General features: G+C 44.2%; 5 protein-coding genes across 6 annotated transcripts in view; all 5 read left to right on the top strand.

Moving 5' to 3' along the window:
- Positions 1-16,060: 16,060 nt before the first annotated feature.
- Positions 16,061-58,521, top strand: lig1 (ligase I, DNA, ATP-dependent). Of its 2 annotated transcripts, XM_079221302.1 has the most exons (27): positions 16,061-16,169; positions 17,307-17,375; positions 18,871-19,072; positions 23,265-23,460; positions 28,355-28,477; positions 29,141-29,521; positions 29,651-29,756; positions 31,609-31,695; positions 32,534-32,590; positions 33,230-33,288; positions 34,976-35,089; positions 35,225-35,391; positions 35,805-35,881; positions 36,016-36,107; positions 37,334-37,433; positions 37,610-37,695; positions 38,526-38,641; positions 40,218-40,313; positions 42,006-42,116; positions 43,982-44,053; positions 45,012-45,156; positions 45,725-45,807; positions 45,962-46,114; positions 50,842-50,895; positions 54,085-54,231; positions 55,114-55,206; positions 58,330-58,521. In XM_079221302.1, the coding sequence occupies exons 1-27, from the start codon at positions 16,153-16,155 to the stop codon at positions 58,402-58,404; spliced, it is 3,078 nt and encodes a 1,025-aa protein (XP_079077428.1). In that variant the 5' UTR covers positions 16,061-16,152; the 3' UTR covers positions 58,405-58,521. The 2 variants fall into 2 exon arrangements, with proteins under 2 accessions (XP_079077428.1, XP_079077427.1); XM_079221301.1 differs by lacking the exons at positions 16,061-16,169; positions 17,307-17,375; positions 18,871-19,072 and having other exon boundaries at positions 23,356-23,460; positions 45,012-45,180.
- A 3,297-nt stretch (positions 58,522-61,818) lies between these two features.
- Positions 61,819-76,787, top strand: mpz (myelin protein zero; the record flags this gene model as incomplete). The annotated part of the gene is given in 9 exon segments (XM_079237894.1): positions 61,819-61,918; positions 66,196-66,252; positions 66,255-66,312; positions 66,314-66,495; positions 67,914-68,080; positions 70,244-70,457; positions 71,710-71,839; positions 72,350-72,392; positions 76,633-76,787. Coding segments are annotated over 9 exon segments (1,038 nt in total). The 3' UTR covers positions 76,720-76,787.
- Positions 76,788-86,383: 9,596 nt separating this feature from the next.
- atp1a2a (ATPase Na+/K+ transporting subunit alpha 2a) lies at positions 86,384-118,368 on the top strand. Its single transcript, XM_079227816.1, has 21 exons — positions 86,384-86,680; positions 90,091-90,204; positions 90,613-90,747; positions 91,869-91,986; positions 93,463-93,731; positions 95,634-95,832; positions 96,826-96,935; positions 99,290-99,424; positions 101,557-101,636; positions 103,140-103,249; positions 104,302-104,477; positions 107,479-107,615; positions 108,506-108,656; positions 109,435-109,603; positions 110,909-111,063; positions 113,482-113,605; positions 115,453-115,598; positions 115,682-115,812; positions 115,977-116,078; positions 116,280-116,371; positions 118,054-118,368. The coding sequence occupies exons 1-21, from the start codon at positions 86,417-86,419 to the stop codon at positions 118,080-118,082; spliced, it is 2,946 nt and encodes a 981-aa protein (XP_079083942.1). The 5' UTR covers positions 86,384-86,416; the 3' UTR covers positions 118,083-118,368.
- Positions 118,369-121,482: 3,114 nt separating this feature from the next.
- sdhc (succinate dehydrogenase complex, subunit C, integral membrane protein) lies at positions 121,483-125,103 on the top strand. The gene is made up of 6 exons (XM_079227533.1): positions 121,483-121,506; positions 122,434-122,493; positions 122,685-122,786; positions 123,585-123,646; positions 124,607-124,770; positions 124,863-125,103. The coding sequence occupies exons 1-6, from the start codon at positions 121,490-121,492 to the stop codon at positions 124,968-124,970; spliced, it is 513 nt and encodes a 170-aa protein (XP_079083659.1). The 5' UTR covers positions 121,483-121,489; the 3' UTR covers positions 124,971-125,103.
- Positions 125,104-128,928: 3,825 nt separating this feature from the next.
- Positions 128,929-137,576, top strand: part of cadm3 (cell adhesion molecule 3) — a gene marked incomplete at its 3' end in the record, with an annotated part of 83,121 nt that continues 74,473 nt past the window's right edge. The window contains exons 1-2 of the mRNA XM_079223473.1: positions 128,929-129,194; positions 130,917-131,074. Of these exons, the coding sequence (XP_079079599.1) occupies positions 130,984-131,074 (91 nt within the window). The 5' untranslated portion in view covers positions 128,929-129,194; positions 130,917-130,983. The remainder of the gene's footprint in view (positions 129,195-130,916; positions 131,075-137,576) is intronic.

The following is a 137,576-nucleotide window of genomic DNA, read 5'->3' as shown; positions in this document are numbered from 1 at the left end:
ACTGAAACTCCTTTGAAAACCAAAATGCTGTGTTCTACTATGATTGTTGTTGCTGATTACGATTTTTTAGGTCCTACTCTTTCCAAAAAGGTGTCTTATTAGTATGTGGGCTGTTGTTAGGGCACCTTAATACAGTTTGGAAAACTCGGTGACCGCTGGATGTTCATAGTTATGATCAAAATATCTTTTAAAAGGGATTTTTTTTGCAGATATATTTTTTTCCCCCAAGACTTTGCTGAACAAATACATACAATAAACACAAGTATTGGAATTTATTTGGGGTTCCTATGACGACTCAAACCCGGGGAAAAATAAAAAAAGGTCTAGAGACAAAATTGGTTCCATGGTGTTTAAAGGGCTGTTGAGAGTTGTGAAGTTTCCCAGTGAACAGCTCAGGATCCAATGGAAAGGTAACCCTGTGATCTTTGTTCAGGCATCACTAAAGTCATACCAAAAGGACCTCACCTTAGTGCAAAGCTATGTAGGAAGGAACCAACTTCTACACCACGTCTGAAACACACTTCTGGCCATTCAGGTTTGGATTCATGTATCTTCTGGTAGATATAGGTTTTAATCCAATCGTAATCCCGCTCGCTCCACGTTTGTGTCTCCAGAGTAGTTTTGATAATTAGGTTTGTTACTGAAACCTGTGATTAAAGCTGCCATCCACTCTTAATTGGAATAATTCATAGTGATTAAAACGAGTGAAATCAAACCATTTTTCTTTTTGCTGATTCTAAAGGACACCCGTTTTAGAACCACTCATTTAGAGCATTGTGCTTTTAAAAAGAAAAAGAAGCCCAATGATCCTCAATAAAAAAAAGAAGAGAAAAGCTTCTTTTTTCCACAAAATGTTGAAAAGAAGCTGGTCTTTTTCCCCCCTGTCGGCCTCTTGAGTTTCATGCGGATATATTTTTTGCCTGGACACAAAGAGATGGAGGGATTAAGGACATGGAGAAACCTTTCAGGAACCACAGCTCCCCAGAGAGCAGCGCGAACAGAGAGGCTGAGAGACCAGAGAGTGGAGGGAAATAAAAAAATAAAAGGCCCGAGGAGGCGAGGAAGACAATTGATCCCATAACCTTCTGCTTTCAAGTGAGAGTGCATTGGTTTGCTTCTCACTCTGTGACACACACACACACGGACACACTGCTACTCAAAGGGCCTCGGGTCCATTTTATTGTCTTTTTATTGACCATAACCACTAATCCTATTTATTGTTTGAGTTGTGTTTAGACGTTGCACATGGAGATTATATATCATTGTAGTCCTGATTTTTGTTTGTTTAATTTGATACCTAACATGTTTTATTTTTTATTTACACCATGTTTTTTTTCCTGATTTGTACCATGTGACCTGATATAAAAAGGTCCCCATTTTTTGGGGAAGGAGGAAGGAGATCTCGTCCGACGTAAATCTTATTCGTGCCTTTTCCATCGTGACAGTCACTACCCGGCAATATAACATTTTAATGCTTTTTTTTGCACATCGGTTCACAGCTGAGGGATCGTTTGCTCATTACTATTTGGCTATTATTAGAGAATAATGCTGTTTTCATGAGAATAATTCTTCCACCAGCAGGACTCAAGCCTTTGGAAATGCAGCAGTACAACAAATGCTGTGTTGTAATGGTAATGGCTTTTGCATCATCCTCATTTGACAATTTTTTTTTTATTTGGATGATTTATGTGTTCCTGATGCAAATATTCAGAGAGAATTTGGTTTACAAAATACACTGCAGAATATGTGAGAAGATATGAGGTTGAATTATGCCTTTGAAAAGTGTTATATTCAACAAAACTATAGACAACTCATACCAAAACAATATATATATATATATATATATATATATATATATATATATATATATATATATAGCACTACACTACACGTAAGAAGAAAGATATGTATTTTTTGGGGGGTGAACTGTCCCTTTAAATACAATTTTGTATTACTTGTCCTTTACTTTTCTTTATTTTATGCAACTATGTGCTACTATTTAAAAGTATTGTAATTTTTATGCCACTATATTTAATTGACAGCTATAGTTACATTGCATATTCAAATTAATAGAACATATAACTAATTATTATATATAAAGTACAGAAAGTAGTGAGAATCAGCCCCAACTTCACCAGCAGTAAAATTCAATAATCTATATTATTCTGCACTATTGAAGTATATTCATATTCTAATACTATGTGTTTTTAGTAAGTACATAAATACGATTTAGAATGCAGGACTTCTACTTGTAACAGAGTATTTATACACAGAGGTATTAATACTTTTCCATCAGTAAAACATCCGAGTTCTTCTTCCACCAGCTCAAAGGGTTTTTTCCTGATACAATTAATTATTTTCTCCCCTCGGTTTTATTAACGGAGCTCAATCAAATCAAAGCTCTTTTAAGTTATTCCACTGACACACACACACACACACACACTCTCACACACTGAATCTCTCTCACACACACACACACACTGAATCTCTCACACACACACACAGAGCTGCTCTTGCACAGAGTCAGTAAATATTGCAGCAGTAATAAATGAATAAAAAAAGGCAGCGACTTGCTAAAGCCTGATCCCTCTTCTTACTTCTAACAGGATTTGACCCTTAAGTCCCGGAGCATGACCCTCATCTGCTGCAACACTATCATCCTGTTTAACATACACTCTCACTATTGTCCTCCTGACACACACACACACACACACACACAGATTTAGAGGCCCTAAAACACACACATGGACACAGTTCAAGGCCCGAAACCATCGCTGCGCTCCTTCCCGTCCTCCCACACGTACACACTCACACACCCACACATACACACTCTCACACACACACACACACACACGTACACACTCACACACCCACTGTACTGTGTGATGTAACACCGCTTAATTTGACGCATAACGCGCAACCTGATGGATCCAGTGAAAAACCTTCTTCTGGTGCCACAAAGAAAGAAGGACAGAAATAAGGAGTTGACAAAGGATGGAGGGAGGAGAGGAGGAGGGAGGAGGATGATGGGGATGGGGGGGTAACTCGCTGCAAGAGGATGATACGATTGAGTGAGTGAGAAAGAGAGAGAGAGAGATGAAGGGAAGAGAGAGAGAGAGAGAGGCATGGAGGATGAGGATGGAGAAGAAGGAGGGGAGAGATTGAGCAGGCAGCTAAACACCAGATTAAACTCTGGGGTCGTCAGCTGTAAAACAAACAGTCCTTTTAGCCGGGGATCAAATCCAGACTGAACCCTCCTCATCCTCATCCTCATCCTCTATCCACACACACACACACAGTTCGTCACAGAGGAGATAATACCGAGAGGAGAGAGAAAAAAGAAAGAAAAGAGGATGACAATCTCGGTGGAAAGCAAATTCCTGTCAACCTAAATTGCCCCTCTGGGAACGTGAAGTTTGATTATGCTTCAGCAGATTCATTATATTAGTTTTCTCTCTCCCTCCGTCTGTTGGTGATAGACCAGCTAATATCTGCACAGAAACGCTACGGAGTTCTTCTTCTTCTTCTTCTTCTTCTTCTTCTTCTTCTTCTTCTTCTTCTTCTTCTTCTTCTTCTTCTTCTTCTTCTTCTTCTTCTTCTTCTTCTTCTTCTTCTTCTTCTTCTTCTTCTTCTTCTTCTTCTTCTTCTTCTTCTTCTTCTTCTTCTTCTTCTTCTTCTTCTTCTTCTTCTTCTTCTTCTTCTTCTTCTTCTTCTTCTTCTTCTTCTTCTTTCTCCCCCCTCTTACATCTCTGTGTTTGTATTACATCTTTACAGTAATATTCCCACGACAATATTCAGCCCGTTTGTTTAAATCCCTTTCTGTCTTCTGTCTGTGGAGGCTGAGGGCTTTTATACTAACTGAGAGTGAGGATATAACTGTGTGTGTGTGTGTGTGTGTGTGTGTGTGTGTGTGTGAATCAGCTATATTCCATGTGTGTGTTCCTCCTCTGGTTCTTCTATCTCTGTGAGCACCGATTGGAGTTTCAGTGGAAGAGATTGGGAACATATTTTGGAGAGTGAGGATATTTCGGCAATCGGGAAGCAAGTGGAAAAAACGAACATGTCGATCTAGAAAACACGACGTCCCCTCTGGAGCTTTCAGCAGCGTCACACGGTCTTCATCAGCAAGCTGTGGAAAAAAAAAACCTTGTTGTCCAATCGAGCATCTGCTGATGAAGAAGTGGCTTTTCGGGGCTCTTCAGGCTTGTTTCTTTGGGCGTACGTCAGAGTAACGGTGACGGTTGTCAACTCTGGATGATTGAAGCTGTGGTTTCTAAATCATTCCTGTATATTTTCTACATTTTCAGCCTCGTAAAAATATTGATTTGAGTAATCCATCACGGTGAAGCTCCGCCACACATCTGGAGTTTTTTTTATATTCTTCTTCTCCAAAAATCCCCGGCTGCATCGTTCCCCGGTAACGCGGCTGAAGTGCGGATATCTCACACCAGCAGCGTCACTGTGATGGATTACAGGAATCACAAGTCTGATAATTGATCTTCACGCGATACGGAAGTTAATGTGAACGAAGAGGCCGCAGAACGAAAACATGGCTTCCAAAATCACCTTCAGTGATGTGTGTGTGTGTGTGTGTGTTTGTGTGTGCGTGTGTGTCTGTGTGTGTGTCTGTGTGTGTGTGTATGTTTGTGTGTGTGTGTGTGTGTGTGTGTGTGTCTGTGTGCGTCTGTGTGTATGTCTGTGTGTCTGTTTGTGTGTGCGTGTGTATGTCTGTGTGTGTGTGTCTGTGTGTATGTCTGTGTGTGTGTCTGTTTGTGTGTGCGTGTGTGTCTGTGTGTATGTCTGTGTGTGTGTCTGTTTGTGTGTGTATGTGTGTATGTCTGTGTGTGTGTCTGTGTGTGTGTGCGTGTGTGTGTCTGTGTGTCTGTCTGTGTGTGTGTCTGGGTGTATGTGTGTGTGTCTGGGTATGTCTGTCTGAGTGTGTATGTGTGTGTCTGTGGGTGTGTGTGTGTATGTGTGTGTGTGTGTGTATCTGTGTCTGTGTGTTTGTGGGTGTGTTTCTGTGTGTGTCTGTGGGTGTGTGTGCGTGTGTGTGTATGTGTGTGTGTATCTGTGTCTGTGTGTGTGTTTCTGTGTGTGTCTGTGTGTATATGTGCGTGTGTTTCTGTGTATGTGTGTCTGGGTGTGTGTGTGTCTCTGTGTTTCTGTCTGTTTGTGTGTCTGTCTGGGTGTGTGTTTTTCTGTGTGTGTATGTGTGTCTGTTTGTGTGTGCGTGCGTGTGTGTGTGTCTGTTTGTGTGTGTGTCTGTGTGTATGTGTGTGTGTATGTGTGTGTGTCTGGGTATGTATGTGTGTGTGTGTGTGTCTGTGTGTGTGTGTGTGTGTGTCTGTGTGTATATGTGTGTGTGTGTGTGTGTGTGTGTGTGGTTTCTTCTTGCATGTGGGTCCCCAGGCTGCTAAAAGCCCAACATTCAACTCAATTAGCCGCATACATAATTGATAGCTGTCTGGGATAGTATTTGTATTTACACTGGAATTAAAAGCCTCCGGTGTCAGCTATCGCATCTGAGGGGCGATGAATGTGTGTGTATGTGTGAGTGTGTGAGTGTGTGTGTGTGTGTGTGTGTGTTCTACGAGGTGAATGCATAGGGATGCATGTTATATCTTGAGCCTAAATGGTTTGCTGCTGGCAGCTCCCATGTCTGTCTCCTCCTCAGCTGCAGGGAGAAAGAAACAAATCACAGATAATCCACACAAAAAACCTGCTTCTCACCGAAATCACGTTGCAGAACACATTCTCTCAGATTCAGTTCACCTGTTGTCTGAGGCCGATACCGAGCCGGTGCGGATCGATGGAGCGGATCTATTCAACTCAATTATATCTTCAAATACGACACGTGAATTGGAATTACTTATTCATTATCCTAATAATGAATAACATTTAATTTGGTGTTTACAAAGTGAGGACTTCATTGTTTCAGTCAAGATGGATGTTGCTTAACACGGTGAATCATACAGTTTGTTATGGGTCGGCACCCAAAGTATCGCTAAGTTATCGGGACTGAAACATTCAGAACAAAACTTTACTACTACACATATTAGGTTAAAATAACCTTTTGTTTAATGAAAGAAGCAGACAGAAGGGGTCAAATATTAAACCATCATAGGATCCAAGAGACATAATCCAGCACAAAACCTCCCGCAAATGAACAACTTGTCATTTTTTCATTTTTAATTTGTGTACATATTTCACAAATGAGATATAAAGTGTTATGTGTGTCCATCTTTTCATCGAACTCTCTGCAAGACAATACATATGTATTCATTTTCCATTAAAAGTTGTCTAAACACAAGCAGCCATGGCGACATTTTGATTTAGATTAGACACTATCTCTTAAAAAAATAAGATTATGAATCTGTCCACTTGAGGCATCATTTTTGGTCGATAAAAAAAAAAAAAAAAGTATTGCAAGCTCAATACCCAGACGTTTCTTTTCTTCTTCTCCTAATCACGAGGAGCATTATTATGAAAAAGTAGTATTTAAAAAAAAGATTGAAATTGAATTGCTCATTGCTCATGTTTGCGTTCTCCCCCAGTGGAGTGAGACTGAGGCTCAAGGACGCTGTCTCTGACGGGAGCAGATCAAACCTCCTCCTCAGCATCTGAACCGTGTAAAGTGGGTCCCGACCCCTCGCAGCCTCCCGAGCCCATGAGCGTTTAACGGCCCGTTGACCTTGGCCAAGGTCGCGTCCCGAGTAAAGAGCAGCTGTAGTGGAGTCCCGTTTGATTCAGCGAGGAGGAAACCTGCAGTCACCTCCAGTCCAGTCCGTCAGATCTCAGCTCACTTAAAAAAAAGACCTCTGAATATTCAGTTCATGACATAAAACAAGACAATTTGCCTAATTAATGACCGAAACAATAAATCGATTAATGGATTGATCAGTTATTTCACTGTAGATACAAAGTGATTAGCGTTGATTTTGATACATGATAGTAAACTGGGTTTTGGATTATCTTTTAGGAGATTAAAACAGCCCTCGATATATGTCTATAATCAAAACGTTTCGTTGATACATTTTCTGTTGCTCAACTAATTGATTCACCAACATGATTATTTCATCCCAATTTCCAAGAAAACTATTTGTTCTTGATTTTTGTATTATTTATTTTAGAGTTGTGGTCACTTTCATGCAGTGATTTTCTCAAAAGGCATCAACAATACTAAGACGCTTTAGTTTTGACCCACAGTCCTCCTCTTTCTGGGACGGGGGAGAGAGGGAGGGATGTGTGTGTGTGTGTGTGTGTGTGTGTGTGTGTGTGTGTGTGTGTGTGTGTGTGTGTGTGTGTGTGTGTGTGTGTGGTTAGGGGTGAGATGAGACAGAGGGTTTAAGATTCGGTCCATCCATCGTTCAGGCCGGCAGACAGCCTGGTCGTTGTTATTCATCCAGCGACGCCGCTTCCTCTCCTGCTCCAATCAAGGTAACCAATTGAATAATTATCGCACTCACACAGTAGTCTTTAATTATCTGTAAACGCGATGATTGCAAGGGAGAACTCTTGTGAGTGATTTGTTGAATTAGTCGTGTACTCAAAAAAAATAAATATATATAACAACCTCTGGCGACCTTCTGTGGTTGACTGGCGTGATGATTCTTAGTTGTCGTTTTTTTAATTGTGGCGTTCAGAGTAATTCAGGTTATCATTAGATTGATGGTTTAGATCTGCGTGTAGAGGCACTTAGCTGATGCTCAACAAGTTCCAATTTGTAGTGAACCAACAAAACAGCCAATAATAAGGGATCAACTTTTGCATAAAAACACATAATTTTACTCATTTGTTTGCAATCCTGTTCCCGCATGACTGCATTTGTATTCATTGTACCGTGTTTTTAATTGGTTTTCTTGTTGAGGCCGTTTAAAAGCAGAACCCATCTTGTTTTATTATTTATTATTTTGGTCTAAATGGCGTCCCTAAAAGCAGAAATGTCTTCTTCTCTCAGCCCCTCTCCGAATGTCCCGATAACGTCCCGGTGACCCCGCAGTGATCGTGTGTGAGTGCAAAGGGAATAAAATAAGAGCTGAGGGAGAGACATCAGGTTTTTTGTTGCTCCGAGATAAGAGGATATTACAGCTCGTGGAGGACGGCTTATGGGAGAGGAGACATCATTCAGTGGGGCGAAAGGCTTCGGCGAAGTACTTCTTGAAGAGATTAGTTTTCAGCCTTCCAGGGAAGCTGGTGGGGGCCTCCGCTGTGCCGAATCGCCTGGGAAGGTCATTGTGTGGGCGGACGGTGTATGTGTGTGTGTGTGTGTGTGTGGGTTGAAATCGTAGAAAAGAAAATATATAAAACAATATCTGCGGCGAAAGAGATGCTTCTTATGCACATTTACGTTGCTGCCAAAGAGCCTGATTAGCGTTAATCACAAATCAGCTGTTAAATTAAACGTAATTTCAGGCGCATTATGAACTGACAGCGATCTATAAGCCCCCATATTCATCATTAATAATGTTGATATTGACGCGATACGGAGTCTGGAGAGACGGAGACTTTGTTCTCGGCTTATTTGTCATTAAATGATTCTGCGTGAAGATGATTTACTTTTCTAAGTGATATTAAGTGCAGAGGTTGCTGTAATCAGTTACATCTCTGCTTTGTTGTGATGGTAAATTTAACACAAGTCATATTTCTTTTCAGCTTTTTTTTCTTTCTCTCTATTTTGTGTTTTTTAAAGATGCAGTGCAGCTGCAGCTCTTCAGCAGGACACCTTTCATCGCCTCACTGGAGTAGAAGTAAGTGTCTCACTTATTTACACGTGTGGGTTTGTCATTTGTCCGCTGGGAAATTTTTCATATTTATGTAAGAGTCATTATGTATTCACTCTTTGCGGCGCGCGTCAGCCTGCAGCCCAGTGCCGTGATTTGAATGGATGACATTCCTTTGGCTAACTTTTCTTTATTTCCACGTGGTTTCCGCTACGGAGGCCCAGAGTTACACAACAGCCGTGTTAATGTTGGGTTGTACCCTGTTGGGTAGTTTAATGAAAAGCAACGCATCATATTCTACAAGATCATCATGTATTTGTAGCTATCCGCCATTGTCTTTTATGAACATTGTTGTCAGTACTGCATTGCATTGTGGTGTTTGCAGGCTGTAATATTCCACCAGAAATACATGCACTCTGCATCCTCAAAAACAACTTCACGTACAGTTTTAACGTACTATATAGCATGTTATGTATGTGAATGACAACAGCTGACAGGAAGTAAACATGCGCCAAACATTCAACATACACAAACACAACAAACACATTGACAATATATGTTTTTCACTGGACAGGAAGGGGATGAAAAACTGTAACATGAAAAGTAAAACACATATAATATTTATCTCTGAGATGTAATGGCGTGAATGCATAAAGTTACATACTCAAATTAAGTGTTAAATAGCTCGCAATACTTGAGTAAATGCACTTAGTTACCTCAGTTGCCTCACTAAGCGCAGAGCTAACCAACGTTGTTGTTAAGCATCAAGTCTGGACATTTCCAAAAGTGACTCATCACAAAGATATGAAGTTTGTTTAACGAGCTAAGCTGAAGAAGTGGGACACTGAATAAGCTTAAAAAAAAAGAAAGTCATATGTAAATGAAGAATTTACAGATATCTGTAAAAAACGAAACCTTTGAAACAAATCTGATCGTGTTGTGAACATAACGAGCTTGTAATTGTCTCCATGGAATGAAGTCGCAAGTTGTTTGCGCGGACAGAAATAACTGCACACACTCTGCTTGCCTTCAGATGAAGTTTTGCATAACTTGAGTGGTGAAATCTTTCATTTTCTTATGTTTTGCCAACATAATAGTAATTTGTGACACATTGTTGTGCAAACTAATTAACAAATGAATAAATAAGCAGACAAACTATCAAAGTTGAACGTGCATGCAGGAATATCATCTAATCTGGGATGACGACATCTGGAGCGCACAGTTATACGAGGAGCTTTTTAATTAGGTGCAGCAACTATTGTCATTCTGAAGACAGCGTAACGCCGGGATGCCCTGGTGTCTGGGGCTCGTTTCCCAAGTTCCCGGTTTGAGTCTGACCTTTGTCACGCGCACGACACCCACCGTGCTCTCAAGGAGTAGATCGGTATGATGGGAAATATGTAAATATATGCTGCTTTGTTCTCTTTTCTAAAGTTGCAGTCGGCAAGAAGACGCCTCTCATGTATTTATTTCATTTATCAGAGTTAAAACATCTTTTGTTTTACATTAAAGCATGAAAACATGTAGAAACCCCAAAAGTATGAACCTGAGAATGAGCTAAATATGCCTCCTATTAGAAGCACATCTCTAAAAAAACGGCTCTCAGCTAACAGTGCTAACACTGTTAGCACTGTTAGAATTGTTAACATTGTTCCAAGGTTGTTTACAATGTCTTCATTTTCTTTGTGTTAACGGTGGGAACAATGCTAACAGTGACACTGTTAGCATTGTTCACACCGTTAGCACTGTTAGCTGCTAGCCAATTACAATAACAATTAACAGCTGTAACCGGCGACCTCACAGGGACCCACCTGGAGGCCGGGCCGGCTACGTAAACAAAGCACAGAGAAGCTCGGGTTACAACACACAAAGGGGGGCGATCAGGGCCATCACTCCACCTTATCTTTACATTGCAAATAGTTGTTTGCCGCTATATTAATAATGCACTGAAAATCAAATGTAGCACCTTTAATGTGCCAGATTTAGTTTGCTCAGTACAGACATGAGAGTGGCATCAACCTTCTCATGTGATGAACAAGTGTATTCCCCAAAATGTTGACAAACAATTCCATGAACTACATGTTCTGGCCGGGCCTCATCACACTGCACCTGTTCCTGTCTCTCCAGCAGTGCTCTTCCCGGACTGGGCCTACAGGCCGGCCTGGTCGCCCGGCTCCCGACAGGTCCAGCTGTGGCACTTCCTGCTGGAGCTGCTGGGGCGGGGCGAGGGCGGGGCCATCGGCTGGGGGGGCGAGTGGGGCGAGTTTGTGATCCGGGACCCCGAGAGGCTGGCCCGGCTGTGGGGGGAGAGGAAGGGCAAACCACACATGAACTACGACAAGCTGAGCCGCGCACTGAGGTGACACACACACACACACACACACACACACACACACGCACACACGCGCACACACGCACACACACATGCACAGAGTTCCTTAACTGTGTGTAGTCCTCTCTGTGCAGCTTCTCCCTCAGGCTGCATGCTGGAAATAAAACGCTCTCCTCGCCAACATATGTTGTCAAATTAAAAAATGTAAAATTCTAAATGCACACAGATGTTACAGACGCCATTTGGGAAGCACTTTTATCCAAAGTGCCTTGCAGGAACACGAGGCCAGACCATATGCAGACACTGACAGCCGTGTAGTCTGACACAGGACACATTTGACTTCCAGATACTACTACAACAAACGGATCCTGCACAAGACCAAAGGGAAGAGATTCACCTACAAGTTCAACTTCAGCAAAGTGATCCTGGTCGACTATGCAGGATACCCACCTCCTCCTCCTCTTCCTCCTCTTCCTCCACCTCCTCCTCCACCCAGCCATCAGGTCATCACCACATCTCTACATCTCACACAACTTAAAGGACTCCACTGTTTGGAAAACTGGCTTATAATGTTTTACATACAATTATTATTAAAGAAACTCTTTTGTCGCTGGGTGATACACATATATATTTTTTTATTTGTCATCACATAAAACCACAATTTGATCAGTTTGGACCTTTAAGAATAGTTTTATTCCAAAAACACTTACCGTAGAAGTCGGGTTACAAGCCACTACTACGTTCGGTGGGTGTCCCCGCTAGTTCCCCGCTAACTTCCGCTAGCTCTCCCGCTAGCTCTCCCGCTAGCTCTCCCGCTAGCTCTCGCTAGTTCTCCGACAACCACTGAAGGTAGCGGGACCAGCCCCGACTCGACGCCTGACTCGGGCAGAGGGGGCGCGGGCAGTAGCAGCAGCAGCAGCGGGGAGCTAGCAGCAGCGCTAGCTTGCTACAGCAGGGAGCTAGCAGCAGCAGTGGGGCGCTAGCAGCAGCGCTAGCTTGCTATAGCGAGGACAACCACCGAAGGTAGCAGCGGCTTGTAACCCGGCTTTTACGGTTTAAATAATAATGACCTAACCGTATTATTCAATTAAAATGGGACGACTTTGATAGAAACAATTACTGCGACTTTATTATGTAATATAAAACTGGCGGACTTCAAGAGCAATCATTTCTGAAACTTTATCATTTAATTTGAATCTGTGGAGGGGAGTCGTTGTGTTAAAGTCATGTCATGTTCACAGGCAGGTTACCTTCCTTTTAGAAAGCACCGTCATATAATAATTAAAGTACAGAAGTGCTGTACAACTGCAGTCTATTTAAAGATAAACCATTAGGCTTTGTAAATTGAAATCCCAGTTATGAATAAAACTCTTAATGTCATGCATTGTAATCAACTTTTTTTATTATTATTTAGTTTTAAATGAGGCCACCAGTGTGCAGAACATCAGTAACGCCTTCCTGCTATTAAGTTTATTAATGTTTTAATCATCTGGAGTGCTCGTTTAACGCGTCTACCTGCGCTCCACTACCTCAGCTTTGATCTACGGTGTGTTTAATAAGTCAGTAATGGATCCCCGGTGTTCCTAATGTTTTGCACACACGGTATCTGACATATATTGCATTGAAAAGCTCCGCGTTCCCATTTCAACCGCCCTTGCATCTCATCTTCCATCCGTCCGTCTCCCAGCTGCTGCAGAGCGGCCCGCTTCCCTTCCCTCTGTGCGGAGGAGCCGGCTCGGTGATCGACAGAGGTAAGACCCCCTCCCCCCACCCCCCCGTGTTTTTATTCTGTCTGCAGTCTGAGAACGAAGGCAAACGCCAGAGGGACAGTTTCTGAATTTGAATCATGAAGATGCAGAAACCAACACTGTGTCTGTCCGGTGTGTGGCTCTCGAGTCCGACGAAGACATACACCTTTTAAAATCCAATCCAGGCTGAGTGATTGTTATTTAAAACTGTGTAGATCATAGCTTGTTTTATGAAAAAAAGCCCCAAAACTCCTGTATTTGAACACCATAAGTTTGGTACATGAAAAAATTCAAATGTGCACAGATGTGCCCCAATGCAAATTTTGGAGACCTCGCCCGAATTTTCTTTGTACTAAACCCTCTCTAACTTTGTTTTGCTTCACTTTATCAAAGTCAACCTTTGCAGAGAGAATGTTCACATATTGTGCTATGATTTGGGTTAGAGTTGGACCTTACAGCTGCATCATTTCAAAGAAATAATCATCCTGAAAGTGCTTTTTTTCTAGGCGGACCAGAAGCCTTTTCATTTTTTCTGTGGGTGTTTTTTTTTTAGGTTTTTAAAAAAGGGTCAAAAGGTTCAACTTTATCGTCATTGTATGATCCAGGATTGTAGACACAGAAAATGTACTCACAAATATACTAATTAAGATTATATTGAAACGATTAAAAAAGATTGTAAATATGGAGTTTCATTTAATGCTACTATCAGAATAATTTATTGGCCAAGTACGTTGCACATACAAGGATATTATTATATTATTCTTGATGATATATGATATAATATATGATGTGTAATAATGATAAAATAGTGTACTTATTTGTGTATCATTTAAACCAGTGATTGCACAATGCTTTCCAGAGAAAAATGGAAAAAACAAACACAAAGTGAAACAATCTGAGGAAACAATGTGATCTATTCATAAATACCAGCCAGGCACTGACGTTTATTTTTTAGCAAACGTTACTCAAACGGGACTAAATGCGTTTGCCAGGGACTACTTTCAGCCGTGGACTGATACGCATGCGGAGCGGTAGTGAGTGTTTACAGCAGCAGGGTCAATGATGTGTTTTTCCTATTGTTCGGACAACAATGGAGCTCCCAGAGGAAGAAGACACACAGATCTGTTTGGATCTGCGTGTCTGGTGTTTAGAAGCGGCAGTATTATCTGGATATCAGAAATCTTTTCATCCACATTTCCTTTTAAAACATATCACTTGTTCCTCCTCCTCCTCACACCCAGCTTGACATCACATGAGTCACTCTTTAATGCTCGTATGCTGCCGATTTGCTGCAGAAATCCTGAAGTTTCTTTTAGTTCAAGTCACAAGGAAAATTGCTTTTCTGCTGTGGCTCACTGTGTGTGTGTTTCTCCCTATTTCAAGGTGAAACGAGGTGCGGTGGGGGAAAAAATAAAAATGCAAGGATGCCGAAGTTTGTCTTGACCTTGAAGACAAATATTGGGTTTTTCAAAATGAATAAAGCATCTGTGGTGTAACTGTTTTATGTTTTCAATTAACATACTTCAAAAGTGTGGCTTTAAATGAAATAAAAGCCACACAATTTTAATATAAAAACATAAAATTTGACTCAAGGTCCCCTTACTTGTGCTTTCAGCCGTATTTCACGGTCTTCCTCTGCAGAGTTTAGTTGTTTTTTTCTTCAGAAATAACCAAGGTCAAGAATGAACTTTTCACACTTTATTTTTTCTTTTCTTTTTCTTTCCTAACTTTTTCCATAAAAAGTGTCAAACGTGTGTGAGTTATATTACGCGGCATCGGCTAACAAGGTGAAAAAGACCCTTTTAATTTCACCGTGGACGACATTAACCTGATTTAAGGCCCGCTTAATGCTTCAAGTTCATTCTGGAAAATAGATTTGTTAAATGAATGTCTGACCGTTGATGAATAAAAACTCTCTCTGTGTCCTCCCAGCGCTTCACCCCTACCTGCTGCCCTGCTGCCTCCCGAAGCCCATCCCGCCGCCCCGGGCCCTCCACGGCCACTTCCCCTTCATCTCCGGCCCTGCGCCACACAAGGGCCCCGCGCCGTGGGATCTGAACCACATCAGTCGAAACCTGTTTGGTGGAGTGAAACAGACTGAAATTCAAGAAGAGGAGAGGAGGATGGGGGATTGTGCACAGACAAGGGAAAGAGAATAAACAGACTTTGCCCCCTCAAATCTCTCAAATACGCACCTCTTTTGTGTGTGTGTGTGTGTGTGTGTGTGTGTGTGTGTTTTTTAGCTCATCGTACATTAGTTTGTTATTCATTTTATTTATTAAGTTGGACCATGATGTGTGTGTTTTAGTCTTTTATAGAAAACCCAGAGGAAGCTACTTTTCTTCTGTCAGCACATGTAAGTAATTAACAGCATGGTACTTTGCGTTTGAGTAAATAAAGCAGTGCACTTAACTTAAATTATCCAGCAGTCTGTCTTGCATTCTTCCTCTGACTCCATGGAAGTAACGAGAGCGCATAAATGATGCATTCAAACAGACAACGTGACATTTTCATGAAAGGAGCTTCCACGTCTTCTCTGCAGCATCTGGACCAGCCGCCTGTGGCTGCGGGTGCCACTCCGACACAGCAGGGGGCAGTAGCATCGTTGGTGTCTCACAACACTGCTATTTCCCGGGAGAGAGTCAGAGCAGAGATGTGTCTCAGAGAGTAAGATGTATCACTCTGTAGATAATTTCCGGAAACAGTAAATCCAAATCAGAATGCTGATGGGTTTCACTTTTACACAACAAACATTGTTTGTTTTTCTTCTTCAAAAATACATATCTTATTACATTAGTCGATGTTTTTATACTTTAAGCGAACCCTGTTTATTTTATTATTTCTTTTAGTTTGGTTTAGGTTGTTATTTTGCATGTAAAAAGACAACAATGTTAACCTATAGTTTTTTTGTACACTGCATTCATAATACGAGTATATTGTCTTTTAATATTGCAAACAGTATCAAATAAAAACGAATATATGGAATGTCCCAACTGTATTAGTGAATTATAATGTTGTATGGTATTTAACACTGTTTTTAAAGGGTACAGTATCTTACATTGTTCCTGTTTTCACAGTAAATTCAGCATAATAGACCAACAGAGAAGCGCGTGCATTTCTATTTTGCAGACCGGAAAACAGACCAGATATTATCAAACGAGTGACCGCTCCTCTCTTCTTCACGATCTTTGGTTAAAATGACGTTTTGGCGCCGAATAATCTAAGTTTTTCTTCTCTCGTGTCATTCCGCAGCGCGGGAGTTTATGCGTTGTGTTGCACCCTGTGCTGTATTTTAACTATCAACGTGAGTTGTAATCTCCTATCTGTCGGAAGGAAGAAGCTTAACGACAACATGCAGCGTAGCATCGCGTAAGTGCAAAGTGTGTAGCTGGTCGTGGTTAATATGCAGCTTTCTAGCGTTAAATAACCGACTAACGACTGTTGGTTACGTGTATTAGGAGTTGTGTTTCGGGTCAACGTGCCCACAGGAGTTAAACGTCAGCTGGATGTCGGTGTTAGCCGCCCTCCCTGTGAGTTGGCATCATCTTAAACTAGTTAGTCTTCAACGACTGTTTTGGGTAAAATTGCGTCACGTTTTGCTCCAACGGCTGAGACCGACCGTTTAAGATCTTGTGTCACGAACTGTTAACTGTCCCTCGTGAGCTCCCGTTAAACCGTAACTGTCAGTGATGTCAGCCGTTGCCGCTCAACGCTGATAGGCTTCCAAGACGCCGCCTCACGCCACGTTTGCGTCGCGCCATTCACAAACTCTTGTCGCTTCGCATCCTTGGATTTACTTTGTGTTTAATCCACTGGCGCGAATTGTTCGCTTCGCGTTTGGTTTGAACTCAGCATAACCGACGTGACACCAACTGTCATCTGCAAATAAATATGTAGTTATAACTGTTGTTTTGATTTTGATTGACACTGATGATAATCCTGTTAATGTCCATAAACTGTTCTCTTCCTCATCCTCATCCTCACCCCTCATCCTCTTCCCTCATCCTTGTTCCTTATCCCTCATGCTCGTCCTCTTCCCTCATCTTCTTCCTTATCCTCATCCTCTTTCCTCTTCCTCATCCTCATCCTCTTTCCTCTTCCTTATCCTTATCCCTCTTCCTCTTCCCTCACCCTCTTCCCTGATCCTCCATCCTCTTCCCTCATCCTCTTCCCTGATCCTCCATCCTCTTCCCTCATCCTCTATCCTCTTCCCTCATCCTCTTCCTTATCCTCTTCCCTCATCCTCTTCCTTATCCACTTCCCTTGTCCTCTTCCTCTATCCTCTTCCCTCATCCTCTTCCTTATCCACTTCCCTCGTCCTCTTCCTCTATCCACTTCCCTCTTCCCTGATCCTCCATCCTCTTCCCTCATCCTCTTCCCTCATCCTCTTCCTTATCCTCTTCCCTCGTCCTCTTCCTCTATCCACTTCCCTCGTCCTCTTCCTCTATCCACTTCCTTTTCCCTCATCTTCTTTCCTCTTCCCTCATCCTCTTCCTCTCCCACCAGATCCTTCTTTCAGCCCAAGTGTAAGGACAAGGATGTTCAGAAGAAAGCGGCAGATGAACCTGTGAAGAAGTAAGAATTGGATGTTATTTCCTGCACTATCTGATGGGGAAATATATAGTTTTAATGACTGATTAAACCAATCGATTTGAATTGACACTGATAATAATCCTGCTAAGTCCCATAAACTGTTCATCCTCTTCCCTCATCCTCTCCCATCAGATTCAAGAGTAAGGACAAGGACGTTCAGAAGAAAGCGACAGTGGAACCTGTGAAGAAGTAAGAATTGGAGGTTATTTCCTGCAGCTATCTGATGGAGAGATGTGCAGAATCCCGCCTTTATTGATGTATTTCTATTTAATGCAACTGTATACCTCCATGCCACGTCTCCAAGACACATGTTGTACTTTTTACTGCACGACATTCAAGCATTTATAGCTTTAGTTACTTTTTAGATTACAATTTAACAACCCAGTGGAATCAAAAAAGAGTTAAAATCAGCACGGCCTTTTAATTTCAGCGGTAAAATGTCACATACACATTAATGCACATATAATATTCGGGCCAGATCTGACTTTTTAAAATATTTGTAATGCGTGCGTTGGGTAGGCTTTTGTTTTAAAATTTTGGTATTTAGGTGTTTCGCTAGTTTTTTCAAACTCATCGGTGTAACAATCCCGCATTAAAACACACAAACTTGATACAGTTAAGTATATTTTGCAATATTTGAATACTTTTACTTGAAGCTACTACAAGGAACTTTTAACTCTGTGTTGATTCTGGCGAACCGGCGTGATTTAATCTGATTTCGTGCAGATTCCGCCTGAGTGAAACTGTTGACGAGCATTAACAATAACTACATATAGAGTACAGAGGCATTACTATTAAATTAAGACCGTTTCATAACCAGCTTTAAAGTTCCTCACAGTCACGTTGAGTTTGATTTTTGAACGCAGGATTTTTGCTTGCGTAAAGATCTGAATTCTTCTCCTCTCCCAAAGTGGAGTGTTTGCAGCATGGAGTCTCCCTCCTTGCCTGAACCACTGCTTTGTTGACGCTCGTCAGTATGGAGATGTACCTGCGTGTGATTAGGCGAAGAATCTCCTCTCGGTAAACCGTATCTGAGCGTCGGCTAATTTTTTTTCCCACGTTTTGTCGTGTTGAAACTCCCCCGACAGCTTGAATATGGGCAATTATCTTTGAATCGCTCCGAATTATGCATCTCTGCTGCTCGGTTAAAAACTTTTTGTAATCAAAAGAGATGATGAATTCAGTTTCTCATTTCTGAGCTGCTTTGATGATAGCGTTCATTATCTCCGCGCTATCATCTTAAGAGTGTGTCTTAAAAGCCTCTTTAGCGCTCTTGTCTACATGTAACGCTCTTTTCATCATCGCTGTGACCTCTCTTCAAAAGCTTTGGCCTTGATTTTATACATTCTGGGTTAGCATTATCCCGTCTAGAATACTTAATTCATCCCCCTGTGGCTGTGCTTCTGAGCGCTACCACACAGATGAGGCCTCTGGCTTTTTTTTATTTACTCCAACTGCACTGTCTGCTCGTCTCCAGACCGGCCAAAAGCCCTCTCAAAGTGCAGAACGGCGTCCAGGAAGTGGATTCGCCCATCAAGAAGTTTACCAAACGCAGCCGCCAGATCCTGGACAGCGACGACGACGATGATGAGGAGGAGGAGGAAGAGGAGGAGGTCGTTAAAGAGCAAGTCGCCGCCAAGGGACAGGGAGACAAAGGAGCTCTTGATAAAAAACAAAAGGTAGGAACAAAAACCACTTCAATTCAGTTCATTAGAATCAGAAGATTCAACACGCCGACGGGAAATGATTGAGACGTTTGTGCAAAAGCAAATCTACAGCGTAGACGTCAATGAAGCCGCGTGTGACCATCAAGTGTTCTGCATCCACATTGTCGCCACACAATCTGACTGTGCTGCTGCACAAAGGCGGTAATTGCGCGTCGAATGCGTTTCGTCAATAGGCCTCATCATGAAAAGACCCGATTATCGGTTCTGGCTGTCGCTCAACCACCCGTTGCTCGATGAACGCTTTCCCCCCGAACTGCCCCGTTCATTCTGCTCCTAATGTGTCGGCAATTATTCATAATTTGTGTGGCGCTTCGTCTGTGACGAGGTACAGCTAATACATGTATTGTTGGCCAGAAACTAATGGTTATTTTGTCTCTGTGATTAATCTTTTGTTTCTTTGATGGTCTACGAAATGTAAAACAAAAGGTTCTGACAGAATCTTCCAGGTCTGGGAATAGCGGGGACTCGAAAGACCTGACCACAAGCTTTCAGATCCAGATCCGACATATTTAACGGATGAAGTCCCGGACATTAGGGGCCACTTTGCTCGTTATCAAGGTTTATGGAGAAAGTTAAAATAAAGTGTCTGAGGAGGTCACAACTCCGGTACAACCTCATTCTCTACTTTTAACTCTTATTTCAACTTCTTTGCTTCCTCTCCAACTGTTTCTTTCCTCAATCACAGCATGTGGCGTTCAGGCGTTCCAGCCTTTTCAGGTTGGTGGGAGAAGTATCCGATCATAGTTGATTGGTTAGTCTGTGAAAATAAATACATTCAAGAGCAGCAGCACTGTAACCAGATTAAACGCAAACCCGTGGATTTTTTTTTTTTTTACTAATTTAATTTATTCAAGTAACGTTTTTTAAATCTTTAATGTATCTCCTGGAATCTGCAGAAGTACTCCCTGATGTATAAGCACCCCTGGTTGGTAATCACCATAAAGAACAACTTTTAATGTTCGACCTAGAAACACGTTTCTGCTTGTGACCTTCATCAAGGTCATCCTCGTCAGGGATGCTGGAATTAAGCACACGCTACATGTACATTACCCTTCCTCTGCTGCAGTGCTGGGGGGGTTACTGCGTAGTTATTGATGGTTTATAAGGGATTGTACAGACTTTAGTTCATGCAAGAACAACCACACAACGATGATTAATTGGGACTTTGGAGACATTTCATGTGCAGGCCTCAACGCTGACTTTTAGCAGGGTTTAGCAGTGCCCTGCCTCTGATTTTTCTTTTTCTTCGAGCAGCCCTCTCGGCGGCGCGTTCTATTGAACAACAAACCTGTGTGTGTGTGTGTGTGTGGCTCAGGGTTTGCAGTATTGTTTTCTAACACTCACTGAAACGGTTTCTGCTGCTCCATGTTGACAGGCCATTGTTTGACTTTTTTAAAGTCTATAATCAAATGATTTCTTTTTCTTTTTACCCGTTTTACAACCAATTTACAAAAGGGAGTACTTGTTTTGTCAGTTCTTAGGATTTCAATGCCGTAGATGCACATAATCAAGATATTACCAACTACCATCAGCATCCTCCCAGCTATCTCTAAAATAGCTGAAAAATCTCTTGCAGAGCAACTAATTGAACACCTTAACAACTCACCTCACCAGCTACATCCCATGCAGTTTGGTTTCCGAGCCAAAGCACTCCACTCACACAGCTAACTGCTTTCTCCTTGAGAATATAAAGCTTAAATTGGATAAAGGGGGAGTAGTAGGAGCGGTATTTCTTGGCCTCGGGAAGGCTTTCGACACTGTTAACCACAATATATTGATTAAGAAAATGTCACATTTCAAGTTCTCAGCTGAATCGCTAGCACTGATGAAGTCCTACCTTGAGGGAAGAACCCAGTGTGTTAGAGTGGGTGAGGCTGTATCGCCTACGCTAGGATACGAATTGGGTGTCCCTCAGGGGTCGATTTTGGTACCATTATTATTCAGCTTGTATATAAATGACCTCCCGAGTGTTTGTAAGGGATGTGATATTCAAATGTACACTGATGACAGTGATTTATGTCCATGCAAAAAGCAAAGAATAGGCTTTACCTGTTTCTTTTAAGAAGCAGGTAAAAAACGTGGCAAAAGTTGTCAGATTTCATTTGTTTAATTTCAAGTACATAAGAAACAATCTAACCATAGACACTGCAAAGCTGTACTTTAATGCAATGACCATCCCATATCTGACTTACTGCCTAACCAGCTGGGCTCAAGCCACCAGCATAACTCTAAAACCAATTCAGATCCTTCATAAGCAGGCTCTTAAAATACTTGATAAAAAGCCCAGGAGTTATCACCACTGTGCAATTCTAAGTAAACACAGTCTCCTGAGCTGGGATAACATCACTAAATTCTCCTATATGTGTCTTGTTTTTAAAATTCTTCATGATATGGCTCCTCCCCCACTTGGTGAATTTATCAAACGAAACATGCAGAGTGGTAGACAAACTAGATCTGTGGAGAGAGGTGACTGTATCATCCCCTTTAGGAACAGTTCCTTTAGCCCAGGGGTCTCAAACTCAATTTGGCTTGGGGCCAACGCTGGTATTGTGATCTCATCGGAGGGCCACACAGAAAGCGTTTTTTTTTTTTTTTACATTCATAACATATTTTCGTCATAAAAAAGGCAACCAGCAGTTTCTATACATTTTTATAATAAAATTTAACAGTGCAAATATATTTTATTTTTTTAAATAACTTATTGAAACTGCACCGAACCAACAAATGCAAAACTTGAATACATTTGTACTTTATTCTATTTCTTGCCAGACACCTGGCAGCGCTTCTGCTCACACAGCTGAGCCACATTGACCCTGATCCAGGTCACAGTAGAAACCCTAATCCAGGTCACAGTAGAAACCCTAATCCAGGTCACAGTGAAACCCTGATCCAGGTCACAGTGAAACCCTGATCCAGGTCACAGTGGAAACCCTGATCCAGGTCACAGTAGAAACCCTGATCCAGGTCACAGTGAAACCCTGATCCAGGTCACAGTGAAAAAACCCTGATCCAGGTCATAGTATGGAAACCCTGATCCAGGTCACAGTGGAAACCCTGATCCAGGTCACAGTAGAAACCCTAGAGTTCAGCTTCACGATAGGCATCACTAAGCCTGGACCTGTACTAAGGTACATTACCCGACTGATCACTTTTGTCTGCTCAGGGAAGGATGGAGGCATTTCTCTCTTCCTCAGGTGGTAGTGTGTTGTCTGTCTGAATAAAAACCAGTGTATCTTTGCAGCGCATGTGGGTGGGTGGGTCCTCAGGGATTTCCTGAGTGTTCATTGGGTAGTTTCACACAAAATGTCAACTGACACCTGACTCAACAAATCAGGTGAAAGGTGGAGCTGGACACAGACGCCTCAGGCCGTGTGCTATGAGAGGCACGTATGATCACACACAGAAGTGGGGCGGAAGCTCCAGACTTTGGCGCATCTAGCAGCATCTGAATCTTTTTTCTACTCCGTTTTTTCACGGAGCTATTAATAGAAACGTCCAGTAAACGTTATCTTACGGGGTGCGCCACACTAACACTAAACTTTGATGTCAAATAGGGGGCCACAAAATATCGTCTCGCGGGCCGCGAGTTTGAGACCCCAGCTTTAGCCAGTCTGCATTATAAGTAAAAGCAGGACACCTCTGGAATGCCCTGCCTCTGCATATCCGCACTAGCAGAACATGTCCCTCTTTTAAACACGGCCTGAAGAACTGGCTTATTAGCAATCAGGTGTGTGAGCATGAATCGTGACTCCCTCCTCAATGATTGTGTGTACAAAATGTGTGTATGTTTATTGATCTTTATGATGATTTTATGATGAGGCCTATTTATATATTTGTAACCTGTATGTTTATTGCTTTTTATGATGTTTTTGTTATAACCATTTCTTTCCTTTAGTGATGGCTTGTTATATCTGGCCACAGGGACTACGGTTGAAATTTAGCCTTAGCTAAGACTGACACATTTACCCCTGGGTTGATTGATGTGTACGGTCCCTGTTCAAATAAATAAATGAAATGAAAGACGTTGATATGCCGAAAGAAATCACCTCGAATCCAAACCAACGACCTGCAATAATTCTGTCCGTTCCTGCCTTTGTTCCCACTGCCTCTCGTCCCGAAGTTTCAGTTTGCTCGTCTCTTTCAGAAGGATGATGTCGTCTTCAAGGCAGTTGCCGCCCCTTCGTCTCCTCCACCGGCCCCGGTGGCCCCCGTGACCCCGGCGGCCCCCGTGACCCCGGCGGCCCCCGTGACCCCGGCCACCCCGGCCTCTTCTGCTTCACCCGGAACCCCCGACACCCCAAACTCCATCTCCCCCTCTGGGATCGTTAGACGCAAGACCGGTCAGTATCTGATCGGAATTCTTTGTTTCTGTATTTATTCCTTTTTTTTTTTTTTTTTCGCGCTCGTCAAACTCCAAATCTATTGTTCTCAACTTTTTCTCCCCCCAAAAAAATGCAGCATTTTCTTTAACTTTGACACCAGCTCATGATTGGTAGTTTTTCAGCCTCAGGCTATTTTACTTGATTATACTTATTAGCGGGAGCCTAATGTCTCCAAATACTCATTATTTCACAATGAGGAAAAAAAACATCAACATTCATTACACAAATTGAATGCATGAGAGGTTTGTTCACAAGAAAACTCTAAATATTCTATTTCGTCATCTGTCTCTCTGGAAGGGTCTCAACCTTTCACCTTTAAGACCGACTCTTAATGCGGGGCATCATTTGTCATTGATCTCGTCTGCTGAACAAGCCTGTATCATCAGAATCAGAAAACGTTTATTTGCCAGGAATGTTTACACAAACGAGGAGTTTTTCTAGGCGGAAGGTGCATACATTAGACATGAGACGTTAGACGAGACAGACAACAACAGTGCAGGGATATTTAAATCAAGTATAAGATAAAGATAAAGTGCTCAGACAAACGGATATCATTAATGTAAGTGTATGTTAAAGTTAAAGTGACATGTGTGTTAAAGTTAAAGTGTATGTTAAGTGGCATGAGTGTTTAGATATGAAGTGTGCAGGGGAGTGACCGGTGAGAAGAAAGAAAAGAAAGAAAAAATAGTCCTGGGGGTGACAGAATCAGTCAGTGGGGGACCTGGGCTCTGTTGATGAGCCCGACTGCCGACGGGGGAAAAAAAAACGGTTGGCGTGAGGTCTTCAGACCTCAACCTCCTGCCAGAGGGAAGGGACTCAAACAGTTTATGACCAGGGTGAAAGGGGTCAGCGACAATCTTTCTAGCTCGCTTCAGAGTCCTGGAAGCGAACAAGTCCTGGAGGGACGGCAAATTGCAGCCAGTGTGTGTGTGTGTGTGTGTGTGTGTGTGTGTGTGTGTGTGTGTGTGTGTGTGTGTGTGTGTGTGTGTGTGTGTGTGTGTGTGTGTGTGTGTGTGTGTGTGTGTGTGTGTGTGTGTGTGTGTGTGTGTGTGTGTGTGTGTGTGTGTAATTATGATCACGATACTCGACACTTTCGATGCGATACCAGGATACGATCCAATACTGGTATATTTATCTATAATAGTAATAAATAAAACATTGTATGGTTCCTTTTTTACCAGCTTGTTCCTGCCCAGCTTTTTTAACTCTTAACAAATGGCATTAATATTAGCCTACAACAAGATATTAATGAAAGCTACATGGCCGCCCAGCGTTTCTGAGATTAGAGTGAGACACGGAAAAAAACTGAGGTCGTGATCATCTTAGCAATAGAAGATCTTTGACGTGTCGAGTCTTGGCCAATCAGCGTTAAGATGTCTGCAGCGGCTTCATTTCCCTCCCAACAGTTTTTTAATGGCAAGCTAGTCACCTTGCTAACACGTTAGCTAACGTTGTTGGAGAGACAGCGAGTGAGATTACTGGCAGCGGAGAGTCCGTGGCAGCGTGTGACGTCAGCCAGGAGAGCGGCGAGTCAGCGGCTCTGCAGTTCTACCTACCGACACCTCACTACATATAAGGAGAAGACCAGTGGAGATTTTATCCAACTTTTATTTTAATAAAAAAAACGAAATGAGTTTCCTCCGTAGGGTGGCCGGGATCCTGTTTATACTTAAGGGTTTAAGATCTACATGTAGAAAAAAGTGTATCCTCCAGCTAATTATAATCTATATAGTTATGCGGTTATAATCACTGTCACACAGAGAGAGGTGTGCATGTTCAGGTTTACTGGTGGAAACATTAGTCAGTGTTCTAGACTAACAGTGACGTCTTTTCAAAGTAAAGTGGTATAACAGTATGACATAATATGGTCAAATAAAATAAAAAGGCTAGTACATTATACACATTATTTCATATAAGTGTAATATTATGACGTGAAATGTAGTAGTAGCAAAACAATATTCAGTATAGTACAGCAGTATTGCATATTGTAAGTATTAACTGCTGCCACCGCAACCCGACCCCGTATAAGCGGCTGATAATGGATGGAGATATATACACTCACCTAAAGGATTATTAGGAACACCATGCTAATACTGTGTTTGACCCCCTTTCGCCTTCAGAACTGCCTTAATTCTGCGTGGCATTGATTCAACAAGGTGCTGAAAGCATTCTTTAGAAATGTTGGCCCATATTGATAGGATAGCATCTTGCAGTTGATGGAGATTTGTGGGATGCACATCCAGGGCACGAAGCTCCCGTTCCGCCTTATCCCAAAGATGCTCTATTGGGTTGAGATCTGGTGACTGTGGGGGCCATTTTAGTACAGTGAACTCATTGTCATGTTCAAGAAACCAATTAGAAATTATTGGAGCTTTGTGACATGGTGCATTATCCTGCTGGAAGTAGCCATCAGAGGATGGGTACATGGTGGCCATAAAGGGATGGACATGGTCAGAAACAATGCTCAGGTAGGCCGTGGCATTTAAACCATGCCCAATTGGCACTAAGGGGCCTAAAGTGTGCCAAGAAAACATCCCCCACACCATTACACCACCACCACCAGCCTGCACAGTGGTAACAAGGCATGATGGATCCATGTTCTCATTCTGTTTACGCCAAATTCTGACTACCATCTGAATGTCTCAACAGAAATCGAGACTCATCAGACCAGGCAACATTTTTCCAGTCTTCAAGTGTCCAATTTTGGTGAGCTCTTGCAAATTGTAGCCTCTTGTTCCGATTTGTAGTGGAGATGAGTGGTACCCGGTGGCGTCTTCTGCTGTTGTAGCCCATCCGCCTCAAGGTTGTGCGTGTTGTGGCTTCACAAATGCTTTGCTGCATACCTCGGAAATAACCACTCGTTACAAACGAGTGGTTATTTCAGTCAAAGTTGCTCTTCTATCAGCTCGAATCAGTCGGCCCATTCTCCTCTGACCTCTAGCATCAACAAGGCATTTTCGCCCACAGGACTGCCGCATACTGGATGTTTTTCCCTTTTCACAACATTCTTTGCAAACCCTAGAAATGGTTGTGCGTGAAAATCCCAGTAACTGAGCAGATTGTGAAATACTCAGACCGGCCCGTCTGGCACCAACAACCATGCCACGCTCAAAATTGCTTAAATCACCTTTCTTTCCCATTCTGACATTCAGTTTGGAGTTCAGGAGATTGTCTTGACCAGGACCACACCCCTAAATGCATTGAAGCAACTGCCATGTGATTGGTTGATTAGATAATTGCATTAATGAGAAATTGAACAGGTGTTCCTAATAATCCTTTAGGTGAGTGTATGTATCGCATATTTGGGTGTAAGGTTTTTTTCATTTGGAAACGCCTTATTTATGTGTATGTATGTATGTATGTATGTATGTATGTGTGTGTGTGTGTGTGTATGTATGTACACTTGGGTATTGTCAAAAGAAGAAATACCCCCCCCTCCTGTCACCTTTTTCACCCCTCATGAGTTTGCAGGTCTGATATATGCTGGTCATCAAACTAGGCTGAGGTTACTCTGTTAGGCTGTATATGGTGAGCTTGGGGGTTTTCATGTTTGTAATCACATTACCTGTCGTTCGTTGAACTCTTTGAAAAGTGCGGGGTGTCTGCCTGAAAGGTGCTTTGCCATGTTCCATGCGTTACTCCCTTTGTCTGTGTGGCTTTAAAACACGTTTTGCAGACGGGTCTCTGTGTTAGACGGTTGGCAAAAAGCTCCTGAACTCGACATGTATCCCCGATCTCTCTGTGAGCTCTGCTGCTGCTGCTGTGTGTGAGCGAGCAGCCCCGCCTCCTTGAGCCCCGCCTCCTTGAGCCCCGCCTCCTTGAGCTCCGTCTCCATGCGCTCAATGCATGCAGAGAGCATGAGAGAGACGAGTGGAGCAGTTTTAAGGAAGCTATTTTGAGGAAGTATTGATACTTAAAATATGCAAAATCGTATCGTTTTTAGCGTACGGGTACCTTTGTAGTTTTGTGTGTGTGTGTGTGTGTGTTGATATGATCCGACTCAGCGGGCTTTAATGAAACCAGCAGAGCAAGTCGTGTTGTTTGTAGCTGATCGTTGATCGCCATTTGGTCCCGTTCTGGTCTGCAGATAGAGTGCAGAGGGACTTTAAGAGGTGTTTTGTACTCTCTGTACGCTTCATGTCCCACCAGACGTTCACTATTATAAATACAGGAGTTTAAGTTACTTAGAGCGACACAGCTTTTGAGTATCGCAGCTTTGTCTTTCCTTTTAGCACCTCCTTTTTTTCCCCCTCACTTTGCTTCCGTCATCCTGCTTTTGCAGCAAGAGAGCGGCTCATCATCTCGTTGTGTTTGTGGGCCGCAGTGTTTCTTTCCGCAGTGGTGCGTTGCCCAAAAACACGTTGCGTTAATGTATCTCTAATTTGACCAGAAATCGCATCGTTAATGTCCTGGGTTAATGTTTTCATTATAATAACTCCCAAGAAAAACCATCAGCAGTGCTACCTGCGCTGGAACCCTATCGAGGACCCAAAACAGAGGCGGATGTGGAACCGAAAGTAAATTTACCCTCGAGCACCACTGCTGCATAAAATTACAGAGGAAATTACACTGAAACCCGACGCTGCTGTGCTGCATAATATCTTTCAGGATGGAATTAGTGTTTTCATTAGCAAAGTACGTTTCTGTGATTATTTTTTTTCTTTCTTCTTTTTTCCCCGTTGCCCTACATTTGCAGTTAGAACGCAGACTCGCCCTCGTTTTCATCTCCACACCCTCGTTCTGTTTGATCATGGCGTGATTTCAGTTGGGATGCTTCTCACTCATTACATTGCTTTCTCCCTGCTTTTTTTTTTTTTTTTTGAACACTCAATTCCCCTCCTGACGTGTGCAGCGAGGAAGATGTTCCCCAAGAGGAAGCTTGACGAGAGCCGGAGCGGCAGCGAGAGCCAGAAAGACGAGGCCGCGGAAGAGCAGGGTCAGCAAAACAAACGACCCCGCGTGGAGAGCAGCGCAGGTACGTCGTCACCTCAGATACCGGTCTGATGAAGGAGCGCCGCTCCAAAGGTCTGGGTGAGAATAAGGGCGGGGGGAAATAGCAGAGGAGACTTTCTGGGATTATCAGAGTTTGGAAGTTGCACGAATGAGAGAGAGCTGTACATTTAAATAAAAACAATAGGAGTGACAAAATCCATGAAAATGATTTTGTAATTATTAGTTCAAAGCAACAGAATAAGCGTTAACATCAAGCCACTTTGCCGGATTTGTTAGTCTACGTTTTGTGAAAAATCAGCAGCATCTGTACCTACAGCTTTTTTTAAATTTTTTCTACATTGGCTGGTTAAGAACCAAAAGCATTCAGCCGTCCCTTTAACCCGCTGAAGAGGAAATTAAAGTTTCATGTCTGTCTCCTCGCTCAGCCGGGATCATGACCCCGACTCTGTCTGCTGAGACTTGGTGCTACAGGTTTGTCAATAGTAATTCTCTCTTACCTGACTCTTGGGTAAAAATGGACACTTACAAAATATAACCTGTGGCATTTATTGAAGAAGGCTGTTATGGTGAAAGCCATCTTCAAACATGGTCTCCTGAAGAAGAAAAAAGAAGCTGGGCCCTCAGTAAACCTGCTGGCATTTATCTCTTCAATGACTGCACTCCCTTTCTGTCTCACCCTATGCAGGGAGCGCCGATGAACCCATGGAGGAAGGAGCAAAGGAAGAAAGTGTTGAAAAGGCAGTGACCGAGGCTAACGGCCCCGATGAAGCGGGGAAGCAGAAGAAGAAAGGAGGAGGAGGGCAGGAGGAGGAGCGGCTGAAGAGAAAGAGCTCTGATGAGAAAGTAAAGAAAGCTGAGGGGGCGGAAAAGAAAAATGAAGCAAAGGAGAAGAAGGATGATGAGAAAAGGCCCATCGTTGCCAAGAAGGTGGTGGAGGAGGAGGTTGAAAAGGACACGCAAGAGCAAGAAGAGAGTCCAAAAAGTCAAATGGCGAGAAAGCAGAAAGAACCGAAAGAGCAGAAAGATAAGGAGCCACTCAAGAAAGCTCCCATCAGCAGTTTCTTTGGTGAGGAGGAATTTGCATAGCTCTGTGTCCGTAAATGTGCTCTGCCTTTATCCGTTACGAAAGACGGCTAAATATTGCTTTGCGTCACCCTCACCTTTCACTTTTTTTTTTTTTTTTTTTGTTCAATAGCTCCAAGAAAAGCTGCAGTGAAGACAGAGAAACCGGAGAAGGATGAAGGGGAGAAGACGAGCGGCGAGAGGAAGAGTTCAGCGGAGGAGACCAAAGACGCGAAAGGGTAACGGCCACGTACAACAGGAAGTTAAAGCTGACTTCCTGTAGGCAGGAAAATGTAATGTCACGACTAGCCCGGCCAGAATAATTGATCTCAACCCGATTATTATCAGAATATCATTTTTTTTTTTTTACTCACTTTTTATTGAGTGATTCAAGCAAGATGGCCGCCGGCACAAACGTGTTGCAGAGAGAAAGGCAGCAAGCTATCGAGCGAGGATATTGAGTTGAGACTTTTTACATTTTAGTTTAGCTTTAGATGGCAGCACGTTTGTTTTAGTTTTTCAGAAAGCTTTATTTTGTATATGTTGAGTATAGAAATAAACTTGAAGCTGAGATTCAGGTTGCTCAGCGATACGTTCGCTCCCGACTCAAAACAGCAGCTGTTACGAGGCTATCGACTCCGAATGAATCGCATTACATTTACTTTATGGAGCGGGCTACTCCTCATTTTTACTCTTATTTGAAGCCAATAAAACACATCTGTTTTTGAGATATTCTTTAGTACCTTACAGTACTTCCTGTTTTGAGTATCCCGTTTACTTTTGTAGCACCAAATTTTGCCCGAAATAACATGATTTAAAAACTGTAGGTCATATCGCCCTCCTCTAACTGAAACAAATGTACGTACATTTTTACTTGTATTTGTTTCAATTGAGTTTTTCTTGGAGGATTTGCTTTTAATTTACTTTCTAGTTTACTTTCCCCCACAGCTTATTTGAGTAGTTTACTGTAATCACCCTGCGATGGAGCTGTCAGACGGCGGAGTGCGAACAGCGTCGTCTGTCTGTTTTCTTTTTTTTTTTTTTGCAGCAACGTTCATTTATATTTATACCGCAGCGCAAGTCTCAGTCGAGGCTGAAATTATACCCGAATATTAACAAGCTCGCTACAGTTCGCGGCTCCAGTCGTGACAGACGGCGTGTGAGAAATCGCATCGCGTTCGACAGTCACGCGGTCAATTAACCGAACGCTACACGACAGCCCATCCGGCAGGAAGTTCGGTCCCGATTCCTAAAATAGGTGGACCACTTCACCAATTCAGGGCTTACTTTCTGAGCCTGACAGTTTCTGTCAATATTTACTGTCTGGGCACGTCGGCATCGGATCAATAGATTTCTGTTTAAAGGTCTTCTGGGATCAGAAGGTTTATGTCATAATCTTTTTCATAACTTCTGCTCTTACTTGAATGAAAAAGCAAAGTAAAATACTTGTCTATCACTGTGTGTAGGAAGATTTTTGTTGCCTTATTTTTATCTATAAATTATCGCAGTCTTTCTTACATAAATGACGTGTAAATAATAAACCAGCAGAGAAAGCGCTGTTGCTTTGTCACTTTTGGGTCACGTTAACTCTTCCAGCCACGGACTACTTTTAGCTCTGAAAGAGAGGAAAATGCATTTTTCATCCGCCTATTTATTTTTTTATCGCCGCCTCATGTGCGACGGGGACCGGAGTGACAAAAGGAGGCTCACAGCTGTAGCACCTCTTCGTGGAATGAATTCAGGCAGTGATCTTTTGTTCCACCGTGTGTGTGAGGAAAGGAAACTCTTGCATGTGAACATTTTTACTATGCCAAAAAAGTTTTGCAAGAATAATTATATAACATTGCTGACGTTGGAAACGCTTTCCATTAAATACTTTTTCTTAATAAGTACAGTTTTCTTTAGAAGTGAGCTTAATTGTAGTTCAACTTCTTCCACAGGGAAATAACCAGTGATGCTTTTCTTCCCAAGACACTCATTACGTCTCAGTGTTACGATGAGAGCCGTGCATGACTCTGCGGCTACAAAGAGATCCAACAGCTGTCGCAGTCATTCAGTCAGACTCGTCACTTTTGTGTGTTCTTCCTCCAGAGAGTCGACCTCGGGACAAATGGACTACAATCCGACCAGAGCCGGCTACCACCCCGTGGACCACGCCTGCTGGAAGCGGGGACAAAAGTAAGCCCAGCCCACTTGCTCCGCCCACTCGCCTCAACGGCCGCGTGCAGAGATGGGATCCCAGAGTCTTGAATGTAGTTCGCCAACTCGCGGTTCCCAAAATTCGTGGGTTTTGGTAGATTTTGAGGGACGAAGAGATGCATTTCTTGCGTTGACCACTGGGGGGCGAACTGCATTTACTGCACAGAATTACAGACCAAAAAAAACTAACTTGCGAGGGAAGGAGGCTAGAAGAAACCAGCCTGCTTTCCTCTAGCCTCCTTCCTGAGTCGAACATGAAAGAACTCTGAAGAAATGTAATTTTCACACCGGGGAACGAGTTGGTGATGCAAAGTCGTGGCTTTTTACATCAAGGCCGTAGTGCGAGTCAAGCTGCTTAGAGTCCGGTCAGCTCATGTGTATAGTGATGCCTTTTGTGTTTCTCCTTTTTGAAGCTACATGACTTTAAAAAAAAATGCTTTTTAAAACATTGCGTCTCTCAGATTGAAAGGAAACCCCCGTCCACTTCACGATGCGTCACGGCTCGTCTCAGCAAAGATCTACAGAAAATGTCTCTTTTGGAGACTCATCCTCTTTATGGAGCGTAATTAATTTTTTCTCTCCCCTGCATATAAAACGCCGCTGTAAGGACACGGTTTTCCCACCGCGGCAGCTCTGACCCCTTGTTCTCCCACGCCGTCGCTTTAATGGCCTTTTGATAACCCTCAATCAAAGCCCGCTCTGCTCTCGCACTAATTGTGAGCCAGCTCCGAACAGCTGAGTCGGTTAAATGATGTGAATTTAGAAATCAGTCTGTGTGAATGCTTCGCCTGCTAACTATCTGCTCATCACTCTCCAGAGTGCCGTACTTGGCGGTGGCTCGCACCTTTGAGAAGATTGAAGAGGACTCTGGCAGGTAATGGCTCCATATGGAGGAAAAGATGTTCCCACATCCCCTCTGAACCGGGAAAACACCATTTGGGAGAAAGTGATCGCTGTTCAAAGGATATCGAATATACCAAAGCATTTTTTGCAAAATTACCATTTAGGCTTCCTGCTGGGAATTTCTGGAAAATAATTAGTGTGTTCCAGCCAGAGAAAGTGGGGAAATTGAATTAATTTGAGGGCAAGGAACATGAAATTATATTTTACAGTTAGCTAATTTTCTAGGGATGCTAAATTGGAAATATTTGCAAAGAGAGGCATGTCATTCTCAGTTTTAGGAATCCATATCATACATTTTAAAGGATGATTCGTAACATAAGTCTCCAGCCAGCAAATTGAAAACACCTTTAGAGACTTCCTTCCTTTTTTTTTTTTTTTGGATATTGAATGACGAATGCTCCAGTGATGACTTGTATTTTCCCCTCCCACTCCAACGGGTGTATAGAGTTTCATAAATGAACTGTTCATCTGCCTCCCCAGCTTCCATTTCCGATTAGAAAAAAACCTCCAGACAAATCTCATTTCCCGCCTCCCAGTATTTACAGGATGGCTTTAAAATCCGTTTAACTCGTCTTCCTTGTCTCAAAGCAATCCTGTTGTCGTTTCCCAGGCTGAGAAACATCGAGACGCTGTCGAACCTGCTGCGCTCTGTGCTGCTGCTCTCTCCAGGTAAATGGTGTTTTATCTCTCCCATAATGCACCCTGATGTAGCTACCCGGGCAGCTGGCTGCCTGCCACTCTATCAAAGAGATGATGATGATGATGATGATGAAGCCAGGTTGCACATAAAAGTGGGAGGATGAGTCAGTTCGTTGATGTGTGATTGTGTGTAGGAGCATGTAATTGTGGGATTCTGATATTGTGTGTGTGTGTGTGTACTTGTGGGATTCTGATTTTGTTGCTTTGTGTGTCTTTGCGTCTGTTTTTGTGTGTGTATTTGTGGGATTCCGATAGTGTGTGTGTGGCCGTGTTTCTTTCTGTGTGTGTGTGTTTTGGTTCTGTCTGTGTCCATATGTCCATGGTTTTGTGTGTCTGTGTGTGTTTGGAGCTGTCACAAAGTGACTGTTTTTTTTGGCCGTGCTTTTCATGTTGTTATGTTTTCATACCAGCACACTAGACGCTTTTGGGCAAAATTTCACCGTTTCAAATTCAAAATATGGTGATTTGAAGAGTTTATTTTTTTTGTGAGGGAGGCCATCTTTTATTTTCCTAGCTAACGTGCAATGTCACTCTCTCGTTGTGTTTGGAGGCTAAAGTATTGCACTCTGATTTTGCTCCGGCGTAAGTGAATTACGTGAGAACGATCGCCTGTGACATGCCAGAGTTTGGCGTGGAGTCGATTTTGATGACTTGCAGCCTGAGAGATGAATGAAGCAGCCACTGCCTTCAGGACGACTCCACTGCTTGAAGCCGGATTCACAACGTTAGCTACGAGCTAGTGTTAGCATCACTTCATGCGCTTTCCCAACTCTGGGACAATACGTGGAAAATCACGCGGTATACCAGTCCGTACGGTATGAATTTTTCATATACCGTCATACGGGTCGCCGCTCTTCGGCAGACAACAACACTTAATGTTCACAGCTTGAAGCTGAAGGAGCAGCGGACGGAGCTACTTGTGTCTCACGTTGACTCACTTGACTCATGGTTTGAAAGAAATTACATCGCCAAAATGCATGCTGGGTAAAGCCCGCCCACACAGGAAGAAGTCTCTGCGTATTCGACTAAACCCAAAGATAGTTTGTTACACAGAATGTAGCCAGTGAATGGGTCAACCTGACCCGAATGACTCGAGGTCAGTGCCGAACCTCAACCAACTGCTCTTCTGCAGAAGTGGGAGTCATAATTTACATAATTTCATAATTTTTTATTTTAATGATAACTTTATTTATATAACACCTTTTCTCAAAACAGAGTTTACAGAGAAACAAAGCATAGAAATACCGGTAAACAAAAAGGACAATACCACAAAACAAATGAATACAGCAAAACCAAACAAATAAACAAAAAAAGCAAATGGAATAGAAAACAAACAAATAAATAAAATAATCAAACAAAAACAAGGGAACAAAAGAACTGCATAAAAGGACGACATCACTAAAAAGCAATTCTATAAAAATGAGTTTTAAGAAGTGATTTAAAAGAAGTTACGGATTCTGTCCCGTTCTTTGCTCTTCTTTACAACCACCATTACCGCCTGTGAAGCGCTAGCCTTTTCTTTTTTTGGAAGCCGCTTATTATTACTTGGAGCCCGACGAGATGGATCCTCCTGTGATCTGGCGAGCATCCAGCTGCCGAGGAGAGATAAAATGCTTCAGTGTTCTGATACCTGTGTCTGTGTGTGTTCCTCTTCCAGACGACTTGTTGTGCTGCGTGTACCTGTGTTTGAACCAGCTGGGTCCCGCCTACCTGGGGATGGAGCTCGGCGTCGGCGAGACGGTGCTGATGAAAGCTGTTGCTCAAGCCACCGGTAATAGAGACGCACGCGCTCCGGCACAACCATCCTATTTGCGCCTAAATGCTCGAGCGTCGTCAGCCTAGCCGCTAACGAAGCCCTCCTCTTGCTCATCAGCCGCCACTTACCGTCTCTCGCTCTTTTTTCCAGGGCGACAATTGGACAAAATCAAGGCGGAGGCGCAGGAGAAAGGAGACTTGGGCCTCGTGGCCGAGAGTTCCCGTAGCAACCAGCGCACGATGTTCCAGCCGGCCAGTCTGACAGTGGGGGGCGTGTTCAGGAAATTGAAAGAAATCGCCAGCATGAGCGGGAACTCGGTGAGCCGGGGAATAACATTTTCATCAGGGGGGAAAGCAGTCCCGGGCAAATATTGTTTTCAATCTATTTGGCTCTCGGCGTCGGGTCAGGGAGGGAAAGCGAGAGGAAACGGTAATGCGATTGTGTATCGAACGAGGGGTTATTTGTTTATGCGTCTGCTGCAGAGGGAACAGAGCAATCTTTCAGCCTTTTGAATAAGTCGTCACCTGGCTGGAATCTCACAAGCAATTAGTTCCCTTTTCATCCCCCGTTGCTGCCGGGTCTCTTTTCTTCTTCTTTTTTTTTTAACCCTCTGGATTAAACATGGAGTTTGTACTCGCTTGTGACCCCTCCAGTCTTTTTCTTTTTTTTTTGCATTCTGTCTCTCCTCGCTCTTCCTCTGTGAATCTCAATTTCCTCCCGTCTGCCTCAGGCCATGAATAAGAAAATCGACATCATCAAAGGCCTCTTTGTGGCATGCCGCTTTTCCGAGGCCCGCTACATAGTCAGGTAAAATAACACACACACACACACACAGATACTACATTTCCTTCTTGGCTCTTTGTGTATATGTTCAGGTATGTAAGCATTCGTCAAGGTGCAGACGGGCGTCGGCACTGACGGCTGCTGATTTTGATTGACAGGTCGCTGGCTGGGAAGTTGAGGATCGGCCTCGCTGAGCAGAGTGTCCTCTCGGCTCTCAGCCAGGCTGTGTGCCTGACCCCACCTGGACAAGGTAAGCTTCCTTTTTAAAGGACCGTTTCACAAGTTCTTTCAAGTCAGTCTTAAAAACAAAAGTCAGGTGCACATTTAACAGTTTTTTGCTTCCGTTCATTCTGGTCTGAAACAAGTGATGGGGCACAAACTCTATATTGCTTGTTCTGAAGGTGACATTAGTTTTCAAGAAGAGTGAGAACTTTGCTAAATGATGTCTGTAAAAACACAAAGAAAATACCCACTCACGTTGGGCGATATGTTGAAAATATCAGTCTGAAGAAGAGCATTAGCTCAAAGTGTGTGTGTGTGTGTATATATATATATATATATATATATATATATATATATATATATATATATATATATATATATATGAGAGCAAGAAATCACAACTTTTCTATATAGAGCTTCCTGTTAACACTGTGTTAAAAATCTTCTGAACAATTGTTCAAATGAATATTCATTCCTTAAATGTTTGAAATGGGTAGCGTGCCAGCCCAAACCAGTATCGAACCAAAGGTTGAATGAAAACCAGTTGGAGTGGTGTCTTCATACCAATCTGCTGATTCCATCTCTTTCTGGAGGACGTTCTCACCGCCTGCTTTCAGTTCTCATCCGACCCGCCAAAGGAAATACATTCATCCCTGACTTATTAGCATTCATGGCTGACTCGTGACTGCAGGTATGCTTTAATAAGAGTCAATTAGTCCAGAGGCTCGGCGGGGAAATTTGCATTGATCCGTGGTCTAGTCTGGAAATGTCTTTTTCTTGACACTTTTATTTATTTATTTCACTATTATTTAATCACGCAGGTCAACTCGGAGCAGATTCTTCGTCGGGCTGAAGTGGTTCCTAACATGAATAATTAATGTTGACGAATTAGTATTCAATCTCATTTTAAATACATTGTAATTATTCACGTCCAGTTGGGAAACGGAATGATTAATTCGGCCTTTCCCGCTTCAATAATGACTCAACCGTATTTTCTTTTTAGCCACGGTGAGACTGAAATCCCGTCTTTTTTAGGTTGAGCTTGTCAGCGAGAAACGCAGGCGGGCAGCTGCACACGAGTAATTGCACGCCTGTGAGTCTCGTATGCTTCCTGGCCCTTTTTTTTTTTTTTTTTAAGTGCGTCTGAACTTTCATCCAGCAAATGTTCGGTCAAACAAATGTTCAAACGCTTACGCTGATCTGTTTGAAATGCATCCCCCATCTCTCTTCCTCTCCCCTTCTCCTTCCTTATAGGTTTCCCCCCCGCAGTGCTCGACGCCGGGAAGGGTATGAGCGCCGAGAGCAAGCGGGCCTGGATCGAAGAGAAGAGTCTCATTCTCAAACAGACTTACTGGTAACTGAAGCCCTCGCTACAATAATGCCTCGTCCCCTTTAAGCCCCGTCCCTCATTCTCCCTCACTCATTCTGCTCACTTTCTCTTTGGATCATATTGATTTTTTTCAATTATGTTTGTTTTTCTTCCCAAACACTCTCCTCTTCATCTCTCTCTTTTCTCTCTCTATCGTCCAGCGAGATGCCCAATTACGACGTCATCCTCCCCGTCCTGCTAAAAGAAGGCATAGACAAGCTGCCCAATCACTGCAAGCTCACTCCAGGTAGGCGACCAATCGGGAGGCAGAACGGCCATAAGATCCACAAACGGTGTGTTTTTATTGATCCGTTCAGTGGAGGTGAGTCAGTTATTTTAGTTGAGCCATTTATCACAGGAAGTAAACTGAGGATTAGCTCCCAATTACGCTGTTGGTGATAAGGAGCCGTGGCAACGAGATTTACTAAATTGGCCGTTGGTCAGTGAGAGAACTCTAGCAGCTGTTCTGTCAGGTAAACAATTGTAATTCCAAAGGCAGCTCTCATGAAATTCAAGGTAGTTAAAGGAGCCGGAGAGTTATTTATTTTAGAAGCCAGCCAGTTTGGACAAAACTTTACCGTCCCGTCATATCTGGCTCTGTGAGCTCCAATTAAAGGAATTTGTTTGGTCGTATTTTATTACATCGCTCCTCGGCTGCCTTTTCGAAGCTTAACTTGGCAGCGCAGCCCAGGGGGATGTGAGTCAGAACCTTCATATTGGAGCCAAATGAAAACGCAAACAAACTCATTTCAACTCTGGTTTTGTCACACAAACAGTTGTGGGTGTGAAGCTGATGCTCCGTGTGCCAATGAAGTCAATTTCACAGCTTTTTTCTTCTTCAAAATGGATTGGAGATCTGCTTCGCTCTTATAACCTGGAGGTCTGTTAGCGAGGGCCCTCCTCCTCCTCCTCCTCCTCCTCCTCCTCCTCCTCCTCCACTCAAATAACGAAAAGTTCTCCTGTGCAATTAGTTCCTCAACTTTGTAGAATTCATGAAAAGGGCATGACCACATATTTATTGTGTGATAGCGTCCCGCTGTTCTTCCCTCTTGCTCACGCCACCTCCTCTTCTCCCAGGTGTGCCGCTGAGGCCCATGTTGGCCCACCCCACCAAAGGCGTCGGCGAGGTGATGAAGCGCTTCGACGAGGCGGCGTTCACCTGCGAGTACAAATACGACGGAGAGCGAGCGCAGGTGCGTTTGTTCGTGTCGAAGGGACAGAGTGCAACCGTTTTGTTTTTCTGCCGTTTTGGCACTGAGCGTCTGCCTGCTGAATTTAGTATGCGTTATACCTTTCGGCGGTGTTCTTTTGAGTCCTAGGTATCGCTGTTCTGCGACTCCTGCTGTGTGTTCACTTGACTGTGTGCGTGCATGCATGGTGTTTCCATACTTTGTGTGTGTGTGTGTTAGTGTGTGTTTATTCTTTTTAAATAAACAGTAGTGCTTATTTTGCCCTGGGCCTTCAGGCAGAGAAAGCTACTTCTGCCATTATGTGACCAAGGAGAAGGAGGGGGGTGTTAGGTGAGGAAAGAGGCTGGAGACAGTGAAGGGGTGACTCATAAGAGGGAGAGGGAACCCGATGACTGACAGACAGGCAGACGTTAGTGGGGCTGAGTAAACGTCGACGTAGAGAGAGACCCAGCGAGAGACTGTAATGTAAACCCCGCTAGCTGCATTGTTAATTTTGGACAGTCATGCCAATAAAGTGCCTTTGAACTGAATTGAGAAGAAGAGAGAGATTAGCAGAGAGAAAGAAACACACACGCAGAGAGAGAGAGAGAGAGAGGGTGGAGACAGAGAGAGCGAGCCCCATGACGTCTCCTCTTCACCCTCTCAGTCTCCGGTCTCACTGCAGTGGACTTTACCTCAAACAGCCAGCAGAGGGACTCTTGATACACCACTCAGTTAAATGCCCACCACCCCTTGTGTGTGTGCTCGTGCGCGCGTTCAGATTCAGTGACGAGCCACAATGAAGTGTGTGTGTGTGTATATCTGCGTGTGTGGCATTTGATGAATCAAAAATAACTGCGTATGCATTCATGGCTGTGTGTCCCGTCTAATTAGGGTGTGTGTTTATTTATCAGAGACGATGCTCATTGATCAACAGGGGGAAAAAGTTGTTTGTTTATAACAATGCAACATATCTTGTGACGTGAATGCAGTTAAAAGAACGTGACAACGAGACGACTGTAAATCACACGGTGGTTGGCGACGATCCACAATAAGAAAGCACAACGGATTAAAGAGAAGAAAAAACATAGTGAAAGCTGCTTACAGTGATCACGGTTACAGTGGCCAATCGCTGCTGTGGATCAATGAGCATGGGACGTTCTTTAAACGGCAGCAGTGACAAAGCCGACCAAAAAAACACGCAAAGCTGGCCCTCGATGAGGAGACTTGGCAGCGAGCCAGTAAATAGCCGAGCTGTCAGTTTTTATTACTTCATATTCATGTAATAAATATACTAATGTCAATTAGCGAGGCATTAAAAATACAGAAAAGCAACTAAACTTTGCTCTAATAATCATCTGCCGGACAAGATGGCGACTGCTAGCGCCACATGGTTCACATTATTAGTGAGGTTGATGCCAAACTTTGTCACCTTGTGAGTTGCATGGTTTTGACATTTTATTGAATCAACCAGTCGATTTAATTTGGTTAACCGATAGTTAGTATGCTGATCACTCACCCTCCTTCCACCTGTTTTTTGTGTCTATTTGATTTATCGTGCGTGTGTTTGTTTTTATTTATTTTGCATTTCCCTCCACAGATTCACATTCTGGAGAGTGGCGAGGTTCGAGTGTTCAGCCGCAACCAGGAAGACAACACCAGCAAATACCCCGATATCATCTCTCGCATCCCGAAGGTAAAACACAGACAGACTTTTGATTGTCAAATGAGGGCTTTTACAGCGGTGCGGATAACAACTGCACACATTTATCTCGCTCGCTCTTGTCTTTTCATTTTGCCTGTTCCTCTCAACTTGTCTCTCATCTGTCGGGTCTCCGTGAGCCCGCTCCTCCTCTCTGACTCAGCCTCCATTTAATACTCCTCAAAAGTGTATTTGTTCCTGTGCTGGGCTTTACCCTTCCCTGCCCTCCCTTCAGTCATCAGGAGCTTCCACTGCTTTTTTAAAATTTTTTCATCTAGAGAGGCGTCTACCGAGGATGGTCATTTGAAACCAGCTTGTGAGACTTAATCTCGCTAATTGATGCTGGAAACACTGGTTGTTTAATTGCAGCTGTGGGTAGGGATGCCAAATTGCTTGCACCTGAAGCTTTGGTTGTTGGCCTCGGGGTTATCTGAGTGCGCTCACTGCGAGTGTGTGTGTGTGTGTGTGTGTGTGTGTTCCCCTCCCCTTTTTAAACACCTCACAATTCTCCTCATTCTCTCTTCTATCCTTAACCTGTATATTCCTGTCATTTGTTTTTCCCGTCTCACCTTTTGCTTGGTGAGAGAAATTGTGAGTTTTGGGGTGAAAAAAAAGAAAAAAGGAAGTTGAACAGAGTGAAAAGTTCAGCTGTTTTCACTTAACTTAACTCTCCCAAGATAGACGGCAGCATTTTTAAGTGTTGGCATTGTTTTATTTAATTTGAGCTTGCGACGATTTCCCTGTGTGTATTTAATGTGTGACCTCTTAATTTATGACGTTTAATTCACCACAACTGCGCTGTAAAAATAGCCCGCGTCTGTGGTTTTAAATTAAGCTTTCATCAAGGAAATCAATTGCTGATCATAATAAACACGACAGACAATTACTTTAAAAGTGTGTGTGTGCGTGTGTGTGTGTGTGTGTGTGTGTGTGTGTGTGTCGCAGCGTCCTCACAAACACGAGGAAAAAAGTCAGAATGGAACTTCACACAAACACGCGCTTCCTGCATCGAGGAGATGGTCTGATTAGATTTTACAGCACCTTACTGCATTACTTTGCATAATAATGAGGGGAAACAAATTTTTCCCGAATCTTCCGTGGTGCCTTCCTGCTTCTAATTATGAATTGATATTAATATATTAACGCATGAATATCAATCCAAATGCATTAATGCATTACTTAGCCTAATGACCTCATGAGTACGACGGGAGTCTGTTTGATATATTTGGCTGTTTCCAAACAACCTGTTATCTCTAATGCGTCTCTCGCTCTTGATTGACTCTTCACGGCTCTCACTCTGGTTCAATTTGTACGTTTTTTTAAAACCGACGAGAATGCGAGGGATTCGCTTCCCTCAGCTAGTCTGATCCTGATCAATGACACATAGCCAAAATCTGATCAGTGGCACGGGGAAATATTCATCAGCTGTACCACTGTCTGCTTAATTAATGCAGGAATACACTGAAAATGGAACATTTGGCTTTTGGCACAATGTGGGCATCCGACCAAAAAGAGGGGGGGTTTAACACCCTGGTTGAGTAGAAGTTGTACGAAACATCATCTGGCTTTTCTTTTTTTATCTTGAAAAAGCCCTCGTCAACGCTCTGCTGAATATAATCTCTCTATTCATCTATAATTCCCTTTTTTTGCGGTATCTGTGTGATTTATTTATCTTCCCTTCAAAAGGTGATGAAGGACTCTGTGGTTTCCTGCGTCCTGGACTCGGAGGCGGTGGCCTGGGATCGCGAGAAGAAACAGATCCAGCCCTTCCAGGTCCTCACCACCCGTAAGAGAAAGGTAATGTACGCGTGGAGGGATGAATGAAACGCTCCGGGTGAAATAAAAAGGGTCGAAGAGCAGGAGATGATGAGGAGGGAGGAAAAGGAAAGTGAAAAGGTTGAAGGGAGAAAACAAGACAGAGATAAAGACCAGAAGGAGGAGGAGAGGTAGATAATGGAGTGAAATGATCCGACAGACGGAGAGAGCCGACAGAAAGAAGATCGCAAATGTCAGCAAGGTGGGTTTTTTTTCCAGCTCTGATCAGAATCAATCACATTAGAGGGAAACGTGTCTCCTTCTGTGTGCATGATGGCATCCTTGAAAATTAAGAAAAAGGAGAAACGACGGGGCCCAATATGGGGGAGCGCGATAATGAAAATTATTATCCCGATGATTTCTTCCTGCTCGATACAGTTACCGCCACTTTCCAAATCATGATTATTCCTAACGACGCTTTGATGCACAAACTGATTGCGCCGCCCTTCGGCCATTTCGCAACAACGTCTCCTCTGTTTTATTACCGAGAGCGCTCTCTCCGAAATGAAATCTTTCAGATGAGATGAAACCCGATATGAACTAATTAAACATCATTTATTGGCATAGGAGAATGTAATGAGGGAGTGAGAACGAGGCGAGGGAGAGGAATCTCTTCGGTTTGAAGACGGCAGAGGTGTTTTTTTTATTGTAGACACTGGCATTTCATTTTGTGTTCCTGATCCCTTCCCTTTACACGTTTGGAATATCAAGTTCTAAAAGTTGTCCTAAAGTGGTACATGAAGAGAGCAGAGATAACTTAATTGTAACATAAGTGTGGACTTTAAGGGCGGGGCTTAACATAACGTCGGGCTTTGCTGTCAGCTTCATGTCTCGATTTTAATTTTTAAAAGATGGCGAGCGAGCCGAGTGGAAGGCTTTGTTGTTTTCTAATTTGTTTCAAAAGCATTACGTTTTGAGCACAAATTAATAACCAAACACTCGACAGATGCTCTCGCTTTCATCTCCCCTGTCTGCGCTTCATTCGTCAACGCCTCCGTCCATCAGTAGAATACCACGCAGCACTAAATGTGGCTTTAGCTCCAAAGGATTCCGGTCGATAAAACGCTTGCTTTTGGTCCGAAAGCTTCACCAGTGTTTCCTAGCAACTGATTTACACTTAACTTGAGTTTTCACTTGTGAAGATGTTTCTTTTCTTGTCAACAGAGTTCCTGTTTACATGCAGTGTTCCTCACCAAAGTCCACTGTGTGTACTATTGAGGTCGAAGAAACATGTTGAGTGCATTTCTTTTCTCATAAAACACGAGTTTTTATTGGGTTATTTTGGAACCTGCATTGTTTTCATCCATATCGTCATGCTTTTAATTCCCTTCTCTGGTGTTTAATGGTACAACCTGACATAGTAAACCACTCGTTTGAAACTCTATTAGTGGGGAAGGAAGGACTTAACGCACCTACATGGAAATGGATTTACTGATTTTAGCTCAGAATTCAATTTTCAAGTCATGGGATTTCCCGTCGGGGCCACAGGCGGGGAAAAGATGCAATAAGGCCGAGTGGAGAGACTGACGGGAGAGTAAACAGAATGAGGTGCAGGAGAGGTGAAGGCAGGAGATGGAGGAGCACAAGAGGGGAGCGAAGGGAGTCGAGGAGCGAGAAGTAATAACGCTGCAAGAGGAGGAGGAACACTGCGAGGAGGTGCGATGCTGTTGAAAGGTCCAAGGGAGGCGGTTAACTTTTAAGATGAGCAGTAGAGAAATCAAAGAGCTCTTTGTAGCAAGTCCCAAGGTCGGTTGTAGCGATTTGTGAATAAGATGCGTCTATTTGCATATTTTTGACAAGGGGAAAATATAATGTGTGCGTTTTTGTTTGTTTGTTCCTCCCTCCAGGATGTGGATGCCTCGGAGATCAAAGTCCAAGTGTGTGTGTACGCCTTTGACCTCCTCTACCTCAACGGAGAGGTAAGACCTGCTGCTGCCGAGGGAAATATTACCCAGAGATCCCTCTCAAACACTGCTTTTGCTTTTGTCATTTGAACCCTGTGTGTGTGTGTGTGTCGCTGTGTGTGCGCTTGGTTATTGTTTGTGACCCGCTGAGATGCCAACAACGTCCCTGAATTGTAATGCTAATTGTAAACCCAGCAGTGTGTGTTCTGTGTGTGTGTGTGTGTGTGTGTTGCAGGATTTAGAGTGTGTCTGATTCCCACCAAATAGTACACACTTTTATTTCGGGCTAATTTCCTAAAAGTCAGCCCGAAAGAAAATGCTAATCGGCCGATGTTTCCATCAGCCGATGCGCTGCGAGTATTCCCATGTGGATGGAAACAAAATTACAGAATTAAAAGAGCACCAGCGACTCTGAAGTTGTGCAGTTTCCCACCTAATGTGGCATTTATGTAAATGTTATGAATTTATTTCTCTCTAGATGCACTTTCATTTTTCTTTTTTAGACTGATGCCCTTTTTTATACATTTATTTCTGATTGGTTGTGTCTCTTTTCTGAACCTTTTGGCTGTACATCCCTCTCCCTCTCTGGTTTAAAGACCAGAAGAGGAATTAACATTCTACAATAAACACATGTTGTTTTTTCAGACCAAGTGCTTCCATTTGAGTACTTGCAGATACTGCGTACCGATGAGAGTATTTAATACAACCATTACCAAATGCTGAATTATCCGTGACTCACAAATGTGATACAATCTGAACCGTGAGTTGTGTGATCCGTTGCACCCCGCCCCAAAACCGTGTGTGTGTGTGTGTGTGTGTATATAGCCAGTTGGGATGGTATTTCATCCTTGTCATTGCAATGCTCCAAGCTATGAAGAGGAAATGGTTGTAATGATGCACAGTTTTGCCATTTGTAATGATCTGTGTGTGTGTGTGTGTGTGTGTGTGTGTGTGTGTGTGTGTGTGTGTGTAGTCCCTGGTGCGACAGCCGCTGTGTCGGCGTCGGGCTCTGATGAAAGAAAGTTTCTCAGAAGTGGAAGGAGAGTTCGTGTTCGCCCGATCCATTGACTCCGACAACACAGACACCATCGCAGAGTTCCTGGAGCTGTCTGTCCGAGGTGTGTGTGTGCGCAGGCGGGTGTGTGTATTCATTATTGTGTGTTAGACAGACACAGCTTCTTATTTGCTTTCCTTCCTGCTGTCCCCTGTGTCTCTTGAACCTTTTTGTTTGTGGGTGTGTTGCATGCAAGTTTCATTTCGCCTGTGCACCAGCCTGCTGCCTTCATGTGTAAATTGTGTGTGTGTTGTAGTATTTTTTTCTTTTCTTTTTGCTGCTTCTTTGTTTGACCTGTATGTTGGTTGTATAGTTGTGTGTTTGCCGCAGTGTGTGTGTTTGTGAGATACTTTCTTGTGTTGTGTCCCCAGACTTTGTCTACTGTCTCTCTTTGTGTGTGTGTGTGTGTGTGTGTGTGTGTGTGTGTGTGTGTGTGTGTGTGTGTGTGTGTGTGTGTGTGTGTGTGTGTGTGTGTGTGTGTGTCAGATGGAGACAAAGAGCTTCCATGTATCTGAAAGATAATCTGTTCATTTCCTTTCTGCACGACTAGAATCGTGTTTTGGTGTATTAATGCGTGTTTGTGTATATATATGTGTGTGTGTGTGTGTGTGTCTGTCTGTGTGTGTGCGTAGACTCCTGCGAGGGTCTAATGGTGAAGACTCTGGAGAAGGATGCCACCTATGAAATTGCCAAGCGCTCTCACAACTGGCTCAAGGTGTGTGTGACACAGCGTTAACTCAAATACAGCAATTAAAAAGCATTTGTCCTTTTATGACATAAATACATACACGTGTACACACATTTGGGCTCACGTTGTTGATAAATGGCATTTTATTGAATGCAAAATGTTACATGGTGCTCTCCCGCAGCTGAAGAAGGACTACCTGGACGGCGTGGGGGACACGGTGGACCTGTGTGTGATCGGCGCCTACATGGGAAAAGGCAAGAGGACGGGCACCTACGGGGGCTTCCTGCTGGCCTGCTACGACGAGGAGAACGAGGAGTTCCAGTCCATCTGCAAGGTGAGTGTGCGGAAAGATGCGTTCGATCCGGTTTGTTCCGATATAGGAACAAGGTTTTCAAGTTGAATAATCTTAATAGTTTATCATTTTGATTGCAATTTGCATGAAACTGTTTCTTAAGTAACAAATGATGCGTCTCCATCGAGTGCCGGGCCGTGCAAACCTCCCCTCAGGTTGCCCGCCTCAGCTTTATCCCCCTGGGTCCTAAATCCCTCCATGTACGGCTTCTTATTGGCATCAATCAAGCATACTATGAACATCTATGTATCGGCATACGTTTACAACAAATGCCACACAGGAATGATTCCTAAAACCCGGATATGAGTTTCTGCACTTCCTGTTCCCTCGTGTCAATGTTTTTTATTTTTTTTTAGTTATTATTTAGATGCCTGAAATAAGGTCTGTGCGTAACACAAGCTTTGTTCTACAAAATAGAATATGTCAGTAAAGCCACTGAGTTTATTTTCTGCAATAATCCAGATATAATTGGCTTTTCTTTTTTTGTTGAGGGAGTCAGTGGGACGCTAACTTTTTTGGGTTGGCCTACAAAGATCTGTCATCCCTGCAGCACTCTAGTCGCGTTCTTCTGTACTCTCACTCGCTGTTTTGAGTGCGGAAGCGCATTCACACACACACACGTGTGTGTGACACGCGCACACAACGCGGGACACTTCTCGCATTCAGTGGCCGCCATCCATTGATTTTTATTCCAAATGCAATTGACAAGCGGGCGGATATCTTATTGGGCAACAATCGTGTTTAAATGTCGCCGCAGATGCTTTGTGGACAACATGGAGGTGTACTAACAGACGTATCTGGATTGATTGATTGATTGATTGATTGAGAGACTTTTTAATCAGAATGACGAGCTGACGATATCCTTCATTTCTTTATTGTTTGTCAAAACACAGCAACTTCAACAGACCAACACACATCATGGCAGAGGTCCTGTTTATACTACAAGCGTTCTTCTCTTTTTTAGGCGCTTTGAAACGTTCTCTGGAAACCACAAAGCCGCTCAGACCGACTTCTGTCGCTCTGAAGAAACGATAAAGTCAGCGTGTGTTTCGTTGGATGGGTGTGACTGAGCTTTTTGGGCAAAGTTGTGTGCTTCACTGTGGCTGCATTGCTGTCAAAAAAAAATATGATCAATATTCACTGTTTTATGACGGGGGAATAGCACATACAAGTGTGTTGAACGTTCAGCATTCAACAAACTAAAAAACATCTCCAAGGAAACTGTTCTCATATTTCTGGCCTGGACATGGACGTCAATATTTTCAGGCAGCAGTCGAATCCCGAAGTTCAAAATGTTAATATTTGTAATTTTGGTTTTGCCCTCTGGCAAGTTATGTATTTAAACATGTAACCTTTTGTGAGGCAAGACCAGTCTTCAGCTCCCAGGCGGCTTGTTTTTAACATATTTAAAGTATCGCTGCTCCTCTGGCGTTTTGTTACTCGCTGGCTCTCTTTGGTTTAATAAGCTTCTCAGATCTCTGTATTAAGGAGGTGTATAGTGTTGTTTTTCTGTTTATGTCTGTTTTTATAAAGTGTGTGTGTGTGTGTGTGTGTGTGTGTGTGTGTGTGTGTGTGTGTGCGCTGCGGGGTGTTTTTATGTTTGTGTGTGTGAGAGAGAGCGCTTTTGAACTGTCACTTTTCCCCTCAAATCTGAGTCGGAGGAAAATCTTTATATGTCTACAAGTGGTGTGGAGGCGTGACTGGGTGCATCTTAGGATAGGTGGTAAGCGTGTATTGGAGCATGCGTGACCACGTGTGTGTGAGAGAGATAATAAGAGCGTGAACAAGCTTGAGTATGACTTCATCACGGAGCATACATTCTGTCTCTTCTTTGTCCTGCAAAAACCTTCCATCTCTGCGTTCATGTAACTTTTATGTCTCCATCATGGACAAGGGATTTAGCGAGCAGTGCAAACACATTATTTTATTTTTTTACTTCCCCGCTTCACTTTCTTGTACTTACACGCGTTCACACCTGGGAGCCCGCCGGGTATCAAACCACAGCTGTTCTGCTGCCAGAGGAGCCGATTGGAAGTTAAAGCGTCCGTCGGATTACCTGCAGAACCCCCCCCCCCCCCCCCCCCCTCCTGTTTACGGGAGTCGGAGGATGGATGCTGTGCTTAAAGTCCACAACAGAAGACAGTGCTTGAGATGAAGAGCTGTCTTTTTGTCTGTTATTGATTTTCCTCCTCCCGCTTGTTTCCGTGTTTGAGAAACCTTCACTCTTTGGATATTCTTCAAACTAATAGGTTTGGTTTTTTTCTTCTTTCTTACAGTTGCAACAAATGCTGATTGAGCAGCACAATGGAAGCACTCAGGTGTGACCCGCTGGCTCTTGGCCACAATAAGAGGGAGGCATTCTCGTCTAATCTCCTGTTATGTTTGGAGATCTTGGCAGTTACACTTTGTGCTTTCTTAAAGTTATGTCGGTGCATCACCTCCCCCGTACACGGCAACTTTAGTCATATTTAAAAAGTACTTGGAAGCCCGCAGACTTATAAAACAAGAGCCAAAATCTGTTTAATTTCATAATAAAGCGACAGACATGTCGCACAAAGTATTTTTTCAATGTCAGCCATGAAGCAAAGGCAGAAAAAAGAAGAAATAAAACCCACAATCTTGTTGCCCTTGACACGGTAGACTTGGTCAACGCTCAGTTTGAGAGGCTCCACTGTAGCGGAGAGCAGAATTTTAACCCACATTGCCTTTTTCCCCCCAAAAGCAATCTCAGCGGCACGTCCTGCTGAAGTGTCCTTGAGCGAGACGCCGCACGTCCTTCAGCAGATCCTCGAGCGCCAACCGCCGCTGTGAAGTTCGCTCCCAGTTCACGGCGAATAAGAGGAATGCTAATAAAAAGGAAAAAGACAATTAGGTTACTGCCCGAGCCACGGCGGAGTTATTTGGACTCTCACCATTTTATTTATTATTGTATTCAGTTTGCTCAGGAGTCATAAACGTCACATGGACTCGTGTGTGGTTGTTTTTGGTTGCTGGCAAAGTGTTGTATTAAAGCATACCTGCAAACTTTCACCTTTCGGCGAAATTCGCCATTTTGAAATGAAAATAGGTCATCGACGCGAAGCGTGTAGATCCGAAGAGTTTTTGTTTTTGGGAGGGGGGGCCCAGCTCAACTGGCCGCCCAGCGTTTCTGAGATTGGAGTGGGACACGGAAAAAAAGCTGATGTTGTGATCATCTTAGCAATAGAAGATCTTTGATTCGAGTCTTGGCCAATCGGCGTTAAGATGTCTACAGCGGCTTCATTTCCCTCCCACCACTTTTTTAATGGAAGCTAGTCAGCTAGCTAACACGTTAGCTAACGTTGTTGGAGAGACAGCGAGTGAGATTACTGGCAGCGGAGAGTCCGCGGCAGTGTATCCTCCAGTTAATTATAATCTATATAGTTATGCATATATATATATATATATATATATATATATATATATATATATATATATATATTAATTAGTATAGTTATAATCACTGTCACACAGAGAGAGGTGTTCAGGTTTACTGGTGGAAACATTATTCAGTGTTCTAGACTAACAGTGACGTCTCCTCAAAGTAAAGTGGTATAACAGTATGACATAATATGGTAAAATAACAAGGCTGGTACATTATACATATTATGGCATATAAGTGTATTATTATGAAGTGAAATGTAGTAGTAGCAAAACAATATTCAGTATAGTACAGCAGTATTGCATATTGTAAGTATTAAGTCTACAATATATATATATATATATATACACACACGCACTACCGTTCAAAAGTTTGGGGTCACTTAGAAATGTCCTCATTTTTCAAAGAAAAGCCCTGTTTTTTTCCAATGAAGATGACATTAAATGAATCAGAAATACACTATACATTGTTAATATGGTAAATGACTATTCTAGGTGGAAACGTCTGGTTTTTAATGAAATATCTACATAGGTGTATAGAGGCCCATTTCCAGCAACTATCACTCAGTGTTCTAATGGTACATTGTGTTGCTCATCGCATAGATGACTAAAGGATGATTAGAAAACCCTTGTGCACTTATGTTATGCTGGTGAGAAGCTATAAAACTGGCCTTCCTTTGGCATTAGCGTCTCCACGCATCTCGTTGAAAGCAGAATTGAGTCGCAGCAACAGGCTTGTGTGAGTTTTTCTTTCAAAGAGGAGCAAAGAGCTGTGGCTTAGAGCTTAGAAGACGTACATTTAACGGATAATGTTTCTCAAAAGAGCTTTCTGTCACACGGCGCCACGGTTGGTGACGGCAGAGCGACGGCAGACTTGACCCGGTGGATCAAACTGAGCGCTTCAAGGGGCCACAGTTTTTTAAAACCTCCTTGTGTTGACGCCAGCCTTCGGAGAACAAAGCTCCTCCGGTGGACACCTGCAGAATAAACCTTTCAGTTTCCATCTGTGTGCTTGAGAACTGCTATATTTACATGATAAGCCCGCCTTTTTGTCTTCCCCTCTCCCTCTCTCTCTGTGCACGTCAGCCCGTTGGGTGATTCTCGTGTCTCGGCGGGTTCGGGCCTTTTGAGAGGTGACATGACGCTTCAGGCAAAGCACGGAGACGTGATGCGAGAGGGGAGAGGGGAGGGGGGAGATTCTCTTGCTGTTCTGCTGCTCGCTGCCAAATGTCTGCTGTCTCACCGCAAGGGAGTGTGTGCATATCTGAGTGTGTGTGTGTGTGTCTCATATCTCCTTTCGTCTCTTCCAGATCGGGACAGGCTTCAAGGATGAAGATCTGGAGCAGCATTACAAGTTCTTAAAGGTAATGCTCGGTAGAAAAATCACAACTCAACACTTGTTTCGGCGCCTTTTCGTGTTTTATATCCGTTTTTTAACAGATTCAGAGTAAATTTTGAGGTGAAAAGAGACGGAGCGAGCTTGGCTTGAGATCTCCTTTTCATCCGGCAAATAATCATTCCCTCATTAAATTCTTCATTCAATCCCAACTTTCCAGATCTAAATGGAGACTTTCATGCCAAAATGAGATTGACAGTGTGCAAAAGTACTTCTAAAATACAACTCAAATACTGCAGTCATTTATTAAGTGCCGCCTCCAGGTACCTTTTTAAGTTGCCAGGATGAGAGAAGTGGTAGAAATAAGCTCAGGTATTACCCCACCACTCCCCGAAATGTCCTCATAGTGTCTGCTAATCCGAGCATGCCGTACATCGCCTAAAAGGAATTGCAAAAAAATACCGAAAATGTGGCTTTGAACTGCATGTGTGGAAAAACATCGGGCAGAGATCATAAAGTGCTTGTTTCTCCAATAATAGAGAAGAGGAAAATAATCTGCATTTGGAGTAACTGTGCAGGCGTGTTCTGAAGTTGGGTAATGAATTGCTTTTTCAATTTACTTTTGAAGGGGTTCGTTCCAGAGCAGCAGAGCAGCAGCAGTCGCAGAAATTGACAACTGCTCCCTGAAAATGATCGCTGTTGTGAGAGTCTGAATTCATTTGGGTGCTCGTGTTGACTTTCATCAGCTAAATTTAGACCAAGCTTTTGCAGGAATAAGAGCACAGGGGCTTTTTTTCATCTGTTTGGGAAAGCAACTGATATTGAGATGATATTCACTGTGGAATAACCTTAAAGTTGTATATCAAAAGTTAAGGGTTTAGACTTGGTGGTACAAACTGCTGCACTTTGCAGAATCCCAGTGAAACAGTGATTGAGAAGGTGGTGTTGCCTTTTTCTTTTTTCTTCTTCTCCTCCTCCTCTCTCTCCAGTGCAGCCCGTTTCGTGGTGCTTTGTAATGAGGCCCTCCATCTGAAGGTGATGGATGGTGAATTAGGCCGCGCTGCTGGTGTGGTCCGTGCCGCTCCGGCTGCAGAGCTGCAGGCCAACGGGAGTCCAGACACGGAGACGATTGACTCTGTTCACACTCCTCTGGGTGGCGAGCTGCTGCGCTGTAGCCAGGGACGCACTGAGCCTTATGTTCTTTTTGTTCTCGTGTGACATTTCTCACTATTTACCGACTTTGTATCGACCAAACTATTCATCAAGAAAATAATCAGCAGATAAAAATCGGCTAAAATACAAATGGTCTTTTAGTGGGTGAAGCTTTCCTTTCAGTGACTTCTACTGAGGGATTTGCGCTCGATGTTGTAAAATATCCACTAAACGTCAAACTTTCTTTTTTTTTTTTTGCTTGCCACACCATTAATGCTGCACAGTCTGCAAAAAACTGCATTTCCCGCAGCATCGACACCTGCGCTTGATTATAATTACGCCCCTTGAATGGGTGTCTTTACATCTGCCCTCAGGATGGAGGCTTCAGCGCTTGGAGACACACATATTTGCATCTCGGTGAAATAGCTTGTCTGTGTGTGTGTGTGTGTGTGTGTGTGTGTATATATATATATATATATATATATATATATATATATATATATATATATATATATATATATATATATATATATATCACTTAGATATTTCCTTATTTTTCAAAGAAAAGCACTGTTTTTTTTCAATGAAGTAAACACATTAATTTATTGACGCCGAAAAGGACCGCCATCGTTATTCACCACTCGCTCGCAACTGGCCAGCAGCTGTTTTGATTGGTACATAGGGAGCTAAACATGGAGGGATTTAGGACCCAGGAGAATCCCCTGATACTAGTGGTGCATTCTTCGGCAGGCAGCAACATTTACAGTCACAGATACGTGTACAGCGGTCTGAGCTGCTTGCGTCTCACGGATGGAAGTTGACTCATGGTGTGCAAGAAATGACATCGCCAAAATGCATGATGGGTAAAGCCCGCCCACTTTGCTGCACAGGAAAAGACTTCTTCCTGCACAAGAAAAGTCTTCCTGTGTGGGCGGTGTCATTTACCCAGCATGCCTTTTGGCCTTTTGGCAAAAAAAAAAAAAATCCATCACAAAATAATTAAGGTTGACAAAAACATCATGTAGAGATTGGCGATGTCATTTCTTGCACACCCTGAGTCAAGTGAGGTAACATGAGACGTATGGAGCTCGGTCCGCTGCTCCTTCAGCTTAAAGATGTAAACATTAAATGTTGTTGCCTGCCAAACAGAGGCGACCGGTATGAGCTGTCTGGTAAAGAATAATTCAGGTGTTTTGCTAACTGATGTCTATCTGAAGCAGCAAAGTTTTATTCGACTCCACACGCCTACCGGCTTGCTCATTGTAATTCACCCTGTATGAGTGTCACTTGAATGCCTACAGTATAAATAATGCGTGAGAGGGAACCGGAGTCCTCTTTCCCCAGCATTACTTAACTCTGACCCAGTTCTGTGGACACTGCCGCAGTCTAGTTAACGCTGCACTGTTCCCAGAGTCGCATTAGCTGGAAATGGTTGTTGTTTCACGCCAAAACACTGGGTATCATTTTGTAAATGTGTGACACCTACGCTGACGGAGAGGTTGGTTGCTCGTGTCAGAAAAAAAGAAAAAAAAGGCACTTTTAAATATTGTAGAAGTTGACAGTTATCTCAGTTTGCTCACAGGAACAGTTGGAAAAGGAGGCAGATGCCTGAGCTGAGCTGCAAGGTTATTTATGATTTTCTTTTTTATCCTAAGAGGTGAATATGGGGTAACAAAGGCGTGCATATCAAGGGGTTGAACGAGATGTTTCATGTAGGTGTGTGATGATGTGGTTTGGAAATCACCCTCTCATGTCGGGCCTCAGGCAAAGCAGGTATCATCTGAGCGTAAGCGCCGAGACTCGGGCGCCGTCTCTCGGGAGGCCGCTGAGATTCAGCGGGGCGACCGAAAAACCCTCTTCATCAAGTTCTCTCTGAACGCATTGCCCTATTTTTATTTCTATGTTCTGCAAGTCTGTATGTGTATACTGTGTGTTTTTCACGTCGTCATAAATTGCTGATCTTTTTGAGTTTTCGTCCTTTTAGGCTCTGAGAACTTTCTCTTAATTTGTCACAATAAACATTTAATGTACTTTCTCGTGAACGCTCATTATCTGTTTCTTTTAGGAGCACATCCTGCCTAAACCCCGCGCCTACTACCGCATTGACCAGTCGGCGGAGCAGCCCGACGTGTGGCTGGACGCCGTGCAGGTCTGGGAGGTGAAGTGCGCTGATTTGTCGCTGTCGCCCGTCTACAAGGCCGCCATGGGACTGGTCAGTTGCTGCTGTTTATCCCTTCTGCCCTCCTGGCTCTCTGCTGATAAATCCTGCTCGTTTTGGTCCGCCGCCTACAATGAAAAGTCACAATTAGCGCCTTGTAATTGAGTTATTAAAAAAAAAAAAAAAAGCATTGTAAAAGATGCTGGATTTAATGGAACAGATTCTTGTTTACTACCCGCTGCACATTAGACTCGCGGCCCCACAGCGCTCGTAAAGTGTTTGTCGGAACATTAACAGTCTGCAACTCTCATTTTAACCATAGTTGGAAGCAAAAGGCCGCCGAGACGGAGGGATTCTACCCATCTGACAACATTCAGAGGAAGAAACGCAAACATTTTTTATGTATTTATTTAAAAAATATGTCTCGGGTTAAAGATTCGAGGTGTTGCGTTTCATTGTCAAACCTTAAATGTAAAACTGTCTTCAAACACAAAGATAAGTGAACGGGTTGTAAGCAAATGAGCCCATTGCTAAGAGGATTAGTAGTATCTTCGGTTTGCACATTGTCAACTAGCTTCTTTTTTTTTCTTCTTTTTCTTCTTCTTCTTCTTATTCACCTCCAGAGTTCAAATGACATGTGTTATTTCTACATACATGTAATCCATCAAAAATCTGAGTTGCAATTAATCACATTCATCACTTTTTCCTTAAGGCTATGTAAAAATGGAAAACGTTCAGTGAATCCATATTTAAAGGTGATCGTAGAGACAATTAGGAAAAGAGATTGAAAATCATTCATAAAAAAAAAAAAGGATTCAACCGTTTGATGTTTTGAACTAGTAGGGATTTAATAGCTTTCAATTTAAAGTCCAAACTACCTTTCGGGGTTACAGCAGTGGCTGTTTCCCGGTACTGACTGATTCTGTTTGCCCTCAGGTGGATCCAGTGAAGGGCATCTCTCTGAGGTTTCCCCGCTTCCTTCGGATCAGAGACGACAAGAAGCCCGAAGACGCCACGAGCGGAGCTCAGGTAATCCAGATCACCTCCACTGGGAGGGTCCTGGTAGGGGGCTAAAAGAAAACCGGTGGGAAATCAGCAGTGCAGGGAAGTAGCGAAAGATGTCGGGTAAATGTTTCAAGCATCAGATCCCACCTGTAGAGGTGTGCGTGTATGCATGCACCTATTTTTCAAATATAATTAAAACCCATTCAGTTAATTGTAACGGGACAGACCGGCGGCCCGGGTGGAAGCGTTCTGTTCTGATCAGAGTTGCGCGCTCCACAGAGACCGAGTATCATTCTCGACTTGCGTTGTCATAAGGTTATTGACCGTAAAATGGGGGTGAAGGTGTGAAACTGTTCCTCGCTGTGGCCGTCCCTCCTGTGAACCTGTTGCTGTGAAGGTGCTGCATCGACATCATCGCGGTCACCTCACAAGAGCCTGTCCTGTAAAAATGTTCACGGGTGAACAGAGCCGCAAGGACAAGCTTATTTTTTTCTCTCTTTCATACTGGCACTGAGTCGTGTCGAGGCCTCCCGCTGAGTTCTGGGTAATATATTGTGAGGTAGCCAAAAGGGGAATTATACAGTATAGATGTGCAGGTCAGCTGTGCCTTCCCCTGAACACGCACACACTCAACGAGCACCCCGACCTGTGACTCTAGTTCCCATAAAGCTTTTATTTCCCCGAGTGCCTTTTGATTTTTGGCTCTATGCGTGACCAGACGCCACATCTGGCACAGCGACGATACGTTTTCCCCGAAGCGCCGAAAACCTTTAAATGATTTAAGATGTTGTTGTTGTTTTATTTGCTTCTCTCGAACTCCACCGGCACATCATTGTTTTACGATTCGACCCGAGCTGAAATACAAGCCGCTGCACACGCCACGGTGTTGCTGATGTGTGGAAAACCTTAGACAAACTGAAACTAGCTAGTAGCGTTAGCTAAATAAAGGAGCGACCCGCTAACGTTAACAGAGGTTGCGTTATGTTTCAAGATCCATGGAGTAAAAATGAGCATTGGGTTCAAAGGTCAATTATATCTTTTGGAGATAAATTTGAGACGGATGATGGTGGATTAATGAGAAGAGAAGAAGATGCAAACGTTAAATACGTTAAAATAAAAGAGGGTTTTTTTCTTCTTCAAAATGTTCTGGTGTTGTTACATCTCTGGTTTTATACACGTTAATGCTGCTCAAACAATCAGTCAAGCAACAATAGAATAACTAATAATAATAACCTTAATGATCTGTAACCTAAGAGAAGGAAGAGCATTAAGTTCTCACGTTGGAGAGGCTGAAACCTTCTGTTCTCCTTCAAGAAAATACTTCAATTATTTCAAGCTTCTCATAACAGTTGCTGGTGAATTTTATATCGATTGACTCGACTAACATTTACCAGTAATCTTCTATTATTATTATTATTATTATTATTACAATAACTACTGACACATGTAACATCTGGAGTGTTAAATATCTGAAAATGACTTTTATGTCCGTTTGTAACCCCCAAAAAACAAAGTCTATGAATGAATCGGTGACGCAAGCCGGACAAAAAGATGTGAACGCTTCTCTTTGATTTCTCTGCGTTTTCACCGTCCATCGCTTTGTCTTTTTAAAATGTTTAAAACGTTTAAACTGTTAAGACGCGTCCGCCGGCATCAAGTCTTCCTCTGAATGAACAAAACTCTGACTGACAGCCGAATAACATATATATATATATATATACACACGTTTGTTTTTTACAACTTGGGTCTAAACAGGTGTAAGTTTTATGAGGTCTGAAATGCGTTTTCATGTCAGTTTTCACCGAGTGGAATAAACAGCCATCTGTTTACCGTCGAGTCGATATTTGAAGCTCGTTACCGCGGGAGACGGGTCTGAAGCATCCGCCGCATCTCAATGAAACTTCTATCAGTTTTCCTCTTGACAGGACGCACACGCGCTCACTTTCTGGGGGTTTAGCAGACGGCTTAAAGGAAACCTGACCTCGTTCAAGTCGGAAGGAATGAAGGAAAGAAAGAACCCCGTGAGTCTGAGCGGGTCGGACTTGGTCGGTTTCAGGCTGAGAGGAAACGCTTCACCTTTCATCCTGTTGCCTTGTTTTCCTCCTGCTGCTCTGGTACCGATGCTGCAGCTCGTTGTGGGAGGAACCCACCATTCACACATTATTCATGGTCCCCCTCTTCCAAACCCTGTTGAGCTCAAGTGAACACGACCTCCGTCTCCCAGTCAGCAGCTGGTAGTCACCGACTTCAAAGCTCAAAGGCTTGTGAATAATCAAACTGTTATTTTTAGCTTTCACTCATAACGTTACTGACCTGACTCCATGGTCTTCTGCCTCCTACCTTCTCTCTTTTATTCACGCTCTCTAATGCAAACCCTTCTCTCTCTCTGTCTATCTCTCAATCTCTCTCATCCATCTCTCTCTCTCATCCATCTCTCTCTCTCTCTCGTCCATCTCTCTCTCTCATCCATCTCTCTCTCTCTGTCTATCTCTCAATCTCTCTCATCCATCTCTCTCTCTCTCTCTTGTCCATCTCTCTCTCTCTCTCTCATCCATCTCTCTCTCTCTCTCTTGTCCATATCTCTCTCTCTCTCATCCATCTCTCTCTCTCTCTCTTGTCCATATCTATCTCTCTCTCTCTCTTGTCCATATCTCTCTCTCTCTTGTCCATATCTCTCTCTCTCTTGTCCATATCTCTCTCTCTCTTGTCCATATCTCTCTCTCTTGTCCATATCTCTCTCTCTCTCTCATCCATCTCTCTCTCTCTCTCTTGTCCATATCTCTCTCTCTCTCATCCATCTCTCTCTCTCTCTCTTGTCCATATCTATCTCTCTCTCTCTCTTGTCCATATCTCTCTCTCTCTCTCATCCATCTCTCTCTCTCTCTCTTGTCCATATCTCTCTCTCTCTCATCCATCTCTCTCTCTCTCTCTTGTCCATATCTATCTCTCTCTCTCTCTTGTCCATATCTCTCTCTTATCCATATCTCTCTCTCTCTCGTCCATATCTCTCTCTCTCTCGTCCATCTCTCTCTCTCTCTCGTCCATCTCTCTCTCTCTCTCGTCCATCTCTCTCTCTCTCTCTTCCCTCTCTCTCTCTCTCTCTCTCTCTCTCTCTCTCTCTCTCTCTCTCTCTCTCTCTTTCTGCAGATTGCTGATTTGTACAAGAAGCAGCAGCAGATTCAGAATCAAGGTGATAAAGTTGACCCGGAGGATTATTACTGATGCCTACTACTGATCTCCTGTCGTCGTCGTCTGCGGTGAATAGTGATCAAGGGCAGTTTCCCAAAAAATAATTGTAAATAGCTTCTTTTCTTTGTGATGTCGAATGGAAAATAAAGGCGGCGGCCAGTTTTAAGCATCCTGTCGTTTTGTGTTCATTGATTTCTGGAAGCGGCTTCCTTTCCAGAGCCCAAAGTGTGTAAACACCTCGTACTGTGCACATGAATTCCAAAAAGCCAAATTGACTCAGCAGTTAGAGCACACCTGCTGGTAATAGATCCCTATCGAAAATACGGCGTGCAAATTTTTTTTAAAAAGCCAAGCAACAACTCTCCAGCGTGCGGTTGGCATGGCAATATCATGAGCCGGCCGGAGCACTCAGGAGGCGGCGGCACGAGTGCGACCGGCGCGTGCCGTAATAAGAGGACGAGCCGAGGAGATTGCCGGCTGCCCCCAAACGTTACTAGAAGGAGAAAAAGACGCGGGAGCTGACAGTTGCTCAAACAGCGGGACAAAAGAGAAGCACTCACAGCTCGCATTAGATGATGGAAATCCACTAACTGCCCAACCTGAATCAATCAGAGGCTGCTGGAGAGGAGGGCGGTTATTACACGGAGCAGCAGAGAGGACTGACGGAGGGGTTTCTGCATAGTGATGCCATGAGAGCTCGTGGCTGAGATGGAACCACTTAATGTGTTTTTGTTGCCGCCGGCTCACGCGGACTAACACATCACAGCGTGTTGCACTTCAGTGACCGAAGCGGGAACGTGTGATTGACATTGACAAAGGTGGGGACTGCTTGAGAATTTAGCTTTTAAAACATCAAATACTGTTGTACTGCAAAGGTGTTGCTCGTGTGGGGCCACACACACACACACACACACACACACACACACACACACACACACACACACACACACACACGCGCGCGATAAACATCTGCTTTATTCTCAGACATTCATGTTTGTTTTTTGTGATCAAATTTGTATTGATTTTCTAGATATGCAGATAAAGAAAATATGTGTACAATATATGTAAATAAAGATACACAAAAAATATTGAAAATAAATAAAAATATATAGGGGTATACCTGCATATATACACACAAAGTCAAAAAAAAAAGTCAGTCCGTTTTAGTTGTCACTTCTTCCGTTTGTGCGAATATACAGAAGATTTGAAATTGTGTTTCTCTTCTGTCTAACAAAGTGAATAGTGCAAAAACAATTAAGTTTAAAAAAAAATAGAACAAAGTATAAACAACATAAATTAGGAAACTACAAGTGTGCGTTATAGCAGCGGTCAGACAGACACACACATGTATCTGACAAACATTCGGGGTTGAGATGAAGCTCAGCAGTGTGTCAAGTTATTCTAGTCATGAATACAAAACACTAATTCATTTGTTATGATGGAAGTATGTGAGGACCATGCAGATATTTTGATACCATTTGTGACACAGATTTGGTGCTAAATTAAAAAATACAGTTTCAACAACCAATAATTGATAACATGGTCATAAGTCCCTCCTAAATACCACATGAAGACACCAAGACCTTGAGGGGCAACGTAGAAAAATCCATGCTGGGATTTGCTCAACAACTTGGAACATTTGGAGATTTCTGCAAGATTTCCAATTTTTTGGCAATTGGAAATAAGCCCATTTATTCTGAACTGCATGGGATCGGCACAAAGCCGGCATGTCTTTTAAAGGCAGAACCCTTTTTCTTTGAAATATCTCCCGCTGCCTTGATCGCTTAGTTTGTTACAGTCTGACTTGGATGAACCCTTTAAATCCCCAAACTCACCGACCGAGGCAACGGCAGCTCAGCAACTCCACTGTTCTGTGAGGACACACACACACACACACACACACACACACACACACGTAAACTGATATTTTTTTGTCTGTTTTTTAGTTGGCTAAAATGCATTTATGCTAGTGATGGCGAGATGAAGCTTCCTGAAGCATTGAAGCTTTCCATCCAAGTGGTTCGCTCATGGGCCGAAGCTTCATGGAGCTTCATTTGCTCTACTGCGCCACCAAGTGGACAATACATGTAAAACAGGCAGTGATCATAACGACACCATGGCTTTGGTGTGTGAAGCTTTAAATTGAAAGAATGATGTTTGTGACGCCAATACATTAATTATTAACTTATTAATATTATGTCTATCTTTATGATATAATGGCGGGGTCAGAAGTGAACTAATTCATGCCGCTTCCCCTCCAGCACATTACCGTACTGGTAACCCTCTCTGTTTCTCCCAGCATCTACTGTGGAAGATGCACTGACTATGGAACAGTCCTCACACAACCCCACTTCAGGAACCCAAACTCTCCCATTAAGCACGGCCTCAAAGAGCCGCTGGCCGGGCTGCGGACTCGTGTTCTGGTCTGTGTGGGACGAGCACTCTGCATCAGTAATGCATCGCTCCAGTGCAGCAGCCACACAATGAGATGCAGGGGGATAAATCCTAAGCGTCGGCAGGACGGCATTCTTGTGGCTGCGAGGGGAAGATGGTTAGGCGTGCCGCACAACAAGTGGACACCTTTACAGCTCCGGCTTGTCTGCAGAGCATTTTGCATGTCAATTTCGCCTGGCGCCGCATGTGGCATGTCACTGCTGCCACATGCGGCAGGGTTTGTCTTTCCTGCACTGGAGGGCTTGTGAGGTCACCGTTTGTTGTGCTGTCTCAGTATGCATGTATGCACACTGCTCGGCTGGTGGTGTGTGTGTGTGTGTGTGTGTGTGTGGGCTGTGTCTGCTGAAGGAGTTTGAGAAGGACACCATTGTGATCCAGTAATAATGGGAATTCCAAACCCAGTTCTGCCAGCCCGTTCTGTCTGCCACTGTTTATCTGGACCACACTCTTATTTATTATGAATCCATATTCATTCACTTCCATCTCCTGGAGAAGATGTAAAGGTGTGTGTCCCCTCCCTCCCCCATTTTGCTCTTAACATATGTCTTTCCCCCTGCGAGCTATTTGGAGTTCATCTGAAGCTCATCATGAATGCCATCATCACATCTCGTCAATAAAATAAATAAAAACAAAGGACCTGCTGAATTCCAAATTCCATGTCGCATAGGAAGTTGGCGACAGCGAGCAAGCGGCGAGTGTTTGTGTGTGTGTGTGTGGGGGAGGGGTGGAGGGGTGATGTAAAAATACCTTATTGGAAATCAAACGGGCACCAGAGCGAGAAATGATTATAAAAGGCAAAAATGTAATGAATTCAATTTATTTGTTGTCAATCACTCTAAAGGTTTGACTGCGGCAAGCGTTGTCTCCTGATTTGTGTACGTGTGATGTCACCATCTCCGTGAAGACAGGTGGGTGTGTGTGTGCGCCTGGTTAACTGCCCATGTTTGTGTGTGTGTGTGTGTGTGTGTGTGTGTGTGTCACTGACGGTTACCGATGGGTGCAGCTGGAGCACACAACACGCCTGCAGGGCATTGCGGCGCAGCGGCCTCCGTCCCTGAAGCGAGGGCCCGGCCCGTGTTCAAACAGCTGTGCTGTTGGTTCACATCAAGTCAGCCGCTCACTCCGGGTCCCGCAGGGGAAGCTGCGTTTGCAAACCTACCTGCTCACCTCTGTTGAGCTGTCCTTTGCCCACATGAGCGGCTGGGGGCTTTGGAGTGTGGAGCGTGGAGCATGAGATATATATAAAAATTAAAGAAAGAAAAAAAGAAAAGCCCCAGAAGTGATCTCTGGTGTTGTGGCAGATGAAAGTCACGCTGAAGATGGCTCCTCTGTGCTAAAACTGTCCCCGCTGCGTTCCTCTTTAAAGTTCAAGGAAGTGTCCCCGAAAGCAGGCTTATGGATTACCTCCAACCGCAAAGAAAAAAAGAGGGGGCATCTATATAAAAATGCCAGGTTTCACCTTTCTCTGTCCTTTTGTGTTCCTCTCTCTTCTCCCTCCCCGATTCTCCCACATAAGCTATCTGTCTTGTTCACAATACCCCCTTTTCTCCACCCGGAGAACAATGCGTTTGTTCCCCTCCACCTCCTCTCTCCATCCCTCCATCCACTTGTTTGGCGCTCTCTGCGACATCTCTGCCATGCCAGGCTACGAGGGCAGAGCGAGGGACAGACCCGCTCATTGTCCCGGGGCTCGAACCCACGGAATATCAATAGTGTTTTCCTTGAGCAGGAGGGCCGAGCGTTGGCCAGTAACCTTTCGGATTTGATGATGTCAGGCCCCCTCTTTTTTTTGGGGCCCTTTTTATATGATTTCCCCCTCGCCCGAACTCTTAACTCTGTTATGTCCTCAACAGAAGAGGCTGTGCGGAGTCGTGTGACTCATCCGAGCACTTCATCGGCTCGGTTCAACTCGTACAAGTTGTGCCAACGAGTCCTCCAAGTTAATCGACAATACATTTGTTTGTGAACGCCCTTCAGGCCGCTCCTCCATCGGGGGGACATCACTTGTCGGTGGCTTCTACAACTCATCGTTGTGAAAATATAAATAAAAATGAAACAGTTTTGTTGACTGACTGGTTTAAGCTTCGGATGAGATATAACATTTTTCTCTGCAGCAGTTGCAACACGCAGGTGGAAGAGTGCAAAAATAGAAGTCTGTAAGATAACAGGTTTAGGTGTCGGCAGTCGAGACGAGCTAAATACAGGCGCTGACGCTTTCACACCGACTATGTTAACATGCTGATGAGAGAGAAAGAGAGAGAGGGGGGAACACACCCATAATGCATTGTGGCTGTGAGCGCACATCCATTTCCCTTCACACCCATAGACGGGTGAGTGTTATCTCAGGTCGCCATTTTGAGCTTCACAGCGTCCATAGAATATGGACGTCGCCCCGCAGGGGTCTGAAAAGCCGCTGTGAAGCTCAAAATGGCGACCTGAGATAACACTCACTGTTCATTTAGTACTTGGAAGACTAATTGAACCATTCATCCATTCCTTATAGGTAACTATCTGAACTTCCCTGAACTAGTTTTCTTGCAGGTGTTAGAGCGGACTCAATATGAGGATGTGATGAAATACCCCGAAGATGCAAGGACCCCTTGCTTGGTTGCTCTTAAACTCCTAAATGTAAGCAGACACATTCTAGTCATATTTTTTGTGGCATGTTTTTCTTCTTCAGATCTTTTTTTAGTCAGCGGGCTTTGAATCGGTGTCCTATTACAAAAAAAAACTAGATGGCATAACACTGCTGTGTATTTAATCCTGCCTTCTAGCCCTAACTTTTGACAGTTTTCTGGCCAATTGCTCGCCATGGCTCATTTGCCATATTTGGTTATGGAAATGTTTCGCTTGATTATCCAAACCCTGCAGCAGAACTGTGAGCCGATCTCGTTATTTTTTTTTTTACGAGGCTACTCCATGATTGGTTTGTGATGGTTGTGGTTGTTTCCACTTGTCAGCGCTTCACTTTGGCCCACACTGAGAGGCTTGTGCTTCAGGGGGTAACACTGCAGTGCACTCCATCGGATCGTTGTCGACGGTCATTAGTGTCGTGACCTTGGCGTGAACCGGCCTGTGGCGAGCATCTCTTCTGTCTCTGCCCTCCCCGCCCGTCTCACCCGTCTCAAGAAGCCTCTCCAAGACGCTCCCCATTCACAGAAGCCCTCCACATTTCCGAGAAAGGAAAAAAAAGACATTCCCCTTCTGCACATCTGCCAGCCTTTGCCTTGTGAACGGGGCTGCAGTCAGAGCTGTGACAAACACACTCAACATTGCAGAAAAATTAGACACGGATAGAGTTGACAAGAGCGCCTAACATCTACAGCTCGGGATGCTTTCCCAGACTGTGATTATCCGCGGTCTTTTCAATGTTCTTTCCTCTCTCCTGGCATTGTAAATAATTCCACGTCAAAGAGAATGACAATATCACAAGAAAATATGCTCTGTACATTTCTACGGCTGTCTAATGACGCGCCCTCGCCAAAATGCAACTGAGGCCACTATCAAAACCCGTGGAAACGAGAAAACAAGCTTGATGAGTTACGCGGGCAGACAGTTGAGATGGTTTCATTCACACGGCGGCTGCCGGGGCCGGAGGTACTTTGCGTATTCAGTCATCTCTAATAACACCAATTGATATGAAGCCTTGTCCACCTCAATATCACTAAAGTGCAGCAGAGGACTCATGTATAATGTAGGGGAAATCTCTAAATGGCTGCACGGATGGAGTTTTCTCTGTGTGTTTCTCACTGGTTCCCCTCTCCTCTACCTCTCCGCTGTATAATTTAGCTGCAGATAAGCTCTCCCTCTCCTACATTAGTGTGCTATATACCACTGCCAGCTGAAGGAATGGGGGCCTTCGCTCTCTATATGTGATACAGTTTCTGCCTGCCAAAGCTGAGCCACTGCCACCGTCACTCGGTGCTGACGGGTTTTGGGAGCGTGCCACCATCTGCACCTGCCAGGCTCATAAAGAACCCCCCTGTTTCTCTGGGGCCCCGAAGGCAGGATCTGCCATAATTGTTAAGGATGTCGCGATTTAGACGTTCAAGCCAAAGCTTAGACAGCCGAGGCCGCCAACAAGTTGGCAGATGGTCCGTTTTTTTGTTCCGCTGATCCGTCGGCGGGGGTATTTGAGGCGTTAAGATGAATGAGTGGTTGCGATTTCTCACAAGTGGAGAGGAATTTACGCCGCGGCCCCTCAAAATGTGAGCGAAAGTCGATTCCCGGCCGCTAAAAATGCTTCTGCTGCCGCCTCGGCCAAAAAAGGGCCCCTGGATAAGTGGGCTCAATAAAATGTCAAAGTGAAGTGGACGTCCTTGTCGTGGGGCCTCCTTGTCTTTCGCTCTCATCGTGTATGCGTTCTCAATGTGAAGGGGAGGGAGTCAAATCACGACTGATGTGGTTTACACTTTACTTTTGGGAGTGAGAGCATCCGGTTCGTGTGTTTGCTGAAGCTGGAGGAGTTAATTAGTGCATGTATTCACTATCGCGACGCCAGCGGCAAAACAAATGCATATTTATGACGGAATGAGACCTTTTTTAGAAACGAGGCCTCTGCTGAAATTCCACTGTCTCCCTCTCTCTGGATCTGCCGACCGTCTCGGGCCTCATGTGTCTCGCGCCTCCTGTCCTGTCCTCGTATCAACCCGTCTATATATAGCAGGTCTCTCCCCGCCCGCTAACGCCGTCTGCGTTACTGGAAAAGTGGGGAGTGGGCGACGCATTTTTGAATACACAGCTTTGTCCCCCCCAAAAAAAGCAGGCCGGGAGAAAGAAAGAAAGTGGAGAGGAAGAAAGCGCCATTGACAGACGGGCGTACACCAGCCCCGTCCCCCTCGCTCTCCTTTGTCTCCGAGTGCTCGACGTCAGCAAACAACAGGAATCTGGAGAGAGGGAGGACGGAGGGCAAAGAGTCGGGGCTTTGTTCGGCCAAGGACCCGGTGAAAGTGCATGGAGAGGAGAACGAGGGGACGGAGGAGAGAGCACTGAGTTGACCTCGCCGACGGACCCCTCCCATTCCCTCCTCCTGCACTGTAAACAGACAGACAGGGCCCAAGGCGGCCTCCCACCACTCCCCGTGCGATATTTACATATGAGCAGCGATCACACGCTGAGCGCCTGCAGATGGTCATGCCACACACACACACACACACCTACATGCAAAGCGTTGATTAGCAATCCCGTCTCCATATAGCCACAGTGAGGGTGTAATCTCGTACATTTACATTCATCAAGGTGTAACACCAATAGAGGGTTTCGAAAATTTGTTCGCCACCACGTCGCCCGTTGTCATCGTGCCATGCGGGTGACTCTCGCCCGCGTATTCCCCTTCCACAAGATAAAGTGTGTACTTTGTTTTCAATGTAGGGGCGAAATGGAGAGAATTGGCAGGATGGGTGGGAGGAGGAATGGGCTGGGCCGAGCCTGTGCGAGGGGTGTGGTTGGGTATAAACCAGTGGACAGTGGGTTTCCTGTTGTTGTCCTGTTTTGAAGCCCTCTGTCCGGGCGTCCTTCACCCCTCCACTCCGCTCTCTTTCTCTCTCTCTCCTCCTTCCACAGTGGGACTCGTCCTCGGCACCCAGGCATCCGTCTTTTTGGGAGCTCTGCAGAAGCCGGCAACCATGCTGACGTTTTTGGCGCTGGCGTCGGTCGTCCTCCTGGGAATAGGTAAAGAAAAGAAAAGAAGTCTTCTCTGAACTTTTTTTTTTCATTGAGTTTGATATTCTGTCGAAAGAGGGAAGATGTAGGAATTATCTTTCCACTGATGCGGGGTTAAAGGTTAAGTGAGGATGTGATGAAGAGGGCCTTTTTTTTCTGTGTTTTCTTCTTCAGCGCTTACCTGAAAGCTGATGGTCTTGATGATAATATAAAAAAGGGTCAATAAGCTTAAGAGGGAACTAATTGATCTTTCACTGAAATGTAGTATCTCCCTCTACACGGGCTTAACACTAAATTGAAGCACTTGAATTAATATCTTAACATTTACTTATTGATTCAATTTAAAAAAAGAAGACATTAGGTCACCTGTGGAGGACATTGTTCACTCTCAGGTGCTTTATGCTCAGCGCTGTACATGTTTGCTCCTCTTGTAAAGCAGGTGTCTCTAAGAGGCTTGACAAGTAAAAAAAAAAGAAGAGTAATATTTTCAAGGGTTGGCACAGACTTTGCTCTCAAGCAAACCGCTTTCCCTGCTCCTCTCCTGTCAGATATTTGTCAGAATTTTAATTAAAAAACGTCAAGCAAGATTGCATTGACACGTTTTTCTGGCTCAAGGACGCTCGCAGTGTGAACTTTACTCTCCGGGTGCCGCGAGAAAGACAGCTTAAAGCCCTCCCCCGACACTCAGGGGCTCGGTGCATACCGAGGCACACATTCTGAGTGAAATACCCAAAACATTGACGCCGTCCCAGCTCACGTGAAGAGTGTGCGGGGCTGTGCGGCTTCGGCGGTCGTTTGAGATGCCGAGTGTGTTTTCGAGGGAAGTAAAATATTGATTTTTGCAGGGCCAAAAAAAATAATTAACATCGATCATTAGATATTATTCAAGCATAAACAGTGCACACGATAAAGCCGACGTAATCCATATTAATGGAGAAGATGATGTTCCCCTTTGACTTTGAGAGACAGGCACCAACGTGCCAGTAATAATCCAAATATTTACTGAGTGCGTGTGTGAATCCATGTGGGGTTCTGACTCCACTAAACGTGCAGTTTAACAACGTGTGTGTGTTTGTGTGCATACTGAAATATTTTGGTATTTATTTGGCAGATTGGTAATGTCTCGTGATTACATTCGTGGTTGAAAACTGTTTAGGAGTGTCGAGACTTAAGTAAAATGCTCAAACGTATATCAGAACAAGGATAAATGTTTTGCAAAAAAGTGTTAGTTTGTTTGACTGTGCATGGATGGTTTTGTGTGTTCACCAACTTGCTTTACTCCCAACAAAAAGCTTTTGCAGATTACAATTCAAATCATTTTCTGCAGCAAATTCTCACCAGACTCCAAAAGCGGGAGTGTGAAATATCAAAATCTTGTCGTGGTGTGTATATTTTGTGCATGAATCCGTGTGCTTTGTGCCTCCCAGTGCCTGAGCAGTCCCAGGCCATCGTGATTTACACCGGCTGGGAGCGCCACGCCCTGTTGGGCTCCGACATCCGGCTCTCCTGCTCCTTCTTCTCCTGGCGCTGGACCTCGGAGGACGTCACCTTCTCCTGGACGTACAGGCCCGATGGCTCCCGGGACAGCATCTCTGTAAGACACACACACACACACACACACACACACACACACACACCCTGGTATTTAACAGGTGTGCCATCTTCTGATGATGCCATCATCCTGCAAAGAAAAGTTATAATATGCCGTTGAAGTGACCTGTAGCCATCGGTAAATCTCTATCAAATTAGACGCATCCACTTTAAAGCTGCACTAAATGCAGTAAATGTTTAAGCTCATTGTTTTGGTTTTACAGACCGGAGGCTTTGCTGTTTTTTTATCCACTTTCATGCCCTCATCATGCGTTGGCTTTCACCCGCAGCTGTTTCCTGTTTTTAAAAACAACCCAGAAAACTCTGAATTAACCCACCGGCTCAGCACCAAACGACAGATAAAGTTAGCGCCTGGTTGGTGAACATACTAGAAGACATTTCTCATAGATCATTAGGATGGTAGGTGAGCCAGAAGGTGTGCCTTCCTCTTTCCTCCTCATTTTCCTGAATGAAGTTTTTTCACATTCAAGAAGAAAATACAAAAGCTTGTTTGTTTTTTTGCTGCAAAAACTCGCCAACAATTGCTGCGACTTCTCTCGGCACCAACAGACAGAACAGAAATGTAGTCAGAGTGTGATGTCATATCACGGCATGATTTCTGGACGGAGAACTGCATGAAACTTTATCAAGCAAACTTTTTTTTTTTGGGGCCGGCCCTCTAACAGAACAGGAGACTTTGCAAATTCAATAAAAAAAGAAGCTTTAATCCCACAAACACAGGCCTGTGTGAACTTCTGAAATGTCATCCTACACACTCGAGCAATTTATTCTGACACACAAGTGCAGGAGGCGTGCATGAACTCGGAGGAGGAAACAACAAGCGCTCAGAAACTTTCTCTCCTGCATGTAATCCTCCTGCTGCCACCTGCTCTTTAATTTCCCTCTGCCTGGCCTTATCGTCCTGCCATCTCTCTAATCTCTCTATCTCCCCGTCCTGACTGTGCCTCCCTCTATCCACCTCCCTTAATCTCCTCCTCCACAGCCCTGCCTCCTTTGTCCCTCCCCTCCTCTCTCATTACCTGCTCCCCGCACCTCCATCGCTTTTCATCCGTCTCCAGCGGTGCCCTCACTTTGAAACTGGATTTCTCTTCTTCTTCTCCCGTCTCTTCTTCACTTATCTTGTGTCGCTCATTTCTTTTACCCGCCGGGACAGATTTACAGTTTCATATGTTCTGTTCTGTTTTTCGTGGTGCATTTGTCCTTTAAAAAAAAAAAGTGATTCATGGCATGTTCATACTGTGTTAAAGGGCTGTGTGTAATGCCTCCAACCTTTAATCAGAAGTGTGCTGGACATTTTAATTAATCGTTTCAACCAAATCCGACTTCGTAAAGTCTGCAACACTGAACATAGACTGTCACTGTGACGTCGCCCATTGGTTTGTGGACTACGATTTTGAGGCCCCAAGTCGCCATCTTGTTTTTTTGCAATGTGGCATGAGAGGGTGGAGCTAAGACACTGAATAAGACAACCGAAATGTTACAATTAACTTTCATTAAACTGAAAACACACCGTGAAGGGGTTCAAGTTCTAAAACGAAAACATAAACGACTCCCAGACCCGTCAATCACCTTGTAGCCCCGCCCTAAAGCATATCGTGATTTATGGTCTGTTTGACTCTAAATGCCCATCATTTACTAAATGAACATCATGCTGTATTGAAGAAGACTTGAAACTAGAGATTGAGACATAAACTCATGTTTTCAATGTTTACTGAGGGAATAAGTCAAGAGAAAAGTAGAGTAATTTATATAGACTTCTATACAACCAGAGGAGTCGCCCCCTGGTGGCCAGTAGAAAGAATGCACGTTTAAGTCACTTCCTCATTCGCTTACCCCTGCTCACACGTCATGTTCCTCTCGGCCTTTTTCTCTTCAAATCAATTTGCTTTTAGTTTAAGTGTCATCTGCCAAGACTTTTGGTCGGACCGGGCCTCGTTCTGACTTTTCGCCAACTCACTTTAAAAAATAAGACAGTTGACATCCATCAAGTGTTCAAATATTATACGATGTCTAAACTAAAGCAGCCACATTGAGAGATACAATGGACTTTTTTTTTTTACTTATGACAGCTCTAATCAATGTTTTATATTTACGTAATATCAAATGAGTGTAATGTGAGTGTTGTCGCTCTTAATGTCTTCTCCAGATCTTCCACTACACCAGCGGCATGGCCTATGTGGACAACAAGGGCCCCTTCAGGGACCGCGTGGAGTTCGTGGGGAACCCGGGCCGCCGCGACGGCTCCATCCTGATCAAGAACCTGGACTACAACGACAATGGCACCTTCACCTGCGACGCCAAGAACCCACCTGACATCGTGGGCCGGCCCTCCAGCGTCCGCCTGCTGGTCTTTGAGAAGGGTGAGCTGGGAGGGAGTCCTGTGTGTGTGGTGGGGGGAGGGTTGTGGAGCTACTCAGCAAAAACAAATTCCCCAGAATGTAAAGTCTAATTCCCGCATTGTCTTACATCTGTGTCTGCTCATTAGCTTTCCACTGAGCCCATATGGCATATTTTGGGGGAAATTTTCTTCATCAAGAGCCAACTGTTCTCAATTGTTGTTATAATCATTCCAAAACTCTGAAATTAATCTCAATTTGCGCTGCGCATCAGACTAAAGCGAGTACTGTGTTCAGACCGGTCGGCCTCGTTTAGAATTCCTCGCACCAGTCCCGTTAAATGAAATCAATTACAATTTTTATCTCTTTCTCCGTTTGAGATTGCTATCGCTGCCTCCCTTTCGCTTCTTTTCTCCCCTCCTCCTACTTGCCTTCTCTTCCCATCTCTCTCTTCTCCGTCGTCTCCTCCCTTCCCTCTTCCTCCATGACTCCTCACCTCTTATTCGCCTCTCCTCTTCATCTCCTTCTCTGTCTCTACTGCACTTGGATTCTTTACTTTCGTTCAACCTTTATTTTCTCTTTGCTCTCCCTGTCTGTTTTGCTTTAATCTCTCGTTTCCTTTCCTTCTCGCTTTGTTCCTCGTCTTCCTCTCAGAATCAGAATCAGCTTTATTGACCATGTGAGTTTACACATACATGGAATTTGACTCCGGCTACACGATGCTCTTCATACTTATATACATACACAATATACAATAAACAGGATAAATATAAAGACAACCGAGACAAAAAGACAATTAAAGACAACAGTAGTCTAAATAGTGCAAAGCAGTGCAGATGGAGGAGTCTGATTAACTGTTCATCAGAGTGACGGCCAGTGGAAAGAAGCTGTGGTAGCACTTTATAATAACTACACACTATTTAGCATTAGTAAAGCATGAATACACAATGAATCCATCATTTATAAAGTATGAAACCCAAGCTTATTAATCAAGAATGAAACATTTATAACTGTGTTGTTGTGTATGAATGAGTTACTACTGAATATTCATGTTGGAATAATGCTTTATAAATGATGAATTCATTGTTTATTCATGCTTTACTAATGCTAAATAGTGTGCACTTATTATAAAGTGCTACCGATGCTGTTTCTGTGTCTGGTGGTTTTGGCATGCAGAGCTCTGTAGCGCCTCCCTCCTATGACGTCTTTTCCTCTCCCGCTCCCGTTTCTCTTTCCTCCTCTTTCTCCTTCTAACCCTCCCTCTTTCTCTCCTCAGTGCCCATCCAGGCCGGCGTGATCACGGGGGCCATCATCGGCGTGGTGCTGGGCCTGCTGGTGCTCATCGTGGTCATCTACTACCTGATGAGGTTCCTGGTGGCGCGCCGCGTCTTCAGCCTCAGTGTCAGGTCAGTGCCCGGCCCGTGGCCGGTGGCGCTCTGCCAGACGCTTTTGTGCCAGGGCCTGCAGCCGAGGCCGGAGCCCATCCCCGGCACCGACACCTGCGTGGCCAAGCTGGCCTAGCCAACCATGCCACGCTTTTGATTTAGTTAGGCTGTTTGAGGTTTAGATTGGGAGTTAGTCGGCTGGAAAGAGACGGATAATGATCTCTCATTTAGATTTTAATCTAGAAAACAGTGCTGCAGACGTCCAAAGAGAGATGATTAAACGTAGTGAAGCGAAAGATCCTGAGTGGATAATCCACACCATCATGAAGATGATGGGATCCATCGTCTTGCTTATTCCTATCCAATCTTACAAGATTTTAACTCATCTGGGTGCCTAGGGGCCGTGTTAGAGACGAAGCCAGTAGATTAAGTCGATGTCATGATGGCTGCCAGGCAATGCTGCCCCGTGACCACTGGAGGGAGAGAGATAGATTCGACATCCTGACATTGTCTTTCTTTTGTCCCCTCCAGCAAACATGGCAAGAAAAAGAAGGAGGGATCACAGCAGAGACAGGCAAGTTCCTTCCACTCCTTCCTGAAGCATCCCCTCGTCCTCCTCCTCCTCCTCCTCCTCCTCTTCCTCCTCTGCCTCCTTCCCCTGACACGCTCCATCACATGCTCAACAGCAACAGCTCTGTTCGCTGTCACATTTGTGCGCTAAATACTAAATTGACGCCCTTATTTGGAGCGATTTCAATGACATACAGTGTTAGAAACGTGTTGTCGGGAAGGAATATTCATCTATTCTGTTGCCATACGTTTGCACACGACCAACGTCATGTTGCAACAGTCTTTACGATCCAGTCCAAGCCAGCGCCAATATGTCTGCACACTTGGTCCGACTCCTTCCTCTAAGCAGCGCATTAACAACAACGCGACAAACTCTAATAACTGTGTTCAAGCTGTTAGAATGCGAGTGCTTTAAAGCCGGCGCCGTCCCTCTAATCTCTCTCTTTCTGGTGGCCCTTCAGCTCCCTCAGGGGGGCCAAACGGCGCGTAAACAGCCACGGGGCAAAGAAAATCCAACTACTGTGAAATGGCCGAGCAGCGCTGTTGCTGCATTGAATCAGGGTCTGATTTGCTCGCAGCTACTGATTTCGCTGACTGGGACTCAAATGAAAATCACCAGGCCCTATTATGGTCTGGGCTGTTATCGGTGGTTTTACGCTGCTGCGCGCCAAGGATTTGGGATATTCCCCCCCTCCCTCTTCCTCACGGGAGAGCGGTAGCCTCAAGTGGTGGATTAATCAGACATTTTGGTGGCTTGTATTCTTTTGTAAATACAAGGCACCGGGGCAAGCCGTGTTTGATTACTCTGTGGTAATGCGGGGGTGGATTGTAATCGACTGCACGCCTCTGCCTGCTGATAATGGAGGAAAAAAAGGTCTGTTAAGGGATTTAGGTTCAAGGCAGCTTTTTTCTTCCCCAGAATCCCCCCCAAAAAAAAAATCTTTCAAATGAAAGACACGCAAACAGAGTGTGACAGCGCGTCATTTAGCCGCAGGTGTATGCTAATGTGCCATCCTACAGCCTGACCTATAGGGGGCGACACCGGCGAGGGCCGACCGGTCCCGCCGGCCTCAAAGGAAGCGCTGCTCAGTCGCCCCTCTTCCTGCCTCTGTCTTCTTCTTTCCTTTTTTTTTTTTTTTTTTACCGTCGTCTGATTGTCAGGTTGCTCTGGAGCTGCAGTCAGTCGCTCTCAAGTGCCGGCGGTGGGTGACAGTGCATATATGAATAAATAACTCCCCGCCAAAAGGACACTGGGATATTTGACAATGTTGTCATTTACAGTTACTCCTCCTGCAAGTCTTGGAAGAAACACATTCCATCTGAGCTCACGCGCCCTCGTTTTTTTATTTTCATCCCTTTTTTATTTGTATTTGTTGCCCTCGGAGCCGATTCCTCACTTGTAGTGTAGCTCCGCCGCACACAGAGGGCTCATGGGATTCCACAGCGCGCTCATAAGTGGTTGTTTGATCAAATAGCCCTTATTAGGAGGCTCCGCTGACACGACACAATTTCTGTATCAGCCTCACCATCTTCGTATACGCTCAGTTTGCTGGGCTTGCACTGCACATCTCCAAAAAAAAAGGCTGTGTGTGTGAGGGAGCGAACGAGGGAGCGAGTGAGACAGAGGGACAAAGGAACCCTGTGGTGTGTGCTACTCCCCATTAGGTGGAGTTGTGGGAGAGGAGTTCACCCCCCGCAGCCACACACAGACGGAAGCTCACACACACTGTACCGGAATGATAATTGAGTGCACTCTGTATCGATCAGAGCTCTCTCTCTCTCTCTGTCTCTCTCACACACAGACACACACACACACACACACACACACACACACACACCTATTCTCCTTTCCATCCCCCAATTCCCTCCCTCTCTTCCCCACCTTACTTCAATATACTTCACTCCCTCCTTCGCACTCTCATTTTCTTTCCTTTTATCCAGTCCCCAGTCTTCCTCCCTCTCTTCAGTCACATCCTCCACCTCCTCCTCCTCCTCTTCCTCCTCCTCCCCTCCCTACCCTTCACTTCCTTGCTGACCATGAGAAGCATCTATCTGTCTGTAATTCCCCCTGTCCTCTTCCCGTTCTACTCCTCCACCACCACCACCACCACCATCGCATCACATCACTCCCTTCCCAGTCTCTCTCCCTCCCTCAGGTGTCCTGGGTTCTGATCAGCCTCGGTTCTACCTCTCGCTCTTCATCCACCTCTCAATCTCCCTGCTCACCTGTCACCGTCTCTCTTTAGCATGCAGCCGGGGAGGCAGACACTTACCTTCCCATCTTCCTCCCTCCGCCAGCCGCCAGCCCCTCCTGTTCTGCCACTGTACCCCACACTTCCTTTTGAAGTGTGTGCAGCCCCTGTAGCGATGGCAGCGGCGGGGTGGTGGTGGTGGTGGAGGGGAGGCTGTGCGTTCTTGCCTAAGCAGGAGGCTCCAGTGTGCTTACAAGGCAGCCCCGTCATTAGCGTGGGAGTTCTGCAATACCGCGGCAACTGAGCCTACCGTGGGGCGCATAGCGGTAAACAATGCAATGATGTATGAGAGAATGTAAGTATGATGGAAGGTAATGTCACCGGATGGGCCGCGGAGCTGCAACCCGTCGAGCCGGATGTCGGCTGCAGCGTTGCGCCCTGGATTGCCGTCTCATCAGAGCGCGTGCTGCCTTGGCACAGCGCGTGATTAAAGATGATGCATTTTCTAATGCAATCAGTGGGGGGTTATTAGTGGGAGCTTCAGTGGCTGGGAGCAGCCTCCAGTGTGCTTTCCACCGGTGACTAACCTGATGTATTTCAGTTCTCTTCGCTCAGACCGGCCTCGCTCGCGACACTTCAAAACAGTGTTCTGGCCCCGTGGTTCAACCTGGGAAGAGTATTTAACGTACGCAGTGTTGTGCAAGCCATATGAGTGACGTTTTCATTAGGCTCCATCAGAGTATTATGGTGCACTTATGATACGTTTCAACAGGTTAACTCACAGGTTAATGCATTGGAATACAGCTGTTGTCAAGTTAAGTGTTACCTTGACCTTATCTCAACTCTGTCCGGTCCTCCCAGATGGATTTGTTGTGCTCAAATGAAGCTTTACTTTACTTTACTTCCTCCTTCCTGTTATCGATTTCTTCTTCGAGATGTTTTTTGGACATCGCCCGGACAATATACAGAATGAGTGGGAGTGAATGGGTGAATTATATAAGAACAAGGAAGATGAAGGGAGGCTAAATGTGGCCCATCAGGTCCATCACCGAGGCTGCAGCAAAATGGATTCTAACGAATTATATTTATATTTATATATACCCATTTATCTGATTTGTGGACAAATAATTCATGTCCAGGTATATTTCCCCTCTCTGAATGTGACGGGTCACAGTATTGAAGTGCAGCTTTCGTTTTTCCTTTTCATGTAGATGTTAGTGTCAACGTCCCCCTTCTCCCCCCGGTATGAGCACCGAGAGAGATGCAGCGTCTCTTCTCTTTCAAGATGCTCCCGACGAGACCCTGCATTTAGTCAGCCGTGCACAAAAACACAGGAAGGAGAGAAAAACAAACACATTCTGAATAATGATAACATAATCGTTAGTATAGCACTAAACCGGAGGTAAAAAAAATAACACTTAAAGCAAGGGCGACTTTATTTCAAGCATGAAAAAGGCCAGATTTGAATGATTTAAATTACGGTTTAGAATCTAAGCCGAGTGTCAAATCAGTAAACGGCCTTTTAATGATCTGTGACCAGAACAGAAATATTTTCCCCACAAGGTCAGTCAAATTTAAAGATATTAGATATCACACAAGTCGCAAATAGTCAAATCCCAATTTACATTGTTTTGTGTGTTTGTGTGTGTGTTATTGATCATGTGTGGTCACAGGTGTATGGAGCCTTCCTGCCACTGTGTCCCATCCTAACGCATGGTTACCTGTTTTGTCACCCCCTTACAGCTCTGGACACCACCCCCCCTCACTTGCTACCCCCTCCCCTAAAAGGACTGTCTCTCTACCTCCTCACCCCTATCCACCTCTCTCTCTCTCTGTGTCTTCCTCCTAAATGTGTTTTTTTTCTTCTGTCCTCTTCACACAGCTCCACCTGGTAACTCCATCTCTCATCCTCTCATCTCTAACGCACCCATCTCACCCCTCCTTTCCTCTGTCCTTGCCACCCTCCCCTCGCCCCTCTCGCTCCTTTCCTCCTGAAGTGACTCTCCTCCCCTGTTCTCCCCCCGACCCCCTCTCCCCCACCTCCCCCCACAGGGCCCCGTGCCGCCCGCCGACTCCTCCAAGGTGAAGGCGGCCGCCTCGGAAAAGAAGAAGCAGGAGTCACGCAAGGATAAGAAATAGGATGCGGGGAAGGGCTGGGGCGGGCTCGCCAGCCGGCTGCTCCAGCCCGTCCACCTGGCGCTGTTCAAGGCCCGGCCCAAGCAGCGGCAGGGGGTGGGGGGAGGAGGAGGAGGAGAAGGGGAGGAGGGTCCGGGCCGGGTGCTGATGACCATTGAGCTGGAGCTGACCCGCCAAAGTGGGGAGGAGAGGCCCGGTGGCGAGGGAGGGATAGGGAGGTCCAAACCCCCTGGCTTCCTCTCCCGCCTCACCAACCAGCTCACATTCAAAAGATAAGCCAACGGGGAGGAGGGGGAGGCCAAGGGGGGGGAGGGAGGGGGAGAAGTCTACCTACCGATGAGACGGCAGAACCTACGACACGCTCACCGCAACGGCAACCTGAGTCCCCGAGTCCCTGAATAAATGAGTCAAATCATATCTGCTCTTGTCACAGGCCGGCGACCGCAGACGCAGCTCTACGGGGCCGAGATCTGAGATGTCGTGATAATCTCCGACACCAGCCGGCACCCCGAGTACTTTTGTCAGGTCATAAGATATGCCATTTGAAGCGAGACCCTTACGACGGCTCGGGTTTGATAACAAAATCAAAAAAAAAAAAGCTGCTCCCCGGGTTTTGCCTTTCTGGTTCCTTTCATTGTGATCCTATCCGCCGCCGCACAAAAAAAGAAAGAAAAAGAAAAGCTTTCTCCAAGTGCGTCCGATACGCATCACGGATCCCAAGCTGCGGGGACAAGCCAATTTGCTTTTCTTTCTTTCTTTTTTTCTTCTTCTTCTTTTCTCCGTAGGCGACCTGTCAAACGCTAACTTCCCCCCTCCGCACTGATCTACATTCCTTTTCCTCTCCGACCCCCATCTCTTCCTCTTTCACTGTGGATTTCCTGACTTTCTTGTTAATTCAAATTACAGAAGTGATTTATATGCTAACTGCTCTATCCTGTTTCTCTTCCTTCTCTCACTTCCCTTCCCTCTTTTCTTCCTTTTCTCTCTCCTGTAGATAAAGGTCTGACTTCTCCATGACTGCCTCCACTCCTCTAGTCTGCTCCCTCCCATTCTGCCCAGCCTGATGCGACCCCCATTATGCCCCATTATCTCCACTCTTTCAAGACAGCACTGCCTGTAAGAATAGTCCTCCTATGTCAAATCATTTTTACACCGGCTGATTGGAGACCCCCGTATGCACTCATTGGGGCAAACTGTAAAACTGTTCAAACCCTAACCACGCACATAACTTCCTTAAGAGGAACCCAAAAGACATCCTTCTGTGTTTAGAGTCTCCCGCCCTTAATGTTTACGACTCAATCGCACACACTGAGCGGAGCTGTGAGTGCACTCTGGGCTTCAGATAGAGAGAGAAAGGGGAGACAGAGAGGGATAGTGAGAGAGAAATATGAGTCCTGCTCTCAGCCGGCGTAGATGGAGGTTCAAGCCCTCGATTCAATCTTCTCACATTTGAGCTAATGGAGGTTGTCGCCGTGTCCCCTGCCCTGGCTAAAGGGGGCTATTTCTGGCACTATAAGAGCACACGGCCTTACTGTAACAGCTGCACATTTTTCTGCTAACAGGGGAGGGAGGGGAGGGGAAAAAGAAAAGAAAGAGGTGAGCAGGGAAGGAGGGGTTTATAGGGGTTGGAGCCCGCTGTGGTGTTTGTGCCGAGTGCATGACTCGACGGCCGGCGACTGACGACCTGGAATGACGTCACGGGCCGTCGGGTGTCTGACACAAGGGGTCCGTGCTCTTTCGAGCTATTTTAGGGTCCAGTTAATCCGCTCGCACGTTTCTCCTCTCCAACCCAGGGCTAATTATTTTAGCACACACTGGAAAACCGGATATCTCTCTCTCTCTCTATCTCTATCTCCCTCCCTCCCCGCCCTCCCCTTGCTGTCTTCTCTCCCTTGTTGTTCACTTCTTTCATCTCTGCTATCATCTTGGGATTCATCTCCTCCCTCCTCATAGCCTCCTTGTTTCGTTCTCTCTTGTCTTCACGTCTTTGGCTTTCTTTTATCTCCACCTCTTCCTGTCATTTAGTCTAGACTCTGCGCTGCATTATTCCCCCACAGAAAAAAGGGGCCTATACACAATCCACTCCACTCTTTAAGCCTCTCCTTATCTGACTGCCAGGCCTACAGCTCAATGCTCTGCTCCTTCCTCCCCGCTCTCTTCTGTCCTTCCTCCCTCCTCCTCCTCCTCATCCTTCTTCTTCTTCTTTCTCAAACTCGATGACGGACACATCTCTCTCCCCTCCCTACGGCTCGCCCAATGATCGACGAACGCCCTCTCGCTTGCCCTTCAAAAGGCCTCCTCCTCCTCACCACCAAAGGCATGTCCCCTGCCCGCATTCCCTTCTTCCTTCCGACCCTCTACTGTGTTGTTTCCCGCGGGTGCGATTGCCTAAACGCTCTCCGCTGCCCCTCACTGGCAGAGGGCGGAAACACAAGGGCAGAAAAATCCGCCTTTGGTTCTCCCTGAAGACGCCAAACAGAAACTTATAATAGCTAGCTCTCTTCCGTGTTTCATGTATATGTGTGTCTAGTTAAGAGTGCTAAAAATGAGATTTGATACAAAGCCAAAAAAAACGGTATGTCACCCTAAGTAAAGCAAATAATGTTTTCTGAGACATTTTTTACATGTGGACAAGAAATCACATGAAGAACATGTTTATCGAGACAGGGAAGAAATGTGATAGTATTCGAAAGGAGTATGTCATTATATTTCTGGCCTTGTGTGTTATGGAAGGTACTGTGTGGCTGTCTCTCTGGTGTGCGCTTTATTTCCAAGATGATGGGGAAAAAATCGAGGTCGTCGTGCGGTGTCAGAGAGAAAATGAAGGGTGGATAAGGGTTCGGTTAGCCTCAGATTCAACGCGATGTGGCTGGGGAGTAAAAAAGAAAAAGGGGGAGGAAGGTGCTTGCTGTGGGAGATAGCTTTGGAGGAGGACGAGACGTATCTGGCGTGTTAAGCCAAGCCAAAAATCCATATGTATCACCACAGATAGTCGGCTCTTCCCCCAGAGCTTTCTTTTTAAAGGTGCTCCTTCCCCAACCCTGAGCCAAAGATGGATTGCGATCTGCGTGCTTGATATGCAGGGTGGATAGTGTAGACATGAATGTTCCTTTAAAATTCATAACAGCAATAGGAGGTGCTAGAATCCACATATTTATAACTGGAGATCTGTTTCACTGGTCGCTGTTTAAACCATCCAGTCATATGGATGAGTTAGAATGTTTTCTTCTTTTGCAGCCAAGCCACACAGACACCTTACATAAGACAAACTGCATTAAAATGCCTTTTAAAAATAATGTTTTATATGTATTATGAACTGTATTAGTCAAAGTTGCGCAATAACCCTCCTTTATTTGAAATGACTGGAGCTTCTTACATATTTCTTTTTTTTTTTACATTTATTTTAATGCTTGTGATAATTCCAGAGCACTAACAACTTTTGATGACTCTGTATAATGTGTTGTAAAGAGAACGTAAATAAAATATTAAAGCCCCGAGCGTGGCTGTTGTCAACAGAAGACAAAGTAAACCCAGCTGAAAATGTCTGCAGTCTACTTTCTTTCAGCTCGAGCGTTGTGTAAATCTGACGTACTTTCATGAACTTTTCAAAAGAATACAAAATTAGATTTAAATATTTGAATACTCTGATAAAGCACTAGCCTTATTAACCATGTAAAGGCATTTGCATACACAATAAGAACTCCATAGAGGAGGTGTGTCTGGAGGTGTTTAATGCTTGTCAATGGCCGCAGGTGGTTTCCTTTCAAATTCCAAAAGGATTTCTGTTTTGATCCTAAACTTTGAAACATTTGCTTTGTGGCGGCAGGTGAGGAGTGAAATGGTCTCACCTCGTCATGCCGTGTTACCAAAAAATAATGATGATGAACTGAAAATAAATGCTCAGTGACTATTTACAACCTCTTCACATTTTACGGGGTCACAAAATGAGGTGTAATTTAGAGCAACCAGATTTATTTCTGAATTAATGGGCAGGCCGGACCAGTGAACTGCTGGTCTGAATGGGAGGTGGAGGGGGTGAAGGCGTGCCAGGAGTGTCTCCTTTTATGCCACCACGAGGAGTCAATAAAGTTATATTCAAATCCTAAACATAGGGACTTTACTATGTGATTACACCTTTTCAAGAAATAGTTTGACACTTTGGGAAAGTAGATTAAACATGATGGCTTTCTTGTTGAGAGTTAGACGAGAAGATTAATGTCACTCTCCTGTGTGTGACAAGGAGACTATAACCTTAGCGTAGCATAAAGACCGGAAGCAGCGAGAAACAGCTAGCTATGAAATGGAGAAATATGCCTCGCTACTACCTCTTAAGCTCACTTATTAACATACTGGATCTTCTTTGTTTGTTTTACACACCAACAGAAAGGTAATAATGATCATTTGGGCTTTTAGGGAGATATGTAACTATATCTTGACAAACAACAGCCAGAGGCTTCCCAGCGTCTCATCGTTGTTGCCTGGCAACAGCAAATAACTCCCCCTAAAACGACATATTGTATTTGTTTTTTGTGTTGTTGTGTTTTACATCTCTGCACCTGGACAAATTAAATGAGAAAGGTGCACTCAGACGGTCTGAAACGGTCAATAAAATACTTTTCGGAAAGTGTGAATCATCCTCCACATCGTTGATTGAAGTCGGATGAACTCCCCCAAACCCCAACCTCAAAATCCAAGATGGCTTCCCCCGCGCATCCACAGTAAATATCTAATCTGTAGTAGAATGCGGTTTATTATCACTTCTGTCTGACTTGCATGCTCATAATACCGCTGTAATGTGTCGTTATCAACCGGCATTGCTAACAATAGCTCACCTGGCTGGAGAAAACCCAATTTTTAGGAACTTCTTGAACTCGAACGCAGTCAACTCGGCTGGGATGTCGTTGCCCGCCCTAAATTCTGATTTCCGAGGTAACTGGCTGGTTTGACTTTAGTAACTTAACCATCATATGTGCAGGGCTCTCAAGTTTTTAAGACAGGTAAGAGTGAAATACCCCCCCCCCCACCACCCATGCCGTATGCCCACAGACCAGCACCCCTCCCCCCCATATTATTATTACGATGTGTGGCGGGAGGGTGTGACTTAAGACCAAAATGCGTGACAGTCACGCTTAATGCAGGACACTTGAGAGCCCTGTATGTGACACAGAACAAGTTGCAAAGAGTCATGAAGTCACCCAAACTGACTTAATGTTAGCTAAGACAACAGTGTCGAAGTTAGGCTAACATTAGCTAGTGTGCACTTTTTGTGTATTACTGAGAAATAATGTGTTATTTCCTTTTTCAAAAGTTACTTTGATTCCCAATAAGGAACATTAGCGTGGCATCATTTTAGCTTTCCCACTCTCTGTAGCTCCTTCACCCATTGAGGTCACATGACCTGTTTAATTGCATCTCTGGTTCCTGTTATATTTACATTTACATTCTCATGTGAAATGAGACACTTTACTCTTATTCACCAAGGACATATGCTAAACTCAAGGGATACGAACAGCAAAATAAGCGAGCAAACACATCCTTGAGAAAAAATAAAAACAAAAGCCTTGAAAAAGGGTTCAGTACAGCGGCTCATCAGACAATAGAGCTGGTACAGGATTAGAGGACTTGTAATGTGGGAAGGGTACAATAAACTCTCTTGGTACATTTGGTAGTTCATCTGACACGGGAGCCTCCGCTGCGTCTGTTGTGTGGGCGCAGCGTTGATGACCTGCCTTATGTTCTAAATACGTCGGACTTAAAGCTATTTGCGGTGCTGCACTGGTTCCAAGTCACTTTGAATTCAAGCAGGAGAAAAGTTCATCTTTGAGTGTCAATTAAGAGATGGAATCGGATTTATTTGCAGAACAGAGGAATTCAGTCTGTGCTCAGAATCAGAATCAGCTCAACACTCTTCACGTTACTTGAGCGCTGATGTCGTTTTTTTATAAATACTGTATGTTATGCAGAGTGCACGGTTTAAAATGTTGTGTTGATGGCAGTGAGTGATTGATTGGTTGTTGTTCTGTGTGTGTGTGTGTGTGTGTGTGTGTGTGTGTGTGTGTGCGTGTGTGTGTGTGTGTGTGTGTGGGTGCGTGTGTGTGAGGGGGGTATGGAACATATTGAGCAGGTGCAGGTACAAACACAGAAAGTCCCACTGTGTGAGAGTGTGTGTTTGAGGCCCTGGGACAGGAGCGTAGTAGCGGGGCGCTGCACGGCTCAGGTTACCCAGACAGAAGGGAGCGAGTAGTGAGGCAACGAGGGGGTGCCAGGCCCCAAAAAAAGCCACCAATGTCTTCCACGCGTGGGGGCGGGGGGTCTCAGCTGTGGCGGGCGAGAGGAGGGGGCCTGAGCGCTGTCCTTCACATCGTAACCTGCCGACGTCTGGACATTCAACATGGGCAGAGGGGTAAGTTCTTTTTCATTTACAAAAACAAAACAGTACGCTCTGTTTTATTACACTCAAACCTTGTGTTCCTCCTGTTGTAACTGAACGGATGAACACGACTCCGTCTGTGTTCCCGCTGTGGCTTTATATACAGCAACAGCATATGGCGCGGACATGGATCATGGAAAACTACTGAGATTTCTAAACGCGTCTGCAGGGCTGGATTTCCCACAATGCTGCTGTTTCTTCTTCTATTCTTCTTCTTCTTCTTTTTTTTTTTAAAGACAGTAACATCTCAGGATGATAGCTTTTCTCCTCAATAGGTTTTGTGTCCCGGCTTGCTGTTTATTTGGGTAATTACGTAATTTTGTTTTTATTCTCTCCATCAGGCCCATTCCATTTAGCTTTATGGTAGGACAGGCTGGTAATCTTCCTCGCTCACAGTGGGGGGAAATTGCTATGCCAGACACATTTCAGGCACTCCACCGGCTCCGCGCTCCCTGTTTGGCTCTTTTTGATTACTTTTTCACTGTGTCACTCGCTCACACTCTCCTCTCGGTCGCCCCGTGTAGCCCTCCTTCACCGACATGCACACGTGCTGCTAAGAGGAGACTGACAGCAGCAGATGATTTCCATGATGCACCATTCTTCCAACTGTTCATGGCGCACACACACGCACACACACACACACACACACACACACACACACACACACACACACACACACACACACACACACACACACTCTCTCTTGCTCGCACAAATGAGGAACTTCCACTCCAATAAAAATATCCCCCCCCTCCCCATATTCAGTGAATGGTTTGCCAACAGTGCCAGGAGATTGAAATGAACTAAGTCCATTGTGCGCACGCTGATAGCTTGTAATATGTTGGTTATGGATGGAAATGGGTGGGCACAATGTGGCTACAACCATTTGGCTTATACTTATTTTCTGTGGAGGTTCGGGGATGATAGCCTCCGGACCTGATGTACAGTATGGTAATCTCTCTTTTTACCCCTAGTGTGGTGCCGAGCATGGAGGGAAGAGGAAGAAGAAGGACAGGGACTTGGATGAGCTGAAGAAAGAAGTGTCCTTGGTAAGAAAAACAAGCTGTCACCGCTCCAGCCCACACTCACTCTTGCACAGTGATTGATTCCATTGCTGCTGCTCCCAAATGATGTCCCGCCAAAGACACCGGGTTATTTAACAAGGCTTTAAATGAAAACAGTGGCCCGTAAACAAAAAGGCAATCCAACCTGCTTAGCGTAGTCGGCTGTGAATGAGTTCCGAGCCTGGGCCGTCCTCTCCTATCTGTTCTCCCACCCTCTGGCTGCTCGTCTTTGTACTTTGAAAGATACTGAATAATTTGTGGGCCACCAGCAGCGTGGAGCAGAGTTTTTGTCTTGTGCGGAGCTGTATCTCTTTGAGGTGCTGTCAAAACGCAGCCAAGCGATGCCCATGAAAACTGGGCTACGTTTTGCTGCGTGCACTCTCTCTGATAAAGCAGCTCTTGTCAATTATCAGGTTGGCCTGTGACTGATTAAAGAGAAGAAAAAAGGATGCTGTCAACACTTAGACGTAGTTTGGGGATTTAGTGTTGTGTTTTTCTTTCATCAGGCTGCTTCATGTACTACTTCACTTAGTGATTTCCCACATTTTCCCTCCAGAAAGCTGTTAAACAACCACCAGACAATGGCTGATCAATATTGGGTGTAGGGGCACATAAATACAGCTTAACTAGCGTTGATTGTGGCCAAATTGTTTGCAGCTACATTTCATCGCGGTCCTCTGAGGCGATACTGTCGGTGAAGAAACTGATGGATTTCTTCCGTCTCTTACGGGAGAGGGAAGAAAGCAGCTCTTCAGTCTGAGGAGCTGACACCATCCTGACAGCTGGTAGCTGGAATTGTTGTCACTACTGTACCAAACTCCATTTTAGCTGCAGTGGAAATGTCTCAAGGTGGCATTTGGCCAGTTGCACATGGAATAACCGTACACAACTGCCACCAAACAACAAAATGCACCCAGAAAAACAACACAAACCACCTTTTTTAATGGTGAAAACCAGTGTTTTACACTTTTCAAGGGGTCACATTTTTCCTAGAGAACAGACGGCTTGCTCACCTTGAGATCAGCGCTACTTGGAAATGCAGGGGGAGTGGACATCATTGTTTGACCTCTTTGATCTGACGTGGGGGAATGAATCATAGATATATGAAGCTCCTGGATCCATGTCAGAAACAGAGAATAAAATATTTCTGCAGTAAAATTGGAGAAGTGTAATGCATCAGTGCTACGCCCTCACAATATATTTGACCCTGACCGGTTATTACAATTCCGTTTCACAGCCGCAGTGGTTCACACATTAAATATATTACTGTAAAGTTACATGTACTGTTTCCCATGCATGATATGTCGAAAACAAATTCCCTTAGATATTATTTGACTGGCCAATTAACATTACGTTGTATCCGTGTCTGTTTTTCCCCTGCAGGACGACCACAAAATATCTCTGGATGATCTGGGAAAACGCTATGGAATGGACCCCACGAGGGTAACGGCACACTAGCAGTCTCATTTACACATGCACACATGCACACATGCACACATGCACACATGCACACTGGCACGCGACAAAGAGCCGCTGTGATATCCCCTCACGAAGTCTGTACTGGTGAGCAACATGCAAACGGAGACCAAACATTACTTTGGTCAAGTTAGATGCACCGCAGCGTCCCCAGCTCACCTTGAGCCTCATTCATCTTTAATCCCTCAATCACACACGCACACGCACACTTTGACACCACAACTCTCACAATCCCATACACTGACACAAGCATATCACGCAGGTTTTTATGCTGTAAACACATTTGCTGCTTACCTTACGTTTGACATTGCAGGTGAAATGAAACACATTTTTATCTGTTTGAGATTAGTATTTGAAAAAAAACTACAAGAAGGTGCTCCGAAAATATCGCTGGCTGTAAAATTGTCAAAAACTTGCATGATAAAATGCCAATTTGTGTTTTTTCTTTCCCCCAATATAATAAAATAAAATAATTTCAGGCTCTTACATAGGTTTTCTTTAAATCAGACCTTGACACTATTAGGCATAAAATCATGAAATGTTTTCAAATAAATTGTCATCCAACGGTTTAAAGACATTGAACCTCAGATGAGGAGAGTCACCTGCTTTATTATCCTCGTGGCGTTAAACAGGCCAGGCAGGAAGACTTGTTCTGCAACTCTAGCAGTAAAATTGCTTTTTAAGCGGTGGTGAAAATGGGGTCGTTGTGTTGTAATAAGATTTCCAGCGCATGCAAAAAAAAAGAAGAAGAAAAAAGGCATTCATTCCTAAAAATGACTTCCCCCCTCAGGGCCTGAGCAACACCAGAGCTTTGGAGGTTCTGGCCCGGGACGGTCCAAACGCCCTGACCCCGCCGCCCACCACGCCGGAGTGGGTCAAGTTCTGCCGTCAGCTGTTTGGCGGCTTCTCCGTCCTGCTCTGGATCGGTGCCGTCCTCTGCTTCCTGGCCTACACCATCCAGGTGGCCACGGAGGACGAGGCGCCCAATGACAACGTGAGTGCCTGCTGGTAAAACACGCACATACACGTGCACGTACATGTGCAGGCAGGCACACACCGTACATATTAATCACACACGGGGAGAGATGCAGGTAAAAGGGAGACAAATGAAGACGAAGATGGGAGAATCCACCTGCATCATTATACTGTATTTTCAAGATGGAGGTCTACATAGAGAGAGATGCATACATGCAAACAGAATATACAGACATATTGCACACTCCAAGCATTCTTATCTTGACCCTAAATTTGCTTTCAGAAGTTTTTTTTGTTATCTAAGTTACATTTTTTAAGTCGGCCATTGTTCCTGGGTTACTGGCATATCTTGATTAATCTCTTGACACTGGCATTCAGGGTGTTGATCAATTTATCCAACATTTCTTCCATTGAAGAAGAATCTAAAAATATGCTAAGGATCTTTCTAAATGCATTCCAATTAGCTTAGCATCCTTTTGCATAGCTGCTAAAATGTGTGAAAACTCCCTTGTGCATTTAGAATGTGTCAAAATCTGAATTACATTTAATTGATTGAGGAGAGCTTCAGCCCAGCTTGCCTCTTAATAAGAAAGTAAATAATGCCGCCCGTGTAATATTGCCTCATAAGAAAGATTAATCTTCCAAGTCAAACAAATCTTGAATGAAATATTTGCTGTTCATTGTAATTTCTGTGGAGGCGTTAACAAAACGATAACTTCATATGATCATTACAAGACAATATCATAATTCCACTGAAAGACAAGAAATGGTAAACGTTATTTAAAAGCGCCGCACATATTAAAGCAGAAACACGTATTGTACATATTCACGCACTAACTTACCTGGGTCCTAGTGCCCCAATGGTTTGTGACTAAGTGACTGATGGGAACATCACGTTTGGAATTTGTTTTTTTTATCATGCCGCGTGACTTGTTTCCGGAGAGGAGGGCCGTCGTTGTGAGAGGCTCTGGTGTTGGAGTACAGAAAGCTTAGCTTCGTCTTATGAAAAGATTTTCAATGTCATGGCTGACTATTTAGCTGACGAGGAAAATGTGGATGCAGTGCAAGATTTTAGAAAGAGACTTTCTCCTTGAGAGAAACTTGATGATTTATAAAAAAGTTTTACTACATACTGCAGCTGCCACTCAAAAGTCTGCCGCTGTTGCACGCTCAATGCATTCAATTGGGACTTACTACGTTCTCATAACAAGGCACCTTGAACTTTGACCCTCTGGCTCACATACTTGCGCTTCACATACTCTGGCACAGAGGATTGTGGGTCAGAAAAGTAAAGAATGCCGGCTTGCATGCTGCCACCGGATAGAACATCCTGGTATTTTTAGCATACTGCAATTGACATACCATGTATTGGGACATGCTAAATATTTGTATGGCAAACTAAACGGTTGTTAAGACATGACAACAAGTGAAAAAGCCAATAAAAAAAGGTTGTATTGCTCTGTAAGGCCCTTTCCATGATGCCTGGCAAGAACAAATGCAGTGGACGTACATCGATGTGAGGAGTTATTATATTTGTGCGCTCTAATTCAATACTGGACCAATTTACTCCCCCTTATTCACTTAGACACACAAACATGGGGGAAGAAGGGTCCAGGTTGGAAAAATATCAAAGTTACTCTATATAATACATCCTAAATCTAATCTTAACTTAAAGGTTAGGAGTCCAGAAAGTGTAATAATACTATATGTTGGTGACTTTCCTTCCCTGCGGGGAGATTTTTTGAATATGACCTTAACTTAACCAGGATGGCCTCCTGAGAGCTTAATCTCCGCTCCGAGAGTCCCGGCCCAAATGGCAGCGCAATTAGGTCACTTGAACCGACACGGTAAGAAATCCACGGAAAGAAATAGAGTAAAGAAAGACAATGGAAACATCTGAATAGGGGGGAAAGAATCCTACTTAAAAACACATTAAAACCCAACATGACCCACCTCTCCCTTTGAGTGTGATGTAAAATTAACCACTGACACTGGCATCGGCCCCGGCGTTAGTAGGGATAAAAACTCAGACCACCCTCTGTTCAAATGGAGCCAAGCAGCCATCCATACTGCACTTTATGTCTCTGAATCATTATGCAATCATCACCCAGCCCCAGACAGCATTAAACCCTTGCATAATATACAGTAGCATACAGTAAGGTTTGACACACACATGCACATGTGCTGACTTTAATCTCCCTCTGTTTAATCTCCACGTTCAGTAGCGAGTGTGTGCAGCTGGATGCTCTGCTGCTTCAAAAGCCCCCGACTGCCTGCAGATTTGGCACTTTGAGCCTTTGCATAATGTACAAGCAGTTATTTAAGAGGAAAATCCCCCCTCGCAGGGCCGCACACATCGCTGTTAAACTTCATTTTTTAACACTGTATTGATGGATTTATTGAGCCGAAAGATTGCATTGTCTTCTTTTCGGTGTGAGATAAATGTTTTTAGCTTCCCCGGGCTTCTGAAAAGCACAGCTGAATTTACATAATTTACTGCCACGTTTTAGAATTTTATGTCCTCAATCTGGGAAGCGAAACATGAATTATTTCAATCCTTTAAAGTTTAGTAGATTCAAATGTGTCACCTGCCCGGACAGATGTTGCCCCCGCTTGTACAGCTGGTGAACAAGTGTCTCAAGAAGAGAGCAGAAGCAAGAGAGCTGAGCTCAAATCCTGCAAAAAAACACAAAATAAAACTTGTGAAGACACAACCCAGGAGCTGCAAAACCGAACGCCGAGTTAGAAGCGAATGTCGTAAACACCGACAAAACACCCTGTTGTTGCTGTCAAATGAAAGCAGCACTTTCCAAAATGGGAAACCTTTCAAGGTTTAAGAATTTCATTTTGCAGGAGTCCAGGACATCCAGTACAGTACACCAGCTGGCAGGCGCTTTCATCCAAAGTGGCTTCCTGTCTTGTTTGCATCAATGAGAGCTGCATCTAGAACAGCTTTTTTCACTGCTAAAACTACGAAATATGTCGCAGGAAATAAACACCAGAATACATTTTCCTGGCTCTCACACACAAAACACGAGTCTACAGAGCCGGGCTCCAGCTCAGAAAAGTGTCTCATGGTGGTCCCGCAGATCAGAGTCTCAGTTCTGGGTTTTCTGGGTTTGGGAGACAGCTGTTCACTCGGACTAACATTGAAAGAGGCGTCCAAGATGACAGGAATAGAACACGAGAATTCAGCTCCATAGGACGGCTTCTCCTTTTAAATCTCCCACTAAGACCTGAGAGCTTCTGCAGGTTTTCTTGCTCCTTAACTCTTCCCTTGCACTCTGCATTTAAGTTTTTTTTGTGGACGTTTTAAAACCGCTTCCAGGTTATTAAATCCGCTTTTCCGGCGCTTTAAACGCGCCTCGCACGAACCAAACTAAGTCGATGATGACGCCATGCTCCCCCTGTGGCTCGGGTTTGTTTCAGTTGTATCTGGGCGTGGTGCTGTCGGCCGTGGTCATCATCACCGGTTGTTTCTCCTACTTCCAAGAGGCCAAGAGCTCCCGAATCATGGACTCCTTCAAGAAAATGGTGCCACAGGTGAGTTGATGCGTTTGGCGTAATCGCACAGCTTTCTGAGTCAATAAGCCGTCCCTCAAGTAGGGCTTACACACTCATCTGTGTGGAAACCTAATAAGCTTGCACAAAGGAAGAATAAATGTTTGAGCCAACTTCGGGTTGTGAGTGTGTTTGTATAAAAACTCCCCTCGCCTCATCCACCTCTGGCACTTCGATTGCCTAATTCTTTAATCTATTTAGGCTCTTTTCACTCCCTCCTTTTCCACTACCTGTCTCTCTCCTTTTCCTTTTCATCTCTCCATCTCTTCCTTTCACATACCTCTTCCCCCTCTGGCTTTTTATCGCTTCTTCTTCCTCTGACTAAATCCTCTCTCTGTTCCACAAACTCTCTCCTCTCTCGTCTCTCCCTTCCCTTTTTCTCCATGCCAGCAAGCGTTGGTGATCCGGGAGGGGGAGAAGATGCAGATCAATGCTGAGCTTGTGGTGGTGGGAGATCTGGTGGAGATCAAAGGCGGAGACCGCATCCCAGCTGACCTTCGAGTGGTCTCCTCCAGCGGGTGCAAGGTAGGGGGAGGGGTGCTGGGCTCAGTGGGATAGCAGTTGCTCAACTGACTTTGGTCTTTCTCTCTTTTTTTATTCTGTACTTTAGTTTGAATCAATTACTGTTTGTCATGTTCACCATCGTGTTGTCCTCACTCATATGTACACATACATATACACGGGTCATTTTGACCCCGAGGACAACGGGAGAGTTTTAAGCTAGTGTGCGAACACGCTAACGTTTGCTAGTTAGCGCAAAAACAAGGCTGAGGCCGATGGGAATGCCATTGGAATCAACAGCTTTGGATATCGTTGCCAAATTTCATGCGAATCCACTCGACAGTTGCTGCGATATTTCACTCCAAACCCCAAATGTTCACCTTTTTTATTGCTGCCAACAAGCAACATTTTAGTCAGACATGAATGCACACGTTACGTACATACAGTCTTTATGACTTCCTTTACATCACAGCGAAAAATTATTTAATGTTGTGCAACTTGAGTACCACGTATTCACCCAGCATGATTTTTCAGCGGCATATCTTTAGTGGGTTTGACTGGATGCTAGTTGCTACAGCTAGCCAGTAACTGAAGGTTAGCTCTACTTCTCATGAGGTCAGACTGGGCGCTACAGTGACTCACTATCGCCTCTCGAGGTATATAAGTGGTATTACAAGAGAGGACAAGCTAGCTGGTTAGCTAGCTGGTTAGCGTAGATGCCTCTGCAACACAATGCATAGACGTGTTTGACACTGTAGCCTCTTCACGTTCTGTCGATTGTATTCGTTCACTTTTTAAATCTTTCACATTGCACCGCAGAATCCTCTTCACTCACTTTAACTCACTTTGTTTCCGTGCTTACTGACGCTATAGGATGACGTGTCTGCGAAATGTCACACATCTATCTTGAGCTCATCGCACTGGATTCTGCAGCATTGTATTACGACTGGTAATTAATTGCATGCACGTCTCCCCCTTGTAGAGGATTGCGGGAAAAATAACCAGAAAACGGTTTTGACACGACAAGAGTGCTGCACTTGTTGCTGATAAGTGGCGCTGCTCTCATTTCCACCTTGTCAGCCTCAACACTTCACTCTCTCCGTCTCACTGGGTAACACCGTTCCTTCTCTCCTCCACCTTTTCAGGTGGACAACTCGTCTCTGACGGGAGAGTCAGAGCCTCAGACGCGCTCCCCAGAGCTCACAAGCGACAATCCTCTGGAAACTCGCAACATCTGTTTCTATTCCACCAACTGTGTTGAAGGTCAGTGGGCCACATCTGGCTGAGATTGTCTCTAATCGCCCTTAAAGGTTTCTTTTTTTTCCCATCTGGAGATCAACATTGTTTTGGCTTTATCGCCCAGCCAGGAGCGTGTTTCGGTGCACTTCTCAGAACAGACGTCCCTCCGTCCCGCAGGAGTGTGTTGTTATTGGATTTTGAATGCATTGAGATTATTAATGAGCGCTTTAACCAAAAGGGATTTCATTGAGTATATTAGCTGCTGTCAATCATCAAACAGTGATGCATTTTCATATTAGAATCTAAACTCTAATGTAGGTTGACGTATGACGTTTGCCTCTAAAGTACATTCATATTTGAAAAAACCTTACTAGTTTTAATAATATATTTTTGAAGATCCAGTCTGTATTCTATCCGGCCATCATTTGTCAGTCAATGATTTACCTGAGGCTCAAAGTTCACTCGTGAGCTTGGAAACAGTTGAGAAACCAAACCAACCACAAGCTCCCTTTAGTAAATGTTCAGGAGCTTTCAATCATATCGCAAAATCCTCTTCAGTAGATGTCAAGCCCTGTTGTCACGCGATTGCAGAATTTAAAGTTTCCATTTTAACGACTTCTTGTCTGTGCTGACTTAATGTCTGAGATTCAGGTTTTTATTGCATCCTATCTCTAACACGTAATAACACAATTTGAAGAAAAATAAATGTAAAGTTCAATATCAGTAATACAAATAATCTATGTCTATAAACTCCATTTTATGGAAGCCCGTTTCTGCCACAAAAAATAATAATTTTGAGATAATAAAGTCAAAATTATTTTGAATTTTTATTTAAAAAGAATGTTGCGGCGGCAACAGGCTTCCATAAAATTTAGTCTGCAGCCTTACAGTCTATTGTTTAATATATATCTGTGTGTTGTGTGTGTGTGTGTGTTGTGTGTGTGTGTGTGTGTGTGTGTGTGTGTGTGTGTGTGTGTGTTTTCTCATGATGTCTAGCTAAGCAGATAGTTCGGGTTTAATTTTTTTTCTTCTGATTTTGAGATTTCTGCGTCCAATCTAACATAATGAAGGTAAATTTAAAATTTTGCGGTGCTCACAGCTTTAGAGAAGACATTTTAATTACATTTTACTTCCTGAAACAATGTCCCCGTTACTCTGTATAATCCTCATATCTCTTTCTCAATTTGCAATGAAAAAAACAAAACAAATCCCTGTAAATTCTGCTGAGGTCTGTAGATCCCATTATTTGTATTTCATGTGAGTCTGTTTCTCTCCTCACTCACTCAGTCCATGTGCTCCACCATCAATAACTGGCCAACACCTGTAATTCTCCTCCATCCATCACCACTCTTTATCCGGCCCATCAGCCAGCTGAGGGCTGGACATTAGTTTAAAGAGCTCTCTCCAACAAAATATAATAGACACCATTATAAAGAATATGACATCTACCTGACTTTGTTGTTGTGTTTTTAACTGATGCTTCTGGCCGCTCCCTCTCAGGTACGGCCCACGGCGTCGTGATCGGCACCGGCGACCGGACGGTGATGGGTCGCATCGCCACGCTGGTGACGGAGCTCGAAGTCCGCCGCACGCCCATCAACATCGAGATCGAACACTTCATCCACCTCATCACGGGCGTGGCCGTCTTCCTGGGCGTGAGCTTCTTCATCCTGTCGGTCATCCTGGGCTACACCTGGCTGGAGGCCGTCATCTTCCTCATCGGCATCATCGTGGCGAACGTGCCCGAGGGGCTGTTGGCTACCGTCACTGTGAGTCCTGTGTGTGTGTGTGTGTGTGTTTGTTTGTGTGTGTTTGTGTTCCTCTTTGATATAAGAGCGGCTCATCATCAGAAGCTTTTTCCAGATTTTCCCGTAAAAAATATCTCAATCTTCAATTTTCAAAAAATAAGCATGGACAGGACAGAATATGCTTCTGGGAATAGTGAACAGAACCGCGGGTGAAAGTCATAGACTGGCTGCCGTCACGTAAGCAAACAAAGGTTAAAGACGGTTTGCTTTGCAAACGGTCATTTTTAATTAGATTTTTACTTTGATGATGACATAAAAAATCAAAAAAACCTTAAATGAGCGATGGTAATGTGTCATGTATAGCATCATGGTTGCACTCCATTTAAAGCTGTATTCATTGGTTTGATTTTAAATTGATTTGGCACAATTGCAAGCTGACATGCATTTTAAAGTTACGGAGAACATATTAGCAAACAATTTGACACCGTTTTTAAACATCCAGCACGCACAGAGCAATATTATCATTCGTTTAATATCTTTTGTTTTTGGTGGCTCTGTGGCGCTACGCTACGCTACGCTGCGCTACAATAAGATAAGATACAATATGATATATTTAGAATACGATTTACTTAACAATGTACTTTATTTGCCCCAAAGGGACATTTTTCTTGGACTTGCGCACATGATATGGCACCATATGGCAACTTTGGCCCAGTGGTGAGCGGGGTCGTCCTTCAATCAGAGGATCGGCGGTACGAACCCCGGCTCCGCTAGCCCATGCCGACGTGTCCTTGGGCAAGACATTTAACCCCAAAGTTGCTCCTGCAGCTGTGCCTACGGTGTGTTAGTTAGCTCCTCCTATCCGCGTATGAATGGGTGTGAATGGGTTGGAAGACTAGAAAAGCGCTTTACACGTACAGGTGCATTTACCATACTGGCTTGTTTGCTGAAAATAGGCATCTGAGGCTGCTGGAAAAGGTGTTGATGAGTCTGGAGTTTGTCATGAGCTAAAAGAGGCTTAACTGTAGCACTAAAAGGGGGTAAATGCAGAGTTGGGTGTTAATTCTCCGCGGGTGTGTCATCTGGAGCAGCTGTGTTCTCATCACAGCTGCATTTGAACTATTGTTAACATTTTGTTAACATCAAAATATGGACGATTGCAGAACTGAGCCAGTTCAGGATCCCTCATCTCGTGCCTGCTGGCTCCCTGTCATGCTTTACTGGCACACCTAAATGGACCGGAGCCATCATCAATGATATTAGTTATGCCTCTGCTTTTTCCCAACACTAATGTACCCTCAGTGGATGTTAGCTGTAGTAGCTCTAATGACACTAAAGCAAAGCAGGTGATTTATCACTGAGTGAGTTGCTCAAATGTTGAAGTGAATCAAACCTTTTCTGCAACAATAAACAAAGTTGCTGCTGAGGTGGATGCCAGCTGGCATTTGAAATACCATCAGTCGACATTCCACTGGTCACAGAAAATAAATGAACTTCCAGTGACTGGTTTCTTTCGTTGCTTTCGCTTTAAACACGCCGTGAGTTGTGTGTAGAAATATTTGTCTGCGTTTGTGAGCAGCGCGGTTAGCTTTAATTTATGTGCCGTTGATGTGTCTCTCACTGCATATGGAATGTGTCTATTCATCGCATTTTATGTCCCTTTGCACCTGCTGTTAACCAGCCAACCAAATACATGCATACGGACACACACACACACACACACACATATGCTGTAAGGCACCTGGACCACGCATGGTTTCACATGCACAAACACTTGAACGCACCGGTGCGTGCACATGCTCTCTTCCCTGGCTGACTAACAATCATCCATCCTCGCCTCCTATCTTCATCCTCCCTGCCTCTCTCTCTCTTTCTCCCTCCTTCCTCTCTCTCTCCCTCCCTCACCTCCCACCGTCCTCCCAGGTGTGCCTGACTCTCACCGCCAAGCGAATGGCGAAGAAGAACTGTCTGGTGAAAAACCTGGAGGCCGTAGAGACTCTAGGCTCCACCTCCACCATCTGCTCTGACAAGACGGGCACGCTGACCCAGAACCGCATGACCGTGGCCCACATGTGGTTCGACAACCAGATCCACGAGGCGGACACCACCGAGGACCAGACGGGTGAGAGGCAGAGATGGAAAAAAAAGGGATGGGGGGAGGGAGAGAGGGAGTGGAAGGAGCTTTGGGGGGAAGATGGGGAGAATAAATAAATAATAAAAGGAGGGAGAGAGACTGTGTGGGAATGGGAGTGTGACCACCTGCTGAAATTCATCTGTCCAATGTTCACAACGCCAACCCGACACTGCTGTTTGCACTTCCCTCTGGATTAATTGAGCAGCGGTGTGCCGTGTGGGCGGCACAACCGCCGGCCACAAACACGGCCTTAGCCAGAGTTCCTTAGCATCGGATTCCTGTCTCCTACCAAACACAGCCGAATTTCAAAGAAGCAGTAACCAAAAGGTTTGGAAATAAGTTAAAAAAACAAAACAAAAACAGGTGTTCTATGCATACTAATGAGTATTGAGTTCGGCATTCATACAGTAAATAGCTAGCAATGCAAAAGCCGAACAGTTGAAACAGTGAATGTGCTGAAAAAAAAGAAAAAAACACAGTGTATTCATTTTTCAGGAGTACAGGCTATTTTTTTTTTGCAGCTGTTGCAAGTTTTGGAGCCTTTTGCGCCCCGCTTTGTCAAGTCCAAGCACTCCAGCTGCAGTTTGCCACCGCGTACCTGCTGTATGTTGCATGATGCTATTCTATTCTCTTTGCACAACAACAGTGATAGTGACCACTCTAGCGGGTCGAGGATAAAATGAAAAATGAGTGAAGGTCCTTTTCAGCTCAAATTGGGTGGGATGAATGCAATTTTGATCAGAATTTCCAAACAGCTTTTACTTTTTTGAGACATTCTAGTTAAAAATGAATGCTATTTTCCAGACTGGGGAATAAAAAAAGTAAAAAATCCCTTCTGTCAAGGAATAAGGGATTGCTTTGTTATTTAGCTACAATATCCAGTGCCAGTCTGCGAACCAAGAGTTAAGTCAGTGGAATAAATACTGCATGAACCCCACTTAAAAGAAAGTCTAACACAGCATCCCTCTGCTATCCTCCCAGGTTTGGGCTTTGACAAGAGCTCTGCTACTTGGACCGCTCTGTCTCGCGTTGCCGGCCTCTGCAACAGAGCTGATTTCAGGGCCGGACAGGAGAACTTCCCCATCCTGATGGTATGATTCTCCACTCCACAGACACTACCACGCCAGTTTCCAACCCTTTGCATGGATGACTCAGTGTCATGAATGATCTGTACTCTCTAAAGCAGTGTGTTTGATCAAAGGATACTATAAGCAGAATTTTTTTAGATTTTGATTAAACAATGGATGCACGTTATGCATATGATGGGGGCTTTGCAGTTAATAAGCAGTGGTATTTCTATATTTTACTTCAAGTTACTGTGAGGACATTTTAACTGGTTATGAAACTGTCTCTATATGACCTACATAAGTAAAGGAGAAGATTGGCTATTCCTCTAGTTATTCTTAGTGCTTGTCATCGGATCACCGGGTTTGGATTCCGTGCAAAATCAGACGAAATGATGCCGGTTCACCAGAAAGTCCTTCAGCTCAGAGTCCAGCGGGACGAGCTCACCGTGGACACAGACCCAGATTCGGCTTCGCTGCCGCCTTTGAATAATACAGACCTGCAGACAGAGCTCTGGAGGGAGGTGGAGAACTGCGTGCCAGAGCTTCACGTCCCTGCTGGAGAGAACCAGGCCCAGGACCGATGGGCGCAGACCGCCAGACCCTGCTGCAGTAAAATGAGACTACCACTACCGCTTTTGTCCACAGGGACCGCCAGAATCAATACATCAAAGTTCCTTGTAGCTTTAAATAGAGAAGCTTTATTTCAACATCAAAATTCTTCATTGTACTGAATGTAAACATATATATATATATATATATATATATATATATATATATATATATATATATATATTTAAAGTCAGCGAAGATCTATAACAATGTATAACCTTATAAACTGATTATATGGGTTTATATCCAACATCTCAATCTGAAAAGTAACTAGTAACCAATAACTGTCATATAAATCATTATAAAATACTGTGGCGTATAGGTTTAACATATTTATAGCTATATAATGTATCTATAATATTCATGAAAGTACAGCAAATTACTTGAATAATCAATCAACAGTAAATAAAACAGTTCAGAATTATAAACAGTACCAACCTTCACCCGCATGGCACCCACAGTGGAAAAACAACCCGTTAAAATGATTTGTCAATACAACTTGACACACACACACACACACACACACACACACACACACACACGCACAGCATCATCATCCAAAAACACCCCTGGAAACAACTCCCCCACACTGACACACAGACGCACACACTGCTGGGCGGGTAAGTCAATAATATCTCAGTGTTCTACCGACCGCTGTCCTCCAACCGGCGCTACATTGACCTGAAGAGATTCTCCGTGTGGCGACAGGGATTACTGCTTCGTGACTGGTGAGAGCAGAAGCTGCATCCTTCCTCCCTGCATTGAGTAACAGCCACATCTCCCGACAGCACTCGAACGCAGCACAGTCCAGGCCCAGCAAGGCTGCACTGTGGCGTCACAAGAACAAGTCCACGTCTTCAGCCGGGAAAACAGAGGAATGGAATTTCCTTGATCTATTCATTCATTCATGAAAAGGCACAAACAAGGACAAGTATTGCAGGGCGCGGCTGTCCTTGTTCTGCGGCTGGTTATGAATGAGTAAACAGGAATAAAGAGGAATCTCTTGTCTTGGTTCGGCCCCCGTTGGTATATCGGTCAATCTGCTCAGCACAGTTTTAGTTTTGAAAAAAACACAATTCTCATTTCCGGGAGACAGAAAAAAGAGCTGCGGGCTCACAAGGTTGCAACCTATATATTTTTGCTGCGTTCACGCTGAGCCAGAGTTTCAGAGCACCGAAAACTAAGGAGTTTGGAGACGATGACGCTGAGACCCATCGCTATGTGATTGGGTCTCAGCAGGGACGACGTATCCTTCCCTGATTCGTCACGCCTCTACCACACGACTCTGAGACAGTTCGACCTCGTTGTCGGTCCAAGCAAAGAAATCTCTTGTCCCAACAATATTTATTTCCAACAGGTTTCTCCAGCTCTTCATATCCATCCTTTACATCCTTATCCCTAACAAAAATGCCCTTATAAACAAACTAATCAGCTGTATTTCTCCAGAAGAGATTGAGCTCCTTTAATCAAATTAGTCTTCAAATTAGTCTTCAACAGAAAACTCGGTTTTGCACTTTCATTACTTCCACATTAGATTGTTCCGTAACTTGAAAAACAACGTGGCCAAGTGTTGGTGATGCTCAGCAACCTGCATCATTAATGAGAACCCGTGATGGAAGTAAAGAAAGTCCTCTCAGCTTTACTGGGTTCAAGTTCCCTTCCGCCGCAGCATAGTGAACACCGGCAGCGAGACAGACAGCGCTCGCTTCTTAATATGCGCATGTGATGTGAGTGACTGGGCTAATGTGCGGCTGTGTGTGTTTCCCCAGAGGGAGACAGCGGGAGACGCTTCAGAGTCGGCTCTGCTAAAATGCATCGAGCTGTGCTGCGGGAATGTTCGGGAAATGAGATCTAGAAACACCAAAGTGGCAGAGATCCCCTTCAACTCCACCAACAAATACCAGGTACCGCACGGGCCGGATGCTGCTGCGGATGCAAGTCTGCAATAAACCCTATAGATGTTATAAGGTCTTTCTATTACAAATCTATTTAAAGCAGTTGTTTTCAACTTTTAGATTTTGTTTTATCCATAAATGTATTTTTGAATGTATTTCTAGAAATTGTTTGTTTAAAAATTTTTGTTCAAAATGTCTTTTTGGGGGATAATTCTGTTTTTGCTTTTAAATTGACGATATTATGATAAAAAAAAAAAAAGACTTGGAAAACATTTTAGAGTGAACCATGGTTCATTCATTTTGAATTAGTTTGAGCATGCTCTTTCCAGCAACAGCCTTTACATTCATGTTGCACATGTTTATGCTTTAGGCCTCAAGCAGAACACTGTTTGTCACAGAGAACATGTGTATTATTTAATATAGAAAGATACATATATATGGTTTGGGCTGGTTCTTTGAGACGATCACAGCCAACACATGATGCGTGTGAGTGGGTTGAGGTGAAGTGTAATAATACAATTGTCAAAGCATAAAGAAGTTCCATGTGACAACTGCCATCAAGAATCACACGGAGAACAGTTACAAAGGTTTTTAAATCTCTTTTCATTATAAGCAGCAGCAACAACAACAACAACCAAAAAGCACTGTCTACTGGGTGCTTCTACATTTTTCCACTATTTTCTGTCTACAATAGCTCACAACAGACACGTCAAGAGTCTTAAGTTAAGCTGCTTGCTTTGTTACATCCTGTAGGAGCAAAAAATACAAATATAACGATGAAAAAGTCATCACACAGAGCTTTAAAGGGGGATGTCGCTATTTTTCAAGCTTCCCCTATTATTTTTGTGTCAGTGTACGGGGTCAACATTGTTTTGAATGAGAGCTCTGCAGCCGCTGCAATGTGATTATATCAGGTACGTCCACTGGGCTCAGGTTCTTATTAAATTGGTCTGACACCATTCAAAAAAGGACTGTGAAATCCAATGTTTTTAGTTACGTTTTGCTGTTAGTCATTCTGTCTGACCAAGTCTAGCTCAAGGAGAAGTCTCGTCCTAAAACCTGGCGAGGGGACTTGTTATCGGAGAGCGAGCGGTGCCGGTGGTTGTTGTGTTGGAGCGCAGAAAGCTTAGTTTAATGTTATCTGAAAAATATCAACGTTCTAGCTGGATATTGAGCCGATTTAGACAATCTGGACGAGGCCTTGAGCGAGACCCAGAAAATAACAAACAGACCAGATCAAGTGAAATGTAAAGAAAAAAACATTGTATTTCTCTGTTGGGTCCTTTCCATAATGTTGTCAAACATTTATAACAATCTGAGCCATGAAGCGGACGTACATTGACGCTGAGGAATTAGATTGCAGTCGGTTCTGCGGCTGCAGCGCTAAATACTGGAACACTTAAAACATTGTTTTCCCCATTTTTCACTTCGACACAATAACATTGAAGAATAGAGTCCAGGTTGAAAAATACCCAAGTTACCCTTTAACAACAAGCTCAAGGGCAACGCAGCAATTAGGATAGGGGGGAATTTGTTCTGCTTGCTACACCCAGGCTTCTCCATCCTGTCTAGAGGTTTGAACCAGCGTATGAATAACACAACAGTGATGTTGAAGCACACAAAGGACTTCCTGCATGCATGTTGTGCACCTGTTCCCCCGATTTGAAATAGGGACGTATGTGTTGAGGAGGGGGGCGGAAAAAAAGCAATTTTGTTCTGGTTTTCTGAGATTAGATATGCTGTGACTCAGATACAAATTACCTGGGGGAGTGTGTGTGTGTGTTTGTGTGTGTGGTGGGAGGAATGCGCCAGGAGGTGTAAAACCACAGGAATACATGTGAGATTGAATGCTCCTTCAACATGGATAATACATGTGACTTACAATGTGCACTCGATAAGACTTTTATTTCAAACCATGTGGAAAAATATGACACGGAAAAGATATTTCTGGTACGACCATGAAACTCATTGTTGTCCTGAGATGCTTTTTACTTACAAAAAAAAGAAGAAACATTATAGACCAGCAAAAAAACATAATAACCAACTATAAAACTGCATGTTGCATCTTGTTTCAAAGTAAATCCTGTCAAGTCCTCACCAGTCTTTCAATGTCCTGCCATTTAATCTGTTTTCTCTTAAAGCTCTCTATCCATGAAGTGGAGGACGATGCCTCTGGTCATATTCTGGTTATGAAGGGAGCGCCAGAGAGAATCTTGGACAGGTTGGTCAATCACTAACGGGTCAATTATGTGTCTCCATTATGTGGTAGCACAGACTTTGTACTTCTTTTTCATTTCATTTAATTTCTTCCTTCTCTTTCAGGGATGTAGTGGATAGAAACTACACTGTTTCTAAAGGCTGTCAATATTTATGTTATAGCCATGTCTATAATGCATTATAAACAGACCTATAGTGCGTTATGATCTAATTAGCACCGTATATAATCAAGCTAATATAAGCACTAAAAAATATGAATCATGACTTATCAGATCTCACAACACTTTATAATTGCTGGCCATTCACTGACGTTGTTTTGCTTAGATCACAGTGTATTTTAATTCCTAAAGGGCATTGTAATCATATAAACTACGCATATAATGTGTAGGTTATTATAGGTTTATATAATAATAGGTTTATAATGCATTATAAACAGGGCCTCTGAGAAAGTGTAACTTTTTTTTTTAATTATTGTTAACAAATCTTATGAAAAGACCTTTGAATCGATCCAAGAAACAAACATTATCTGTGTATCCAAAACCTGAAAATAGCTCATTCCTTTGTCGACCAAAAAAACTATTAAAAACAATGTAGACAACATATAAAAAACACTTGACATGTTCCTCCATCATCATGAACATGTTGAGAATTACTGCACTGGAACACTAATGTGTATTCATCCACTGGTGGAAATAGTCCCCAACACTATTTACTCCTGGCCCGCTGTTTTAGAAAATGAGTTACCCTTTTAAAAAAACTAAAAACAATTAAACTATGAAGTCGTGACCTTTTTCCATAGGAGCTAATGGAGAGCCTCAGACAGGGTGGGGGGGGGGGGGGTGTGGGGGTGTGGGGGGGGGGTGAGAGAGAGAGAGAGAGAAACACAATGATGGTTTGGTGGTTTTTGGTCCTTTCAGGGAATTTGTTTAAAATTAGAAAAAAATAGAATAACCGCAGTCATATCCATTAAAAGTTTTTGGTTGTTACATAGTGAATGCAATGGGCGCTTGGATTGAGGTGCTGAAGAGTTTTGGTATATTGCCATGTTGGCCCAAGTGGGGCCCAGTTTCCCAAAATATGGAGTTTTTTTGGCGATGGATGTGAAACCCAAAATAAATCTTGACTTTTCACTCGTCGCGTATCATTGGGATGCTTGTTGAGTAACACTAGTAAGAAGGTCTGATAAGGGCGTAGTTTTGTTGCGTTGTTGACTTAACCTTGTGTTTTTTTTGCCTAACTCGATGTTTCACGATGTTAACCGCGTGTCATTGTGCGTGATACGAGGCCGATATGAGACGTATTCATAAAACGTGTTTTTTTCTGGGGCCTTGGTTGGATTCCCTTTCGGTCAGCCCAAAAAACTCATCTCCATCAACTACCAGTGGCTGATTTTTAGTACCATGCCCCTGTGGTAATACAGCGTTTTGTTAACAAGATTGCTATGCACACAGAGGCGATATGATTAGCTTTGGAAGCAGTAAAAGTATGACTAATAAATGTTTTACAGGTGCAGTAGCATCATGATCCACGGCCAGGAGCAGCCACTCGATGAAAACTGGAGTGAGGCTTTCCAGACGGCCTACATGGAGCTGGGAGGACTGGGAGAGAGAGTGCTCGGTATGTGTTCATCGGCCTGGGAATAGGCAGTGGGGAGAAGCGGTTGGACACAGCACTTAGATTTTATTATCTCCTCGGTAGAGAGGGTAGTTAAGCCACATGTCCCTCTAAAAGGGTAGAACGTTTTTAATGGCAACAGCGTAAATAAAAAAAAAAACGTTTTGGCACATGGAATAAAAGATGGAATGACCGTTGTTACACAAAATGTTAGAGATATGGGTTTCCTTCCTTTTTTATGTAATGTTATTGGAATGGCATTCAAGTCAGGTCAAACTGTGCACGAAACATGAAATAACATTGGGAAATGCCATAGACTCATTTTGGGTGAAAAATCATTCCCCCGAAGTTCAACTTTCGGTATCTCTCCAAGTGTTCAGCATCCAGACTCTTTAAATGTCATCGTTTTCACAACAACCGAGGGAAAAAGTTAGCTGGAATCTTTAAAAAAAAAAGAAAAGAAAAAGTGCCACAGGTAATAATTCTGTGCTATCATCGTTTTTGTTGGAGTAGGTGTCAGTGATGTGGAATAATGCAATTTTTGCAGTGAAACTCCTGGAATCATTATTAATTATTAAATCCCAGTCATGCCTCGGGTAATGAGGACGACGATGATGAGGATTGGGTCGGGTGTTTCACTTTTAGACCGAGCGTCTTATTGTGCTTTTACTCTATAGGGACACGCGAGATGCTATTATTTTCGATGGCTGTGGGTCATGAATTAATAAATGTGGCGGATTAAATTTGTATGTCAGACCTGGCTGCAACCTCCAAATCTAATAACTAAAATGAGAAGTGATTTGCATGCATGAGGCATCACTGCATGGAGGACGACGTGTTTTCTAAAGATGCCTTTCATATTTACATTTGTAGTGTTTTACTGTAAATACATTCTGTACACAGAGTGCATCCCTATTGTGTATTGCATGTTACACCCTCAGGGTCATTAAAGACTTTTCCACTTTTTAAAGTGCCAGATAAATTGTCAGAGCAACAAAACAACAGTACAGTATCTGCACTACACAATCACCTCACTGATCCCTCTCCTCTTGCAGGATTCTGCCACTTGAGTCTGTCTCCATCCCAGTTCCCTCGAGGATTCCCCTTCGACAGCGACGAGACCAACTTCCCCACCGAGCAGCTCTGCTTCCTGGGTCTCATCTCCATGATTGATCCGCCGCGTGCCGCTGTGCCCGACGCAGTGGGAAAATGCCGCTCCGCTGGCATCAAGGTAACCGGCTCCGCAGACTCACTTTTCATTGGAGTTCCTGAAAAGCCTTTTCCTCCTTGGCTTCATTTATTGGGCATTTCAGAGAAAGGGGTTTTCACGTCAAACGTCAAATCCCCCCAAAAACGTACCTCTCCAAGTGAGCATTGATTGATGATAATCGATGGATAAATTAAGATATATTGCTCAGACGAAACTGCTCATAACATATCCAGGGTAAATACTCAATACACAAAGCTGGACGGAAATGAGTGGAATTACAAAATCTTAAAGGTGCAGCGTGTAGGATGTGGCGGGATCTAACGGCGAGGATGCAGTTTGCAACCAACAGAAAATGCAGTGGTAATCAAGCGGGAAGGAGAACTACGGGAGCTAACGCAAAAAAGCATAGTGTTTGGTTTGTCCGCTCTGGGATACTGTAGAAAGACGCCGGTGTAACATGTACACGGCTCGTTCTAAACAATGACAACGATGACAACGATTCGTATTTTTCATAAATCGGGTGATTATACACTAAAGAGACAATTATTTATTAATATTATATTCCATTCAAGCCAATAGATGCACCTAAATGCCACAAACTGGCACTTTAAGAGAAGTAGAGATCCCTTTTTTTTTATGTGAAAATAAAAACCAACAGGCTCAGTGATGAACTCAGTATTTTCCAGTAAGACTTTTTAAAAGGTTTGTTTTTAAAGTACATTTGTTTTCATTAAATGTTAATCAATTGCAAATACGCACAGAGAAGACGTAATGTCAGAAGTAATAAGCCGTTAAACAAACGTTAAACAAACATATATCGGATAATGAGAAGAATACATCGTCCTTATTTCGGGGTAAAGAACTACAAATATGAGAAAAGGATTTTGCACAGTTCAATTTCAGGTACAGAAGTTATCATGCTTCCTTTGATAATACATTTTTGATAGACACACTGTAATTGGCTTAGAGAACAAACTAGAGGCAGAAGTGAGTGAAGATGTGGCTACAGGGAAATACATTGTTGAGTTTGGTTTAAAAAAAGCTACGAAACTGATGACATTGTCTGATAAAATGTTAAAATCACAAAGTTTTCTGAGAGTTTTAGTTGTAATATATAAACTTTGTTGTGGACTCAGGCGTTATATCAACTCTAAAATATGCCATGACTAACATCAGACTGAGTTCAAAACATTGTCTTTAAATGCATATATATATACATACATACATCAGTGGCGGATCAGCTGTTTAACAGATATACATATGTATACAGAGCGAACACCTAAACTCAAAACTAAACTGGGATTTAAAGTGGTTGATATGATTTTAAGAATATTCTTCTATGCACATGATTAATGATATAATTGAACTGCCTGCTTCGAGGCGCGTTAACGGGCTTCAAGTAACTGCTCGATATTGTCAGACTTTAGGGGCAGTCGGTGTGTTCTCTCTGATTGAAGTGGAAGAAGTCAATTTTGGACGAACACACACACATCCACAGCGGAACAGAGTGTGTTTCCTCGCAGCCCAGGAGGAAACCAGAGCACCCGGCTCTAATGACTTTTTATTGGATGTAGTGCTATCGTTTCAGTGAAATGTGAATCCTCGGTTCACAGCATCGGTCCAAAGGCTTTCATGCAATAATATACAGCGCTTTCCCCGTATTGCACCTTCCTTCAGCTCGTGTGTGTTCTGCTGTCGGTTATAATGGCGCTGGGGATTTCGAGAATATACTCAAAATGACTCCTAATTACCTACCTTTTCCTACGAGGTTCAGATGCAATAGATATTCAAAATAACGTCTTCCTTGCGGTTTATATAGATGCAGTTATGCAGGTAGATAATGACTCAAAAAACAAAGGTCTTACTCTCAGTCATAGCTCAGGTCACCACCAAAATAAAAAAGGTTATTTTCATAAATGTCCCAGACATTGACAGATTTGACATGATGTGAGATTTTGGAGGAACTGAGATTGAAACCCATTATACAGAATGCTCTTTTGTCACTTATAGGATGAAAAGAGAGGTTTTTAGTGTCAAAAAAAGCTCTGCGGTGTGCAAAGTCAAAGTAAAAGCACTTGCAACTAGTGTGTCTGGACTGAATAGTCTGAAGCTTGACTTCGCTGTGCAGCCTTTCTTTCTATTTATTATGTTTAATAATGGTATTTCTGCACCGTTGCAGATACAAACAGGCTACATTAATAATTTCAGTATTACACGATCTGTAGAATTATATCCCAGTGGCGCTGGGATATAATAAGAGCGCTGTATGGTCTGAAAGTCCACATTTATTGAAAGAAAATGTAATTAATTATTTCCAAAAAATTCACATTCTGCTTCAATCCATATATTTTGGTGATTAGCCTTTTCAAAAGGAACAGTTTCACCGCGAGGAATTAATGCTGTATGCTCTCCCGCCATGCCGCACACAGAGGGAGGCGTTCACCTGTGTCAGCAGCAAACATACATTTAGTCATAAAATACCATGCCAGACATTTGAAGCTTGATTCGAAAACCTTAATAAAAAGCTTCAAATATATAAGAAAAGACAATCGGCACAGCGCTAGAAACTAGTGAAACATTGTTGAAGGGAAATTAAAATATGCTGCCTGAAAGCAGTCATTACATGGTTGACATTATCGCAGGTGTACTGGAGGTCAAAGAATGAAAATTAGCACATTTTTTGGGACGTACAGTTGTTTTTGTTGAGTTTTTTTCTTGTTTTTGGACTCACAAACCCTCATTTTTAATAGCTTCTGTCACAATCACACTGCATGGCCGGTGGGAAAACACCAATCAAGATGTTGGTTGGAGTGCGCTGACAGATTTGAACCCTTAACCCCCTGATAGTGCCGCTCTTTCCCGGTGTAACTACACCACACATTCGGATGACTTATGGCCCCTTTAAGGCCCGTGTCGCGACTGTAGCTCAAGCGTGCTAGGATACGTGACATACAGATGAGAAACAGAGGGGCTGTAATGTGATAACGCTCTGTGATTTACGGGATCTTCCGTCTGCCGTCAGGTGATCATGGTCACAGGGGACCACCCAATCACGGCCAAGGCCATCGCCAAAGGGGTGGGCATCATCTCTGAGGGCAACGAGACGGTCGAGGACATCGCCGAGAGGCTGAACGTCCCTCTCAGCCAAGTCAACCCCAGGTGTGTGTCTAAACATGTTTTGATATTATTTAGTAGACATCTAAGATAAGAGATGAGATATGATATTCCTTTGTTAGTCCCGCAGCAGACGAGTAAAGTGCACACAAGAGACATATAGTCAAAATAAAAAAAACAAGTAATATACAGAATCCACAATAACAATATTATATATACAGACAGAATACAATTTATTTATATTGCATCGAAGTTGCATTGAAGTGATTCAAGTGAATAAAGTGTGTTTTTGTGGTGTACTGGGAGCTCAGCTGGTTGTGCAGCCTGACAGCAGCAGGAAGGAAGGATTAGCGGTACCTCTCCTTCACACACAATTCGTGTTTGAACTAGTGTGCAATGTACATACTGTGTATTTTTATGGAAATATGCTCAGACCAGATTCTAGTTTATCCTTTTGGGCACCCCAGGTCTACAGGATGTGTGTGCATGTACCACTCTCACCTCTCTTCGTTGAAGGTGACGCTAAAGCTAGCAGACGATTAGCTTAGCATGAAAACTGTAAAAGGGGCTCCGTCCAAAGTTAACAAATGTTACATGTCTTTTGTTTCGGGAAAAACTCCCTCAATGGTGGAGAAAATGAGACATCAGGAAGATCACGTTCTATGCAATAGATGCCTTTTGCACAGAGTAGACAAGTCAAGACGCAATATGGAACATCCGAATGAGAATATTAATATTACTGTAGCTGACAACTGATTGAGCTCTGCCTTGAAATAATGTGAAACATGCTGTATCAAGACGGTCAGACTATCTGAAATCTGAGAAAATGTCAACTCTCTCTTTTGAATAACGATCCCCGATGTCACTGACTCCTTACTGTGTGTGTGTGTGTGTGTGTGTGTGTGTGTGTGTGTGTGTGTGTGTGTGTTTCCCAGGGATGCCAAGGCTTGCGTCATTCACGGCTCGGACCTAAAGGACATGAGCCCCGAGTATCTTGACGACCTGCTGAGGAACCACACTGAGATAGTGTTCGCCCGCACCTCCCCTCAGCAGAAGCTCATCATCGTGGAGGGCTGCCAGAGACAGGTCAGTGGACAGGAGTGTGTGTGTGTGTGTGTGTGTGTGTGTGTCTGGGTCTTTTTGAGAGCGTACAGCTGAATACCAATATGTGTGTTTCTATGAATGTAAAACCATGTGTGTGTTTGTGATGAAGGCTGTCTGAATGCTTGAATGTGTCTGCTTATTTCTTAAGTGTGGAGGAACGGTTGAATGTGTGTGTGTGTGTGTGTGTGTGTGTGTGTGTGTGTGTGTGTGTGTGTGTGTGTGTGTGTGTGTGTCTGTCATTTAAGGCTGAATACAGTTTACTGTGTGTGTCACTCTTTGTGTGTGTTTGAGCTATTTGTTAGTGCGGTGGTTGAATGGATGAATACAGGCTTATGTATGTGTGTGTGTGTGTGTGTGTGTGTGTGTGTGTTTGGAAGTGTGTGCAGGTCCATTTTAAGTATAAGGTTGAATAACGAGTGCATATCTGCACCGCATATAAACTACGTCGTCGACTCGTATATTAAACGCTACAGCCTACACATGCCTTCATGTTCATGCGTGTGCGCTTGCACACAGCTGCATATATTGAGGTCGTGCTACAATACGCCCCGACTTATTCACTCTCGATCTGTGTGACTGAGCGATCGCAACTCAATTCCATTTTTCATTTAATCTCCCCAGAGCTGCTTTGAAAAGACATTATTAGGACCGAAGGGGTGGGGGAAGGAGAGGGGAATGGAGGGAGAGAAGCTTAAATCACAGTACTTATCGGTTCTCTTCTTGACACTTTTTTGTTTTGCCGGTCCTCGTGGGGTTGCAGGGTGCGATCGTGGCGGTGACGGGCGACGGCGTGAACGACTCCCCGGCCTTAAAGAAAGCCGACATCGGCGTTGCCATGGGGATCTCCGGCTCCGACGTGTCCAAGCAGGCGGCCGACATGATCCTGCTCGACGACAACTTCGCCTCCATCGTCACCGGAGTGGAGGAGGGTGAGTGCGGGGAGGGGGGAGAGAGAGAGAGAGAGAGAATGGAATAATAAAAGAGTTAAAGAGGAAAAATAGGGAGGAAGGATGAAAAATGACAGGGTTCTTACGGTCATGGAAAACCTGGAAAAGTCATGGAATTTTAAAATGGTTATTTCCAGGCCTGGAAAAGTCCTTGGAAAAAATAAAATCCCCAAAGTTTTGGGAAAAGTCATGGAAATGTGTTTTGTTCATGTGTTCATGTTGTTCATTTACGCTGAGTTTGAAATAATTAATATGCTTTTAAAAAGAAAGACGCTCAAAATATAACATACAGGCATCTATATAAATGTTTATTCTTTTAATCAAACTATTGTCTCTTATTCATTTGTGCCATTTACGGTTTACTGTATGCTTTGTATTCTCTTTGTTAGTTTAAATATTACATTTTCTCACGGAAAAGTCATGGAAATTCATTGGTCAAAATGTGTATGAACCCTGAATTAAAACAATTCTGCTAGCAAGCTCCTTTCTCCTGTAGAGACTGGAGATAATTAGTGAATAAATACCTAACAATTTAAAATATGATATGAGTATCACTCTGGCTTTCACACAATATTTAACAGAACTGTCGACATAGAATGTATAAAAGACTTGAAGATTTGAAGACTCCAGTTCGGCACTTGGCTTGTCAGCATCTTTGTTTTTCGTGGAGAAGGTGGAGCTGGACAGTTCTGCTTCTTCATCCTCTCATGTTGGGCAGACTGGATGCTACAGTGACTCACTAGCGCCCCTCTGGGTATAAGTAGTATTACAAGACAGGACGGGCTGAGGCTAGCTGCTGGTTTGCGATATGTCTGCAACCCAAATACATAGACGTCTTTGACATGACGTCAACACTGTAACCTCATCACATTCTGTGGAAAACATTAGTTAATTTGAAAGGACTTGCTCTCACTCAGCTAAGTAGAAAAATCTCCATCAACAACTTTGAAAGTAAGGAAAATATTCAAATACTGAACTTGAATCTTGACCTGTAATTTGCTTATTAAGACTTGTGAATTGAAATTGCTCTCGACTCGACTAGAGTCACTCTGACAGACATTTGACTTGAGGCTTGCCACAAGAGACTGGTATTTAATTAAAGTGGGCTTTGCTAATAAGGTCTGAGGAAAACCATTAGCAATGTGGAAATGCTGACAGGTCATTTTTTATTTCAGTAAGTGTGGAAAATGAACTTGAACAGGTTGAAGTATCAGAAAAATAATCAATATTGATAATGTATTTATATATATATTATATATTTCTTCCTTGCATTTGTGATCGCTGCAGGTCGTCTCATCTTTGACAACTTGAAGAAGTCCATTGCGTACACGCTGACCAGCAACATCCCAGAGATCTCGCCCTTCCTCCTCTTCATCTGTTTAAGTGTTCCTCTTCCTCTGGGAACCGTCACCATCCTCTGCATCGACCTGGGCACCGACATGGTGAGATCGGAGGGGAACGAACACTCGCCTCTTTTTGTTCAGTCCTTCAATCTCTTTGTAGACATGCCAACGATAGTTTTCTTGCATTATCTCAATCAATAGTTTGTCAAAGATTACCACTTTACATATTTTATTTTAAAGGGATTGTTCAGATATTTCAGATGTACCTATCCATAGTCATGAAATCCACAGCTGCACGTAGAATATTTCCACCACTTTAACTTGTCGTCAGACCTTCCTTTCTGTCGGGGAACTGAAGCCGTTATCTATTCTCTCTTCAAAGCCACTAGACTCCGTTGACAAAAACATCAATTTTACACGTTGAATACATTTTGCTGCTGCCTCCGTCCGCAGTAGTTCATTGCTCTTCTCCCGTAATACACAGATTATTGATAAGTATCTCATACAACTCCAAACTATCCCTTTAAGTGTGCAACGTACTAATTGTAGAATACATCTCTTTTTTTCCTGGCCTTTTGTAAGCTGGTTTCCAGTGTTTGTATTTGAAAAGTAATTGCGTTTTTAGGCAACTTTCTCTCCACATACTCATTTGTCTTTACCTATTGTGTTGCACTCCAAGCACTTCCTTGGTGTTCAAAGCCAATTGTTGGCTAATTCTACTGATTCTCCTCAATGAGGGGATGCTAATCGTTAGCATGTTGCGCGGCTACGGGGAAGCTAGAGGTGACATTGAGGAAACTACGGTTGATATTGGTGTCAAATATGAGTGCCCGAAGGTAAAAAAAAAAACAAAAAAACATTTGGTTTAATTTGTTCTTTCTGTTGGTGGGAGAAATTTGCTTTTGGCTCACCGACATCCATTTGTTGGAGCAGAACAAAGGGCCGGGTGACGCTCGCATTCAGATTTACATTTCACAGCTCTGCCATTTCCAGATGCCCGTCTCTCCATTGTATTTCCAGCAGCAACAAAACGAGTAGCTGGCACGCTGCTTGCCTGAGGGGCGTAATCCATCATTGTGAAAGAAAGGAAGCGCAGGATGAATATATTCAAAAGGACTTGTTCTGTTGTGTTCATTACTGTAACTTTAATTTTTTTTCCCAGCTCTCAGCCACCAGACAGTAACATGCGGCTGAAACTGGTCCTTATGTGTCTCGGTGTGCCAACAGCAAAAATGGTAGTAATGAGGTACATATAATGGTCTCCTCTCCAACTGCCAAGAGCCATTTTGTGTCTCCACGGGTTAAAGATAGAGACGAGCATGCTAGCATTGGTAATAAAGCAGTTCCACATATTTCACCCAGGTGACATCAAAGATGCACTTCTTTGTTTTTTCTAGCGGCGGGACAGATTTGTTCATGTTCACAAATATTGACTTAACTATCAGAGATCACAGGGATAGTGCATTCTTTATTGGCTGGATTCCTCTTCAAAGACGCGATGATTGAAGTTTAAAAGCAGCATGTTTGTGCAACTGTTTTGCATATAAAAACACTTTCCCTTCAAAGTAACACGTCTGCATGTATTTATTAACCGTCGGTGGAGTGAACAGCTGGATGTCTGCTTTGAAGAATCGGGCCCGAAAATGAACAAAATATTTAAATATTCAATAAAGTAGCTAAAAAGTGTTTATAGTACAGTACACAAGTATAATTAGAAATTTCCCCATGTCTGCTGCTGAGGTTGTTAACAGCTTGTTAACAGCTTAGTTCAACTCCAGGCAACAGGCTTGAGGGCTCTGCTGAGATTTAGCAGTGACAAGCAGCACTTGGAGTCTGCTATGATTATTTTTAGCAAGCAGTGCCATGTGGAAAAGGACGCTGCAGAAGATGTTTATCAAAGCAGGATGTGGCACACTTAAGAGTGCTTCACATTTGGATATCACACACACACACACACAGACACACACATACTCGCATGCTGTTAGAGGTGTGAAAATAAAAAAGAAATCAACTGCCAAGCTCAGTCGCATCCTTTTCCCTCTCCTTGTCTTTCTCTGCGGCCGTGGGTCAGGGGAGGGTGACACCAAAACAAACTGGATTTGTACACCGCAGAGCATGTGTTTGGTTCCCCTCCTCAAATCCCGCCTAAGTCGCAGAGATACCCCGCCCTAAGTCACACATATTGCTCCGGTGCTTACCTGGTAATACCAGATCATTATTACGTACAGAGACCTTTCTACCCTCCGATTTTATGAGTGCCTTGAAATTCTCCATCGGTCTCCTTTCCTCTCTGTCACTGTCACTGCTCCTCTCTTTGCCCTTTTTCTGTCTTTTCTCTCCTTTCACTCGGTGATTGAATGCTGAATTACATTAATGCTGATATGTCGACGGTACCCGGTGTCTGGCGCTGTCATCATGCCTTTGTACCGTTGCCACTAAGACAAATTCCTGAACATTTATTGCAACGGGGTGAATAAAGCAAGCTGATTTTGTGCTATCCTCCCGTTTTCCTTTCAGGTTCCAGCCATCTCATTGGCTTATGAGACGGCGGAGAGTGACATCATGAAACGCCAACCGAGGAACCCCCAAACCGACAAGCTGGTCAACGAGCGCCTCATCAGCATGGCATACGGACAGATAGGTTCGTCCTGTTGGGGCTCTTAACCTCTTTGGACCCCAGCGCTTGAACCCAAATCTCTGGGACAGGCTGGGAGGTTTTGGTTATAACAAACATCGCAGGCGTAAAAACAATACATATTGACATTTATCAGAAAAGTTGGCATTTCTTGCTGCCTTTGTCTGCACAGTTTAGATGCGTATATTCAAGGACAGTCAGGGGAGAGTCCCATGTTTTTCCTCTAATTGTTGTGACATTTACAGCAAATTGAGGGTGCAGCTATGTTCTACTTGTTCATGTTTCGGCGGTTGAAGCCTCTCTTGAATGCATGCCTTTTATCTCCGGTTTATATGGTTTGGGAATAGTGAAACTCAAAGGCTGGCCCAATTTTATAGGCTGTTAAATAGGTCAAAATATGGCAGGGCTTCACTGGATGGCATACAATTTAAAGCCAGCAACTCACGTCACCTCCCATATTTCTTCCAAGAAGACAACCACTGGGGCAGAACTTTTGCAGGTCACATCAAATCACATTTACAATCCGCGGTTCTGTCATTACAGCTTGATGTCCTGAAGCATAAACAGCGAACATCTAACTGATGAGATGATCTGATTTAGAGGGGCACACAACGACGGTGGAGCAAAGTAGAACCAACAGCATCCTAAAAACAGATGCAACCAGCTGTGGGTTCCAGTACCCACACTAACAGACTGTTTAGTGTGCCAAAAATAGGATTTAGTGTGTCCCAATGAATAGTATTTCAAATGCGGCATGCCAGAAGTAGCAGGATGTTCGACTACATCCGGGTGCATTTTACAGCATGCATGCTTTTCTGGCGGTTCTGACCCAGAATCCTTTGCGCAGCAGATATGTGATCAAGAGGGTCAAAGTCCAAGGTGTAAGTCGTATGTCCCAAGCGAATGCATGCTGCATGCACTTTGCGTTGTAAGGACAGCTGCAGTATACGGACTAATGGTAAAAAGTACGTGCTTATGAACTTTGTTAACGTCTGTCAACGTAAACACAGGGTTTCAATTTAGCGACATCGAGATTGAGAGGATTGATGCGCGTTGCCTCCGTCCTTAATCAGTACTGGTGGGGGTTTAGTATATGTGAAGACTTTAACCCTTAAAATAAGGGTTGAAATCCATCAAGTTGAAAATGTTATGCCCAGTCTGAAAAAACAACATTCTTAAACATGCAATTAAAGCTATTATTGCACTCCTGAGCTCTCTGGAGCCATTTAAGGCAGAGGGATCACCTGTGCTGTTGCTCAACACATATTAAGTGCACAGCAGGTGTCTGTCCAAAGTGTCAAAAATAAGCACTTTCTAGGTCAATTTATTTGTCACATTTTGGTATAACTCCTGTAAATAAGTGATGCACAGCATTGGAACACCGGTATTATTGGTGCTGCTGTCGAAATAGCTTTTGCCAAACGACACTCATTATCTATAAATCTTGTTATTTTCCTACTTACTCTGCAATAAAACTGCCCCTATTGCTCCACTGTGATCGGATATAAGAGATGGGTAAAATAATCGCATCCAATGGCACACAGTTTACTCAATGTTCTTGTAGCCGTCCATTACTGTTGCACTCGTATACCTAATCGTATGTGACACCTGTTTAAGCAGAACTGCGATTAGTGTCCTCAAAACACCACACAAATAAAATGGGTATCATCTTATTATACAGTTCAGAAATGTTACAATCAATTATTAATAAGTTCATTTAATTGGAACACTTCAAATTACAATTAAACACCATCTTTTCCTCCCGACAAACATGCAGTTCATATAAACTGAGAACAGATGAAGAGATGACGCTTTGACTCTGATCCCTCTGCACATATTTTCTTTGTTTCCAGGTATGATCCAGGCTCTCGCTGGTTTTTTCACCTACTTTGTGATTTTGGCTGAGAACGGCTTCCGCCCGAGGGACCTGCTGGGTATCCGCGTCCGATGGGACGACCGCAACGTCAACGATGTGGAGGACAGCTATGGGCAGCAGTGGGTAAGGAGCGCGTGACAAAGACAAACTGACTATTTATTCCCCAGACTGCAGGAATGAATGCGATCTGTGTTTCCACCTGGCAGACCTACGAGCAGAGGAAGATCATCGAGTTCACCTGCCACACCTCCTTCTTCATCAGCATCGTTGTTGTGCAATGGGCGGATGTCATCATCTGCAAGACCAGGAGGAATTCCCTCTTTCAGCAGGGCATGAAGTAAGTGAGGGAGAGGGAAAAAGAGAGATGGAAGGTTGGAGAATCGAGAGGCAGATTCACCAGTTAATGTGCCAGTTAATTTGTGACATTTTTTCGTGAACGTTTTTGAATGGTTTTAACCTTTTCCTTTCCTTTTTTTTTCTTCTTCTTCTTCTGTTTAACAGGAACCGGATCCTGATCTTCGGTCTGTTTGTCGAGACCGCTCTGGCTGCCTTCCTCTCCTACTGCCCTGGGATGGACGTCGCCTTGCGCATGTACCCCCTGAAGTACGCTCTGCATATGCACATCTCCACCGAACCGAAAAATAACCTCTTAAAGACCCCGATAGGCGGCCATTAGCCTGTCACTCTCGGCTTCAAATGAAGTCTGTGATCTCCTTATACACCACGTTGTTATCCTTAATATTCAAAAATGGCCGCAATGAATTGAACAATTTGAACTCACTGTTGTATCTCTCTTCCTCTCAGGCCCATGTGGTGGTTCTGTGCCTTCCCATACAGTCTTCTCATCTTCATTTATGATGAGGTCCGCAAATTAATTCTGAGGAGGAGCCCCGGAGGTAAGCACGTATTAAGAGAAGCCAAGATTAAAATGGTTCAACTTTCTTTGTCTTGTTAATAAGCTGAAAGGGAGAGAACATTTGTTCCAAGTGATGGTGTCGTGATTCACACCCCTCTATGTCTCAAGAGCCATTTTCTATCAAGACCTTTTCTCCCGTCCTCTCCGCCTCGCTCAGCCTTCATGCTGTTCTTATATACACGCGTTAAAAAAGAAAGTACGCTGTCCACTCCTTTCAGGGCACACTGATTGACGAATACGCCACAGCTCTGGTCCGCTGATTTGACCTGAAGGATCCCAGCATGCATTTGACAGATGGTGACGAGTCGAAGATCAAGTTCAATGTCAAAGAAATGACATAAAAACAACACAGAGTGGTTTTAAATAGAGATCAAAAAGGAAAGTACAGGTAGCAATTTGACAAAACAATGTTGGTCGCAATTGTGGATAATTATTGACAACAAAATATTTAACTTTGCTGTAATGCTGAAAACATGGATTGGAGTTTTCTACACTGCTGGCCAGCTGTCATATTCAAATCTCTTTGGATTTTTTTTTTTTTTTTGGGGGACAAAGTAAACGATGCAAATGTTTCAATTTGCATAGTTTTTCCTGACCGCTTTAAATGTGTCTATTGTCATTTTCTGCATGTATTATACAGCAGTAACTGTAATAATTTCCATTTAAAACTTATTATTAACCCCTAGCTTTAACCGATGCAGCTGAAAACCACCAAGCTTCCTGCGAGCCAATCAAATACCCAACGATTCTCCGGCTTTCCAAGCTGCAGCCTCCGTAACACTTGACTGATTACTGTTTGTCTTCCAGGTTTGATTCCTGACAAAATAGCATGTAAATGCCCTGCCTTCTGGCTCTCTGCTCAGGAATTCAGTTTAATAAATGGAGCATAAAATCACAGCAAATAAACAACATGGCATCACCACTGAAATCTAATGTGATCTGATGCTTGGGCCAAAGGCTGCATCTGCACTAGATCTCAACCAAAGTCCTGAACTTTTTATATATATCTTGCTCGTCAACAGGCAGGTGAAAAACACAAGCCACTTCTAATTTTGTTGATGGAGCCACTCAAGCAATCTGATCATAGATTATCGCAGAAAAAACGTTTAGTGATTCTTCCTCTTGCCGAAATGTAAACTAAAAAGTCACCATGAGCAGCAGGTGAAATATAACATGGAGGCAGCGATCTTTATGGAGTCCGACAACTCTGCGAACACGTGTTGAACTTGCACCAGAAAAAGAGATTATACCTGTCCGACACCAAGAGACACAGGAGAGGATGATGAGAAAGGAAATTAAAGCGGGCTGACGAAGGCTCTTGAGAAATGCCCAAAAGATCCCACACATGATACGGACACACTTCAACAGCTCCAAATCTGTTCACTGCCACGCCGCTTCAGCTGATGAGGGCCAAGACACGGGGAGACAAATACAATTTATCGTGACAGTTAATCATTTCTGTTAATCTCTGTGTCACGGGCGGCTGATCAGACTCTTGGAGTTATAAGGGGATTCATTTGGAAATGTACAGAGACAAACACAACGAGATGAATACAAATAGAGCGATTCAAAAGGTTATTATGAAAACTGCTCGCCTGTCATTTTGTCTCTGACACACTCTCCCTCTCTCGCTTTCTGTCTCTCTCTCTCTCTCTCTTCCAGGTTGGGTGGAGCAGGAGACATATTATTAACATTCAGAAAATGTCAGTTTAAGTTTGTGTGTCTGTGAGAGAGTGTGTGTATGCGTACATGAGAATTTGTGCGTGCGTGTGTGTGTGTCAGTTGTAATATTGCATGGATCAGTTCACAAATCTGATTATCATAAGAAAAAATACTGCTGAAAATAAGCTTTTCATTGTGCTTTGAGTTTTTCCTCAATGGTAATGTACACCTACAATATGTGCCTTAAATAAACTGTTACCAAAGGCTATAGAAACACCAAATGTCATCATGAGATGTACCAAATAAAATCGATTCCAAAATATTGCCCTATCATCGTTTTGTTATTCTGTGATTTTGCGGTCATCCTGTATTGGGCAACTTATCAGTTCTAATATGTAGGATGCCACATGTGCCTGTAATAACTGTAATGTTTCCCAAATCACCAGATCATGCCTTTAATAATAATTGTAATTATATCTGATTTATAAAGCACAATGCTCAAAGATGCTTCTTTACACACTGTGAAATAAAATATAAACAAAGAAAATTAAAATGAAACGCTTTAATACAGATAAAAAAAAGATGACGATTATGAAATAAAAGGGAGGGGGAGGATTTGGCTGGAGAAGCCCAGTCTGAAGAGGTGGATTCTGGGAGCCTTTTTCAACGATGACGATGTGGGTGCGTTTTTGATGTGGTTTTGGTAATGAGCTCCGCAGAGAAGTGGCGACGTCTGAAACACTCTGTAACCCCAGGTTAGGAGATGGTCCTACACACTTGCAGGACGTTGACATCAGCCGGCTTCAGGCATTGGGAGGGGGTTGCTGGTGGAGGAGCTCGGGGAGGCGGAGGCAGGTTCTTGAGGGCCTCATAGGTGGTGAGGAGAATCTTTAAGTTTATCCTGTGCTTGACTGCGAGCCAGAGGAGGTTATGGAGGACTGATGGGGTGATGTGATCACTTGAGTGGGTACTGGTCAGTAGGCGGGCAGCAAAGCTCTCTGCATGCTGGAGTTTATGAAGTACTTTGTATGTAATACAACAGATACTGATGCTGCAGGCAAGCCTGGATGTTGCAAATGTGTGTGAGTGAGTGTTTCTACAGCAGCAAGTGACGGTGAGGGTCGTAGGCATATGGTGGTGAAAGAAAGGCTGTTTTGGTGATGGGGTTGACATGGTGCAGGAACCAAAGGGGGAAGATGACTTCAAGGTTGTGTATATTGGTGGAGGATATTGTGTGAAATCCAAAGTGCGGCCGGGAAAGGATTTTAGACTTTTTGCTATTGAACTACAGAAGGTTTCTTTGCGTTGGCCTGTTTTACTGTCCATTAGGTAAGTGGTGAGGGTGGAGTGAGGGGCAGCAGTGATGCTCCCGGAGGAGAGAGAGGTAGAGATGAGAATCATCGGCATAGCAGTGAAACTGGAGGCTGTGGTGACAGAGGATTTGTCCACCTAATTCACAATATGAATGGTTTCAATGAAACGCCGGAAGAGCAAATTTGTTCCTGCCCACCTTTGCCTCCATTTCCACATGTTAAATACTACATAAATGAGACAACATTTATGCATTTTGTTGGAGTAGACAGGCTATTTTATTCTTTTCCTTTCCTGTCTTCAGTAAAACAAACCAATAAACACTAGGCTACACATATCAGATGTAGTGCAGTTTTAAATAAAAGACTATGGAAGACATTTAAAAAATGTATTTGGCAACCATAATACAATCTCATGCGACTCACCTTTGAAACACGCCCCAGTTTTTGGCAGCAACTCATGTAGAGGATGAAGAGAAGGAGACCAAGAACAGAACCTTGGGGTACACCATGGGCGACAGGAACTATGGTGGATTTGCAGTTGTTATTTGAGATGAACTGATGTCTGTCAGAGAGGTAGGGCTGTAACCAGGAGAGGGCAGTGCCAGTGATAGCAAGGGTGGATTTGAAGTGTGTGATTAGTGTGGAACGGTTAATGGCATCATGCATGTAAGTTTATCAGTAAATGCTACACGGGTCACATCAAAAACTGCACACGGTAACGTGAAAGTACCAAAGATATGACTGAGGTAGAAACTGTGTTGACATTACTATAGTTATAGAACTATAGTTCACTAGAGAAAACTGACATTTATTGCCCTCAAAAACCCAGTATCAGTCAGGCTCTGCCGACGCTCATATCTTCCTGATCTCCTCATCCATTATGTATGTCTTTGTTTCTTCTATTCGCTGGACACTCGTTACCTTACTGTCAAAATAGTCAACAAAATAAATCTGCAGGCAGCGGAGCATTTCAGAAGCAATGTCAAGTTAAAAGCAATGTCAAAACTTTTCTAAAATAAATGTTAGAGGGGTTTTAACTCTCATGTAACCAACCATGTCTAACTTGAGTCCTACACTCTTATATTATACTGTATGCAACATTAATATGGGACCAGGCCATTGGGAACCAGTCTAGGGCTGCTTCTGGGCATCATTAACCCCACTACCTGTATGAGTGTGTAGATGTCTGATTGTGTGTGTGGCTCCTTAAAATACTAATACACTTCTTTTCCCTGACAGTGTAAATGGATGTTGCTGCATGTCAACTATTATTAATAATTATTGTTGTGTGGAGCAAATACTGAAATTGGGAGTCCATCTTTGAGTTGGGTTGAATTTTATTTTTGTCATCTAAAGATTTTCTTTTGAGATATATGTATGAGGTTGTGTTGTTTTAATACACTATTCAAAATAATAACTACATTATTTTCATTATTTATAAATGTGCTTATTTCATTATTAATTTTTTGGTCTATCCCAAAGGACAAAGGAAAACCGAAAATTGACACAACCAGAGAATATGTGAGAATTTTGCTTTACAAATGACATCAATGATTAATCTATTGTCAAAATAGTTGCCAATAAATGTTTGCTGATCAACTAGCGGATGAAATTTCAGCTCTAAACTAATCTACAGTTATAATAATAATGGTAATCATTTAAAAAACAATCGTTATAATAATAATAATAATGATAACGACGATTCTATAATATATGTATAATGATAATAATAAAAACAACAATACAATAATAAGCATATTATTAATAATAGTAGTTTGAGCAGACAGTTATTTTATTGAAACTGAAATGTTGTATTCATAAATATTTATGTAAGTTATATTTACTTATCTATTGCAGCTGGAAAGGGCAAACACAAAATACATATTTTTACTGTTTCACCAGTGTTAAACATAGTTGGTATAATGTTTGTTATCTGATGGAAAAGACCAACAAGCTTCTGAATGCGAATGAGAAAAAAGGGTTTGTGAAAATCCAAATCTAAATGTCCTCACCTCACTCACTCTGACCAAGTGTGACCTTAGAAAACAGCTGTGAAGGTTTCAGATAACGGTCGAGGAACAACAACATCCGGGAACGTCACTTCCGTTCACTCTGTGTTAAACATGGCGCTGCTCCTAAGGTCAGTACGTCTGTGCTTCCTAATGTTTTTGTGTCGTTTTTTTCTGGGTTACCATGTCAAGGCTGGAGAAAACCCGCCCGAGTGTGACATCGTTTCCTTTGTCTATTATATTTTATTTCACGTAAACATGAGGGAAGTCAGCGCGAGCTGCCGTTAGCTAGCCGCCCAACACCAGCCTTAGCTGTTTTATCTGCATTTAAAAGCTGGAAAAGAGTGCACTTTGACTCTTAGTGTGATTAATGGCTGACTAAAGGGTGTTATATGCTGCCTTTAGCCTTCAAATGGACCTTAAATGACCGTAGGCTTCTTAACCGCAATGTTTGTTCTGCTTTAGCTAGAGTTAGCTAGCGTTAGCTGACAGCTTAGCTAGCTACATTGCTAGAGCCTTTACCAAAAGTGTTTTTTTAATACGTAACGTTAGAGACACAAACGTTTGTCAAACGTTGCCTACTTCATTGACCTTGTGTGGCCGGTGAAGGTGAGCACAGCGCCTCTCAGGCGTGTGAAACCGATGTAGTTAACTAGTGCATTCCTTCTTCCTCACGAGAAGGAGAGCACAGTTTCCTCTTCTGTCAGTCTGCTCCTCTGTCAGATTGACTTGGGTTTGCCTGTTTGCCACAGAACTGGAGTCCTCATTGTTGTAGTCTCGGTTTTTAGGGGCTGCAGAAGAAAAGTAAATACATGGGGGATTCAGAAACCATGCTGCCAGATGTACCACTTCATACTTGCTTTGTAGACAACATTGTTTATCATATTTCCAGTTTAATTGATGTAATGAATTACTGAAATAGTTTGAAACATTCCTATTATTATAATGTATGAAAGGAAATTGATGTAGGTACTGTGTGTTTGTCTGCTTTTCTATTTGACTGCAGACAAGTAAAAGCTTATTTGTAACACTTTTTTCTTTTTTTTACCTGTGTCTAGGACGTTGGCCCGCCAGGGTGTCTGTCTCTCCAAACCATACTACAGTGTCTTCTACAGGCAGTAAGTTGTGTGTGTGTGTGTGTGTGTGTGTGTGTGTGTGTGTGTGTGTGTGTGTGTGTGTGTGTGTGTGTGTGTGTGTGTGTGTGTGTACTGCTGCATCTCCTAGTAATGACACAGATGCATGCTAAAACCTATATGGTGTAATCTGTCCTGTAAACTCATAAAGTATTTATTTTTCTCTCTCTCTGCAGTGCTGCTCCAATGGGAACCACAGCCAAGGAGGAGATGAACAAGTTTTGGTCCAAAAATGCCAAATTAAACAGACCCATGTCTCCTCATCTCGCCATTTACCAGTACGTATTCTATGCCGTGTGTGTGTAGCTTGCGCCTTGTCCATAAAATAACATTTAAGAAAGGATGGCGACGACTCATTCGTTCAAGGGAAATTAAGCTTTGTTCATCTTTCAACACAAGAAAATCTACTGCAGAACATCGTCGAAGTGGAAAATAATATTATTATATTAGTCAATTTTCAGATCACGCATGACAAGCCACCATTACCATAGATTTACATGACATGTGGTGAAATGAGAAACTTGATGTATTGTCAGGTGGTTGTTATCATCTGTTTTATATTTGACCCTAGTTAACTGTTTCTGGCTCAATTATTTCCATTTGTATGTCTCAGTAATTTTGAATCATTCTCATGGCTAATCTATTTCAGGGCACAAACTATTCTTTGGTTCTCTGATCTTGTGATTTATATCATACTCTTTCACCGGTTTTAAATGACTATGTATAACAGCATTAGCCTTATTTCTAAATGTACCTGTAGACATCGGAGTATGTAAGAGGTATAAAAGGTATGTAAGAGGTATAACAATACCTTGCTTTTTTGCTTTGAGTCTCAACCACTTTGAGTAAACATTGCTGCCTGCAGCTGAAAAACATCCCAGAGTCCTTTTCTCCTTTCTGTACTATGTTGCAGTGATGCAACTTGCCAGCCTGAGCCTCATCTCGAACAAAACAGTTTTAAAAATTGAAAGCAAAAGTCAGTGAAGGCTCAACCCTTTGACTTGTGCTTGGAGCGTGTTTCAACCACACACATCTGCCATTATATTACATGTGTGGCGTTTTCTTTGTGTTTTCAGATGGTCCGTCCCCATGATGATGTCCATCACGTTCAGAGGAACTGGAGTTGGGCTCAGTGGAGGTAACGCATCAGTTATTTTCTTTGTCATAAGTTATAGATATGCTTGTAAATATTCTTCCCTCTGTAGTTATATTCGTCCTTAAAATACCCCAGATACATGGCTTGGTCTTTTTTATGTTATTACTCTAACATCGAAGTGAAGCCGTTCTACTGCCACTGTTGGCATGTGATTGATCTTGTAAATCTCTTCGGGGCATTTTAGTCCATCACTATTGATTTCTGCAAAGAGCATTTAGAAACAGAGGTTGTTCGATACAATTCAGCCCTTTTTCATGTGAAAACCATGTCTAATGCTGGACTGCTAACAGCTTTCATTAATTTGCCCGGTCTAACCGCTGAGCCTATGTTGTTGTTGTGACATCGTTCATCAGAACATTTGACCTTGATGAACGTTTTTTGATGAAAGCCTCGTCTTTCTATCAAAACCTCTCATGTGCTTTATCACTGTTGAATTAAAACTCAGAATTCATTTAAACACAATGCAATGGGTATTTATTTTTGTTTGCAACGCTGCCTTACTTTGATTCACACCTGCCACGCGTTTTAACAAGGCGCGCTTGCTCTGCCTCTTTGCCTTTTTTAATCATCCAGACGGCACAGAAAGAAAACGCTCAGACAGAACCGTTTAGTGCGGTTCATTCAGGCAGCCGCCGCAGAGCCTGTTTGATACACAACCATTGTTTGGCCTTCATTTAATTTAGTCAGCGGGAGGAAGAAAAAAGAAAAAAAAGTCTTTACATAACGGAGACAGTCGGATGTTTAAAAATTATTGGCCGATGGGGACGGGTGGGATGGTGACTCATGGAGACTAATCCAGCAGGAAAATAAATGTCAGGAACATGTTTGTCCTTGCCATGTGTTGCATTTCTCACTTATTGTTTTCTCTTTGGGTGTTGCGCATGCAAGCCTCTCTTTCACATCCACACTGTGTCCCAGCTCATTACTTCTGTCTGTGTCCAGCTATCTCAGCCTTTGCCTTGGCAGCGCTGGTCCTACCGGGAAGTTACCCCCACTACCTGGACTTGATCCACTCGCTCTCCATCGGCCCGCCTCTCATCGGGCTGGCCAAGTTCGGCCTCACCTTCCCCGTATCGTTCCACACCTTCAACGGCATCCGCCACTTGGTAAGACTTTATCCTCATTTCAAGTCATTTATTTATGGTGGTGTTTCTTGTGCTGAATGTTCTTCTCTTTCTCTTTTGATTATTTCCTTCAGTGGTGGGACCTCGGCAAGGGCTTCAGAATCCCAGAGGTCTACCGCACCGGCTACACCGTTATTGGTCTGTCCATCATCACCTCCGTAGCAGTGGCTTTCTTCCTCTGAGCGAACGACGAGAAGAGATGAGCTGAAAGGAACGGAGGAGATGGAGAGAATGTGGGAGTTTTGTCTATATCTTGTTTCCTACTGCATGCACTATTTCATCAAAGAATTAAATAAAGGATTATATTATACTGTATACTGTAAATGTTTTGTGCTGTTTTGTCCCTTGGAATTAATTATACTCTGGAAAAGCTTTGGGGTCATCAGCAAGAGTGCAAAGAGCATGCAAACGTGACCCAGTTTATTTCACACTTGTTCTCGGGTGTGAACAATAACCGGCGTCCAAAATTAGACGTGTCCTACATGTTATGTCCTTATGTAATTTATTCTGATGGAGCCGTGACGTCGGCTTCATTAATCACCTTCCTTTGCCCTCAGTCGCTCTGCCCGTTGTCTCTGTGCACGACAGTGTGCGCTTTGTGTCCGTCGAGCCGGCTGTTTACTCGCCGGGCCGTCATTCATATTTTACCGTCTCCGGGGCCGTAGCTGCTCAAATACATTTTTTTTAACATCGGGAAAAAGAGAGAGGCAGAAATGTGGAGAGGTGGCCCGGTGGGGTTGTGTGTGAGAGAGAGTGAGTGTGTGTGAGAGAACCGGCTCCTCACCGGCAGCCTGCCTCAGGCATCACCTCACACTGAGCCGCACAGGAGCTACACTGCACCCAAACAGCTTCTGTCCTGCAGTGTGAATAAAAACAAGCAGTGATGTAATGTCAGATCCAACTCCATTTATGTACGTAGAGAAAAAGCTACTACTACTACAACAACAACAACTGTAAATGTTCTTTGGAGGAGGCTGCATCCGTACTGTTTTTGTGCTGGCTCCTTTAGCTACCACTCTCTCTGGCCGGCTCCAACAAAATCTGTTTATCAATTTGTTACCGGCTGCTCAAAAAAAGGACGAAGTGCTTGTCAACTTTAATGACAAATAAAATGTTTTATTTGTGAGCCAGACGTGTGACCAAAACATATATGTGCTTATAAAAAGGACTCTACACACTGTTTATGCAATAACTGTCAGTGTTTATGAAACACGTGTTAGTTTAAAGCTTTTTTATTTAGCTGGTGTTATATTCTCCTCGGAGCCATATCGGCTCTGATACTGGACCAAAAAGCTTCACATTTGACGCTTGCCAGCTCCGTGTAATTGGCACTATGAAAACAACACTTGCAGAATGGCTCTCTGTTTGTGACTGTTTGTCTGATTGCAGTGAGTGTGGCTTCGTTGCCTCTAATCCACGTTCTATAGCCACATTTAAATCTCAGCTCGAGATCCATCTCCAGACTGTAATGGACTCTTGTGATGGACAGGGAAATAACTCAAACTCTGCCGGGATTAAGACTTGATTAGACTTCGTTATAGTCGGCTCACACCAAACCCTGTAGACATATTTCCCATTTCTAAGTGTGAACCGGTAGCTGAGGTAACGAAAACATGGCCTGTTCATGGAGGTATTCCCTGCAGGGAGGAAGCGCCTTGCCTTCCTTCGTCTTGATGCATTTGCAATGTAAGCTGTTCCGTCGTTTGGTTTTGCTCTGATAATGTCACCCTGATGATGTTTTGACGAGATAACCTGTGTATAAACAATGGGGGACAGACAGCAGGCGTCCTCTCTATGAGGCGTCAGAGGCTAATGATTACGCCGCAGCAGCACCCCCTACTGGCCGGAAAATTATCATCCACGGGGCTGCGGTCCTGATGCTGAGGGATGCTGAGAGATGCTGCACGCGGCTGGGAGGGGGAGTATAAACCTGCTTTTGATCGAAAAAAAAATGTGGCTTAGTCTCTGTGGCGCAATGGAATAGCGCGCTGGACTTCTAATCCAGAGGCTCCGGGTTCGAGTCCCGGCAGAGATGTGGATGAAAGACTTTTTGGATGAGTGATGGATCTTTTTTAAAATTCTTTATGAGATTGTACAAGGCAGCTCTGTTTCCAGATATGATATTTAAATAGACAGACAGTCTGAGGTGTGTGTATTCTATTCACAGGCCCAAATTCACAGTACATAGAAATTCCATATGCACGTGCCTTTTCAGCGCGTAAAGGTCAGCGCTTCAGTATGCAGATTTGAAACGGACCACAAACAAATAGCGCGCTCTCTTCCACAGCAGAGTTGTGGAAGAAGCTTGCATGCTTGATCGCCGTGCGTGGAGCCGGAGTGCAGCCTGTGTGGGCTGCACTCCGGCTCCGCAGGACAACACAGCTCCGTGTGAAAGTCAGTGGACACGCGCGCGCGCTTGCTCGCGCACGGTTTCAGCCACCCCTGGGCTGTCCACTCATTGAAGCCACAGCGAAAAGCTTTTTCTAATGCAGCGCCAACAAGAAGCCCACTCTACGCCTTCCCCCGTCCTCGTAACAAGTGTTTAATGACGCCAGATGCTGCGCTTCGTGTCCTGGTTTGGAGACGGAACGACTCCGGTTCACTTTGAACATTAAATGACTCGCAAGGCCAGAAAATGGTGTCTCAAGATTATTTGTTCGTATGCAGATTGTGTATTTAATAGACTATAACAGCAATGTGGCAGTGCAAGTGGAGAATGAGGACTGCAGTAGTGTTGTTTTTATTATTATTTGCGGGTATTATTTAGTGAAATCAGACTGGGGGGACCATTCTGGAATCCTTTCAAGGACCCCTCAAGGTGGACTTTAGTTTCTGCATTAAAAACAACATACATTACCCAAAATCATGGAAGCCCAGAGCAGCACTAGGCCTACTTCTTCTTCTTCTTCTTCTTCTTCTTCTTCTTCTTCTTCTTCTTCTTCTTCTTCTTCTTCTTCTTCTTCTTCTTCTTCTTCTTCTTCTTCTTCTTCTTCTTCTTCTTCTTCTTTTCAGTGTGGAAAGCAGCTGCTTGCTTGAAGATCTCTCAAACGCCTCGACTCTAACTCCACCCAGCTCCCCATGGCTTGTTTTATTTTGTATTTTCTCCTAAGGCCCCCCTTGTTGAGTGTGTCACCACTGATTGGGCTGTCATGCGGCTGCCGCCATCCATGTTTAACCCCATCATGCCTCCCCACACACAGACCTAATCCGCCAGTAAAACTAATCCATAATCCTCTCTGGCAAGTTGAACGTCCCCTCCCTTCCTCCCTCCCTCCCTTCATTCATCCCTTGGATCCTCACTCTCAAACGGTCAGAACTAAAATTGATAAAGTCTGCAAGTAAAACTGGCCATTTACAAGTGTATATAAGCATTATGATGCCTGGACGTTATGGGGGTATTATACATACTTTGAGAGTAGAAGAGATGAAAACAAGTCACTGTTTCACTCACAGATGAACTGCAGGGTTGTGCGGATATAATGGAGTTACAATGACACAGAAAAAGTCCCACAACTCTGCTAGGCTAAGGACTCCATACATCATTACCATTTTGCAAATGATAAGGCCTACGGGAAATAGCAGTGGGCCTATCTGCGAGATAGGAGTAATAACTCCATAATATCAACGATAAGAAACATTATCGGTACTGAGAAGCATGACAATCCACTGGAGATGACCTCCGCTGCTTCATTCCAGTGGATTTTTGAGGAGGCCTGAACCTATACGCTACAAGTTAGGAGGGACACTAGATCCTACTCGGTATCAAACATTTGGATAACGTGAGCAGAGCTATGTAATCCTACAGTAATGTGCCACAGGAGATAATACAATACCATTAAAGTATGATAAGGTCAGCTTTGACTCCATGTGGAGTGTACAGCCACATTATGGTTATTTCTCACCCTTCTATCTGCTCCATCTCCTCCTCCATGTTGCTCTCAGCCAGTAGGCCCCTGCTCTGGCCCTGTTATCCCGATGATACGGGCCAAATCGTATTAAAATCCCCTCCCTCCTTTCCTCCTTTCCTCCCTCCCTCCTTCCCTCCCTCCCTTGTCCCCTCCCCTCCCTCTCGTCTTTCAGACAGACTGTTTTTGCTGCAGTGAACGGCAGCCGTGGAGAGAGAGAGAGACAGAGATACAAACACACACAGAGAGCGTGTTAGTGTGTGTGAGAGAGAGAGAGGAAGGGGGAGCGCGCACGGAGGAAAAAAACGCAAGGAAAACAAAGAGTCCGGAGAAGGAGCAAGGAGATAAAAAAAGAAGAAGAAGAAAAGTCGATAAAAACCGACTGAGCGAAAGAAAGCTCCGGACCAGCGACTGCTGCGCATCAAAAGGAGGGACCGCGCTGGGGACCTTTTATTGGACACCAGCGACAACAAAACCCGACTCCGTAGGCGGAATATAACGGTGTGTGTGTGTGTGTGTGTGCGTGTGCGTGTGTGGTTAATACCGTGCACTGCTTTGTAGTTTATATTGTTGTCCGGGGCTCGGCTGGAGTGTGTGTGTGTGTGTGTGTGTGTGTGTGTGTGTGTAGGGCGGACAGGAGACACCTGTCAGTTCTGACGCGTTCCCGTCTCCAGGAATGTGTGTGTGTGCGCACTCTGGGTAGGTGGCTGCCTGTGTGTGCGTGCGTGTGTGTGTGTGTGTGTGTGTGTAATCCGTTATGCCTGCCCAGGGAGAGAGCTGTATAATCCCCCCCGTGTTTTATAATTTACTCTGAATATGCGTTTTGTTGTCGGGCTGCTCGCGCTGTACCCGGCTCCTCTTCTCCCTCTCGGCTTGGCTCTATCGCTCCGCCAAGCAAAAAAAAAAAAAAAAAAAGAAGAAGAAGAAAAAGAAAAAGAAGCATCACAACTGCTGGCTGTGTGAAGACCCCCCTCGCATCCGCTCGATATCATCCCGGATCTTTCTGCAAGTGCGGGGAGAAGGTGTTCGGACCTCGGGAGCATCTCTCCCGGATGCTCCCGAGGTCCGTCGCGGCGATGCAGGCCACCACGAGCCCGCTATTATTGTTGTTATTATTGTCATCATCATCATCACTGTTATTACATGGCCGCGTAATAAGAGCCGCAGCAACTTGTGTTTGATTCACGCCCAGAGTGTCCGGTTTATTTCCCAATGGATGCACTTGTTCTAGTTTTTTTTCTTCTTCTTCCTTCCAGTGCTCGCCATCACTCAACAGGGAGGGCTGGAACAACAATAAACACAGACCCCCCCCCCCCCCTCCCCCCCTCCATCCCGCCCTCTGTCCCCGCCCTAAACCGCCCGCCCGTCCCGCAGGCAGCTCTCGTGCCACGGTTTCCCTCCCCACGTTGGCAAAGAGCTGCGTTTCGCAGATGGACCGAGAGAGAGAGAGAGAGAGAGAGAGAGAGAGAGAGAGAGAGAGAGAGAGAGAGCTTATATACCTCTGCGCAGGCCACTGCTATTTTAAGGAATGTGCGCGTGAGAGAAAACGAGGGTGCATGTGTTTGTGCACGCGCGCGTGTGTGTTTGACAAAGAAGGAGTGGACGAGAATCTGAGCTGCTGTGTTCTGCACGTCTGTCCGTCTCCAGTCTTGTGCAAAGCGCACCGTGTACTCTCGGCGGGAGATAGGTGCATCTCTGCTGCTGCTGCTGTGTGTGTGTGTGTGTGTGTGTGTGTGTGTGTGTTTTCTTCTCTTCTCTTCTTCTCTATTCTTTCCCTCTTTCCCCCTCGACCAACTGGGGGATTGTTGCCTTGCGTTATTTCCAATTAGCGAGAATTACTTGGAGCTCGGTTATGGGCTGTCCAAAAACACTCGTTTTCCTTCCCTCCACATGCGCACAGCTTGTTAAAGTGGATGAATAAATTCACAGTAATATGAACCCCCCTCCTCTTCCTCCTCTTCCTCTTCTTCCCCTCATTACCACCTACACACCAGCGCCATCGCCTCCTCTCTGCTGCTTGGCTCCCTCCCCTCCTCTCTCAATCGGCCCGCTATGACACAAGCAGATCGATGAATACCCATAGAGCAACGCGTGAGCAGCGGGTGGGCCAAGCGTTTATTCAGCAGCAGCCAACCAATAGCAGGGGATGCAATTAGAGGCCATGCAGGCGGCTCGCCTCTCCTCGCTTGTGTTGCTGATCTCTCCACCGCTCTCCTCCTGCAGGTGACACTCCAGAGCTCCTCTGCCCTCCCGAGGATTCAGAGACACGGGCGGATCTGTGCGCCCGACCATGGCCTTCCCATCAACCCCCTCTGCATTATGGAGTGCCAGCCTATTGACAGTACTACTCGCAGCTGTGGTCCACAGCAACATAATATATGGTAAGCACCGCTCTCTCTCTTTATCCACCAGCCTCCTATTCTCTCTATCCGGCTGTCCCGTTCCCCGGGCCCCTGACCTCCCGACCCTCTCTTTCTGTCTCTGTATCTGTTGACTGGAGGTTTTCTCTTTTTTTTGGGGGGGGGGGGGGGGGGGGTTCCTGTACTATGACAAGGGAATCAGACAGCCATTAATAAGCACATGCGACACGACCACCTCCCCGGACCCCAGTGGAATTTCTGCCGTTGTTTTTGAGGAATGTGTGTGTGTGTGACTTGCACGTGGGCGCAGGACTCCACACACACACACACACACACACACACACACACACACACACACACACACACACACACACACACACACACACACACACACACACTACAGGTCCTTGCCAGAGTAGCTCACTTTGCCCCCTTTGGCTTCCTCCTCTTTCCTCGCTCCGTGGCGTCTCCAGTCACAAAAGCATGGCACACGCGCTCTCGTGCACTAGCATTCTTTTTTTTCATGTTGACCTGCTCCATCATCTCACGCTGCGCTTTTACAAAATCTGTTTTTGATGAGCGTTAATCTCGTGCTCTCAAACAGCAACACCAGAGCATCGCTGAACACAAGCAGCAGAGAACACATTGGCACTCGTCATGGCTGGAGCTCAACATTCGATGAGCTGGGTGCAGCTGAAAGCGGATGGCAAGAGGGGATTTGATGAGAGAAGCACTTTGTAATGATATCATCCCTGCTGTGAGCACTGTGAGCAGGAATACACTGTCCAATGTGCTTTTTTTCCAATTACATAACACTCAAGTGACCGGCTGCCGGTAATACAGGCTTTAGAGGGCAAATCGTGCCGACTGAGAAGAGGCGCATCACGGTTGTTCCTGAAATCCATCAGAAATTGATTGACTCAGGTAGAATCCTGTCGGTTTCCTCATTACTGTAAGGATTTAATTGCGGCGAGTGTTTGGCAAAGAACCCCGAAGACGACGACGCAGGCAAAGGAGGCTTCTAATAGACGTCTCCCTGATTTGCATTCGCAATATACATCCTCAGAAACTTGTGCTCACCCACACAGTTTCTCGAAATCTGGATCCATCCACGAGCGCACACGCATTGGAGATATGCACGCTCACGTAACACATTTACTGTGCTTCCACTTCGTTTATCCACTCAGCTGTTTTTGTTGTACTTTCTGTTGAATTATGCATGCTTGTGTTCCTGCAAGTTAGAGTATGAAATGTGGGGAAGTTGTCAGCGTGAGCTCACAGTGGTCAGCGCAGTAAAAAAAGCGAGAAACAATCGGGCTGTGCCAAGAAGCCGGGATGAGGTCACCGCTACGCAAAATGCAAATGCAGGGTTGGGGGCCCCGCCGAGGCCCCTGGAAGCCGTTGAAGATGAGAAATGCTCAAACAATCTCCGGATTGGGGGCGCTGATGATGAAATACCAATCTCTCGTCAGAGCGCTGACCCCGGCCGTGGAGCTCGTCATTGAAACCTCGGTGCGGCAGTTCCTTATTTGGGTCCGGAAAAACGATTTTTGGCTGGCGTTCAGACTCGCGTCACATTTGATTAAGGTGTGCTAGCGGGAGGCCCGACCATGCATGACCAATTCCTGCTTTGGTTTCACCTAAGAGCTGTTTTACATTATCATGTCAGTCAAGGAGAGTAATTATGCCCGGGACGCCTGACAGTGTTTAGGGGATGAGAAAACACGTCAAAGTGTGCAATTGAGAGCAAAATGGAAGCAGCGTCGACTTAATAGAGTTTCACTGCGCTGTGCATGTTGGAAACCGCCAAGTTGTAGTCATAATGAAGCACTAATATGAACTACACTGGACCAAAACTACGAACATTTGAATTACATGGATACAGGATCTTCACTGTCCTTTAGTTTCCACACGTGTGAGTACTATCAGAGGAACAGACGTGAGCTGCAGAGCACCGGTCCATCACTCACATCTGCTCCCGGTCCGTCTAACGGCTGTTAAGTAGAAGATGGAGTAGGGCGGGGTGGGTAATGCCGTCATAATGTAGATCTCCGTGCTAAGAGGCCCCCGGAACAGAAGGGTCTACTTAGCATAAATAATTCAATGTTTTGTATCAGAGAGGGAAGAAAAAAAAACCGATTAGCTCAGCAAATCAATGTGGGAGCAGATGAGCAATCAGAGAGCAGGACTGCCCGTCCCTCCTGCACTCTGAGTCCAGGGTGAATGAAAAGGCATGCAGACTGTTTGTCCCCTTCCATCAGTCAAAGACGAGTTATTGTGGTTGATTATCACGCAGCATCCAACAGGCTTGCATGCCCGCGACGCGCTTACATTCCCGCCCCGATTCCCAGACTCCCAGCTCTCCCACTTCCTCTGACCCATCTTCATTTAATGCACGTCAACGTCAGGGGAAGGTGACTGCCTGGATATATATATATATATATATATATATATATATATATATATATATATATATATATATATATATATATATATATATATATATATATATCTGTGACCGGGCCTTCCTTAGAGCGAGCGAACGAATCGGGGGAGACACTAATTGCGCGCCGTTTGACATATCCATTTCCACAGCTGGATGTGCAGCCATGCGCCGCGGCTGGAAAGAGCCTCTCGGAAGGGCACAGATTAGCCATGCATTTGGCCGGCCGTGCCCTGGTTCTGTACAGCTGACCCAGTTACCTCGATGCTGCTGCTGTGTGGTGTGTGTGTGTGTGTGTGTGTGTGTGTGTGTGTGTGTGTGAAGGGTGCTTTTAGCAGACAGTGTGAAGGGCAGCGCTCTGCGGCCTCCCATCAGCCACCTGGAACCTCAACTCCACTGCAGCCTGAACTCAGACCCCAGGACAATCTCTGCCTCCACGACAAGAAAACATGTAATAGTTTATTTACCTCGGCGGGTTTGGAACAAGTGAATGAAGCGCGGGGCCTCCAGCTGAGGCCAATAATGAATGAGGATTAAAGGACCGGAGCGGCGTGGACCAATCGTTTGCGCGGCCAGATTTACAGGCGGGAGGCTCCGCATGCGCCTGCTCTCTGCCAGCGGTTCACTTTTACCCTGCCACAAAATGGGCTCCTCCCCCTGGACCGGCTCTTTCTCCGCTGGCTCGATGCCCACTTCCTGTGTGTGCCGCTGTTGTTTGCTGTTGACTTCCTGTGTGCCAAGATGGGAGAACACTTTGCTAACACACAGTGTGGCTAACACACAATAGCAGTAGGCGGCTTGGATGGGAGGCCTCTGCCTGTTAACAAGGCCGACTGATAAGCAGTGACTCATTAACAAGCCGAGGTACACAGAGCCGCGGAGGAATTACCGCCTAGCCACTGTGACATTAATAAGAGGTCTAAGCTATTTTTTTCTCCATTTGGCTCCGCTGGCACCAGGCTAAACCAGTGCATGGTTTTTCAATCTCGACCCTGGCTATTTACTGGCTCCGGCGCTTTTTCCATTTGTCTCAGCCACCGGTTACCTCGTCTGAGGGGCAGATCGGTGCATGTGGGGGTGTGGCGGTGGGGGTGCACTTAATGACATCTGCTGCTTCAACGGAAAGCTAGACCGTTTCATTAGTTTTCTGCAGATTCATTCATAAACATCTGGGGAGGAGCCCAATTCATTATCCTCGTGCCAATTCATTAGCAATATGTTTTGTTTTGTTTTTTTTAAAAGACAACGCATATCCTATGCTATTCAATCAATGAGACTGATGATGACTTTGACACTATAGATCCAATTAGGCGTCTACAATCCCTGTAGAAGCAACTGTCTCCTCGAATCTGGAATCCAAAGCCATACGACGTGCATTGTCTTGCCTGTTTATTCGTCTCTGATCCTCTAAGTGTTTTGTCGTCCAGATCAGTTTTGTGATTATAAATCGGATCCTGATTGGCTGGCGTTAGTTTGCAACAGATTCTCATCTGGCTGGAAACCAATTATTTCTCCTGTTCATCATGCCGATTAATTAAGGCGCTGTGGCTGATTGATTAAACTCCCAGCAAAGATCCAACCATGAGCACCGGAGCCCTGGGGAGGATTTGCATCACACATTATGCACATTGCTCTGTCTTCATGTTATCTTCATATAGCGCCTCAGACACGGCGAAAAACATTACACATGCGAAACGACACGAGCAGAGAAACAACGCACAAGTGTTGATAAGTAATTTGCGGCTACATTAAGCCAAATTAAAATGCTGTGGCATCATCGGTTCTTAAAGGCATCAAGAGGGCCCAAACAAGAGTCCATTAGACCTCATCAATCTGAGGCAGATCTCATCCACCCAGATCCACTCGGGCAAAGTGAGATTACACCAAAACAGATCAATCTCACCTGCCGGCGTCGTAATAACCGCAAATGTCATTTAGAAAACCGAAAGGTGTGAAGTGCTCTTGAGATTCCCCGCAAAGCGTCAACACACTCGGCTTCCTCTCAGGTGCTCTTGGAAGACGAGCGTCGCTCTACGGCAACCCGGAGTGGGGCGTCGGCTTTAAGCCACCGCTCCACAAAGACGACGCCGCTTAAACAAACCTCGCCACAAAAATACACCAGCCTCGGAATAAATGAATTCACTTCATTTCTACAACAACAAGAGGCCTTGTTATTGCGCCGCTCGCTCAACTGGCTTTTCCTTTGATCAGGTCCCACGCTCTCTGCTCCCCTACCCCTCCATCTTTTCTCCCATTACCTGCCGGAATTCTCCCGACTGGTGTTTTAATTGATTGCTGCAGGGGGTGGGAATCACCCATCATGTCATTGACGCACGGCTGGTCGGACCGAGGGCTTCCCGGAAAGTGTGTATCTGGGTGTCGGAGCGAGCGTGAAACTCCCAACCGTAATGGCGTGCCGGAAGACGCGGAGCGCGCGGCCGTAAAGCGGCAGCGTTGGTATTGATCGAGTCTGAGTGCCGAGGGTATCCCCCTGAGCGCAGGAGCTCCTCCAATGAAAGAGCAGAGGTTGGCTCTTGTTTATTGCCTGTTTTTGATGATGCCATCACTGCGGCTGGTGGTAGAGGAGGGGGAGGGGATGTTGTTGCTGATACCACAGCCATAAAGCCTTTTTAATTCACCTGTGTGCTCCCGTGGGGATTCTCTCCAATAGCCTGGTTTCTACTGAGGATATCAATGTCCATTCAGTGGATGGTGAGTCAAATCAACCTCTAACATAGTACTGTCACATACACATATTCTGTTTTCGCTCTGTGTCAGCAGACCTGACACACGCTGTCATGTCACTTCCCCTCCCTCGCTCTATAATATCGCTATACAAGGCTGTTTTATGGAAATAATAACATTTTTAGCTCTGCAGCGGCCACAGTCTGAAGCCGAATTTGGCACCTCTGCTGTACCAGCTGATCTGATGTCAGAGTGAATCAGCAGCCAGACGGACAGACCCGAGTTCCTCGAGGCCGCGTCCTGTCTTGGCAAAGTTTTTGATGGTTTTAGCTTCGACTGACTGATTAGCGGCGAGGCCGAGCTTTGCAGCGGATCAAATCGAATGCGAAGTTTATTCTCAGAGATGATTATTGTACTGAAGGGGTTTTGAATATTGTTTCCGATGCGCAGCATATAACTGTCACAGTTGCGAGTTCGTTGTAGCACGGAGACACTTGGATGGTGTCGTTGTTTAAGTAACACAGCTGCTGCTCAGTGGAGTTTATTTATGCTGCCACGGCACTGCTGCACTCCTAATGCCTCCCATTGCCATCGCACCACCACTGCTTAATAGATGCTCATAGCGGCCATATACATCCGCTACTAAAAGACAGTCTTTATTGCGCCCTTTGAGTTTTACACAGTGTACCTGGCGTTTCATCATCATTGTAATTGGATCAAACCTGTCACACCCCATGCAAAGGCGGGAGGAAGTGGTTCCGCAGGTTGCATTGTCAACATAACAAGGGTGACGGGTGCAGGATCATTAGACCTGACGCTGTACAGCCCGGGTTTACTTCTCATCCGAGCGGTAAAGGTCGTCTTTTATGAGCCTTTTCCTGGAAGGCAACAAAAAAAAGAAATGATGACGTGTGGGTTTTCTGTTCTTTCTGTAAATGCTACAAAAGAGGCGAGGTGGCGATAACTGGCGGAGATGGGCCGCGGTGCTGTCGGTGTCTTTGGAGAAGCCGAACTTTGGAGTGAGTTTTGGACTTTTCTGCAGCGTCCGCAAGATGTGGATGCACACTGCGCGGACGGAGTTTACTCCTGACTGAGGGTCCATCCTCCTTTGATGCTCTCCAGATCGAAATGTGCAGTTCCACCCGCTGTATTCAAAGTGGTACCCACGCAGACGTCACATTTTATTGTCCATATATTTGAATGAATATGCTAAAAGGCGTAAATGAGGTCAGACTGCTGAATGATCAGACAGAAAGTGGAGTAAATAGCGTGTTATCTGTCTTCCACTCAACCCTTGCATCACATTTTACTCTTTCTTTCTTTTCCCAGAGCTTTTGTGCGTTTGCTTGATTATGTTTCTCCGTCGATGCCGGGGCACAGATGGGTTCTCATCTA

This window comes from Taurulus bubalis, assembly GCF_910589615.1.
Source record: "Taurulus bubalis genome assembly, chromosome: 1".
In the NCBI taxonomy this organism is placed as follows: Eukaryota; Metazoa; Chordata; class Actinopteri; order Perciformes; family Cottidae; genus Taurulus; species Taurulus bubalis.
Note: the sequence above shows the minus strand (reverse complement) of the source record. Positions and strands in the feature narration are given on the sequence as shown.

What these genes read in the sequence shown, in the direction of transcription:
- lig1 (XM_079221302.1), top strand. An exon ending in GCAGATGAACCTGTGAAGAA is followed by an intron (nt 17,376 to 18,870) that starts GTAAGAATTGGA and finishes GCTCGTCTCCAG; the next exon opens with ACCGGCCAAAAGCCCTCTCA. An exon ending in GAGACCAAAGACGCGAAAGG is followed by an intron (nt 29,757 to 31,608) that starts GTAACGGCCACG and finishes TTCTTCCTCCAG; the next exon opens with AGAGTCGACCTCGGGACAAA.
- atp1a2a (XM_079227816.1), top strand. Translation starts at nt 86,417, where the DNA reads ATGCAAAAAAAAAGAAGAAGAAAAAAGGCATTCATTCCTAAAAATGAC. An exon ending in TCTCCTCCAGCGGGTGCAAG is followed by an intron (nt 90,748 to 91,868) that starts GTAGGGGGAGGG and finishes CCACCTTTTCAG; the next exon opens with GTGGACAACTCGTCTCTGAC. An exon ending in GCCGCTCCGCTGGCATCAAG is followed by an intron (nt 104,478 to 107,478) that starts GTAACCGGCTCC and finishes GTCTGCCGTCAG; the next exon opens with GTGATCATGGTCACAGGGGA.
- sdhc (XM_079227533.1), top strand. An exon ending in TACAGTGTCTTCTACAGGCA is followed by an intron (nt 122,494 to 122,684) that starts GTAAGTTGTGTG and finishes CTCTCTCTGCAG; the next exon opens with TGCTGCTCCAATGGGAACCA. An exon ending in TGGAGTTGGGCTCAGTGGAG is followed by an intron (nt 123,647 to 124,606) that starts GTAACGCATCAG and finishes GTCTGTGTCCAG; the next exon opens with CTATCTCAGCCTTTGCCTTG.